The sequence below is a fragment of the Haliotis rufescens genome, unplaced genomic scaffold (assembly GCF_023055435.1).
Source record: "Haliotis rufescens isolate VD_foot unplaced genomic scaffold, xgHalRufe1.0.p SCAF_115, whole genome shotgun sequence".
In the NCBI taxonomy this organism is placed as follows: Eukaryota; Metazoa; Mollusca; class Gastropoda; order Lepetellida; family Haliotidae; genus Haliotis; species Haliotis rufescens.
Genome location: NW_025963797.1, coordinates 215,004 through 347,925, shown reverse-complemented (window position 1 = coordinate 347,925; position 132,922 = coordinate 215,004). Strand labels below are relative to the sequence as shown.

The following is a 132,922-nucleotide window of genomic DNA, read 5'->3' as shown; positions in this document are numbered from 1 at the left end:
CAACTTTCTAACCATCTAACTAACCATCTAATTAACGAATTCTGACCAAGTAACTAACTGATGCGCGCTACCGCCTTATATTTGCTCACAACCCACACATTTCACGTGCAGTCACAGCCATACGTTTGTGCGTTCAGGCGATGCGATCGTTATGCATCGGGTGGTTTTGGAGAACAGATTCTGTATTTAACACTAACACGAGTGCACGAGAAGTGCGATCTATAGGCTCCGGGTGCGTTTTGGAGCACATTTTAATGAACAGACATGTCTTCAGAACAACACACATGCACTTATCCACACCACACACGCTGGAGCACGCGCGCACACACACAGTCACCTCAACATATACGTACGTCGGTTCCCCGAGAATTACCGAGTGGGCAGCCCCATCAGTTGTTGAAGCTCTTTGTATTTGCATTTTCACAGAATGAAATAGGACCCGGAAGCAAATTAAATAGTTTGTATGTGTTACGTTGTGTGTAAGACACCGCATCATAATTGGGCTCTACATGTTTCTGTTGTAGATATCACTTCTCCACTAATCTACCTTTATGAAAGCAGTCGTAGATTAAGGCTGATTATATCCTGAGTGGGTGAAGTCAAGTTAATATAATGTCAGTTGTCATGAATTGTATTTGATGAATAACAGAGATTTTTCATATGCGGCTGAACATTTTGTCAATGAATAGTTTGTAAACAATGAATGTAAGGTAACACAAACATGACAAATATTTCCTTGTTCAGCCTATGTTGTGTGTTGGTGACTTCGTGCATGCCGTCTACCCACAGTCAGTCACTGGCAACACACGGCGTGTACACAAGGAGGTCAAACAAACAGGTCGTCTACCCGCAGTCAGTCACTGGCAACACACGGCGTGTACACAAGGAGATCAAACAGACAGGTCGTCTACGTGCAGTCAGTCACTGGCAACACACGGCGTGTACATAAGCAGGTCAAACAAACAGATCGTCTACCCGCAGTCAGTCACTGGCAACACACGGCGTGTACATAAGGAGGTCAAACAAACAGGTCGTCTACCCGCAGTCAGTCACTGGCAACACACGGCGTGTACACAAGGAGGTCAAACAAACAGGTCGTCTACCCGCAGTCAGTCACTGGCAACACACCGCTTGTACATAAGGAGGTCAAACAGACAGGTCGTCTACCCGCAGTCAGTCACTGGCAACACACGGCGTGTACACAAGGAGGTCTAACAGACAGGTTGTCTACCCACAGTCAGTGACTGGCAACACACGGCGTGTACACAAGGAGGTCAAACAAACAGGTCGTCTACCCGCAGTCAGTCACTGGCAACACACGGCGTGTACACAAGGAGGTCAAACAAACAGGCCATCTACCCGCAGTCAGTCACTGGCAACACACGGCTTGTACACAAGGAGATCAAACAAACAGGTCGTCTACCCACAGTCAGTCACTGGCAACACACGGCGTGTACACAAGGATGTCAAACAAACAGGTCGTCTACCCGCAGTCAGTCTCTGGCAACACACAGCGTTTACACAAGGAGGTCAAACAAACAGGCCGTCTACCCGCAGTCAGTCACTGGCAACACACGGCTTGTACACAAGGAGGTCAAACAAACAGGTCGTCTACCCGCAGTCAGTCACTGGCAACACACGGCGTGTACACAAGGAGATCAAACAGACAGGTCGTCTACGTGCAGTCAGTCACTGGCAACACACGGCGTGTACATAAGCAGGTCAAACAAACAGATCGTCTACCCGCAGTCAGTCACTGGCAACACACGGCGTGTACATAAGGAGGTCAAACAAACAGGTCGTCTACCCGCAGTCAGTCACTGGCAACACACGGCGTGTACACAAGGAGGTCAAACAAACAGGTCGTCTACCCGCAGTCAGTCACTGGCAACACACGCCGTGTACATAAGGAGGTCAAACAGACAGGTCGTCTACCCGCAGTCAGTCACTGGCAACACACGGCGTGTACACAAGGAGGTCTAACAGACAGGTCGTCTACCCGCAGTCAGTCACTGGCAACACACGGCGTGTACACAAGGAGGTCAAACAAACAGGCCGTCTACCCGCAGTCAGTCACTGGCAACACACGGCTTGTACACAAGGAGGTCAAACAAACAGGTCGTCTACCCACAGTCAGTCACTCGCAACACACGGCGTGTACATAAGGAGGTCAAACAAACAGGTCGTCTACCCACAGTCAGTCACTGGCAACACACGTCGTGTACACAAGGAGGTCAAACAAACAGGCCGTCTACCCGCAGTCAGTCACTGGCAACACACGGCGTGTACACAAGGAGGTCAAACAAACAGGCCGTCTACCCGCAGTCAGTCTCTGGCAACACACGGCGTGTACACAAGGAGGTCTAACAGACAGGTCGTCTACCCGCAGTCAGTCACTGGCAACACACGGCGTGTACACAAGGAGGTCAAACAAACAGGTCGTCTACCCGCAGTCAGTCACTGGCAACACACGGCGTGTACACAAGGAGGTCAAACAAACAGGCCGTCTACCCGCAGTCAGTCACTGGCAACACACGGCTTGTACACAAGGAGATCAAACAAACAGGTCGTCTACCCACAGTCAGTCACTGGCAACACACGGCGTGTACACAAGGAGGTCAAACAAACAGGTCGTCTACCCGCAGTCAGTCTCTGGCAACACACGGCGTGTACACAAGGAGGTCAAACAAACAGGTCGTCTACCCGCAGTCAGTCACTGGCAACACACGGCTTGTACACAAGGAGGTCAAACAAACAGGTCGTCTACCCGCAGTCAGTCACTGGCAACACACCGCTTGTACATAAGGAGGTCAAACAAACAGGTCGTCTACCCGCAGTCAGTCACTGGCAACACACGGCGTGTACACAAGGAGGTCTAACAGACAGGTTGTCTACCCGCAGTCAGTGACTGGCAACACACGGCGTGTACACAAGGAGGTCAAACAAACAGGTCGTCTACCCGCAGTCAGTCACTGGCAACACACGGCTTGTACACAAGGAGGTCAAACAAACAGGCCATCTACCCGCAGTCAGTCACTGGCAACACACGGCTTGTACACAAGGAGATCAAACAAACAGGTCGTCTACCCACAGTCAGTCACTGGCAACACACGGCGTGTACACAAGGATGTCAAACAAACAGGTCGTCTACCCGCAGTCAGTCTCTGGCAACACACAGCGTGTACACAAGGGGGTCAAACAAACAGGCCGTCTACCCGCAGTCAGTCACTGGCAACACACGGCTTGTACACAAGGAGGTCAAACAAACAGGTCGTCTACCCGCAGTCAGTCACTGGCAACACACGGCGTGTACACAAGGAGGTCAAACAAACAGGTCGTCTACCCGCAGTCAGTCTCTGGCAACACACGGCGTGTACACAAGGAGGTCAAACAAACAGGCCGTCTACCCGCAGTCAGTCACTGGCAACACACGGCTTGTACACAAGGAGGTCAAACAAACAGGTCGTCTACCCGCAGTCAGTCACTGGCAACACACGGCGTGTACATAAGGAGGTCAAACAGACAGGTCATCTACCCGCAGTCAGTCACTGGCAACACACGGCGTGTACACAAGGAAGTCAAACAAACAGGTTGTCTACCCGCAGTCAGTCACTGGCAACACACGCCTTGTACACAAGGAGATCAAACAAACAGGTCGCCTACCCACAGTCAGTCACTGGCAACACACGGCGTGTACACAAGGAGGTCAAACAAACAGGTTGTCTACCCGCAGTCAGTCTCTGGCAACACACGGCGTGTACACAAGGAGGTCAAACAAACAGGCCGTCTACCCGCAGTCAGTCACTGGCAACACACGGCTTGTACACAAGGAGGTCAAACAAACAGGCCGTCTACCCGCAGTCAGTCACTGGCAACACACCGCGTGTACATAAGGAGGTCAAATAGACAGGTCGTCTACCCGCAGTCAGTCACTGGCAACACACGGCGTGTACACAAGGAGATCAAACAAACAGGTCGTCTACCCACAGTCAGTCACTGGCAACACACGGCGTGTACACAAGGAAGTCAAACAAACAGGTTGTCTACCCGCAGTCAGTCACTGGCAACACACGCCTTGTACACAAGGAGATCAAACAAACAGGTCGCCTACCCACAGTCAGTCACTGGCAACACACGGCGTGTACACAAGGAGGTCAAACAAACAGGTTGTCTACCCGCAGTCAGTCTCTGGCAACACACGGCGTGTACACAAGGAGGTCAAACAAACAGGCCGTCTACCCGCAGTCAGTCACTGGCAACACACGGCTTGTACACAAGGAGGTCAAACAAACAGGCCGTCTACCCGCAGTCAGTCACTGGCAACACACCGCGTGTACATAAGGAGGTCAAATAGACAGGTCGTCTACCCGCAGTCAGTCACTGGCAACACACGGCGTGTACACAAGGAGATCAAACAAACAGGTCGTCTACCCACAGTCAGTCACTGGCAACACACGGCGTGTACACAAGGAGGTCAAACAAACAGGTCGTCTACCCGCAGTCAGTCTCTGGCAACACACGGCGTGTACACAAGGAGGTCAAACAAACAGGCCGTCTACCCGCAGTCAGTCACTGGCAACACACGGCTTGTACACAAGGAGGTCAAACAAACAGGCCGTCTACCCGCAGTCAGTCACTGGCAACACACGGCTTGTACACAAGGAGGTCAAACAAACAGGTCGTCTACCCGCAGTCAGTCACTGGCAACACACGGCGTGTACACAAGGAGGTCAAACAAACAGGTCGTCTACCCGCAGTCAGTCTCTGGCAACACACGGCGTGTACACAAGGAGGTCAAACAAACAGGCCGTCTACCCGCAGTCAGTCACTGGCAACACACGGCTTGTACACAAGGAGGTCAAACAAACAGGTCGTCTACCCGCAGTCAGTCACTGGCAACACACGGCGTGTACATAAGGAGGCCAAACAGACAGGTCATCTACCCGCAGTCAGTCACTGGCAACACACGGCGTGTACACAAGGAAGTCAAACAAACAGGTTGTCTACCCGCAGTCAGTCACTGGCAACACACGCCTTGTACACAAGGAGATCAAACAAACAGGTCGCCTACCCACAGTCAGTCACTGGCAACACACGGCGTGTACACAAGGAGGTCAAACAAACAGGTTGTCTACCCGCAGTCAGTCTCTGGCAACACACGGCGTGTACACAAGGAGGTCAAACAAACAGGCCGTCTACCCGCAGTCAGTCACTGGCAACACACGGCTTGTACACAAGGAGGTCAAACAAACAGGCCGTCTACCCGCAGTCAGTCACTGGCAACACACCGCGTGTACATAAGGAGGTCAAATAGACAGGTCGTCTACCCGCAGTCAGTCACTGGCAACACACGGCGTGTACACAAGGAGATCAAACAAACAGGTCGTCTACCCACAGTCAGTCACTGGCAACACACGGCGTGTACACAAGGAGGTCAAACAAACAGGTCGTCTACCCGCAGTCAGTCTCTGGCAACACACGGCGTGTACACAAGGAGGTCAAACAAACAGGCCGTCTACCCGCAGTCAGTCACTGGCAACACACGGCTTGTACACAAGGAGGTCAAACAAACAGGTCGTCTACCCGCAGTCAGTCACTGGCAACACACGGCGTGTACACAAGGAGGTCAAACAGACAGGTCGTCTACCCGCAGTCAGTCACTGGCCACATACGGCGTGTACACAAGGAGGTCAAACAAACAGGCCGTTTACCCGCAGTCAGTCTCTGGGAACACACGGCGTGTACACAAGGAGATCAAACAAACAGGCCGTCTACCCGCAGTCAGTCACTGGCAACACACGGCTTGTACACAAGGAGGTCAAACAATCAGGTCGTCTACCCGCAGTCAGTCTCTGGCAACACACGGCGTGTACACAAGGAGGTCAAACAAACAGGCCGTCTTCCCGCAGTCAGTCACTGGCAACACACGGCTTGTACACAAGGAGGTCAAACAAACAGGTCGTCTACCCGCAGTCAGTCACTGGCAACACACGGCATGTACATAAGGAGGTCAAACAGACAGGTCGTCTACCCGCGGTCAGTCACTGGCAACACACGGCGTGTACACAAGGAGGTCAAACAAACAGGCCGTCTACCCGCAGTCAGTCACTGGCAACACACGGCTTGTACACAAGGAGATCAAACAAACAGGTCGTCTACCCACAGTCAGTCACTGGCAACACACAGCGTGTACACAAGGAGGTCAAACAAACAGGCCGTCTACCCGCAGTCAGTGACTGGCAACACACGGCTTGTACACAAGGAGATCAAACAAACAGGTCGTCTACCCACAGTCAGTCACTGGCAACACACGGCGTGTACACAAGGAGGTCAAACAAACAGGCCGTCTACCCGCAGTCAGTCACTGGCAACACACAGCGTGTACACAAGGAGGTCAAACAAACAGGTCGTTTTAGCACAGCTGGGCCGTGAATATGACTATGTGTGTAATAACAATGACACAGTATACATATATAGTTGTTTTATTAAACGTGTGTAATGTAACATAAAAATGCATTCAATGATTAAAATGTACCTGTTGTGTATGTAAAAAAAAAAGTATTTTTTTGGATGTCATGTTTTTCACAATGCACGTGTTCTTCATACCTTACAGAAACGATAAATATTGACTCAAATGTTGATGGTTATACCGTGTGAATGTTTAGCTGAGTGAGTAACTTTGGTTTAACAGTGCATTATTTCAGTCACAACACGTGAGGAAAGCTCAGTGATCATTTTGTAGGAAGTTATTTTCAATGTGAAATGCAAACGTTAACACAGAAATCTTTACATAACTGTCGCATAAATAGTCATGCGTATTACAGCAGGAAAATAATAGGGAAACAGTACATGATATTCATCAAGGGGAATGAATATAACTTTTTTTCAAGTGACTTGTCACAATACTTACGAAACAGATAATATGCGTGTTCCTACCATGTGAATCATTACACATGAAACGCATTGACAATTCTTTAATTACTTCATGTTTTGTGCATATATATTTTAATTCATATAGTAATATGCTTTACTAGGTGAATCACATGTTCGTGTTACCGTAACAGTCCTAAGTAAGTTCTGTTGAAAGTGATGTCTAAAATTATTCAGCTGCGTTGGGTCATGGCATTTCACACACACATTACAAACAACTTCATCCAATGTCCCTGTAACACAGTTCGGGCAGAGATACAAATAAGGCCTGGTGAAGACGAAATATTGCAACCAATTTCCGTTTCCTCGTGACCCTCACGTGACATGTTATAGACGCCAAATGTTGATAGATATTCTCCATTTATGTATGAACCCATGTCAATGTCATTGAACTCACTACATGTGTCATTCGTGTCAAAAAATGAATCAGATATATCCAACTTTTTTCCTATCCCCTTCACTTCCTCATAAATATATCCGCACAGACCTACCTCCATACCGCACACTCCATTTTGCCCACCTGCACACTCATGTATGAACACCCACAAATCCAAATAACAAACTCTCACCTCTCCATCTGCGTACGCACTCACACACACACATTCTCCACATCGCCATTCCCCCTCCTAACCTCCACACACATACTATCTGCTTCGTGCAGGAGTGAAATTATAGTATATGGTGAACAATAGCGACAAGTCACCTCAACGTGTGCTGATCTTATTTCCCGGAGAATACAGAGTGGGCGTTCAAGTGAGACGCTTGATTTAGGACCAACTGTAGTTTCCATTTGCAATGTTGTGTGTGAGACGCCTCAGCACAGCTGACCTGTACATGTTTCGGTTGTGTTACAAGTACTACAGCTTTACCTATATCAGAGCAGTTGTCGATTTGAACCTTGACCTCAGCGCATTATTTAAGTCGAAGAGATAAAATCAGATGTTATCAGACTACAATACAACGGAAGATAATTTCCATGGCTAAGATAGAATCACAGTTAACAGAGACCTCGAACAGTGTCAACACAAGAGCAGAATTCCCTTGTGGAACTTGATGTCAATCGCGTTGAGGCTGCCTAAACAAACTAACTGTTTCTTAGGGCACATTTTTTATCACAAAATTGAGGATGTCGACAGGGCTTTATTTCGTGTGTGTGTTCAAAACAAACATCTCTTTTGTTGGATTTCATGCAAAAGCTACATCATATAATAAATAGTCATGGTAATGAGAAAAATATATAACTTTACTCTTCCATCTGTCAGAATATGTTGTGGTGCCTGCATCAAAAATGTTCAATCAGGCAATTACTAATATTCAGCATAATAAAGTCATTTCTCAGATGTTGATAATTGGTATCACAACTGCACACATCGTGCATTATACAGCAGGAAAGGGGAAGGGAAATACCATATGATATGTATCAACATATATGAATAACACTAGTTTCAAACTGACTCGCCACTCGTGGCTCACAATTTCCCCCAAAATATATTGTGCGCATTCGTACAATGCTATTGAAATTAGATGTAATGCAGTGAGTAATACTCTCGGTATGGCAGGTAGTTTAGTACAGTTGAAGGGGAAGTATCGTTCAACTATTAAATGTTGCATCAAGTTAACTGCAGAGTTAGAATCATCATTTGTAGTGTAATATATATGATGATGTTAGTCTTTTTTTTATATTTCTCTCTATCTCTCTCTCTCTCTCTCTCTCTCTCTCTCTCTCTATTTCTCTCTCTCCCTCTCTCTCTCTCTCTCTCTCTCTCTCTCTCTCTCTCTCTCTCTCTCTCTCTCTCTCTCTCTCTCTCTCTCTCCCCCTTTCTCTATATAATATAAAGTAAACTACGGTAATAACAAACTCAAACGGACCACTCATTTTAGTTCGTTATAACCAAAGTTCGTTATGATCTTACATACAGCATATTTACAGCATATGGCCGGGACTAAAAATAAAGTTCGTTATATCCATCAGTTCGTTAAAAGCGTGTTATTTTCAAACGTAGTCTACTGCATACTGAACAGCAAAAGAAACGCAAGTGTAGGTTATGGTAGATAAGACATTGCAATGTGAACATATTGCAGAAATGCAGCAGTGTCATCTCCTTTTGCACGTGTAAAGTTACACAAATGTAAATCACGTCTAATTGTTGTGCGTTACGGAAAACTGCCACTGTCCAAGGTTAAGGATCATCCGACACAATTCGTTTGAATGCAGCGGGAGTCCAGTTTCGGTGCGCTTATGTTGGTCCATACATAATATTTAGCACCGCCAGCAACGTCTTGAGTCGTACTTACAACATTAACGTTGGCGACATACCTAGTGACGTCAAATCGTCTCAGATGAATCGAGATTCTACCTGTCAAACGTAGGTTGAAGCATGCGTGTATGGAAACGTCGAAACTAGCGTTATGCTGACTGGTGTGTTCTGCAAGACAATTTAGGAGGAGGAACAGGGAGTGTCATGGAGTGGGTGGATTTAGTTTTCATCACACAGCCTAGGCTACACGTCATCCATCAACATATGACTGCAATGTTCTGCAAGGATAACGCCTGTCCCCGCACAGCTAGGGTTGCATGGAATCTCTGAGACAGAACACCATCATTGTCAACCGATATGACACCATTAAAACATGCCTAGGATGACTTTGGACATCATCTCGAAGCTGCTCGATGTACACTAGTGGCACCAGGCTCCTCGGGCTTTCTACTACACACTCATGAACTAAATTACTCTTTGAACACTTTTTCTCTCTCTCTCACACATACACACACCCTCACACACATACACACTCTCTCTCTCACACACACACAGACACACATACACACACGCACACGCACGCACGCACACACACACGACACACCTATACACACACGCGCGCGCACGCACACACATACACACACGCACGCACACACACACTCACACACATACACACTCTCTCTTACACACGCACACGCACACACATAGCGCACGCACACACACACGACACATATATATACACACACACGTACGCACACATACAGACACGCACACATGCACACACATACGACACACATATATACACACACACGCATACACACACATACACACAGACACATACACACATACATACACACACATACACACAGACACACCACCCATATGCCCTCCCACACACCTACACCCTACCACGTCCTCATCACCCTACTGTGACGTCTGCACACACTCCCTTCCCTACCTCGACACCTGCATTGCTCAAGTTTTTAAATGTGTCTTACAATTACGACAAATTTCTGAGCCACATCAAAATAGGCTAATCTCTCCTTCCCGATAATACAGTATGAGCGACCCAGTTAGTTGTGGGAGCACTCTCTATTGAAACTATATTTATACTTTCATAATGTAAAATGAATTTCCTTGATCCAAGTCATGTACTTGAAGTAAGGCAAACTTCACTAAATGTGTTGTGTGTATGCCGTCATTTCGTTTTAGTGATGTGATTTGTTCTTCTGTAAAGCCATTGTAGGCCAAGTGATAAACGTTATTTCTCATCAGTCCATCGTAAAAGGACGACAGATAGACTGAGATAAAATCGTCTTTAACGATGAAACCTTGAACAGTGTTAACATAAGCGCAATGTTCCTTATTGTTATGTGGTATTTATAAGGATACTTTGACCATGTGGGGCTCCCAAAACAAATAAGGTGAGGTGAAACGGGGTTTAACGTCGCGTCCAAGATTATTGCACTTATATAGCGACGAGCATGTACGTGTGTGTGTGGCTGCTTGTACTAGTCCGGACTGGTGCCGAATAATAGTGCTAGCTTACTGAGATACCATGCCGCAGTTCAACATGAATACCCCACTCAGACACAATATACTGACTCCGAGCTGACCAGTCCTTGTTAAGCCCCTTAAGGTCGAGCGCAAGGCAGGGTAACAACAGGTACCATATTTTAACGTCTTTTGGTATGACGTGCCATGGGATTGAACCCCGGACCTTCCGCTCTCCAGGCGGACGCTCTACTATTAGACCACGGAGGCGGTCCCGCAAAACAAATACAATCTTTCTGGGGTACATATTGTCTCAAAAGTCATGGGGGCGATAGGGCAGACTTGTATCATGTTTTCATGGTTGTTTTATACCAGATATACCGATACAAGCGACACATCATGTCAATGTCCATTAGAAATCCCTGCCGAAAGCAGAGTCGTTTGTACGATTCCAACTACTAGTACATCTGCATATGATGAGCAAGTGTCACAGATCATTATCAAAGGGTGACGATGCCAGGTATTTGCTACAAGGTCAGCGTATCCTGCCCTGCAGCTGGCATTAGTCGCACACACATCCAAAATAAAGCTCAACAACATGATAAGCAGAATAATTGACAAAAATAATGGTCAACATATATTAATCGACATTCCTTGAATGTGTAAAAATCATGAAATGCCACCATACTCACGTGTGTGGCGCTATTGTGTAAGGAACTTGCGAACTGTGGGATGTCTTTTGGTGTTATGTTTTACGGACATAAATGTTCTTGTCAAGATGTCGTCGACAATAGTTAGCTATATTCTAATACTTGATATTAACAGTTGACGATCCCCTACCTTTTTATAGTATATGATATACTATAGTTATTTATCAAACGTGTATTTCTCAGTACATGCACACTATCATGACAGTGTATCTTGTCATATCAAGCCCCGACCTGCCTTCCACCCTTCTCTCACGAGTTATCAAGGTCGCTGTACGTACTTCACTGAAATATCAAGAAGTTGACCTTGCGTGTTGTGTCGATTTCAGGCCTTGTGTCATAGCATGTATGCATTACGCGTCGTCAGTGAGATAGGTTATTGCAAGTCACTTTCTTGATGTATTCACCAATCAAATTGAACCTGTCGTGTTGTATGTATAGGATGCATGTATTCCATGTCATGTGTTTCTCAATGCATGTGTACATTAATACTCAAGAAAACAATGACTGCTTTCAAAAGACAGCAGATGTCGAATTGTGGCGTCGGATTATTTTGCAAGCGGTTTTTGGAACAGGCGGCGGTATTTCAGTTATATCACGCGAGGAAGGCGGCTTGCTCCTGTGACACAAGTATTCCGGGTTATTGTCAGACAAATGCAGTTGTTTCATTTGCTGTGCGTATGCATGTTGGTACATGGTTGTACCGATAGGAGAATCGAGGGATACCGTGACAAACAGAAAAGGAATAAGAACATAATTTTATTTCTATATCTAAATACAAAAATATAAAGCTCACTTCTGCCGCAAATTGAAACAATGGCATTGTGCAAATATATACAAACAATGTGTAAACCACTGCACAGAAGGAAGCAACTGGTCATGTGTCATTTTTCAACCGTAAGCATGCTGTTCATAGTGAGTTCTCTTCTATACTATATAATATGCAAACATGCACATACGATAAACCATTGATCTAGTGAGTCACCTCCACTATGTGCACAATGAGAGGCGGATTTGTTGCCTGTATCATGCAGGCTCAATTATGAAGATAGTATTATTATTCAAAATAAAATCATTTCCCAATTGTTGATTAACTGACATGGCCTTATCACAACAAACACACACCACGTATTATACAGCACAAACATGACAGGCGAACATCGTATAATATACATCAACAGGAAGGAATGAGACAGGTTTCAAACTGACTTGTAAGTCGGAATTCAGGATTTATGTCACAAACAACAGTATGCGAATTCATACCATGTCACTCATATCAGATAACATACTTTAAGTTATACTTTGGATCTACCAGGTGGTTTTGCACATTTGAAGGAAGGTTTATCGTTAAACCAACATATGCATAATGTTGCTGACAACACCACGTTGTCACAATCTAATTTCAAATGTAGAACAAGTACATAAAGGACTGTAAATTTAGAACCAATACGTAAAGGAGTGTAAATATACTTGACTATAACGTGCACGCTTTTGAAACGCTAACATCCCCAATTAAAGTGTATTGATATGAACTTTTCGAAAAAAAATTCCATTTCTGTAACTTCAGCTACAATTTAGCAAATTTTAATGATCAGCCATGCGACTAAGGGTTAACACTGTAATATTTCAGCGATGAAGGCCCAATACCAGTGTGTGTTACGAGGTGATTTGCAAATTGAAGCACAAAGGTTCAGCCATACATCTGTATGTTCTGAACTAAATCGTAAAATTATATATCAATGCATTATATTCAAATACACCCTTTAGGTTTATGATCACAAGCCAATACAATTGATTCAATTAAGTGGCAGCAGCAATAAGCATGGGCATTAGAATGTTCATACTTGTGTTACTGTTGTCAGCCTCAAAACATGCCATGTCTCCGTTATTACACCCTGAAGAGTGTTGGACGGTGGCAGTAAGTCAGTCTTCCCTAAAAGTATCCACCCCTTGAGTAGGTCAGTCTTCCCTAAAGGTACCCACCCCTTGAGTAGGTCAGTCTTTATGAGAGGTATCCACCCCTTGAGTAGGTCAGTCTTCCCTAAAGGTACCCACCCCTTGAGTAGGTCAGGATTTCCTAGAGGTATCCACCCCTTGAGTAAGTCAGTCTTCCCTAAAGGTATCCACCCCTTGGGTAGGTCAGTCTTCCCTAAAGGTATCCACCCTGTGAGTAGGTCAGTCTTCCTTAAAGGTATCCACCATTCGAGTAGTTCAGTCGTCCCTAAAGGTATCCACCTCTTGAGTAGGCCAGTTTTCCCTAAAGGTATCCACCCTTTGTGTAGGTCAGTCTTCCCTTAAGGCATCCACCCTTTGAACAGGTCAGTCTTCCCTAAAGGTATCCACCATTAGAGTAGGTTAGTCTTCCCTAAAGGTATCCACCATTTGAGTAGGTAAGTCTTCCTTAAAGGTATCCACCCCTTGAGTACGTTAGTCTTCCCTTAAGGCATCCACCCTTTGAGCAGGTAAGTCTTCCCTCAAGGTATAAACCATTCGAGTAGGTCAGTTTTCCCTTAAGGTATGCACCCCTTGAGGAGATCAGTCTTACCTAAAGGTATCCACCCTTTGAGGAGGTCAGTCTTCCCTACAGGTATCCACCCGTTGAGCAGGTCAGTCTTTCCTAAATGTATCCACCCCTTAAGCAGGTCAATCTTCTCTAAAGGTATCCACCCCTTGGGTAGGTCAGTCAGCCTAGGAGGAAAGCCCGAAGTTATGCAGGTCAAAAGACGTTTACCACTTCGGTGAAACCCACGAGCACGGGTATGGTGCTGACAAACCTAGAAACATAATCGGGGCGAACCGGGATTCGAACCCATAATCATTGGTTTCTGGCGTGCCCAAGGGACGCAACTCTGCACAGAGAATCGCGGCGCCTTAGACGACTTGGCCACCCGTGCCCCCGTATCCACCCTTTGAGTAGGTCAGACTTCCCCAAATGTATCCACCCTTTCAACAGGTCAGTCTTCCCTAAAGGTATCAACACCTTGAGTAGGCCAGTCTTCCCTAAATGTATGCACCCCTTGAGCAGGTCAGTCTTCCCTAAAGGTATCAACACCTTGAGTAGGTCAGTCTTCCCTACAGGTATCCACCCCTTGAGCAGGTCAGTCTTCCCTAAATGTATCCACCCCTTGAGCAGGTCAGTCTTCCCTAAATGTATCCACCCTTTGAGCAGGTCAGTCTTCCCTAAATGTATCCACACTTTGAGCAGGTCAGTCTTCCCTAAATGTATCAACACCTTGAATAGATCAGTCTTCCCTAAATGTTTGAGTAGGTTAGTCTTCCTTAAAGGTATCCACCCCTTGAGTACGTTAGTCTTTCCTAAATATATCCATCCTTGAGTAGGCCAGTCTTCCCTAAAGGTATCCACCCTTTGTGTAGGTCAGTCTTCCCTTAAGGCATCCACCCTTTGAACAGGTCAGTCTTCCCTCAAGGTATCCACCCTTGGAGCAGGTCAGTCTTCCCTTAAGGCATCCACCCTTTGAGCAGGTAAGTCTTCCCTCAAGGTATAAACCATTCGAGTAGGTCAGTTTTCCCTTAAGGTATGCACCCCTTGAGGAGATCAGTCTTACCTAAAGGTATCCACCCTTTGAGGAGGTCAGTCTTCCCTACAGGTATCCACCCGTTGAGCAGGTCAGTCTTTCCTAAATGTATCCACCCCTTAAGCAGGTCAATCTTCTCTAAAGGTATCCACCCCTTGGGTAGGTCAGTCAGCCTAGGAGGAAAGCCCGAAGTTATGCAGGTCAAAAGACGTTTACCACTTCGGTGAAACCCACGAGCACGGGTATGGTGCTGACAAACCTAGAAACATAATCGGGGCGAACCGGGATTCGAACCCATAATCATTGGTTTCTGGCGTGCCCAAGGGACGCAACTTTGCACAGCGAATCGCGGCGCCTTAGACGACTTGGCCACCCGTGCCCCCGTATCCACCCTTTGAGTAGGTCAGACTTCCCCAAATGTATCCACCCTTTCAACAGGTCAGTCTTCCCTAAAGGTATCAACACCTTGAGTAGGCCAGTCTTCCCTAAATGTATGCACCCCTTGAGCAGGTCAGTCTTCCCTAAAGGTATCCACCCCTTGAGTAGGTCAGTCTTCCCTAAATGTATCCACCCCTTGAGCAGGTCAGTCTTCCCTAAATGTATCCACCCTTTGAGCAAGTCAGTCTTCCCTAAATGTATCCACCCTTTGAGCAGGTCAGTCTTCCCTAAATGTATCAACACCTTGAATAGGTCAGTCTTCCCTAAATGTATCCACCCTTTGAGCAGGTCAAACTTCCCTAAAGGTATCAACACCTTGAGGAGGTCAGTCTTCCCTAAATGTATCCACCCTTTGAGCAGGTCAGTCTTCTCTAAATGTATCCACCATTTGAGTAGTCAGTCTTCCCTACAGGTATCCACCCCTTGAGCAGGTCAGTCTTCCCTAAATGTATCCACCCCTTGAGCAGGTCAGTCTACCCCAAAGGTATCCACCCCTTGAGCAGGTCAGTCTTCTTTAAAGGTATCCACCATTTGACTAGTCAGTCTTCCCTACAGGTATCCACACCTTGAGCAGGTCAGTCTTCCCTAAGGGTATCCACCCCTTGAGGAGGTCAGTCTTCCCTAAATGTATCCACCCTTTGAGCAGGTCAGTCTTCCCTAAAGGTATCAACACCTTGAGCAGGTCAGTCTTCCCCAAATGTATCCACCGTTTTAGCAGTTCAGTCTTCCCTAAATCTATCCACCCTTTGAGAAGGTCAGTCTTCCCTAAAGGTATCAACACCTTGAGTAGGTCAGTCTTCCCTAAATGTATCCACCATTTGAGCTGGTCAGTCTTACCTAAAGGTATCCACCCTTGAGGAGGTCAGTCTTTCTTAAATGTATCCACCCCTTCAGCAGGTCAGTCTTCCCTAAATGTATCCAACCCTTAAGCAGGTCAATCTTCCCTAAAGGTATCCACCCCTTGAGTAGGTCAGTCAGCTTAATGTGGAAGGAAAGCCCGAAGTTATGCAGATCAAAAGACGTTTACCACTTCGGTGAAACCCACGAGCACGGGTATGGTGCTGACAAACCTAGAAACATAATCGGGGCGAACCGGGATTCAAACCCACAATCATTGGTTTCTGGCGTACCCAAGGGACGCAACTCTGCACAGCGAAACGGTGCGCCATAGACGACTTGGCCACCCGTGCCCAGTATCCACACTTTGAGCAGGTCAGTCTTCCCTACAGGTATCCAACCTTGAGCAGGTCAGTCTTCCCTAAAGGTATCCACCCCTTGAGTAGGTCAGTCTTCCCTAAAGGTATCCACCATTTGAGCAGTTCAGTCTTCCCTAAAGGCATCAACACCTTGAGCAAGTCAGTCTTCCCTAAATGTATCCACCCTTTGAGCAAGTCAGTCTTCCCTAAAGGTATCCACCATTTGAGCAGGTCAGTCTTCCCTAAAGGTATCCACCATTTGAGCAGTTCAGTCTTCCCTAAAGGTATCAACACCTTGAGCAGGTCAGTCTTCCCTAAATGTATCCACCCTTTGAGCAGGTCAGTCTTCCCAAAATGTATCCACCATTTGAGCAGGTCAGTCTTCCCTACAGGTTTCCACCCCTTCAGCAGGTCAGTCTTCCCTAAATGTATCCACCCTTTGAGCAGGTCAGTCTTCCCTACAGGTATCCACCCCTTGAGCAGGTCAGTCTTCCCTAAATGTATCCACCCTTTGAGCAGGTCAGTCTTCCCTAAATGTATCCACCATTTGAGTAGTCAGTCTACCATACAGGTATCCACCCCTTGAGCAGGTCAGTCTTTCCTAAATGTATCCACCCCTTGAGCAGGTCAGTCTTCTCTAAATGGTATCCACCCCTTGAGTAGGTCAGTCTTCCCTAAAGGTATCCACCATGTGAGTAGTCAGTCTTCCCTAAAGGTATCCACCCCATGAGCAGGTCAGTCTTCCCTAAAGGTATCAACACCTTGAGCAGGTCAGTCTTCCCTAAATGTATCCACCCTTTGAGCAGGTCAGTCTTCCCTAAATGTATCCACCATTTGAGCAGGTCAGTCTTCCCTACAGGTATCCACCCCTTGAGCAGGTCAGTCTTCCCTAAATGTATCCACCCTTTGAGCAGGTCAGTCTTCCCAACAGGTATCCACCCCTTGAGCAGGTCAGTCTTCCCTAAATGTATCCACCCTTTGAGCAGGTCAGTCTTCCCTAAATGTATCCACCATTTGAGTAGTCAGTCTACCCTACAGGTATCCACCCTATGAGCAGGTCAGTCTTCCCTAAAGGTATCCACCCCTTGAGCAGGTCAGTCTTCCCTAAAGGTATCCACCCCTTGAGTAGGTCAGTCTTTCTTAAATGTATCCACCATTTGACTAGTCAGTCTTCCCTAAAGGTATCCACCCCTTGAGGAGGTCAGACTTCCCTAAATGTATCCACCCTTTGAGCAGGTCAGTCTTCCCTAAAGGTATCAACACCTTGAGCAGGTCAGTCTTCCATAAATGTATCCAACCCTTAAGCAGGTCAATCTTCCCTAAAGGTATCCATCATGTGAGTAGTCAGTCTTCCCTAAAGGTATCCACCCCTTGAGCAGGTCAGTCTTCCCTACAGGTATCCACCCCTTGAGCAGGTCAGTCTTCCCTAAATGTATCCACCCTTTGAGCAGGTCAGTCTTCCCTAAATGTATCCACCATTTGAGTAGTCAGTCTACCCTACAGGTATCCACCCTTTGAGCAGGTCAGTCTTTCCTAAATGTATCCACCCCTTGAGCAGGTCAGTCTTCTCTAAATGTATCCACCCCTTGAGTAGGTCAGTCTTCCCTAAAGGTATCCACCATGTGAGTAGTCAGTCTTCCCTAAAGGTATCCACCCCATGAGCAGGTCAGTCTTCCCTAAAGGTATCAACACCTTGAGCAGGTCAGTCTTCCCTAAATGTATCCACCCTTTGAGCAGGTCAGTCTTCCCTAAATGTATCCACCATTTGAGCAGGTCAGTCTTCCCTACAGGTATCCACCCCTTGAGCAGGTCAGTCTTCCCTAAATGTATCCACCCTTTGAGCAGGTCAGTCTTCCCAACAGGTATCCACCCCTTGAGCAGGTCAGTCTTCCCTAAATGTATCCACCCTTTGAGCAGGTCAGTCTTCCCTAAATGTATCCACCATTTGAGTAGTCAGTCTACCCTACAGGTATCCACCCCATGAGCAGGTCAGTCTTCCCTAAAGGTATCCACCCCTTGAGCAGGTCAGTCTTCCCTAAAGGTATCCACCCCTTGAGTAGGTCAGTCTTCCTTAAATGTATCCACCATTTGACTAGTCAGTCTTCCCTAAAGGTATCCACCCCTTGAGGAGGTCAGACTTCCCTAAATGTATCCACCCTTTGAGCAGGTCAGTCTTCCCTAAAGGTATCAACACCTTGAGCAGGTCAGTCTTCCATAAATGTATCCACCCTTTGAGCAGGTCAGTCTTCCCTAAAGGTATCCATCATGTGAGTAGTCAGTCTTCCCTAAAGGTATCCACCCCTTGAGCAGGTCAGTCTTCCCTAAAGGTATCCACCCCTTGAGCAGGTCAGTCTTCACTAAATGCCCAATGCTTCTGTAAAACGTGTTTTGCTTATATTCATACCCCCCCCCCCCCCCCCCCCAACAATTTTTTCAGATGTTCATAAACTGATATGAACTTTTTACAAGAAACACACGTCATGTAGTATAGAGGAAGAAAGAAAATAGGAAACATATGATATAGAAAAAAGGGAAGGTATGAAACTGGTTTCACACTGACTCAAACTCATAGCTCATAATTATTTCTGATGATAGTATGCATTTAATCCATATCAGATGAAACTCAATGAGTAATACTTTTGATCTGACAGATACATTTGACGGAAACATTATCTATAAACGACTTATCATATGCTTATATGCTAATAACGATCTAAAAAATTAGTTTTATCGAAACTGAACAAGTCGAATTTATTTTCATTTCTCAAGGTTCAGGTACTTTAATACGTGTGAGGCAAACACATACAATAATGACTCATATTACAAAGAAAACTAACACAGTCCGAGCTGAGAGGCGTATAAGGCCTGGCGAAGACGAAATGACACCGTCAATTTCAGTTACTGTACCGCTCCTCCAGGAACACCACAACTGTCCCCGTTTCCCTTTCATTGACTTCACTGTACATTGCATTCGAGTGTCGAAATGCATCAGGTGCACCTCTCTCCTCCGCCGGTGCATTTGGCAGATAGATATCTTCATCTTCCTGATGTGTTTCCTCTCTGCAACAGAAACATTTAAAACATGTTGACACTTGTGGCCAATACCAATGTATCTGTCACATTTTTTAGGATGCTTTCCCTTAGTATGTGCATGTATGCTTTCATGAAACACTACATGTATTCTGAAAAACTTAAATCGATATCTCACTCCAGTGAATGAACACTTTCAGCCCATTTCAATGATAATTAATGCATATAACGTTAAGAATATATATAATGTGTCTTTTAAATAACATTATTATTTCATCTCATGACAACTCCTAAACATATCACCTTTATCTGGTTAGTTGATGAGAAGTGAACATACCATTTGACAATGGGATTCAAACATCCTGTTGGGGCACGGGTGGCCCAGTCGTCTAAGGCGCTGCGATTCGCTGTGCAGAGTTGCCTCCCTTTGGCACGCCAGAAACATATGAGTTTGGGTTCGAGTCCCGGTTCACCCTGATTATGTTTCTAGGATTGTCAGCACCATGCCCGTGCTCGTGGGTTTCACCGAAGTGGTAAACGTCTGAGGCCTGCATCAACTCGGGCTTTCCTCCCAAATTGAACTGACACGCCGTGATATAACTGCAATAATGTTAAAAGCGGCGTTAAACCAAACTCACTCACTCACTCAAATATCCTCTGTCAACACATTATGTCGCAGAAAAAGCTGTGATAGTATTGTATCAATTAACATATAGACTAGAATACATAATCTGTTTTTCGGAAAAAAGTAGGTCCAATTCGTGCTTACCCAAACCACATTCATGACATGACGGAGAAAGTATAATGTTTTCCTGGTCAATTATTGTTTTAAAAACCAGGACTACGTAAACACGCTGCAATCGTTTTAAATGGTGTTTACAAAAAACAGGACTATGTGAGTGCCAACGTTTACAAGCAACATCACATATTACATACTCACCGATTTCTATTCAAATACTTGGTAAAAAATGCAACAATTGCCACAAGGACGCAAAATACTAAGAACAGCGATGGTGCCAGTACTCCAATGTGGACATACTCATCTGTAAACAACAAGAATGTTTTTTTTCTCCATGCATGTGTCATGATATTACTTGCAACTGTTGAACATTTTTAAGGGAAAAATCAAGGACCCACGAAGTTGTTCTTAAGAACATTTGAGAAGGATGAGCATCTGAAATAATCTTAAAAACATAAATCTACTGATGGGCCATTTCACACCGTTCCATACTGTATTTTCCATGGCGAGGTCGGCTATTATACGTCCTCGGTCACATCATTCCCCGCTGACGACACATAATCATAGTGTCTGTCCGAATTTTAGATAATTCACTTAAATCCACTTATGCACTAATTGAAATGTGGAGTCATTATTGTGTAGACATGAATACTTGTTCTTGCTTACTGTTCGTTCCGGGGGCACGGGTGGCCCAGTCGTCTGAGGCGCCGCGATTCGCTGTGCATAGTTGCGTCTCTTGAGCACGCCAGAAACCTATGATTTTTGGTTCGAATCGCGGTTAGCTCCGATTATGTTTCTAGGTTTGTAAGCACCATACTCGTGCTGGTGGGTTTCGACTTCGGACTTTCCTCCTACATTAAGCTGACACGCCATGATACAACTGGAAAACTGTTTAACACGGCGTTAAACCAAACTCACTCACTCACTGCTGTTCGTTCCTGACAAATAATCTCTCGTCTTAACAATAGAGTGAAAGTCACATATGTGTTATACGTGGCCATCATCAAATGATATCGCTTCAGACATTATGGCGTCACATCTGTCGTGTTTGGAAATGCATACAGATTGATAACATTGTTTTATAATTCGAGCATATTATGCATTGAAAAGCATCTCAAGTACCCTAATGTATGTACCTGCACCTACAGTATTACTAAGGGGGCTGTAGGTCAAAGAGATGGAGGAGCTGTAGGTGCAAAATAGGGGACATTGTTGGTCTTAGTGATAGTGAGAATAGTTGGTTTAAGGGAGAGGGTTAGTGCTCAAAGAGTCATGTGGAGTAATGGTGGTCTACGACATACTGGTGCAGATATGGGGGAGTCTATTTGATAGGAGCAGTAGTTGGTTTTACTGATATGGGTAGTGGTAGTCTAAGAACTACGGAGCATGGTAGATCAAAGATATATTTGGAATTGTGGGTTTAAGAGATAAGAGTTGTATGTCTAACACAAGGAAGGAATGATAGCTCTAATATATAGGGGGAACGGTAGGTAAAAGGGATGATGGAGTGGTTGGTCTGAGAAATGGGATAGTGTTGAGTTTATTTAGTTAAAATATATATGATATGGAGTAGTGATTCTAAGAAATAGGCTGGTTTGATTTAGTGATAGAGGGAGTTGTAGGACTAATACTAGGATATAAGGAAGGACTAGAAAACAGTGGGAGCTGTATGTCCAAAAATCGAGTCTGGACCAGACAATCCAGTGGTTGATCCAGTGGAAATCTAGCACATTGGGTCGTGGGAGATCTTATACAGATACAGAGTGGTCAAAGTATAAGATAGATGTGGTTACATACAGAAACATTTTGAAGGAGTAGGGATTGGTAGGAGTTGTGTTACTGGTGGTCGTAGTTGGTGAAAAATGAACATATTTAAGGAGGGGTTAGCAGATTAATTTCTTTATGATTATGGACGTAATTTCTGTCACTTTAACTTCTAAAGTAAAGTCCTATGAACATACTTCCTTTGTGAGACACCTTCTCACATAACGTGTAAAGCATACCATCATATAAAGCTATATTGTTGAGCGCATAATCTGACTGACACGTTCACACCTTATTACAACCAGGCATAAGATCGTACCTACCCGGTTTTTTATCACATGTTCCTGTCGTCCTGTTGCACGGCGTACACCCACTTGAACAGTTCTTACATGCAGTCTCACGCAATTCAAAGAACCCTTGTGGAGAATATACAATATAGACTTGGGGATAGTATTAGTATTGACCTTGTTATATGTCAGCCACCTACCAGATTCACAGCCGGTCCCGTAGTAGGAGTCTACACATCCAGACACACAGGAGGAGCCCAGCTGACAATATCCTCCATCACACCCACCTGGACATGGTGTACAGTTACCTCCTGGACTGTCACATGGTATGTTGCAGTTGATGCCTTGATATCCTGGGATACATCCCTCAGTGCAATTGCCACTGCCAATCTTGGAACTTATACACTTGTTATTTCTGCAGTTATCGCTGCACACAGACATGCATTTCTTATCGTAGTATCCAGGCTCACAATCAGTGATGCAGTGTCCTGTTGTGCTGTCACAGTCTGAACAGTGTTGGTTGTCATGGCATTGGGTTGCTGAAATATTGAAAAAAATATTATTACTTGGAACATATGCAAGTTACAAAAGTTATATTGCAGTAAGTATTTCACATGTAAAGGGAACATGTATTTGAAAGAGGTTACCCTGAGATTACACTGAATCCAAGGACAAGTCACGTTTAGAATGTTCTCCATAATAAGCACCTGCTGTAGAGTTACAATGATGTTGATGAGCGAATGATCACTATCGGAACAAAGGATCACCAATCATTTCAATCATCGATTAGCAGTTCGAGCGGAAATGAGGAATGCAATTCTAGGAGGTAAACACCTTTGAAAAACTTGACAGCACGGGTCCATCCCACATTATGCAACATGGGGGTGGTTCTAAGAAATAGGGGAATGGTTGCTTTTAGTGATATGTAGAGCTGTAGGTTTAGGATATATGCAGGAGTGTAGGTTTAAGAGATATGGCAAGAGGTAGGTTAAGAAAACTGGGGGATTAGATATTGGGGGAGCAATAGATCTGAGATATAGTATAATTCCAGGTTTGTGAAATAGATGAGTTGCAGATCTAAGTAATTGGGAAGTTGTATGTCTATGACATAGCGGTAGAGGTGGAAGGGTGTCGGGTAGGGTTGTGGTGGTGTTAGATGAACATATTGAAGAACGGTTAGCAGATTATGGACGTAATTTCTGTCACTCGTATTTCTAAGTTAAGAACTATGACAATACTTCCTTTGTGAGGCATCGTTTCACATAATCTTTTAAGGCCCACCACCATATAAAGCTATCTTATTGCAACCAGGCATAAGTTCATACCTACCCGGTTTGTCATCACATGTTCCTGTCTTCCTGTTGCAAGTCGTACATCCACTTGAACACTTCTTACAATCAGACCCGTAGAAGGAGTCTACACATCCAGAATAGCAGGCTGAGGCCATCTGACAATATCCTGCATCACACCCACCTGGACATGCAGTACAGTTACCTCCTGGACTGTAACATGGTTTGCCACACCCCGGACCTTGATACCCTGGGACACATCCCTCAGTGCAATAATGATTGCCAGTTTTGGAACTTGTACACTTGTTATTTCTGCAGTTATCGCTGCACACAGACATGCATTTCATATCGTAGTATCCAACTTCACAGCCTGTGATGCAGTGTTCTGTTATGTTGTCACACTCTGAACAGTGTTGGTTGCCCTGGCACTGGGCTGCTGAAATATAGACACTATGTACTAATACTTTGGACACATGTCACATGCAAAAGTAAAAGCAGTAAGCATTTCACACGTGAACCAAACCTACAAGTCACATTTACAATGTCCTCCATAGCAAGCACCTGTTGTAGTGCTACATCCAGCAATGGTCTGATGTTGATGAGCCAAGGATCACTATCGGAGCGGACCAATCATTTAAATCATGGAATCGCAGTTCTGGCGCAAAGGAGGAATGCAATTCTACGAAATTAAAACCTTTGAAAACCTGACAGCACAGGCCCACCCCACTCGTATCCCTATGTAACCTGGAATTAACATTCTAAGCAGCAAATAATGTAACATGACTCGAAATTGAAAGTCCATTTGACAGCATAATACATACCTTTAACAACATTACCAGCAGAATAAATGGTCAAGCAGCCAACGCAGAGCATCGTCAACAAGCCCATAGTGTTCTGAATAATAGAATAAACAACAGTTTCATGGTACATATACACTTTATGCAAATGAAAAGGGGTCAGTCGCCTGAAACAATATATTAAAACAAACAAGCCCTTCTCCAAAATTATGATTTTGACTGATGTGATACCTCCATGAATGCTGATGGGATCTTAGGATTTGCATGGCTACGATTGATGGATTGATTCTTTAAGAGAGCTATCAGACAAGACACATGAATAACGAGTGTACATGATTTCTATTATATATTTCTTTCCCTTCATATGATCTATTTAAACCGAAAGCGCAGGTAACCCAAATCACCGCTAACAATATACAGAGCAATGTGTATACTTACTGTTGTTAGGATGATGGCCATCTTGTAAAATCCGATTAGATAAATGTACACACTCATAACCAGTCTGAAACTAAAACCTAAACATGTTGATGACTAACATAGCTGCATTATAATATAGGGAAGATGATATTGGATCAATATGATTTTGCTACAGAAGGAAATGTTTTCTTGGGGCAAAAATATTTCAGTAGCGTATTCAGGGTTCAAACATAGCAAACATATTTTTGTAAATACAACCAATGTTCATAGGAGATAATTAATATAGCAACCTAGTTGGCCTTGTATACACCATGTCCATAGCCATGTACGTTGTAGCCTGCAACCTCGGGGTATCGCAGTACTTGTTATGTACGCTAAACGGAACCAAATTTTCCCAACAACATTTATAATTATTCATGTTCTCTATATCAGATGTCATTTATTTTATCTAACAATGCATATCTTACAGATAAACGTTCATTTATTTAAGTACCACCGAGTAAAGGCCGGGCCTAGCACTCAGTTTGATATGGGAGAAGTATACCATCGTATCACGGTACAGGGTAAAGTTGTGTATGGAGGTCCCAAGTGATCAGCTTTCATGTTCCTGTAGTACATTACCACAGGGAGACATTGATATTAATTAAATAGTTTCACTTCTTTTGTCCTCCCAAAACTTTCACAGTAACATATACAAACATAGAGTCTCAACACCCGTGTCATGTCGGAGTAATATACAATAACACTACACCAATACTTAAACTGGAGGGAAACAGCACTAAAAATTACACAAAAAAGTAAAATGTGTTAAAAGGACGTGTATCGTGATTAAAAGAAAACAATTATTGAACTTCATGACTTGCTCAAATATCTTTGACACGTTCACTTGGCGATTTCAAAATGTGATGTTGGAAATCTGAAAATAAGACATTCACTTCCTTATGCGTTTGTTTCTTAGTAATTTCCTGACCTAAGTGAATGGCATTTGTTTTGTGACGAGTGAGTGTTTGAGTATGGTGCTACGCCGCTTTAAGCGATATTCCAGCAATATCAAGGTGGGCGACATCAGAAATGGGCTTCACACATTGTACCCATGTCGATACTCGAACCCGGACCTTTGGCGTGACGAGCGAATGCTTTAACCACTAGGCTACCCGACCACCTCGTTTTGTGGAGAGATAGCAATAATGCTGTTTGAATTGGTTAAGTATTACCAGCCATTGATGTCATATGTTGAAATACTGTCATACTGGTTGTGTCATTTTTGTCTTAATCTTTGTTCCTTCAAAATATACCACACTTGCCTTTTGACTATATTTGAACCACAACGAATGATTTCGTTTGAGAGAGTGGAGATTTCAAAAGAAAAAGAAAACGTGTGCTTGAAATCGTCATATTCAACACATCTAGTCGCAATTTCCTGATTCATCTTAAAGTAAGAACAATCACTCCTCATTTACGCAAGGTAGTTGGGGATAATTTAACACCATTAGTTTCGTTCTATCTTTCTTCATCCTTGATAGTAAAGCTAATCTTAAGGAAAATGCAAGCCTCTAAATATGATATTTTAACAAATTCATAAGCCATGCCTTATGATACTCATTAATATGATGGTGCGTGTCATATTTAATGTAAACAAGCCTAAAAAGTATATGAAATACATCCTCGAACAGATAACACGCATTGTGATATTAAACACATTGCAATAAAACGAAAATGATAAGTGGATTTTTAAAGTAAACTGCCCACAGTATATACTGTTACTGCAGGGGCGGTCGGGTAGTCTAGTGGTTTAGGCGTTCGCTCGTCACTCTGAAGACCCGGGTTCGAATCCAGACATTGGTACAATGTGTGAAAGCCATTTCTGGTATCCCCTGCAGCTATAATTGCTGAAAAGCGGCGTAAAACCATACTCACTCACTCACTCGATGCTGGGGATTGCTCAAAGCAGAGAAACTTGGCTTAGGTGAAGATGGGTGATGTTTTAAACCTGCGTTTTTAGTGCTAAGTGTTGAAGAAATCCTCCCTGACTTGATCAAACAATCACCCACTCTCCAAAGTTGCGTAACTGCAAAAATGTCAATGGAAATGTCAGCAAAAATTAAACTTCAACTAATCCTTGATTACAAACCTAATGTTTCAACCGAGTAACTGAAAAGTATATTAAGATAATGTAGTTAGTCTGCACTACATACGCTGACTTATATTGTTGTCTCCTATAGAAATATTATGATCGCAATCACAATATGTGTGCTCACTTGACATTGTTTCAATTTGATAGTAATTTACGGTCATGTTTTGTTGTGAAATGCATTTCACCTTCCTTCTCACGGGGAAGTCTGCCTCAGCGCTCAGATCCAGCTATCTCTCTTGTACCTGCCTCATGTGTAAAACATCTCGAAACAAGCTGTTTTGAATACATGAATTTTATTGCCAAAGGCACAAATAATATATTACAATGGTTTTGATCAGGCTACACGTTGTTTACATGTTATACATAACTTCACATATGTTAGCATGATGGCACCTGTCTGGTTACAGTACGTATAGTGAATAGTTAATCAAGCGATGGCTTATATTACATATATTACAGCATACACATTACAATGTAACATTACACGTTTATATATTGTAATCATATAAACAGAAATATAATATATACACTATAATAATATCATACAATAAAGCTCATCAAACATTATTATGCAATCAAAACTATCTCTGGGTGATAGATGAAACATGGATTGTTCAGAAGTTTCAGTACATAAATTAAAAGAAGCTAATGTTTTTGTGATATATATTGGGTGTGGCAAAGGTATATACTTTCTTACCCACCAGTTGACAGGAGTGATGATTGTTGACTATATCTAATTGTTTGTTTACTGATTGATACCTCAAAGGAAGCCACACATACATCACATATTGAGCGATGATAAATGTACTTACAAATTGAAATGTTGAGAGCACAAAACTGAATTCAAGAGCACGTGTTACAGTACATTCCAGCACTACTGACTTAAGCCACCTCATGTATTAGCATATCATTAAACTTCAGCAGAGGCACCTTTGCACAATGGCTTGCAATGGTACACAGCACTACCCCTATCTCTGCCACTGAGTATTAGGTATATCTAATATAAGTCTCTCATTGTACACTTCCACGACTGTTGGTATCACCCCATCACAGACACGTGTTAGTTGTCTTTCTTTCGTTCTTTCGTGACTCGCTTGTAGGTGCACAAACCTGTTGGGACAAGGATATAACATATAACTACTTTCAAATTAATAGTTACTTTTAGAAATACTAAATGTACAGTTTCCTGAGAACTCACTTCATATGCCAGTAGTCTGAAACGTTAAACAATATAAATTTGAGACGGTTTATTCAACTGGTAAATGTCATATCTGCTAGTCGTTTGGCATCTTATAAATTATTTTTTATGATACATGTGAAGGTAGGAACAGGAAGACTGTTGAATGCTACTTCTAAGATGCTTTGCTTAAGGGTCGAAGGCGCCGACGGTTCTTCATCCTGTACACTTATTTGAGTTACATCATAATTGAATGACGTCATGTCGCTGTTCAAATTACCTCCCTAGTGAGCTATCGTATCCTTGGTAGCTTCGTTCTTCCATTACCGCCAAGCATGATGGCGCATCCACATCATTTTTTGGTTAAATAGTTTCTTCTAACTTGTCTAACATGTCAATATTATAACGTTGGCAGAAATACGGCAAGATAATGTGTCCGTACAACATCAGTCACACACTTGTCTGAGGCGGACACTGTTGCCTCCCAGTAATGTCTGTCTCTGGACGAAGGAATGGGTCAACTGCAGTCCACCCCAAAGAAATGAGTAATCCTTGAAAGGCTTCATAACCACATGTGTAACGCAATAATGCCATATACCTCACTGTCGCGGTTGCAGTTACATGAATATATTTATTATGGGAACAAATATGTAAAGAACACCGGAAGGCTTTATGCTTTAGTTCAGATACAGGAGCATTTGTTTGCAAACGAGATAAAAGTCCGGTCATGTGACAAGCATACACCAACGGTGTGCTCACCGGGGCAGAAATAACATAACGCGAACAGAGCCGTGAAAGCTTGAGCGGTTATCAGCAGTTGTTTACAAACATAACTTCAGAACAGCCGGAATATTTTGTGTGTGTGTGCATTCTGTGCTATGTAGATGGGTAATACCTAATATGCGGTGAGCATCATGTGTGTGTTTTACCTTCCTTCTGACAAGGAAGCCGGATGCCTCAACACTCTCACCTCGGTATCTCTCTTGTCCCTGTCACATTTGTAAAAAGCATTACGAAACAAACAGTTTTCCTGTGAATGAATTTTTTTGCCAAAGATAAAAGGGTTTAATACAAGGGTATTTCACTTGGATTACATTTTATATATCCACCTGCCTGGTTACATAATGTGCAGTGAATCTCCAATCATATATACGTACAAATTACGATTCAACATTACATATTTGGATATTGTAACTATGTAATAACTAAAAAAAATTATAAAGTATAATATAATATATCATACAAGGAAGCCAGTCAAATATTGTCTTATTTAGATAGTGTGCATGGTCAGGGTATGCATATTGTTAATCGCCATATGACAGGAGTGATAAGGTGGGTTAATGGATTCACGCCTGTGAACTGACCGATGCTTAAGGCGGACATGCATACATAAATTGTATAATTTACGGTAATAAATGCAAATACATAGTTAAATATGCATCTGCATTCGTTGTGATCACGGCGACAATGAGGACAGCAACACGAACCTCAGTACATCCCAGCTCTGTTGACTTAAGTCATGCATTAGTATATGATGAAGTTTATTCAGCAGATGTACCTTTGCAAAACTGTTCATTTTGACTCACAATGGTATAGAATTCCACCCCCATCAGTGTCATGTGAATGTTGTCACACTCTGGAATCTCTAATGTCTTCGTAGCCTTGACCATCACTATTCTCCAGTGTCACATGTGTACTGTGTGTAGGTGTAATGTAGGGCTGAACACACCTGTGGGGACAAGGACATAACATGAGTCATATACTTATAGACGTGGAGGTTATTGCACATGTGTACTATGTGTAGGTGTGATGTAGGGCTGAACACACCTGTTGGGACAAGGACATAACATTAGTCATATACTTATAGTCATATACTTATAGACGTGGAGGTTATTGCACACGTGTACTATGTGTAGGTGTGATGTAGGGCTGAACACACCTGTTGGGACAAGGACATAACATGAGTCATATACTTATAGTCATATACTTATAGACGTGAAGGTTATTGCACATGTGTACCATGTGTAGGTGTGATGTAGGGCTGAACACACCTGTGGGGACAAGGACATAACATGAGTCATATACTTATAGACGTGGAGGTTATTGCACACGTGTACTATGTGTAGGTGTGATGTAGGGCTGAACACACCTGTTGGGACAAGGACATAACATGAGTCATATACTTATAGTCATATACTTATAGACGTGAAGGTTATTGCACATGTGTACCATGTGTAGGTGTGATGTAGGGCTGAACACACCTGTGGGGACAAGGACATAACATGAGTCATATACTTATAGTCATATACTTATAGACGTGAAGGTTATTGCACATGTGTACCATGTGTAGGTGTGATGTAGGGCTGAACACACCTGTGGGGACAAGGACATAACATGAGTCATATACTTATAGACGTGGAGGTTATTGCACACGTGTACTATGTGTAGGTGTGATGTAGGGCTGAACACACCTGTTGGGACAAGGACATAACATGAGTCATATACTTATAGTCATATACTTATAGACGTGAAGGTTATTGCACATGTGTACCATGTGTAGGTGTGATGTAGGGCTGAACACACCTGTGGGGACAAGGACATAACATGAGTCATATACTTATAGACATATACTTATAGACGTGGAGGTTATTGCACATGTGTACCATGTGTAGGTGTGATGTAGGGCTGAACACACCTGTGGGGACAAGGACATAACATGAGTCATATACTTATAGACGTGGAGGTTATTGCACATGTGTACTATGTGTAGGTGTGATGTAGGGCTGAACACACCTGTTGGGACAAGGACATAACATGAGTCATATACTTATAGACATATACTTATAGACGTGGAGGTTATTGCACATGTGTACCATGTGTAGGTGTGATGTAGGGCTGAACACACCTGTGGGGACAAGGACATAACATGAGTCATATACTTATAGACGTGGAGGTTATTGCACATGTGTACTTTGTGTAGGTGTGATGTAGGGCTGAACAAACCTGTGGGGACAAGGACATAACATTAGTCATATACTTATAGACGTGGAGGTTATTGCACATGTGTACTTTGTGTAGGTGTGATGTAGGGCTGAACAAACCTGTGGGGACAAGGACATAACATTAGTCATATACTTATAGACGTGGAGGTTATTGCACATGTGTACTATGTGTAGGTGTGATGTAGGGCTGAACACACCTGTGGGGACAAGGACATAACATTAGTCATATACTTATAGACGTGGAGGTTATTGCACATGTGTACTATGTGTAGGTGTGATGTAGGGCTGAACACACCTGTGGGGACAAGGACATAACATTAGTCATATACTTATAGACGTGAAGGTTATTGCACATCCCTATATATAGCTTGTATCACAAGCCTTACAATTTGTATTTGCTGAATACATCATGCCATCTGTGACTGTGTGTGTATAGGGTTTTAATGTTTCCTAGAGACGCTATCTCGGGCAGTCAGATTTGTCGATTGATTGTATTGTTTCATTTCACTTTTTGTTTATTCCAATCTGATACTAGTTTTCAAAATATATTTAATGTAACTTTAAAAAAAAAGTCTGCAACTTTTTTCCTATTGATTATTATTTTGTTTAAATACTTCAGGGATTAAGTATAAGTATTTTAAAAAATGTGGAAGAATAGTTTTTCCAGAACTCACCTGGCATTCCAGTAGTCTGCAAAAATAAACAATAGTCATTAAACAATCTAGTCAACTGTTAATTACATATGTCGCTTGTAGTTTTGGAAAATGTGATGTATGATATAAGATGATGATGGTGATAGTACTTGTTAGACTGTGGATTGCTACATAATCACTATTGGCTGCTAAGGAGTTTCAGTGACCTTGTTTAGCTGAACATTTCCAGTAAATCACTTTCAGTTGCTTAGAGGGAAATATTAACGTAAAATATGAAGTACATTATTTTGACAAATTTTTATAATGTATTATCACAAACATGCGGAAGTGATCTGACATACGTTACGAGTTCAGTTTCTTCAAGGAAATAGTGCTACGATCGCTTTGTGAAAACAGCCCATAGTCTCGTTTGTCAGATGGTTATTAACGTCGTTGTGAATGAAAGCAAATAAGTTTAATAAGCCTAGGAATGACGACGACTCACAGTAATATATATATAACATCTACTGACACGTCATGATACACACAGTTAACACGACATAGAGCAATATAAATATTACACATAGTATATAACTCATCCTTACCTTTGTCATTCTTCCAACGTAAGAGGCAGGCCACAGCAATGAAGACTAGCAGGATGCACACTACAGAGGTCCCGATAATAATGGCAATAGAACAAAAGGCGAGATCCGTACTTTCTGAAAAAAGAGTGTTGTATCAAATAGAAACCATCCTAAACGTAACACTGGCTATATTGTTTCCATTAGTAATGTACTCTGGTCGTTTAGCATTTGCTATAAGAATAACGATACATTATTATTTTAATACATTACAAATCATTGATCTATACTTCAGTTTGTACCTTTCGGCTGGGAAGCAATGATGAGTATATCAATTTCTCGTTCGTCGTAAGCAAAGCTGAAAGTATATGCCCCGAAGTCCTCCTCAGCAATGTTGGATATGGTGAGTGTATACTCGTAGATGTTTGACATTAACATCTTCATAGCGTAATTGTACTTATTAATGTGTGTGATGTCTTTTGGAGGCTTATGCCTTTCAAAATGCAATTTAATTAATACAGGGTCTGGGTAGGCACACAGAGTGAATGTTATTCTCCCAGAAGGCGCTTTTCCGTTTTGAGGAGCTTCAGTTTCACAGTCATTTACAACGTGTTTCCTTGGACTTGCTGGAAAAATAGAAATGAAATGTGAATCCCCTGAATTGAATTAAGTACTAAGGTAGTTGTTGCTTGACTCAAATTGTTAACAGCCGAACGTTTACAATTTCCACGAGGTGATAATTTTTTGCCATGTTATTATTAAATGGTAAGTTCATAACCTGATGATTTAACGCCCTAACTGAAAAAAACGAAAGATGCACATTGTGTTGTAGTTTCATTGAACTATAGACACAACTAGAAAACCAAATTAGTCACATAAAATAATGAAGGTTATAATTACCCTGCAACTCTACAGCCAGTAAATGGTTTTCAAATATGCCAGAAGAGCTGGTCACTCTGCAGTAATACCTCCCAAGTTGGGAACAGCTGCTGATACGTACAGCACGTTCATGTACAGTGTTATTCTTTCTAACCATGTCCATGGCAGGTATGTGGTTTCCTGCATGGACAATAGACACCACGTCTGGTGGCGGATATCCCTGAACCACACACCGGAAGGTGACAGTTTCGTTGTCAATAACCGTTATGTTTCTCATCCCTTTTAAGTTCATATCAATTACTTTGACAGCTGAAACACAAAGAAAAGGGATGTATACATGCATCTGATAATGCACCAAACACCAAACTAAATCTATTTGTATTGCTTCAGCCACCACTGAAACAAAGGGAAAGGACCATATTTATGCAACTGATTAAAATATATATCAAAACTTTTTTTTTTATACAATTAGTTTACAGTGTGATGTTCTCTTTCGAGTCGATGACTTTAGATGGTCATTAACAAGATTTAACCTACCACGTACATCCAAAATATGTTAGAAATATTGTATATGCTTTTTGCCGTCATATGGTGCAAGACAGTAGCAACATGTCCCTGTCAGCCAGTGACAGGATTTACATGAACGTGAACAAGTCTTACCGCAAGTTCCGTAGTAGGAGTCTACACATCCAGACACACAGGAGGAGCCCAGCTGACAATATCCTCCATCACACCCACCTGGACATGCAGTACAGGTACCTCCTGGGTTGTAACACGGTTTGCCACACCCCGGACCTTGATACCCTAGGACACATCCCTCAGTGCAATAATCATTGCCAGTGTTGGACATTATACACTTCTTATTTCTGCAGTTATTGCCGCACACAGACATGCATTTCTTATCGTAGTATCCAGACTCGCAGCCTGTGATGCAGTGTCCCGTTGTACTGTTACAGTCTGAACAGTGTTGGTTGTCGTTGCATTTGGTTGCTGAAATATTGACACATGCTAATGATATAGACGGAAACGTACAGCTTTTGGGAAGAAGCTTATTTATAATTATGGACATAGTTTTGTCACTTCTATTTCAAAGTTTCTTACAGCCAGCCCAATGGTAGGAGACTGCACATCCAGACACACACGACATTATTCTAATTGACTTTCTCATGGCCTTGATATTACAGCAAAATAACAAAACATCTTTAGCAGAAACTGTTAAATATATTTACCGAATATCGACATAGCCAGGTAGATGCTGCAGAGGTTGGTCAGCACAGTCATGTTTGTTTTCTGAAACACATGAACATATTATCTGATGAACACACGTGCAGTACGTTGAGCACATGGTGTAGCTGGTTGAAGGTGTGGCAACATGCAAGAAAACACGTTCTTGTGTTATTACATCATGTGCTACAACCAGACATGAGTACATTATAAGGCGAGTTTTCTTACTGATTATTTCAGAAAAGGTTTACGCAAATGTTGGTTGGGTATTTTGTTCTCTTAGGGCAACGATATGGCTTTGACATACGGTGTCCGCATAGCTTATACACTGTCAACACGTCGTCTTATGAGTGTTTAAAACTATATTATTGAAGAAAGAAGTAGTATAATATACTTGCTATTGCTGAAAAACGACGGCCTCCTGTATCCTTCTGTCTCACTATAATCATCTACTTTACATTTCAATTAATGACACACTACTACTTTCATCTTCCATCAAACGAGGAAAATGAGAAATATCACGGAAGAAAATACTATCAAATACATTGATATATGCAAATACTGAAACACGAGGAAGAAAGGTGATTTCGCAACCAAAACTTGATCTTAGCTTTATATACTCACCGCAATAAGAAACGCGAATATCGTGTATGATGGTTAATATATGAAGATATGAAGACATGCTCATATTCAAGAGACAGAAGATAGTAGTTTTGTCCTATGCGCAAACGAACATACGGGTATGTTGTGTCAACTGACGCTCATGAATGCATCACATGTGACGTGATAGATCCATGACCAGATTTGTCTCGTGCAGGATTAACGTGTTAAGTTTGGAAATCTCGTGTCGCATATCGTAATAAGAAAGTCACTCCATGGTAACACTTGACTGCTTTGGAAACATATGCATAGCGTAGTTATCTCTCTATATGTTTCTATCGTTCGCGTTTCTTTTTGGCGGCGAGTATATATTGATACGTTATAGTCACATTGCAGACATAAGTCAAATGTTAAAAAGCAGGATACAAAATCAAATTCAGAACTCTTGTCTACTGAAACACAATGACAATAACATTCTCATGTGAAACAAAGCGAGGGCCACATAACATGACAAGGACATTTAGCAGTTTTTATTGAGCCATTGATATGCTTAGGACCAGTCACTACCTATGTTTAATCGAGTCTTGGGGCACGGGTGGCCCAGTCGTCTCAGGCATCGCTGTGCAGAGTTGCATTCCCTGGGCACGCAAAAAAACTATGATTGTTGGTTCGAATCCCGGTTTGCCCCGATAATGTTTCTAGGTTTGTCAGCATCATACCCGTGCTCGTGGGTTTCACCGAAGTGGTAAACGTCTGAGAGCTGCATCACTTCGGGCTTTCCTCCAACATTAAGCTGACACGCCGTGATATAAATGGAATACTGTTAAAAGAGGCGTTAAACCCAACTCACACACTCACTCACTCACTAGTCGAGTCCCTCGCCGCTGACCTTTATACCTTAGCCGTGATGCTGAAATCAAGCATTACATCATTAACCTGATTAATTAAGCTACGGCGAAGGGATTATTATGTTACGTCCAAACTGGGTTCGGATTATTGATTGATGCTGTTGTCTCCCTTGTTCCCGACCCGTCCATCCAGTGTCCAGGCATAAGTTGGGCAGAGGCTTTCGTCCAGCTTCCTTTTCAGCTGGCACCATATGGAAGTCGGAAGTAACCTGTGTGTGTCTTCCTCTCTTCGCTGGTTTGTCTATAACACTCCTGTTATACCCTATACATATCGTTACCAATTTCATAGGTACCAGCCCTATCATTATGACATGGTCCCCATGAGGCGTGGCACCTTTCTCCCAGTACCTTAGCCTGTTGACCTGCGTGCCTGTGTTGGTCCGGTTAACACATTTATAACAATGAGCATAGCATGTTGACCTTCGTGCCTGTGTTGGTCCTGTTGACACATTTATACCAACGATCATAGCATGTTTACTTTCGTTCATTTGTTGGTCCTGTTGCCACATATATACCAACTAGCATAGCATGTTGACCTTCGTGCATGTACTGGTCCTGTTGACACGTTTATACCAATGAGCATAGCATGTTGACCTTTGTGCCTGTGTTGGTCCTGCTGACACATTTATAACAATGAGCATAGCATGTTGACCTTTGTTCCTGTGTTGGTCCTGTTGACACATTTATAACAATGAGCACAGCATGTTGACATTTGTTCCTGTGTTGGTCCTGTTGACACATTTATAACAATGAGCATAGCATGTTGACCTTTGTTCCTGTGTTGGTCCTGTTGACACATTTATAACAATGAGATGGCATGTTGACCTTTGTGCCTATGTTGGTCCTGTTAACACATTTATAACAATGAGCATAGCATGTTGACATTTGTGCCTATGCTGGTCCTGCTGACACATTTATAAAAATGAGGATAGCATGTTGACCTGCGTGCCTGTGTTGGTCCTTTGACACATTTATACCAACGAGCATAGCATGTTGACATTTGTGCCTATGTTGGTCCTCCTGACACATTGATAACAATGAGGATAGCATGTTGACCTTTGTGCCTATGTTGGTCCTGTTGACACATTTATACCAATGAGCATAGCATGTTGACATTTGTGCCTATGCTGGTCCTGCTGACACATTTATAAAAATGAGGATAGCATGTTGACCTTCGTGCCTGTGTTGGTCCTTTGACACATTTATACTAACGAGCATAGCATGTTGACCTTTGTGCCTATGTTGGTCCTGTTGACACATTTATAACAATGAGCATAGCATGTTGACATTTGTGCCTGTGTTGGTCCTGTTGACACATTTATACCAATGAGCATAGCATGTTGACTGTGTTGCCTGTGTTGGAGTTCGCTCGTTAATACTAATAATTGATGCATGTAGACCATTTAGTCCAGTTGACACATGAATACCAATAAGTTTAGTGAGTTGACCTTCGTTCCTGTGTTGCTCGAGTTGGTACATTAATACCAATACTTATAAACAGTGAGTGAGTCAGTCAGCGACTTGGAATTAACGCCGCTTTAATAGTATTACAGCTATATCGCGGTATGTATAGTCAGTTGACGTACGTTAATGTGTTGGTTGAGTTGACACAATTACGAATCAGTAGAGTAAGCTGACCTGATTTAATGTGTTGGTAGAGTTGACACAACTACCAATCAGAAGAGTAAGCTGACCTGAGTTCACGTGTTGGTAGAGTTGACACAATTACCAATCAGAAGAGAAAGCTGACCTGAGTTCACGTGTTGGTAGAGTTGACACAATTACCAATCAGTAGAGTCAGCTGACCTGAGTTCACGTGTTGGTTGAGTTGACACAATTACCAATCAGTAGAGTAAGCTGACCTGATTTAATGTGTTGGTTGAGTTGACACAATTACCAATCAGTAGAGTAAGTTGAACTTTGTTCTTGTATTGGTCGGGTTGGCACAATACATACGTGTAGCCTGTTGACGTTCGTACATATGTTGGTCGAGTTGGCACATCAACACCACTGAAGCATTGGGTCGTTACGCCAAATATCTAGGGTCTATTCCCCACATGGGTACAATGAGTTAAGCCAATTTTTCTGGGTCGTCTGCCATTGTACTGCTGGAATATTGCCAAAAGTGGGGTACAACCATATTCACTCTCTCATTCGTCATTTAACTTGAATCATTACAATGCAATTGAATGGCGAATGAACAATTATTTCGTCATTCAAATATCAACTTTAAAAAACATTAACAAAAACAAAAGACGAACATATTTGGTAAATGGTCATTTGAATGACGAATCCGATTGTCTTTCCGTCATTCCTTTATCATCATTTTGTCAGATATCATTCAACTTGAAGACAAAATACAACTGATCTTTAAAGACAAATATTCCATTGTGAGTTAGCGATCGTGCCTATATGCCTATATGAATATCTTAAAGATAGTATATCTATTGAATTAGGTGTTATGAGCATTAGTTTTGTTTAGAAACTGAATATGGATTAAAGCACTTCACTTTGAAGCATATGTGCCACGCTGCTCTCTTGTGAAATGAGAGTCACGGGTGGCCTAGTCGTCTAAGGCGCGTGATTCGCTGTGCTGAGTTGCGTCCATTTGGCACGCCAGAAACCTATGATTGTGGGTTCGAATCCCGGTTCGCCCAGATTATGTTTCTAGGTTTGTTAGCACCATACCCGTGCTCGTGGGTATCACCGAAGTTGTAAACGTCTGAGACCTGCATCACTTCGGGCTTTCCTCCCACATTAAGCTGACACGCAGTAATATAACTGGAATACTGTTAAAAGCGGCGTTAAACCTACCTCACTCACACACTCTTGTCAAATGTACGACCCTGATAAACGACACAATACATCTACGAATTAAGCAGTATTATAATCTTCAAAAGCATTGCAAGCTCATTCGTAGGTAAGTAATAAAGAAATAGATAATCTTAAACAAGTAAAAAGTTGAAATATATAGCATAAACAAAATATATGTACATGTATCTGATCCTATTTCCTGATACGTCATTTTATATATCAGTAACTGTGAGCAAGAAAAACGCTTTTTTAAAAGACTATGGCAAAATTGTATAAAGGATTATGCTCACGAGTCCCTTGTGGAACAGAATATCATCATGAAAGTGTGAGTGAGTAAGTTAATACTTAACGTCACAACGGCAACATTTCAGCAATAACGTGACGAGAAGTAATACATTTAATAACACATGTATAATTTATTAAAAAAAACTTGTCATAGAACGACAGTACAATAACTAGAATATTACGGAGTCTTTTTTAAACTAGTTGAGGAACTTTTAAAAGCAGAAAGAATTAACTACACAATATAGAAATGGGCTGGTGATCACCATACTAGGGACCATGGGGACTTACAGTGCCTAGCTTCCTGCATGGACCCCGGCAGGATTTATATCATCATCATGAAAAAGTACTGAACATCAACAAGAGAGCAACACTAAAAGTCTTGGAACAGGATACACATTGCTGTTCAATATCGCAATATGAATCCACTATGACAGATTGGATTGAACGTACATGTATTTCTCTCATTTCACAGAAAACACTTTTTGTGTCTCACAGTGTGTGATAATGTTTTTGCTGTTGCCCCGCAGAGCTAGAGTAAGGATATCTTCTCCTGTATCTGCGACCAGTGAGAGATCTGCCTTGCGAGCCACCAGCAACTTGAAGACATCCTCATGTCCACACAGAGCCGCCATCATCACCGGTGTCATGCCATACCGACCTCGGACATTGATGTCATAGGATGGGAGCAGAAACTCCACACACTGTCTGTTTCCTCCACGACAGGCCAGATGGAGCAATGTGTCATTGAAGTGGTCACGCCGCCTCAGTTCAGGATCCCCGCAGTCGTATGTTTCCAGTAGATACATTTGTGCTCTCACCAGTGACTTCATAAGCATATTCCATGGTGTGACTGTGACACTCTCAGAGAAAACCTGTGATATTTTTATTTGAGTTAATGGCTGTCTGCCTTGATCTGACTCTCCTCCTAGTGTTAGTTGCTCTATGAGTTGTCTGCTTCCTACTTTGAGGGCAAGGGTATATGCATCATCACCAGTGTTGTCAGTCAGTGACATGTCTGCACCTTCACGTTTCAGATATTTCACCACAGCAGCTTGATCATATAAGATTGACGTCATAACAGGTGTCAAACCAACCTTGTCTTGAGTGTTGATGTCAAACTCATCAACAGAGCTTCTGATGTATTTCACTATATGGAGGTGACCATGCTTACTAGCAAGATGTAGAAGAGTGTGTCCACCATTGTCCACCTGAGTTTGGTCAGCATTATGAGACACCAAGAATTTGTACACAGCAATGTGGCCCCCACAAACTGCCCTCATCAGAGGAGTGTAACGATTCCGTCCCCTTGAGTTGACACCAAAGCTGTCAATGACCTTCTTGACAATGGCTGTGTTACCACCATGGCAGGCTGCATGATGAACATTATCCTTCTCAGAAGTTGTCAATGATTGATCACCTCCCTTTGTTGCAATAAGATCAAAAACATCCTTCTTTCCACTGAGTGCTGCCATCATTATTGGTGTCCATCCATTTTCCCCATGACTGTTAATGTCATATCTAGTCAGGAGATACTTTATGATGCACTGGTTTCCAGCCTGACATGCAAGGTGCAGTAAATTGTTCCCAGAGTCATCAAGCCGTTTCAAGTCAGCTCTTTCTGACACAAGCATGTTGAATACGTTCTTCTGTCCTGCCACAACTGCATGCATCACCGGTGTGCGACCATTTTTTCCTTTAACATTAACGTCAAACATACTCAACAGCTTTTCCACAATAGCTGTGCTCCCTCCCTGACATGCAGCGTGCAGAACATTATCTTTGTAGTCATCAGTTAATTTCAGATCAGCTTCGTGTGACACAAGCAGGTCGAACACATTCTTCTGTCCTGCCCTCGCCGCATGCATAACTGGTGTCCAGCCATTATGTCCCTGAATGTTGGCGTCAAATACCGTTAAAAGATGTTCAACAATAGCTGTGTTCCCTCCCTGACAGGCCAAATGTAGAACACTGTCTTTGTCGTCGTCAATCAATCTGATATCAACCTTCTGACTCACCAGCAAATCGAACACATCTTTCCTTCCCGTCCATGCTGCGATCATGATTGGTGTCCACCCATGTCTTCCAGAGGCATCCATGGCAAACTTTGGCATCAGATACCGCCAAATGGATCGGTTCCCACCCTGGCAGGCTAGATGCACGACAGTGTCATCATAATCATCAGTCAGTGTGGTATCAGCCTTCTTTGACAACAGTAGTTTAAACAGAGTTGGTTTTGCAAGCAGGGCTGCAATCATTATAGCTGTTCTCCCGTGGTTTCCCTGACAATTGATATCAGTTCTTGAGAGGAGATCATTCACAATGGAAATATTTCCACCTATACATGCTAAATGGAATACGTGATTGTTGTTGTCATCCCTCAATGTGAGATCAGTCCCTTGTGACACAAGCAGATGGAACACACCCTCTACTCCACTGGCAGCTGCACACATCACTGGCGTCCATCCGTTGTTTCCCCGACTGTTGATGTCAAACTTTGGCAGTAACAGTTGCACAGTGGAGACATTTCCGCAATGACTTGCAAGATGAAGGAGATTGTTGTCGTTGTCATCAGTTTGTGTAAGGTCTGCCTTCAGTGTATTCAGGATATTGAATGCATCTATCTTTCCATTTACAGCTGCCTTCATCACTGGTGTCCAGCCGTGCTTTCCCCGATTGTTGATTTCAAACTTTGGCACTATTTCCACTAAAAGAGAAACATCATCAAAGTGGCAAGCCACATGAAGGAGGCTGTTGTTGTCATCATCGGCCAGTGTGATGTCAGCATTGTGTGAAACAAGAAGGTCGAACGTTTCCTTCTTCCCAGACATTATTGCACACATAACTGGTGTTTGCCCATTGTTGCCTTGAGTATTGATGTCTGTGTGGGGGAGCAGACATTCTACAATGGACTGATGTCCATACTGACACGCAAGGTGAAACACAGTGTTGTTGTTGCTATCTCTTAATGTTAAATCTACTTCCTTTTTTATAAGATAGTCTACAACATCCTTCTTTCCAGAAAGTGCTGTACACATGACTGATGTCCAATCACCTATTCCTCGTCCGTTGAGATACAAAGCAGGATGACGTTTCTTGAGCACTTTTCTTACATGTTTTACAGTGGACACATCTCCATGCTGACAGGCCAAATGCAGTAAATTGTTCTTGTTGCTATCACATAAAGTGATGTCAGCTTGGTGTTTCACAAGGATGTCAAAACACTCCATCTGTCCGGAGACAACTGCATACATCACTGGCGTCCAGCAATTCAGCCCACGCCTATCGATGTCACAGTGAGGAAGAAGTCGCTCCAGGATATTCTTGTTCCCAGTGAAACAAGCATAAAGGAGAATGTTGTGCTTGGTATCAAAAGACAGGGCAGTCTTTGATCACGAGAGATACTTTGACAGCTATTTCTTTCCTCTCCCAAATGGTATGCATGATGTTTTCACTTAGAGCATCACTGGCAAGAGAATCAGCCATTTTGTTAACAAGTATCCCATTATGAGCTCCTGAGAAAGAAACGATGAGTTTTTGTTCAACATTAGGGATTATTTGCTGATCCTGTACATGCTCAAACAGGAACTTAATGCTGCAATGTTTAAGAGTAAACTCTGGTTGAGTATTGAATAAAGCAGAAGCACAGACATCATAAATCACAGAATGCGAAAATGTTGTTGGGTTTCCTTCTGTCAACAATGTAACACAGAAGCTCTAGGTCTGGGCTGGCACCTTCACTCTCCAGTTGACTGATGTTAAGCTGCCTATCACACAGTAAGATCAGGATGAGGGCAGCTGACTTGTCATCTAATGAGGTAACAATTGTTCTAAAATGATTTTGTATGTAAAATAAAGGTTTCTCGAAAAAACTTTCATCATGTATTTGAAAGCCAACATACCTTGAGAAAAGTCTGCATACCAGAGGAAAACCCACATTGATTTAGACGTTTGTGACGTAGCCACAATGCTTTCTTCTCCTTGCCTATAAAACCTAGTTTGACAACTGATGAGCTGTGGAAAATACTCTGGCCTCCTAGCTTTGACATTGCTCGCTCAAGATCGTTGGTGTCTGCAGTGAATATAACACATATGTTTGGATGACTGAACATAATTTGTTCATCTCTTGGTTCTTGCTGCAGACGCTGGTATCTTCTTTCTGATCTGGACTCGCACTGTTCCAGGTGCACGTGGAGGTCGTACAAAAAGTGCTCAAGACCGGTCAGATCCATATATGATCTGACTGTCTTAAATATGTCATCAAATATGACACACACGTCTTTGCCTTTTTCCAGATAATCAGACAGCTGTACTTTATAAGCATCTTCAGCCAGTACCAGCTCATACCCCTGCTTCCTGTATTCAGCTCCCATCATCAGGGCCATGGATGTTTTACCGTCTCCTCGAGCGCCGCTGATTGTCACATGGCCAACAGTCTCCAACTTTTCTTTCACCTTCCTAAAGCTCTCAGTTTCAACAAACACCCTTCGGACATCTTTTATCTTCTGTTCTAGTGTACCTGTAACATTCATAAGCATGTTTAGACAATTGAAGCAAAATGTGTAAAATTCACCATCCCAGTTCAGATTCTACTATCCGAGTTTGATATACACTTCTTGTACAGTTATATTTTAGGAGGACCATATCTGCATCAATAGATACTTTCATTTTAATATTTTTTCAACTATATATATTATATACATAATAAACACTCACCCATATAAAACACTTATATGTGATCAACATCATTGATTCACCTTACGATTCAGGTTACCATATGCATGCACAGGACGTACCTGAACAATACTCCTCGTGTAATTACTGATGCTGATGAACGTGTTCTGTTCTTACCTGATGGGAAGTCTTCATCTTCCAAGAGATCAAAACTGCAGGTGGAATCAGCATATCCTTTTGATGATGATCAGAAAAGAAAAGTAAATAATTAACATGAATATGTTTGCACAATTGAAATCGAGTGTTTTATGTTTGCAAATTACCAACTCAAAATTCACTGCACTTTGAAATGGTGTAGGCTGATTTAGAAAAGATGTACATGCCGGAAAACGTTTTGTTTTCCCTATTATCACTACACAATGCAATAACTTACATGCAAACATAGCTTTAATGTGTGTAGGGTACTAACTATTGTTCTTCAATATATTCGGCTAACAGTCAGATGTCATGAAACATATGCTCTGCACATATTCCACTGAAACGGTAATGTAATTGCATTACCAGTGAACATGTTAATTATCAATACACTTGGCCAACATTATACAATCCCATATTCGTCATGATACAATGACAAGTTTATACGGCATACGGACACATTAAAACAATTGACATCCACTTCGTATTTATTCCTGTGACAACATTCATTCATCAACCCATACACCATTATATGTATCCCATACTTACTGGCGCCACCTTCCTCTGCCATGAAAGGTTCTGAAACATAACAAATGTGATGGTTAGATGAAGCATGTTCAACCCCACTGCATTTTCTAATCTGTATTTCGATGTTCAACCCACACTGCATTTTCTAATCTGTATTTCGATGTCCAAAGTACGACCTGAGTGAGTGAGTGAGTTTGATTTTACGCCGTTTGAATGCCCCACTCAGACAGTATACTGACTCCGAGCCGACCAGTCCTTGTTTTAGTCCACTGAGTTACCATGCCGTAGTTTATCATGGATACCCCACTTGTTTTAGCCCCCTAATGCCGAGCGCCTGAGATGAAGATTAATCAATCTAACAAACATAATTATGTTTCAGTTTCCCGAATCACAATAAGTTTTAATTATTGTCACATAAAAAGGCGTTTATACAAACCCATACATACACTGTCACTTTTAGTAGAATTGAAGGTGTATAGTCACCATCTTCACCTGCTCTGTACCTGAAATAAACAAAATCGAGACCATGACAAATGTATGAATCACTATGTCCGAAATGCTATTTTCAGAAATCAGGGAATTGCCATTTCATATAAAAAGACGTTCTTCCTCAGGTTATATGTCTGTATTACCTGGCAGTTGCTCTCAAGCATGGAAGAATCCCTGTCACTGCATCGATAATTCATATGCTTTCTCCCCTTTTCCGCTTTCGTTTGTAAAAAAATCTGAAAATATGCATACAACCATGGCTTTTAACTGAGAAGTATATAAACTGTAAAATAGAAACTATGTCACGTTACAGCCCAAAACATCAGTCCACTTCGCATCTTTAAAACTAACTTGATAATGTAAACGTAAGGCTGTAATATTTTTATTGAGCGGGGTCAGGTAAATTGGGTGCAAGCTTATTGCACTTATATAGCAAAGTGTGTATGTGTACTTTTCTTCTTGTGCTATTACGGACGAATGACGATGATATAATTTTCGCCCACTGAGACACCATGCCGCAGTTTAACATGACCACCCAAATACTGACTCCGCGCCGACCAGTCCTTATTTCAGCCCTTAATGACGAGTGCCGGGCAGATTAATAATAAGTTCCATATTTTAACGTATTATTGAACTTCTTCCGCTTTCCGTGGGGACACTCTACCACGATACTACGGAGGCGGAGGCAGTGTTATATTGAGTGCGAACCGTCGACACAAATGCATAGATTCAGACATTACCAGTCAGTTCACAACATGTGTTAATACATACATACAGCAATAATCTTAAACTCAAACTGCTGGAGTCAGGTTTGCACTTACATTAGGAACACCACCACAGCGAGGACAACAACCAGGACGAGGAACACAGGGACAAGTATCGCAGCCAGGTCCGGTGTTGTCTCTGTGTTGGATTCACGTGGTGCTGTCGACAAAATACACAGTACAGGTATTCAGTAAAACAATCATATCATATTACCAACGCTATAGGAATACATATCTCAATTTGTGTTGTGTACCCACCTGTACTGTGTTACCTGGGAAGAGGTGTCACCGACGTACCTGTGCAGACACAGATCAATTCAGCGTTACTCGAATTCATACACGTAAATGTTTCACAGGCTAGTATGGGAAACAGGATTATCCTGCATTTTTTTTACTGCCCAATTGGCTTCAAGATCAATGTATACGAAATTAAAGGGCTATGAAACATAACTATTATTGTATTGAACAATAGATAGAAATAATGCATAAATTTAATGAAACATCGCATAACTGTGCTTATGAATCCTACATCATGTAAGTTTCAGTAAATTTCCCTTGGCTATTAAAGTATCATCCTGTATCTGATATTGATAACATAAGAATGGTAAGTAAAGTAAGGAATGGTAAAACATTGTTTGGAACCCAAAGTTTACATTCGTGAGATAAATATATAACAAATTAGTAAGAACGAATGTTTATAAATGATACTAATTACCAGGTTTTGCAATAAAAATCATCAAATACACATAATGCCAAGTTGAAGGTCATCTGTTATATTTGTTCAGAGAGCCACCCTAATAAATAGTATGGTGGGCAAGCTTCGTTATATGCCTTGTAGTAATGAATGCAATTACTCAAGATAATTCTCTTGCCTTGACGTTTAATATTAAAAAAATTAAAATGCCTATGACCTGGCCAACATTACCTTATGGGTTTTGTGCCTACATGTGGCAACTATATCCCAGGTACAGCAGAGGACAAATAAACGTCTTTCCAAACCTGCAGTAATGTTGCAGAAGTCGCCTGTATAGTCTCCATCACAGCCAAATGTGCAGAAACCATTTTGGCGATTGTAGGTGTTTCTCAAGCAGTTCCTGCTACAAACGTGATCACAGAGATACAGTTGGAAGGGCAGTCTTTGCTGCACGTTTCTCCATACTTTCCCCATTCACAGTTGTTTTGTCCGTGTGCTTCAAATACTGAAACATTGAAATGGAAGCAAACAGTAAAATTAGTTTATGAATAGAATCAAACCGCATCGAATGATGACATAATGCAATATTTACTTAGCTTCATTCTAAGATCCTCAATATGATGGAACAGAGAAGTGCAAACCAAACCTAGAATATCTAGCACCATTTGTGAAACTCTCATAGAACTGCAGCAGATGATGGTATATTAAATATAGTTTAGTTTGTATTGTCTGCATATCAAATATATACATTTGCTCTAAATTAAGGCGAGGAAATCAATTAATCAATTACATCTGTAAAGTCACGATTACCTCTGACTCTAATGGTGTTTTTGGTTTGTCAAAGACATTAACAACTAAATATATCAGAGAGATAGCTTCCTGAATTATGTAGCAGATGAAACCATTAATGTTTCAGTAGAGAGATATGTTCTATTCTGTACCTTTCGAAAAATACCTGGTTCGTTCAATACTCACGGACTATGAAGCAGAAGGAGGAAGATCATCTGCATGACTGGTGGAGTCGGTGCTGCAGCGCCTGCACAGGAACATAAACTGTTAGTATGTTTAGATTGTGTCATAAAAACGTAGACACATTTAATTATATAGAGTATTTTCAGCAACAAACATCCCCACTACCCAGACTTCCTCTGCCCTCCCCGCCCTCACCATCTCTCCCCTACTCTAGCCAACCTTCCCCTACTTAACCTCACCTTTCCCTACTCTACAACGCCTTCCCCTACTCAAACCATCCTTCCCCTACTCTACCCCACCTTCCCCTACTCTACCCCACCTTCCCCTAGTCTAACCATCCTTCCCCTTCTCTAACCATCCTTCCCCTACTCTAACCAACCTTCCCCTACTCTAACCAACCTTTCCCTACTCTACCCCAACTTCCCCTGCACAAATCCACCTTCCCCTACTCTACCCCACCTTCCCCTACTCTACCCCACCTTCCCCTAGTCGAACCATCCTTCCCCTACTCTACCCCATCTTCCCCTGCACGAATCCACCTTCCCCTACTCTACCCCACCTTCCCCTAGTCTAATCATCCTTCATCTACACTACCCCACCTTCTCCTACACTAATCCACCTTCCACTACTCTACCCAACCTTCCACTACTCTACCCAACCTTCCACTACTCTACCACACCTTCCCCTACACTACCCCACCTTCCCCTACTCTATCCCACCTTCCCCTAGTCTAACCATTCTTCCCCTACTCTAACCAACCTTCCCCTGCACTAATCCACTTTCCCCTACTCTACCCCACCTTCTACTACTCTACCTACTCTAATCTTCAGGTAATTCAGGAAGAAAGTTATTTTCGTGTAACAGTCTTTGTGTAACATTGTGAACAAAAGTAGCATTATATTTCACAACTCTCTTTGCTAATTAAGCATCGTTAGTCAGCATTATTCATTGTAATTTCCATGTACATTTAGTGTGTAATGTTTATATGCATATATACTCATTTTAGAGTTTGGCATAAAAATAACATATTGTACCTTTATATTACGGTAAAAACGGTAATACACCGACAGTGTTACCGTATTGTATATATAGTAAGGTCCACATTATGGTGACATATACAATTCAGCTGACAGAGTTTAAATTGAATATAATGACGCTGTACTGTACCGTGTAAGCTGGTGAGTCCTGTATGAAATAAATTCTGGTATGGTTTTAAATATTAAGTACATGTTTTGACACCTATCGTCTTGGTATTAAATGTTTACACTTATCTAAGCTGTAAGTATTATGTTAAAATAATGTGATATTGATAAGAAATTATTGTGATGCTGTTTATGATGTGAATTGTTGTTTGGCACATTGTATCTGGAATAAAGCTCGGAACTACAGCTATCTCTGATGTCATCTTTCATTAGGAATTTCCATATTCTATCTTAAGGTATTTTAGTCACGTGAACAGCACTTGTTCAATGTCAAGAACAACTGAAGTTTATTGTGGCTTTCGGTATTCCTGACTTCATGTTTAAATGATGAATGCATTGATGCATGGAACATATCATTGGATACACATCATCATGAGGGGCACTGTGCAAGTCCATTGGGAATATTCACACATGACACGTTGCAGCGTCTCAAGGCATTTGACAACTTTACTCCATCCCTCCACTGCTCCCGTCCGTCTTCTCAGAGATCAGAAACCCTACCATATGTTCGGTACTTAGCGGATAACACCAGGACTTGTCGGGTTTGAGTGGGGTATTCATGTCCACACACACACGCACGCACGCACGCATGAACGTATTCATACACACGCATAAACAACGCTATAAAAAAATGATTTAATCTTCAACTGGTAACACAGCTCAAATCCACCTCGACTCCAACCCACCCCCGCCTTACCCTCACATCTTTACCTCCCGTCCCGCCTTTCAATGTCACTTACACAGACCAGCCGTGTACAGGACCACGTGCCACCCTGCTGACATATTGTCATCACCAATATCCTCAAATCCAGCTGACATAGGTAATTTAGAGTTATGCATGTGCGCATAATACAGGCACAGTCACAAACAGCCTTGAAATACTGACCGTGCGTCACTCCTATACTTCAGCAGTGCAGATGACAACACCTCCTGGCAGAGACGAGACTCGGTCTTTTGATAACATGTATAATACAGCGTGAGCACACCTGGACGTCTCTTGTATGCATGCAAATGATTTGGATTAGAGAGTACGATGTTAGCGAGATTTATGGGCCTTTATCAATGCCTAAACTGAAAGTCACCAATACAACACAAAGAAGTGAATATTGAGTTGGCAATTGCTGAAGATTAACATTCTACTAGCTTTGGTTATTTGGAGTGGTGTGATCTTATAATTCTATTCATCGGAATTGCTGACTTGAATTCTTCTCTCCAAGTGACTTAATTCTGTTTCTTTTCAGAGCAGATACCTGGTGACAACTGTGTGGGTGTGAAACTGCTGCTTTGCATTCAGTGTGGGTTTGAAGCTCACCACGATTGCTGTGGCTTATAACATATTGGTCGGGAAGTTGAGTGGTTAACACATAACACATAGTTGTGGAAGCCATTCTTACTGGTGTTGCTTGAACATTGAACGTGTGTTGGCTCAAAGGAAAGAAGCAAATGTAGTAACTTAGATCCATTTAACCATCATGTCATCAATACTTACATATTGAATTGGTAAGACATATTGTACACTTTAGACCAAGGCATGTTGGTATTGGTGGCTATGTGCTCTTTGGTTATAGTCGTGGTTGACTCCAGAACTCCATATAAATCCCTAATACTAACACACAGGCACACACAGGCACATGCATACACTCACACACACATGCACACACGCACATGCATACACACTCACACACACATGCACACATGCACACTCAGACACATGCAGACACACTCACACACACACACACAGGCACACTCAGACACATGCATACACACTCACACACTCGCACGCACATGCACGCAAACTCACACACATGCACGCACACTCACACGCACGCATACTCATTCACACACTCGCACGCACACTCACACACATGCACACACACAGACGCACACACACAGGCACACCCAGACACATGCATACCCACTCACAGTCACTCACACACAGGCACACTCACACACATGCATACACTCTCACACACACGTACGCACACGCACACACATGCATACACACACACACACACACACATGCACATGCACACGCACACACATGCATACACACTCACTCACACACAGGCACACTCACACACATGCATATACTCTCACACACACGCACGCACACGCACACACACTCACACACATGCATACACACTCACACACACATGCACAACCAAACACATGCATACACAAACACACAGATACACACACATACATTAATATTTGCAGTATTTCAGGGGCATGCTCTTTCTGAAAGGATTTGAAAGAGCAACACACTTCTCCCGCTCCACAGTTGTGTGCTAGAATATGCTAGCGAGGTGTTACGTACGCTTTCAAAAGGTTTTATGGTCGACATGTTGACCATATGTTCCCGCCTTTCTTGGGGGAGGGTATCAGGCAGAAAATGATTTCCCTTTAAATGCTTATGTGACGGGTGCCCCCGCCGGGCCGGACGCGGTCAGCCGTATGACGGCTGCCCCCGCCGGCCGGATACGCTCACTTGTATGACGGCTGCCCCCGCCGGCCGGATACGCTCACTTGTATGACGGCTGCCCCCGTCGGCCGGATACGCTCACTTGTATGACGGCTGCCCCCGCCGGCCGGATACGCTCACTTGTATGACGGCTGCCCCCGTCGGCCGGATACGCTCACTTGTATGACGGCTGCCCCCGTTGGCCGGACACGCTCACCTGTATGACGGGTGCCCCCGCCGGCCGGACACGCTCACCTGTATGACGGGTGCCCCCGCCGTGCCGGACACACTCACCTGTATGACGGCTGCCCCCGTTGGCCGGACACGCTCACCTGTATGACGGGTGCCCCCGCCGGCCGGACACGCTGACATGTATGACGGGTGCCCCCGCAGTGCCGGACACACTCACCTGTATGACGGGTGCCCCCGCCGTGCTGGACACACTCACCTGTATGACGGGTGCCCCCGCCGGGCCGGACACGCTCACCTGTATGACGGATGCCCCCGCCGGCCGGACACACTCACCTGTATGACGGGTGCCCCCGCCGGGCCGGACACGCCCACCTGTATGACGGGTGCCCCCGCCGGGCCGGACACGGTCACCTGTATAACGGGTGCCCCCGCCGGGCCTGACACGCTCACCTGTATGACGGATGCCCCCGCCGGCCGGACACACTCACCTGTATGACGGGTGCCCCCGCCGGGCCGGACACGCTCACCTGTATGACGGATGCCCCCGCCGGCCGGATACGCTCACCTGTATGACGGGTTCCCCCGCCGGCCGGACACGCTCACCTGTATGACGGGTGCCCCCGCCGGCCGGATACGCTCACCTGTATGACGGGTGCCCCCGCCGGGCCGGACACAGTCACCTGTATGACGGGTGCCTCCGCCGGGCCGGACACACTCACCTGTATGACGGGTGCCCCTGCCGGCCGGATACGCTCACCTGTATGACGGGTGCCCCCGCCGGGCCGGACACGCTCACCTGTATGACGGGTGCCCCCGCCGGCCGGATACGCTCACCTGTATGACGGGTGCCCCCGCCGGCCGGATACGCTCAGCTGTATGACGGATGCCCCCGCCGGGCCGGACACGCTCACCTGTATGACGGGTGCCCCCGCCGGCCGGATACGCTCAGCTCTATGACGGGTGCTCCCCCCGGGCCGGACACGCTCAGCCGTATGACGGGTGCCCCCGACGGCCGGATACGCTCACCTGTATGACGGGTGCCCCCGCCGGCCGGATACGCTCAGCTGTATGACGGGTGCCCCCGCCGGCCGGACACGCTCACCTGTATGACGGGTGCCCCCGCCGGCCGGATACGCTCACCTGTATGACGTCGTTTTTTCCGTGAACAGAAAACTAAACTGCAAGATTGGTACTAATAATTGAATATTGTTCACTCAAGTAGCAAGCATGTTTTTAATGACCTTCATGCAGCTGTATCCAAGCCGTAGTAAGGCGGTCTGTTTCAGCTGATTAAAGGTACTTATTTATTTATATTTTTTTATTTATTTTTTAAATTGGGGGGGGGGGGGGGGGGGGATGTTGCCGTGAATGTCGTAGACTATCGGTCCACAAGTAGCACTGTGCCCATGTGTAGACGTGCTTTACATTTGACATTGTGTCACACTTACATGCATGCTGGTTGTGCAGATTGTTTTTCAAAGGTTTACACGTCACATCAAATACTATTCGCAACATTTGAATGTGTTAAGCCCCCCATGTTTGTTCTAAATAGTGCTCGAAGCATCGGAGTTACTCCTCACTCGCTGGGTCAATTCAATTCTACTGGCTCTGTCGTCTTCATAACTGTACTGCTCTACACGCCGTCCAATGTCACCATGACTTGTCTTAGCGGCCTGCCATTCATTATTTTTGGGGAGGGTGTGGGTGGAGTATGTGGTGTGTATGTGTTATATTGTTAGATATAAAATAAATTGCCAACTTGTTGTAAGGCATATTTCAGAAAAAAAATGTGCCTAATAGTTTTAAAAAGAATTATGAGCTGTGAGTGTAAGGCGGCATATTGAGCTGTTTCCTTTTAAACATATCTCGCAGTGCTACCAACTATGGGTGCATGGGTCAGCTGACAGTAGTTTGTTATCACAGCGATAAGAAAGCTGTCGTTATGAGCTCATATATTTCTTCGACACGCCTGAATCATCTCTACGAAGGTGGCTTTCGATCTACGATTAGGCATTGCAGTGCTCAAGACACACGATGAACAGTTGTCAAGATTTATTTGTAAGAAAGCAACAGTGCTTCATATAAAGTTCAATAAAACTAACATATTTATTCTGAAATGCAAATAATGCACCTTTCAAGACATATTCATGGTCGTGATAGACAATTTGCATGCGCATGCTCAGCCACTTTATATAATTTGTTTGTTTGGAGCATTATACTCGCATACGTGTTATTTAGTGTGAACATCACAGAATGATGTCTAACTATCAGGTGCTCATAAGGTGCTCTTCTTTAACCGTACACAATATTTACACAATGCCACCGCTGGCTGAAAATCGCCGTCTACATTATCAACGCGCATCACTTTGGAGACGTTATCTACAGCAGGGCAACAGTCAGGCTGGTCGTCCACATGTGACATCTCGTCAAACAAGACAGCCATATTAATATATAACCTTATCTTACCCGATATATATCTCACATTTGGACAATACTAGTTTTCTCCTTAGTCCCTTATCCCACAACTACAGGGATATCGCCTTATCTTACCCGACATATATCTCACATCAAGACAATACTAGCTTTCTCCTTAGTCCCTTATCCCACAACTACAGGGATATAGCCTTCTCTTGCCCGACATATATCTCAAATCTAGACAGCACTAAATCTCTCCTTTGTCCCTTATCCCACAACTACACGGATATAGCCTTATCTTGCCTGATATATATCTCATACATACACAACACTAGCTTTCTCCTTAGTCCCTTATCCCACATAAACCCAGCTTTAGCTTTCTCTTTCCAAATGTCTTTCTTACCAACAAGATATAGCGCTGTATATGCTTTAAGCAATTTATTTACACCGTAATACGACATTCGCACATATGACACGCACAGAAATCATATAGGCAGAGTAACTGTGAAAGCTAACATGAAGTGGGTAACATAAAGTGAACTGAGCAAGTTTTGTGCAAAGCTGGCATTCCAAGCCGCACGTCACCATTATGACGTCATGTCGCTCGTTATGACACAACAGGTAAGACGTCACAGACGTTTACGCTAAAGCACCCAAATTCAAGTTATCTGTCGTCCTCAGAGCTTAAATACATTATCTTTGGAGAATGCTGCAGTGTTTTCTGCACGAAATGTGTTGCCACACATTTTCTTAAAAATTGTTGTAACGGCAATTTAGCATATTGTTGAACGTGAAGATCTAAATAATTACATATGCCTACCGACAATGACTGAAAAAAGAGTTACTTTTGAATATTACAAGCTTCCACGGTTATGCGGCCCTCAAACCCGCAATTCAATCAGAGGTTTTATTGTGATTTGACATCCAAAATAGAATAATTCCCAAATTCATGGACGAATTAATATTAATATTCCTTTCTTCATTAATCTTTATGTTTAAATAAACATAATGTCATGTACGAGTCCAATGTTTCCGTCACATACCTGAGATAACTCTCGTCTGATGATCGCGGATAATGAGGTCCAGTGTTCTTTTTGTCATTACTCACTACACACGCACTTGTTGATTGGGTGAGTGAGTATGGTTTTAGGCCGCTTTTAGCAATATTCCAGCAATATCACGGCGGGGGACACCAGAAATGGGCTTCACACATTGTACCCATGTCGGGAATCGAACCCGGATCCTCGGCGTGACGAGCGAACGCTTTAACCACTAGGCTACCCGCCCGCCCACACTTGTTGAGGGACTGGAAAAGTTGACACTGTTTCTGATAGAGAACGAAGGCTAAATTGCCCATGCACCCGTTTGGGACGTTCCTACCTGTCTTCCCTTCCCATAATACACCAATGAAAACGGCCTATATAGGATCAATACCCCATCAGTACATGTTACTCACACCCAACCTGTGCAGATATACATACTGATATGTGTATATACGTGCAAGTTTAATTTGATGGAGTTGTGTAGGGAGATGGTGTGCTTCACTGTCACTGAACAAACACTGATTGCCTGAGATTGTTTTCTCAAATCATTCGCGTTCAAGATAGTACATTTGCACCACAAATGACGGAAATAGTTAAGGATTATTTGTAACATGGACACAATGGATACGATGTTCAATGTCTCAGCACCATGTGACTGGGGTATCGCTACAAGCGGAAGCGGCAGTAGTTCCTTCAGCTTGACTTACATTTGCCTGTCAGGTTTCCAGGTGTCACGAGGATGATGTTCACTTTGCAAAACATGCTACATAATACGGACATATTTCATGAATAACCATGAATAAGTTTCACAGCGTTTGGGCAAGACGACCTGGTTGTGGTGATTATCCCGTGAGACATTACTGCAGGCTAGGCAACGAATATATATTTCATTTTGAATTGCATTGTCCCTCAGACGTAACAGAAACCTGCGACAGTGGGTCCGAATCCATGATTTGTCCAGGTTTTGTCTTCAGGTTTGTCAGAACCATACCCGTGCTAAACATCTGTCACTGAAGAAGTATTGTCCAATGCAGCGCTAAAACAAACACACTTACTCGTAAATGGGGGACAAAAGCACGTGTGAAAACAAGATTGAATGTTATTAGAGTCGAGCCACACACATGGAACAGAATATTTATCGTGAAATCTTCAAACATATGTCATTTTTATTTGCATGTTCCAGGTCACGAGATAATTATGTTCTGACCTCATTGCCAACTAGCACAGTTTGGTTATCCGTCATCCGTGAGTGCATCGCACATCCCTTGCTTCATCAATAAACTCACCATCATCCAGGAACAATGCACCCCTTGTATTTTCATCAATTGCGTGTGAAACGTATTTACATTGCAACAGATGCATCTACTTATGTCATGAACTTAAACACTTGATGTGCCACTTTCACGCTCAATGGTCACTGAGGTGGTTCCTGGTTCATCTTGGCCTGCGTGTTCCAGGTCACGTGATATGATAGAATGATGTACTGACCTCATCCCTGCATAGCCAGAACGACTTGCACAGGCTGGTTGTTCTCCACCAGTCCGCACATCATACATCTTTGCTTCATCAACGACATCATATTGCGGGACATCAATGGCCTCTGGTGACACATGCATGTCCTGGGTGGGAGTGACATACAGTTGAAACCTGCAAGTTGATTAATTGGTAAGAAGAAGTCGATGTGTATGTGTGTATGAGGTTATATGTGTTGGCGTGTGTGTGTGTGCATTTGTTAGTGTGTGTGTTCCGAACAGTTATCATCACTGTCCTGGCTGCAAGTAAGAGTCTTAGAATGATTTATTTGTTATCTTTAAAACTATATAGTATGAGTTTCAATATAGGCTTTACATTGACTTTCATGAGAGGCTGCAAAGCAAAGTATTTCAGTTCAAAGCATCATGTCACTTTAATTACAGGGAAGGATGCAGACAAATAAATATAAGTCCGTGCATTAATTCACGTGTGTTTATCTAAAAGCACGTACTGGTTGAGGCAACTGGAATATTGCTGACTGTGGATCACTCACTCACCTGTCATTTCTTAAGGCTTGGCAACACCAGCACACAGCCAGGGTGATCGTTACAATGATAAGGACAGTTGCTGCAGCTAGTCCCACAAGCAGTCCAACAATTTCTCCTGACAAACAACAAGGTTGATTTATACATATAGTTTAAGGATGGGTTTGCAAAACATGTGACACAACACGATTGATGTCACTCCATTGCATAACCCAACACAGGCTAGCCGAATGTATATACGTAAGTGTGTGACTAGTATATGAATAGTTTCCATATGCAAACGGGGTAGAAATAAAGGTCTTGGCCAGGTGTGTTTTTTGCCAGAGGTGGGGCCAGGGGTGGGGCTCAGTGGAAGGTGTATGAGAGACAAGGTCTAGCTGGAAGTAGTGGTAAGTGCTGAGGGGTAGGTGCAGGTGTGAACGATATGGGTCGATGTGCGTAGAAAGGTGAGGGCGGTAGGTGTAGTAGATGGTGTGTGTTGGTTTTAAGACCTGGGGTAGTGATCTGTTTATGACATATGGTAGTGATCTGTCTATGACACAGGGAACACGAGATGTAAAGGACAGCAGGAGGTGTAAGAGATAAGGAGAGGAAGACAGGTAGTGGAAGACATGGATGTAGTCATGTGTTTAAGACATGGGGTAGTGATCTGTCTATGACATTGGGAGCAGAAGATGTAAAGGACAGCAGGAGGTGTAAGAGATAAGGAGAGGAAGACAGGTAGTGGAAGACATGGATGTAGTCATGTGTTTAAGACATGGGGTAGTGATCTGTCTATGACACGGGGTAGTGATCCGTCTATGACACGGGGAGCAGGAGATGTAAAGGACAGTAGGAGGTGTAAGAGATAAGGGGAGGAAGACAGGTAGTGGAAGACATGGGGTAGTGATCTGTCTATGACACAGGGTAGTGATCTATCTATGACACAGGGAAGTGATCTGTCTATGACACAGGGAAGTGATCTGTCTATGACACAGGGAGCAGGAGATGTAAAGGACAGTAGGAGGTGCAAGAGATAAGGAGAGGAAGACAGGTAGTGGAAGGCAGTAGTGTAGGTAGTGGTACATATAAACGATAGAGGTTGTGGTAGGTGAACGTATGAGTGGATGAATGAGCTAAAAGTAAAATCAATCGGGAGTTGTTCACCCATATTGTAATGTCTGATATAATATGATATGTTGTCAACAAATGACACATGCATAACCAGTAATCAACGACGTATCCATAAAAAAATAGTTTTTTCAAGGCAATAACCCCATTCGTGTTATCATTTACCAAAGTTATGAAGCTTGACTATTTACAGTGCCCCAGTGTGTCCACTCTGTTACTTAGCCAGCAGTCTACCAATATATTTAACCACAATGTTATCCGTAGTAGTAAAATGCTGCAGGCAAGAACGACTTCGACACAGGTGGACTTACAGGGCAGGGACAAAAAAGGACATGGGTCAGTGATGTACTGTTAGTTGTAGTGGCTGTGGTCGGTCCAACAAAATGAACCAATGGAGGGGTCGGATCAGGACACGCTCACCATTGAGCGAACACCTCATGTCATAATTATTTGATACTTCGTCATAAATACATGCTTATGATATAATCGGAATCGAGTATAATCCAATACACATCGATACACACACTACAGCAAAGTTTTGATATCACAACCAGACAGATCATGCTTACCTGACTTCTCATTACAGCCAGTCCCGTAGTGGGAGTCTACACATCCAGACACACAGAAGGAGCCCAGCTGACAATATCCTCCATCACACCCACCTGGACATGCTGTACAGTTACCCCCTGGACTGTCACATGGTATGTTGCAGCCGATGCCTTGGTATCCTTGGACACACCCGTCATTGCAGTTATCACTACCATAGCTTGAGATCACACATTTGTTATTCCTACAGTTCTTGCTGCAGGTAGAGTTGCATTTTCGTCCGTAATACCCCGTGTCACACTCAGAGAAGCAATCCCCAGACACTCCGTCGCAGTCTGAGCAGTGATAGGTGTCATTGCATGGAATGGCTGCAAGTTATAGTACAGGTATTATTTAATTTTGTTGAGAATAGAAAAAAGTGTGTTATTTAACAAGAATAGAACATGCACAACTGTGGTAAAAGTGTTCAGAACTGTTTATCTATGACCACCTACATGTACATGCTGACGGCACTTCCCATGAAGATGAACATGACTGAAAATGTGTGAAGAAAGTTTGTAAAAGATAAGCAAAAGTGATTATAACTAAACAGCTATGTAGTGATGTGTATCACGTTGACATAAAATAAAGCCTTCTTCTACTTATGACATGTTGTGCTAATTGCCCTATTTTCACTTTGAGAGCAGAGATTTGTAGAGCAGGTAGCATTACACTTCCCCAGCTAGAGATGCATCGCACTGACATAATGAGGAAGTAGAAACCTGTCTCCACTGATACTAGGGTGTAAAAATGCCACGATGTAAATACTAATCATTTAACCATCTGTAAACTCTAGATCAGAAATTATAACATCACATCGCTTTACCTTCAGTAGCAATTACCAAGAATGTCACCCATATCATCACAGAGGTGGCCATACCGTTTACTGAAACTGATAAGAAAGTTACAAATAGCATACCATACACAAGAAAACAACAATTGTTGGATGCAAAGACGACTCAGAACATGAATGTGCAACATATATGAAGAATACAAAGTGTTACACGGATCAGGAGTGGCAGGAAGTTGAAAGTACCAAAAAAAAAAGATGGAGATTGAAAATGTCACATTGTATTGAATCTTGCACGGTATTAATACTCTTATATAAAGGTTATCACGCGAGTGTGTTTGGGGATGGTAAATATCCTGCATTAGGAATAAACGTTGTATTTAGCGAGCCTTGACGAGCTAAATACATAGTGTTTATTCCTAATACAGGATATTTACCATCCCCAAACACACAAGCGTGATAACCTCTTTATCATATAATGTCATTCTTTAATTCTGCGCTTCAAAATCGCTTTCCCTCTCACAAACATTACCGAAACATTGCGAGTTTCCCTGGAATGCGCGCATTATTATTTATTACGTCACAGGGTAAGTGATGTGTCAGTCGGACAGTGACAGTAGCCAATATAGTTCCAACTGAAATCTGTTTCTTATACAGTGGCGAAGCAACATATACGCAAAACAACAATTGTTTTTAATTGCCTTTCGCGGCAATCCATCGGTCTGTCCGCTAGAGTAATTGCCCTTTGTCAAAGGGAAGCTACTCTAACCCTAGTCTATGAGACGTCACGGCCATGGTCAGACGTTGTTGACAGTCGGTCTGTCCTGTCATAACGTTTAGAAGTGTAGTCAGATGTACACAGACCGACAAAACGAAACAAGGTAACAATTCAAACATATTTCGGCCAAATCCAACCATTTCAATTTGTGGAGAAGGTTTCAAGCCGCAGAGGTCTACCAGTCATGGCTACTGATCCCGCTTGGCTAGGCCTCGTGCCCTCGCAAAATTGTTTCGAAATTTATATCTCTGAAGTTGCCAAAACTTATAAAGTGCCTTAGCTACGTCACAGTAAGACACTGATTTTCAGTATATTAGACTGTTCTTTTGATAATGAAAGCAATTATCTCTGTAGTTTATCCAGATTCACGATGGTTAAATCTGACTCGATCGCCGAATGACGAGGGCGACGCCATGTTTGTTTATAAACAGGGAAAGAAGTCCCTTCTTGACCTTTGATATTTGCATCTCTATCCGCATATGACCCCAACGGATATCGTTTTTATCCGTTGGCTTTATCCTGCCGAGAAACCTACCCATTATATGATAAATCATTTTATCAACAGTTTGTACTTTAAAATGCAAACTTTACATAATACACATAATATACAGCCTTACCGTTTGTAGCAAGTGTCAACGTCCATACAGTTTAGCCCTCAATCTATGAAGGCTCAATCTATTGAAAAAAAAACCACACAAAGTACACTATCATCAACATGTTCAATTCCAGCAAATACTTACAGAAGGTCGGGCTCCTACATGGAAGTTTCCTGATGACTGGTGGGGCAGGTGGGACGAGCCAGGATCACCATAGTGATCCGGTCTGATACTTTTCATGCAATCTTGCATTTTAACCTCGATAGAATATGTTTCGTTGATAAATTGAGACTAGTTATTCTCTGGCGTTAAAGTTTTATGGTCATAATCACGTCTGGCTTCCTGTTGATTGTCTCACTTTCTGCCTCATCAGGAAGATGAAAATCAACAGTGTTACATGAGTAGAAGGAAATATTACCAACCAACGACGTAATAATTATTAGGTTGAACATTATGTCAGTCAATTGTTTTTTACACTCATCGTTTCAGTATTCTATGTTCATTTTTTTAAGTGAAATTTTAATGAAAATACTTATGTGAATTAAGAAAATTCCTTTGAAATGAACTATATATATTCTGAATTTGCTTATGTTCATATTGTTTTAACTTTCGTTTGGATTATGTTTAAAGTTCAACAACTCTCTGACATTTCTAAATGGGTGTCAAAAGGTGTCGGTATGCATGTTACACAATGGAAGTCTAAACAAATCAACAACAAAAAATCATGCCAGTTTATTAATTAAATTAAAATTTACACCATATTTATATTTAGCCACGAATTGTGGATCAATGACTGTCAGCACAATGCCAGTCCTAGTTGAAAACCCATCAGGACCTGCATTAATTAAGCTCAGCACACCTGCCAGGGACACAATCCAGGTTTTGACTGAAATATTGTTTATTCCGACATTGGGCCATAACGCCACTCACTGGCGTACATGACTTTGGCGTTGCAGTGTCGGTCTGTAAACATGTGGGGTGAGGTGAGGTGAAATTCCAAGATTATTGCACTTATATAGCGACGTGCATGTACGCGTATTTGTGTGTGTGGCTGCTTGTACTAGTCCGGACTGATGCCGATTTATAGTGCTAGCTCACTGAGATACCATGCCGCAGTTTAACATGAATACCCCACTCAGACACAGTATACTGACTCCGAGCCGACCAGTCCTTGTTTAAGCCCCTTAATGCCGAGCGCCAGACAGGGTAACAACAAGTACAATCTTTTAACGTCTTTTTGTATGACGCGGCCCGGGATCGAACCCTGGACCTTCCGCTCTCCGGGCGGACGCTCTACCACAAGACCACGGAGGCGGTAATGGGGGAGGAAAACCCATGGTGATGCCGGTCTTAGATGTTAATAAAGGAACTAATGCGGGAGGAAAGCCCATGGTGATGGTGATGCCTGTCTTAGATGTTAACAGGGCTCTAATGTGGGAGGAAAGCCCATGGTGATGCTGGTCTTAGATGTTAACAGGGAACTAATGAGGGAGGAAAACCCACGGTGATGGTGATGCCGGTCTTAGATGTTAACAGGGAACTAATTGGGGAGGAAAGCCCATGATGATGGTGATGCCTGTCTTAGATGGTAACAAGGAACTAATGGGGGAGGAAAGCCCATGGTGATGCTGGTCTTAGATGTTTACAGGGAACTAATGGGGGAGGAAAACCCACGGTGATGGTGATGCCGGTCTTAGATGTTAACAGGGAACTAATGGGGGAGGAAAGCCCATGATGATGGTGATGCCTGTCTTAGATGTTAACAAGGAACTAATGGGGGAGGAAAGCCCATGGTGATGCCTGTCTTAGATGTTAACAAGGAACTAATGGGGGAGGAAAGCCCATGGTGATGCTGGTCTTAGATGTTAACAAGGAACTAATGGGGGAGGAAAGCCCATGGTAATGGTGATGCCGGTCTTAGAGGTTAACAGGGAACTAAGGGGGGAGGAAAGCCCATGATGGTGATGTCGGCCTTTGACGTTAACAAGGAACTAATAAGGGACAAACGTGGGAGGTGATGTCGGTCCTAGATGTTAAAAAGGAACCCATATTAGACAAAGGTGATTTCCGTCTTTGACATTACCAACGAACTAAGACGGGAGACAAGGATCAAATGAGGGACGTTAAGAAGGAACAAATGCGGGACGACCGTGGAAGGTGATGTTGGTGTCAGATGTAAATAAGGAACTAATGTGGACGAACTTGGAAGGTGATGCTGGTGTTAGATGTAAATAAGGAACTAATGTAGGACGAACGTGAAAGTTTATGCTGGTCTTAGAAGTTAACAAGTACCTAATGGGGTAGAAACTTTCGAGGAGTAGTCGGTTTACAGGGACCTAATGTGTGTTTGATTGTCTGTTGTTTAACACCTAACTCAGCAATATTCCAGCCATATGACCAGACAATCCAGTGGTTGGCAGCATGAACATCGATCCGCGCAATGACATGCATCAACCAAATAGGCGAGTCTGACCACCCGATCCCGAAAGACCTAATGAAACGTACAAGGTGATGTCGGGTTTAGATGTTTACAAGGACCGAATGAGGTAGAAACGTACAAGGTGATGTCGGTTTAGTTGTTTACAAGGACCGAATGAGGTAGAAACATGCACGGTGATGTCCGGTTTATATGTTTACAAGGACCGAATGAGGTAGAAACGTACAAGGTGATGTCGGGTTTAGATGTTTACAAGGACCGAATGAGGTAGAAACGTACAAGGTGATGTCAGGTTTAGATGTTTACAAGGACCGAATGAGGTAGAAACGTACAAGGTGATGTCGGGTTTAGATGTTTACAAGGACTGAATGAGGTAGAAACGTACACGTTGATATGCGGGGAGTGATCATGTGATACCAACTACCATAGCTACTCTTAGGGCTGTGATCACCTACACGAGAAGAATTACGTCTCCAACATTGTTCCAAGGACTGTTTTGCAAGGTTTATTTATTAATAGTAAACAAGCAACAGTTATTAATAATGTATAAGCAAATAGTAACATATTAACTGTTGTATAGTTATCTCTTTAGTTTGATTACTGCAGCCCATGCATTTAGTTAAACCTTGAGTATTTTATTGGCAGCAAATAACTGAAGTTTAAGTAAAACGTCGAGTGCTGTCGGCGGCAGAGAGCGTTTAGATTTATGCACCACTACCTGTTGTCTGCAAACATCACAGACTTGATCATTCGAGATGTTTGGGGATGGATCAGTTTGTAGAAGACTGAAGACTCCAATGGTATATTATACTAACTTGAGTGACTGTTTAACGTTGCAGTTAGCGCTATTCCAGCTTCTCTGGTACTGAACCGTCACACCGTTTATTGAAATCACGAGCAACGGCCATGGCCATTAAAAATAACAATCAATAATTAATCACAGAGCGTGAACATCTAATCTTCATCTTGTTCGCATGCAAGGCATCATTGTGACCAATTCTGAATACAGAATGGCATAGTGAAAGGTAACTATGTTGAACACAACTTCATTGTACAAGTAAATAACAACATTCCATATATAAACAAACGGACAGGCAAAAGGTTGGATATGGTTCCATTTATATAGTTTTGTGAATACTAATTACACACATCATACTATATTCTACAATATGAAATATCTGTTCAAACTAAGCTGAGGTAAAAAATGGTTTAACTTTCAAGATAGTTGCACTTACAAAGCGATGTGCATGCATGTGTCCCGAGCTATTCCAGTTTTATAGCGGGAACTCATTAAGATGCCATGGCACAGTTTAGCATGGAAATTGCAGCCTCAGAGACAATATACTGAATCCCAGCCCTTTTCCTCGTAATGCTGAATGCTTGTATCGAACCACCAACATTCCACAATCTGGGCAGATCCTCTGTCCACTTTATCTCGGAGGGGAAAGTCCTTTTGAAGAATTGCATACTGGATAGACAGCGTCATTAGTTAACGAAAGACCTTTGCAAAACAAAATATTTACTAAGCATGTGACAATTTTGAGTAAATATTGCCAAAATCACCAGCAAATTTCCGTTTGTCTACATCTGCAACGTCATAAACATCATCCGCTCCACCACCAGCTGCACTTCCTCTTCCATTAGATGACCCACATTGCATGGCCATGTCTTTCAGTGGTATCTCAGAATACCATTCCAGCTCCACAACAGGGGCATCGCCCTTCTCGACAACAGAGTCGCACACAACATCCTTTGTCTTGGTAACACTGTAAAAGTAAAAACAATGTATGTTGATGACATTAACAGTAGGCCCACATTTACACCTATCAGCCATGCGTCCATATTGCAAAGTTATACATGTTTACATAATAATCATGGTCAAATATATCTGATACATGACTGATTTGATTGTAGGGGTTATTAGCTGTAAAACGACTTGATTTTTTTCGGGAAATGTCTGCCACAAAACATACATTGTTGCTGGGTTTTTGTTGTTGTAATATTTAGGCTCGTATTTTTAATAAGGAAAATACAGCCAAGAACTTTTTAGCATTCATCAAACATGCGTGTCAGGCAGTGACACGCAAATACTCGAATTTTGGACTGGTAAACAAGTGGCTGTTGCAAGATGAGACACAGCACCCCATGTCACGGTAACCATGGTGATTCCATGTCAGTTAATACGACGAGTATCGCACATGGTCCAACTGTGACTCTGAATGTCGGAACATTGCTGACTGTGCTCAGCTCGTCTTTGAAAGCCATTTAGAAGTTGGAAGGCTAAGTAAAGATAAAATATATGGATGAACAACTTCTGTATTACAATTAGGAGCGGCGTTTCGGTGTAGGTTCAACTACAGAGTACAGATGACAAGTATATGTTTATATATATATATATATATATATATATATATATATATATATATATATATATACAGATAGGAGGCAGTGTTCATACTGTAGAGCAGACATCAGATGTAGTTACAATGAAGTATAAAAGCAGGTTATGTACACTGAAGGGTAGAACACATATTGACCGTCCGGTCACGCAAGGACGCACGCACCCACCCACCTACTCACTCACTCACACATACATGCACTCCTTCACTCACCTGTCCCTTCTCAAGCGGTGACGGTACTTGCAGCACACAACCAGAGAGATGACAGTCATGATACCGAAAGCTGCTGTGGCAAGCCCTACATGCAGTCCCACTTTACCACCTGACAAAGAACAATGTTGATGTGAAAGTTTGATTCATTTCCTTACAACAAGTGCGTGAAGAAGAGCCAACCACGGATCACTGATCATGTGATATTCTGAACTTGTATATTATTACTTTTACTGCAGGGAGAAAGCGCATGTGCTAAACATGTCAATATAATTAAACTATGTATGAGGTATAAAGTAATATGAATACCGGTTCGTGACTGATGACATTGACCATTGTTGTGAATATGTTCTTCACTGGTGATGTCCTGTGAATAGGTTTCTTTAAAGGGCCACCTTCTCTCATGATGTTAAATACATATCATCGCGTCAAGCTATGTTAATGTTAACAAAATGGCCATGTTTGGATATATACCTAAACGCCTACAGCATCCCTTAGGAAAGTCATGATATTACAGCCAGACGTACGAAAATATCCGATTTCTCACCACAGTCAGACCCGTAGTAGGAGTCTACACATCCAGACACACAGGAGGAGTTCAACTGACAATATCCTCCATCACAACCACCTGGACATACTGTACAGTTACCTCCTGGACTGTCACATAGTATGTTGCAGCCAATGCCTTGGTATCCTGGCACACACCCGTCAGTGCAGTTATCACTACCATAGCTCGAGGTCACACATTTGTTATTTCTACAGTTCTTGCTGCAGGTAGAACTGCATTGTCGATCGTAATACCCCGTGTCACACTCAGTGAGGCAATCCCCGGACTCTCTGTCACAGTCTGAACAGTGATAGGTTTCCTTGCATGGAGTGGCTGAAAGTCATATCACAGTCATTATTTGATGGTTTCGCGAATTGGAAATTAAGTTTCCTCTTTAGCATACTAGGAGATACCTAAGTATGTAAAACAAGTGACATGATTATGTATTCCTATGCACTTAAATGTATATTCTTGGGGTCCTTCCAAAGAAACGTTAAGCACCTACATGTATATGGAATAAAACTGATTATACCTGAACAGCTAAATACAAAAGGATGGGATGCTGAAAAATAGCGAACACTTATACTACCTAAACAACGTTGTACTGACTGATTTGTCGTTGAGACACAAGGCAGTTGATTTGGCTGTATATAGGATTAACATGAGACATTGATGCAGATGGGATAAAGTATAATATTACACATGCAATATCTATTAATCATACGTGCAGTATACCCACTAGATCAGCAATATTTACAATACAATGACAACCCCATCTTCATCTCACAATACCATCTTCAACAATATAATATCTAATGGTATCCTAGCAACATTTTACAGCACAGCACAATTTTGACGTAGCACTCATAGACTAAAGAATGAAGTAGGAAGACATATAAATATAGCTAGACAATTGATAATATGAGAGCAATATAATTCAAATGTGAGAGGAGATGAGTTTCATTGTCTGTTAGTTTGACATAACTGCGAATATGAACTAAATGTATAGAACTGCCTTTTATGTACATCCCACTCAATATAAACCATAAACCATGTCAAACACTGATAATTGTACTCTTACAAGAAACACTGTCAATATGTATTTGTCATGCAGTGACATTAGAATATAAACTGTTTGACATATTTGCATTACTCCCGAAAAGCATGTTTTATGAGCCAGTGTGGAATAAAACCTATCCTCATCCAGGGCTCTTTGATTTACCTCTAGTAGCAACTACCAAACATGCTATCCATATCATCGCCAAGGAAACCATTGTGCTGACTGAAACAGATATGAAAGTGAAACAATATTGAGTGATAATGTGAGGCAGTATTTCAGCCATATCGTAACTATCAATGTTATAAATAACAAATGCATTTAAACTATAAAAAGCCTATCAACATGGGACAGTTAATTAACAAAAATATCACTAATTGTTATTTAAAACTAGCATATACAAATGTGTCACTATATTTCACAATAGATGATAAGAAAAGGCTGCAGATCGCCAGCAACTGAAGGTACATCACCATCCTAAAACCACGGGGACTTGCAGTATTTTTGCTTCCTCTATGGACTTAAGTGACAAACAGTACTCATTACTATACACAATGAAACATCAATTGTCTAATGCAACGACTGGAGGGATCCAATAGGAATTCAGAAATCAAAGAGTTGTGGACTTTGGCCGTCAGGAAGGCGTGCATGCTATACTCCCCACAATGTTGATAATGCTAAAAAGAGGGATTGCACACAGTTCATTATGGAATCCAGTACATTCTAAAACAAAAATAACTTCAACATATTTATATGATCAATATTAACATCAGCAGCAGATACTTACGCTATGTTAGGACTTGATGTTTTCCGATGATTTGCAGACAAGCTGTGTGTAAACCGTGAACCATCTGTATGATACATGTGTCAGAGGGGGCTGTGATCCATGCGTTGTCACACGACCAGCAGTCTTCTTTCGTAATCACATTCCGCTTCCTGTTGATAGTATTGCCTTCCCGCTGCCCCCACACACACCCTCCCCCTAAAACCCACCCCCCTAGACCCACCCCCTGTCATCCCCTTTTGTTACACGGAAGACGAAAATGAATACTGACACTATTATATTGACATGCATTGGTGATTCACATTATAATTAAATAATGACGGTGTCCAGTCTCAAGTTAATGAGCTGCTTTGAAATAACTTTGCACAAAACAGTTATTTCAGAAGTGTGTTTGCTATATTTTAATGCAAATGTTTCTGTGAAAATATCGAGGACGTTAAGACAACACCAGTTATGATTATAACGGTTTGTTTGTTTAACGCCGCACTCAGCAATGGTCCAGCTATATGACGGTGGTCTGTAAATAATCGATTCTGGGCAGGACCATCCAGTGATTCACATCATGTGCATCGATCCACGGAATTGGGACTGATGACATGCTTCAACCAAGTCAGCGAGCCTGACCACCTGATCATGTTAGTCACCTCTTACGGCAAGCATAGTTGTCTTTTATGGCATGGCATGGGTTGCTGAAGACCTATTCTACCCCAGATCTTCACGGGTATGAACATAAAGGAGAAACAGTCATATTTGCAAAATGAGCAAAGTAAAGATATATTCGGAATGTGCAGGTGACGTTTTTTAGCTAATACTTAGATATGTTTGGCAAATTGAAAAATAAAACAAATATTTGACTTCTAAAAATATGCAAACATATCAGAGGATATTAATATACATTTACATTTGACAGTTTTTCTGTGCTCAGGGTCACAAGAAGGGTCACGGGTTATCAAGGCGTCTAAAGCAGAGTTGTGTGCCTGAGGTATGCGAGAAACCTGTAATCTTAGGTTTGAACAGCAGATTCCCCCGGATGATGTGCTTAGGTTTGTTAGCACCATGCCCGTGCTCGTGGTAATCGTGTAAGACCTGCGTCACTTCAGGCGTTCACATCTGTCGAGTCAGAAAATTCTGTTTGATCCCGTTTCGGGGATTGTAATGTCGGCCTGTAAACGTATGGACCTCTCACGACAGCAGGTCGATGCAGTTATAAGTTGGTGGAATCTGCTTCAATATTTACTTTTGAAACAGAGGGTGACCATACTCAGGATGTTGAGGACCTCGGCACTGTACCGGAATGCGCTGACGTTATGTCACACAACACTTGTTCGTTGCTGCTACAAGGAAGATTTTTGCGAAAAGGTTTTTTCGTGTTAGGATAACTGGCGGAAAAAAATGCCTATAACTGGCTTCATGCCTCTGTCAAAATGTCAATCTTTCTTCAAAAACCTCCATTTTACTCTTGATATTTATGTTGTACCTAGTTATACATTGCTGCAATTGCATGTGGATCCATAAGGTCCTTGTACACATGACTGCTGTGTCCAGGCTCATAGGGAAGTTGTAGAAAGGTACATCGGGATGTTGTATCTAGGTACACATGAATGTTGGTGTATCTAGGTATGCATGAATGTTGTTGTATCTAGTTACACATGAATGTTGTCGTATCTAGGTACACATGAATGATGTTGTACCGAGGTACACATGCATGTTGTTGTATCTAGGTACACATGAATGTTGGTGTATCTAGGTACACATAAAAGTTGTTTTATCTAGGTACGAATGAATGTTGTCGTATCTAGGTACACATGAATGTTGTTGTATCTAGGTACACATGAATGTTGTTGTATCTAGGTACACATAAATGTTGTTGTATCTAGGTACACATGAATTTTGTTGTATCTAGGTACACATGAACGTTGTTGTACATTGTATCTAGGTACATATGTATATCGCTGGGCACAGACTCATATTAATGTTGTTGTATCTAGGTACACGTGGATGTTGTTGTATTTAGGTACAAATTAATATTGCTGGCCCTTTTTTTATGAAACTCGTGAAATGTCCATAACTTGCACTGATGCTTTAAATCAATGTTGTATCTAGGTACATATGAATATTGCTGCGCACAGACTCATATCAATGCTGTTGTACCGAGGTGCGCATGCATGTTGTATCTAGATTCATATGGATGTATTGTATATCGGGATGTCTCATCTAGGTACACATGAATGTCGTTGAATCTTGGTATACATGGATGTCGTTGTGTCTATATGCACATACATGTTCTCTTATCTAGATGAATATGGAAGTTATGGTATAAAGGTACATTGAGATGTCATATCTAGGTACACACGAATGTGATACAATTCATAGTACAATATTAATGCTGTTGTACCGAGGTACACATGCTTGTTGTTGTCTGTAGATTCATAATACGGTTTCTTGTGCACATGAAAGCTGCATCTAGATTCATTTCCTTTGGGATGTCGTATCCAGGTAAACATGGATGGTGTTTCCTCCAGACACAAGTAGGTTTTGTTACACATATAGGAACATAGCGTCGGTGTATGTTCATACTGTGACGCTCTTTGTGTCGAGCGTCGGCGCGGGGTATTGCACACGTGGAAATAAACATGCCTCAACCTAAACTGTGTGATCGTTAGTTTTTTTCTCGGAGCACATATTCCGTATGACATAAAACAAACTGGAGTTATCTCCCTTGCCTGACAAACATTAAACAATCCGGAAGTACTACTCCTGACAGGTGCACACACTCTTTACATTTAAGGTTATTGGACGGATGGGTACACCAGTAACAATACATGTCGATGTCATTGTATAAAGTCACATGTGAATGGCGTATCTAGGAACACTAGGTTGTCAGATTGCCTTCGGCCATTAGCGTACGGCAGAACTGTTGCTTTGAAATGGTACACGGACATAGGCTCATTATAATTAAGTTTAGTCAACCAACCAGTTACCTTACGCAAGTTAACTACAATAACATAGTATTACATAAAGCACGTGTGTTCAGTAAGGGGAGTAGGAACACATCAGATTCCCGTTGGCATCAGAGATGCATGGAGATACAATGGTTAAAAAAACGTGGACACTTAATTAGTTATTTTTACATATCAGATGTGTTGTTTTGGTCAGAGGAAAGTTGGGTGTAACGAGATTTACCTTAACTTACATCAAAATACTAGCTTCTGATTTATTTCATTGAAGCCCCCTCACTGTCTCCTTCAATTGACTTAGATACGACTGAGTATCATGTTTTACAGATGTAATCATCTATTTCGCGGGACGGAAACCAACGAGTCGAGGCATGCTCGTTTTCCTTCATCAGGTGAAAGAAGGAATATCACCAAACTACTTGAAATGCGTGAGTGGCTACGCTGTTGATATGGATAATATTTCTAGATCTGGCATAGAGGTCGTTTTGAGATGATAGGGTAACTTAAACATGAAATCGTTGGTTCGTTTTTCAGAATGTCCAGGTTTGATTACTCATCGTTCATTACTAATCCTTCACCACATTTCATAGTAGGTTGGCCAAACTTGATACGATGTTGTTTAAACTATTCCAGACGTCGTTTGAGCGAGATGATAATTTGTTAAAATGAAACTATTAGTCGTTCAAACGGGTGGCGGGAAGTTAACCGAGACATACAGAATACTAAACGACCTTCCATATTATACCAAGTTTATAGAACAAAACATATTGAATACTTCTGATGTCTGACGAAGGAGAGCGAGTCTGTCACTAGATCTATTCAAGAGTTTTTGCAAATCAATATTACATGAGGTAAGTTCAGCGTTTTATTTATTATTTGCCATTAAAGACTTGTTTTTAAAATGTTTTCACTGTCGCGATCTTATAACAAAATGTTAAACAGAATAATATTTCAAATACAGTAAGAGTTGATTCGTATTAACCGCATACACAGGCTTACGACTGTCGTTGCGATACGATTGTTTTTTTGGAACGGGGCCCTGTACCACAAAGTTTACATTCACCCGACGATGTATGGAATTTTTTTCGAAGATACACCCGGAAAACAATGCCATATGACGTCATCATATCAACAGGGGTGCTAGAGTCATCGAGTGTGCATAATCTCCCATCAGTGAACTGTCATCTCCACACGCAATACCATTGAATAAACCCAGGGTTTTGGGGAGTTTTACATATTTTATTTGTGAAACTATATATACCAAGGCCCTGTTGGACACAACCACGCGCTTTGGTATTTTCCACAGCGTAATACCTGCTTATTAATGTTAAACAGGGGCATCATATTCATTATTTGCTGTCCCTATTCGGAGTGTGTAGTACTGCATACTTCATGGAGCTTCTGTGCGATAAGAAATTGCTAAATCGTGTCCTTTGGGAGTGATAGATTAGAAACACATGTGTCACAATGTCCTTGAAAACTATGTCAATTGTATCATATTATCTTTGAACTCATCTAAAACAAATACAACATATGTTCAACAGATTCAGTGTTATGTGCAAGTAACAGTGACAGTAGTAATGCTATACAAGTGAAACATTGAAACATATCTGAAAAATTCTGATTCATATACACAAGAAAAATGGATGTCTTGTATTTCCTCAAAGTCATAAAGAGTACAATGTATACAATGGTATGACAACATGCACAGGATAAACAGACACTCGCACACACACACACACACACACGGACACACAAACACATATATATATATATATATATATATATATATATACACACACACATCCATCCATCCATCCATCCATCCATCCAACCACACACACACACACACACACACACAAACACACACACACACACACACACACACACACACACACACATACATACATACACATATTTTTCAATATATTCACGAGAGGATGCGAATTAGGATAAATTGCATACGTCTTTACAAAAGTAGTTTTCAGTTTCATAGCGATACATCATAAGATCAGTAACACACGGTTTCTTCCAATTGAGCTTATGTACACAATAGCAATTTTGGGCCAATCATTTGTTATACATAGAAGGATAAGCAGATGGTCTGAGGGAGTATATGGTATATCAGTACCGATGGTATAAAAACAATAAAACTATTCTAAACGCAACATCATTCACCGGCATCTGATCTCGGCCATCGATGGGAGCAGACAATGTATACAGTATGAGCCAAATGTAATGCTGTGTATCCAGACTCATCTCTGGGGTACAAGTCAGGACGACATATGTTGTATGTTTTCAGATTGCACAGGTTCTTTCAACAGTGACGCTTGAGCTCATTCTGTTGTGCGATTCTTCTTGGATTTAAAAATACCCGAAAGCCTCGGTCTAGATAATCGTTTCATAGGTTTGGATGGTGGTAATTGCTCTATGATTTTGCTGCATCCTATTTTATGCGCAAGAGTCGCCACATCATCCCCTGCATTGTTCGCTGCTGTCAGGTCTGCACCTTGTTTTCTGAGATATTCAAATACATCAACTCTCTCCTGTAACACTGATGTCATGACAGGCGTCAGACCAATATTGTCTTTTGCGTTGATATCAAACGAGTCTATGATGTATTTCACCATTTGAAGCTGACCATGCTGAGTAGCAAGATGTAGAAGAGTGTGTCCATCCTTGTCCAGCAGAGTGTGGTCGGCACCATGGGACACCAAGAAAATATACACGTCCATATGGCCTCCACAAACTGCCCTCATTAGTGGAGTCTGATCATCCCTGCCTCTGACGTTAATGTCAAAGTAGCCACTCACTTGTATCACGGTGGCTTCCTTTCCACTTTGACCAACAACACAGATAGCATTATCATTCTCAGGGGAAGTGGATGATTGTATATCTTCCGTCGGTGCATTACTATGACAAGGATCTTTATTTCCACTGGACACTGATCTCTCTTCATGCAGTACTAGTGGCGAGTTTTTCTTTCCCCGGCGATTGACGTCACAGAGTTTCACAAGCCATTCGACAATAGCTGTGCTCCCACCCTGACATGCTAAATGTAGAACATTGTCATTGTAGTCATCAGTCAAAGTGAGGTCAGCATTCTTCTTTACAAGCAAATCGAACGCGACCTTCCTTCCCGCCCATGCTGCAACCATGACTGGTGTCCAGCCGTGTTTTCCAGAAGCGTCGATGTTGAACTTTGGTATCAGATAGTTCACAATGGAAGGTTCCCCACCGTGACAGGCATGGTGTAATACAGTATTATCATCATCATCAGTCAGTGTGATATTGGCCTTCTTTGACAAAAGTAGTTTGAACAGGGCTGGTTCTGCAACAAAAGCTGTGATCATTATTGCTGTTCTCCCGTGGCTTCCCAGACAGTTGATATCAGTGCCTGGGCGTGCCAGCAAATCTTTCACAATGACAATATTTCCACCAAAACATGCTAAATGTAATACAGAATTATTGTTGTCATCCCTCAACCTCAAATCAGCCCCCTGTGACACAAGCAACTTGAAGACACGTTCTCCTCCATTGTCAGCGGCAAACATCACTGCCGTCCACCCGTGGTTTCCCCGAATATTGATGTCAAACTTTGGCAGAAATAGTTTCACAATGGAGACATTTCCTCCATAACATGCAAGATGGAGGAGATTGTTGCTGTTGCCATCTTTCAGCTTGAGGTCAGCCTTCAGTGTATTCAGCTCGAGCGCCACATCTATATTTCCATGTACAGCTGCCCTCATCAGCGGTGTCCATCCGTGTTTTCCCCGACTATTGATGTCAAGCTTTGGCACTATTGACGGTAACAGAGATATATCATCAATGCGAGAAGCAACATGAAGAAGACTGTTGTTGTCATTATCGGTCAATGTGAGGTTAGCCTTTTTTGAAACGAGAAGGTCGAAAATATCCTTCCTCCCAGACAATAGTGCACACATAACCGGTGTCTGTCCATTGTTGCCACGTGCATTGATATCTGTGTGGGGGAGCAGACTGTCTACCATGGACTTGTTTCCAAACCAACATGCAAGATGAAGCACATCATTTTTGTGGATATCTGATAATTTGTTTTCAACTCTGTTTTGTGGTTTCCTTTCAAATATCTCCCCTTTTTGGGTAAGATAATCTAAGATATCCTCCTTCCCAAATGCCACTGAACACATGACGGGTGTCCAGCCATTTACTCCTCGTTCATTCATATATTTACTGAGATACAAATCAGGAGAAAGATGTTTCTCGAGCACTTTTTCTACATGCTTTACGGTGGACTTATGTCCATGTTGACAGGCCAAATGCAGCAAGTTATAGTTCTTAGTGTCACATAAAGTGATGTCAGCTTTTTTTTCCACAAGGATGTCAAAACATTCCATCTGTCCAGAGACAACTGCATACATCATTGGTGTCCAGCCGTTAAACCCAGGTCTATTGATGTCACAGTGAGGAACAAGTCGCTCCAGGATATTCTTGTTCCCAGTGAAACAGGCATACTTGAGAATGTTATGCTTCACATCATCAGACAAGGAAGTTGGATCTGTGAACATATGATTTAACTTGTCAAATATTTCTCTTCGTTTCCATATGGGATGCCATGTGTTCATACTGAAAGCACCACCGACAATAGCATCTGCCATTCTGTTAGCAATTATTCCACTGAAGGCCTCTGAGAAGGGAATGCTGAGCTGGTGTTCATTGACATAAATACCGTCGTCTCCCTGATCCTGTACGTGCTCGAGGAGGAACTTTATACTGCAATGTTTAAGAATAAAGTGTGGTTCAATATTAAATAAGACCAACGCACAGACATCATAAATGATCGAATGGGAAAATGCTGTTATGTTTCCTTCTGTCAACAATGTACCACATAAGCTCCGGACAGCCTTAGCTACACCCTGTCTGGTTGATGTCTTCACAAGAGTTGCAACTGCCTGGAGGTGGGCCTCTAGGTCCTGGCGGGCACCTTCAGATTCAAGTTGACTGTCTGGACTGCCACCTTTACTCTCCAGTTCACTGTCTGGGCTGGCACCTTTAGATGCAAGGTGACTGTCAGGACTGACACCTATTGTCTTTAGTTGACTGATTGGGCGGGCACCTTCCCTATCCAGTTGACTCCCTGGGCGGGTATCTTCAGTCTTCAGTTGACTGTCTGGGATGGAACATTCAGTCTCCAGTTGACTGATGATTATCTTTCCTTCACACAGTACGATCAGGATGAGGGCAGCTGACTTGTCATCCAATGAGCTAATAATCGTACGAAGGTGATTTTTGATGTAAAATATAGGTTTCTTGAAAAAACTGTCATGGTGCATTTGAAAGCCAAAACAACTGGAGAAAAGTTTGCATTCTAGAGGAAAACCGACAGTCGTTTTCGTAGAAGCAAAAACATTGTTCAGATTAACTTTACACCCATAGTGATGTTTGTACTTCTGCCACAATGCTTTCTTCTCCTCCTGTGAACAAGTCAGTTTGACATCTGATGAACTTTTGAAAATACGTTGACCTCCTAGCTTCGCTATTGCACGCTCAAGAGTGTTTGTTTCTGCAGTGAATATAACACAGATGTTTGGTTGATTCAGCTTTCCCTGTTCCTCTCTTGTTTCTTGCTGCAGACGCTGGTATCTTCTTTCTGATCTGAACTCGCACTGTTCAAGATGCAAACGGAGGTCGTACAAAAAGTGCTTAAGACCAGACAGATCCACATATGATCTGACTGTCTTAAAGACGTCATCAAATATGACACACACGTGTTTGCCTTTATCCAGGTAATCAGACAACTGTACTTTATAAGCATCTTCAACCAGTACCAGCTTATACCCCTGCCTCCTACATTCAGCTCCAAGCATCAGAGCCATGGATGTTTTACCAGATCCTGGGGCACCACTTATTGTCACATGGCCATAGATCTCCAACTTTACTCCCGCCTCCTTAAAGCTCTCAGTTTTAACAAACACCCTTTGGACATCCTTTATCTTCTGTTCTAGTGAACCTGTAAAAGTTCATAAACATGTTTAAACAAGTGAAAACAAAGAAATTCAGCATCGCCAATTCAACGTGTTAGGTTCTAATATCTGAATTTGATGAACATATATTGTACAGTCATAGTTTAAGAGGTCCATTTGTGCACCAGTTAGTATTATATACACTATGCAGAGACAATTCATGGATTGACATCATGAACATTGATCTAAACATTTGCTACAAAATGTAAGTCGACATGCATAGTCACCTTTTAGGGCAAGCATGGGTTGCTGAAGACACAATACCTGGTACGCGACGCTTATATATGTCACCACACACCCATATATAGACAATGTTTATATCAACAACATCACTGATTTACCGGACGACTCACTTGTACGTACACATGCATATGCATGCCATAAAGAACGCACCCGAACAATACTTCTAATGATAAGTATTGAGGTTAGTTAGTTCTTACCAGGCGAAAAGTCTGTATCTTCCAAGAATACAAAATTGCAGGTGGAATCAGTATGTTTCTTCGATGCTGGTTAGAAACGAAAAGAAAAGAAATTACATGAATGTGTTTCTACACCTGAAATGCAATGTAGTACTTATGCAGATTACCAGTTCAAACTTCACTGAACGATGATATGGTGAAGGCTAATTTGTAAAAAAGATGTACATTGAGACAATAATGTTTTATATGCCTATTACCACATCGCTTAAGGCAATGTGAACTTATAAACGAATATAATATTAACTGATCAACATATCGTAAGGTACCAATTAGAGTTCAGTGTATTTGACTGACAGTCACATATTACAAAACATATGCTCTGCACATATCCCCCTCAAAGGTTAATGTGATTGCATCACCAGTGAACATATTAAATATTGATTAAGAAGACACTTGGCTAACATTATAAAATCACCATATCCACCATGATATAAGGTGCAGATTACACGTTATACGGATAAATTAAAACATTCACTTCTATCAATTCCTGTGACAACATTCATTCATCAACACATAGACAATTATATGTAACCTATACTCACTGGCGTCTCCTTCCTCTGCCATGAGAAGTTCTAAAAAATCAGACATCGTCTTTAGATGAAGTATATTTAACCCACACTGGATTTTCTAATCTGCATTTCAATATCCATGTAACAACGATAGCATGTTATGTCTCTAGTATTCAAAGAACAAACGGAAAAACAGCAATAAAACCAATGTAAACATGCTTAACACTTTTTTAACCTTGTTCAAGGGAAACATATACCAAGTGTTGCAATGATAATGTTTATTGTATAACGTAGCTGCATATGTCAGTATATAATACCAAGAACAGTGTTTTTTTTCCAAATGAGAAAAAAGACGTCACATGCAACACTAAAAAATGCATAACAACCCATAACCCATTACTATGAAACAGTTTCAGCTACTGAAGATGTGCTGTTCTGGCGCGCTGTTTCTGACAAATGCTGCTTAAGGTAGCAAAATTACGCAATTGATGGGGAATGCTTAATATTCATAACCCCTGTCTAAGATAACAAATAATCAATCCTACAATCATAATTTTTTTTTTTATAAGATTATTGTATCACAATTACTTTTGAATGTTTTCAAACAAAATCGCGTTGATACAAACTCAATAATAATACACTGACAATTGTAGTGGAATGAAGTAGTAACGAGGTGTATGCTACATATTTATATTCCCTTACTGGGATGAAATTAATCAATCCAACAAACATAATTATGTTTTAGTTTCTTCTATCACAGTTACTTTTAATGTTTGTCCAAAGATTAACGCGGTTATACGAACCAAATAAAAATATACTGTCACCTTTAGTAGAATTAATAAGTAAAATGAAGTGTATACTCACTATCTTCTCCAGCACTGTACATGAAATAAACAAAATCGAGATCATGACAAATGTATGAATCACCATGTCCGAATTAGTTTTAGTTAGTTTTAGAAATCAGGGGATTGCCATTTCATATGTGAACTTCTTTGTGTCTTGATGTATCATATTCTGTACATAGATGTGAGTGATGGTGATGATGAAGACGTTCTGCTTCAGATTATATGTCTGTATTACCTTGCAGTTGTTCTCCAGCATGGAAGTATCCCTGTCACTGCATCAATAATCCCTATGGTTTCTCTCCTGTTCCGTTTTCGTTTGTAAATAACTCTGAAAATACGCACACAACAATGGTTGGTTATTGAGGAAATTGTAAACTGTAAAATGTAAACGTTGTCATTTTGCGGCCAAATAAATCAGCTCATTTCACCTCCTTAAAATGAACCAAAGATTGTACAACTCTTAAAGCAACCAACATGGTGTAAACCGTGTATTAAGTGAGGTGATGTGAAGTCGCGTTCAAGATTATTGCACTTATACAGCGACAGTGCAAGCCAACTTAAGTATCAAAATCAGACACAGTAAACTGACTCCGAGCCGGACAGTCCTTAATTTCGCCCCTTAATGTCAAGCGCCAAGCAGGGTAACACCAATACCATCGTTTAACGCATTTGGTATGACGTGACAGGGAATGGAACCCGGGACCTTCCGCTCTCCTGGCGGGCGTTCTACCGCGAGACTATGAGACGGTGATATATTGAGTGCAAACTGTTGATACAAATAGATTCAGACATCACCAGTCAGTTCACAACAATGATTTTGTTAATAACATGCTTAATACATACATATGGTAATAATCTTAAACTCAAACTGCTGGAGTCAGGTACACACTTACAGTAGAAACACCACCACAGCGAGGACAACAACCAGGATGAGGAACACAGGGACAAGTATCGCAGCCAGGTCCGGTGTTGTCTCTGTGTTGGATTCACTCGGTGCTGCCGACGATGTGTCTGTGACAAAAAAACAGTCACTCATATCAGATGCACAAAATCAGCAATAACAAGCACATATGATTCTTAACATTATTTTAACCCATATGAGTCTTAGTTTATATAGTGTACTCACATGTGCTGTATTCCCTGGGTGGTGTCGCCGACGTGCCTGTCAGACACAGATGTATTCAGCGTTATAAGTATGCACTTATATTAAAAACACTACGCTACAATGATACATGACAGCTCTTCAGTGTAACACTGAGTTACACAGAAGATCTGGCATGAGACAGCAAAAGTACTATGTTTGAAACTGATATAAAGAAGATGATTGACTAACGTGGACTTTATCATTTTATTATATATTATATGTACACCGAGTGAACATTTACCTCATATATATATATATATATATATATATATATATATATATATGAAATAATAGCACATGGGCATGGTGATACAGGCAAATTTTATGAAGCGTTATATTTGGTGTTTGTGAGGGCATTGCCCTCTTATATTTGGTTGATAAAAGTCAAACATTATCTGATCAGTTTCCTTTCCGATAATAACATGTGAAATGTAATATAAATAAACAATGGTAATAAATTCGAGTAATAATATAGACAAAACTTCATTTGTTCATATCACATTCCTAAGATAACATCTGATATTTGTTTGTTTGTTCTCAATGCCGCAATGAGCAATTTTCAAGCTATATGACGATGGTCTGTACAGAATCGTGAACCAGGCAAAAACAAAATGAATATTGATCTATCCTATAACGGAGAATGTCATTCATTGAGTGAGTGAGTGAGTATGGTTTTATGCCGCTTTTAGCAATATTCCAGCAATATCACGGCGGGGGACACAAGTAATGGGATTAACACATTGTACCCATGCAGGGAATCGAACTCTGGTATTCGAACGCTTTAACCACGAGGCTATCCCAACGCCCAATTCATCAACGAAGTCATCGACCATGATCATCTGATACGTTTGTCGGCTCTTCAGACAGGCATGGGTTGCTGAAGACTAATTCTAATACAAATCTTCTTGGATTGAAGATCTAACAAATCAGTAACGTTGTGTGTATGTTTGTTGGTATTAATTGCCTGATTTAGTAGCATTCATATATCCCTTTATTCAAAGTTCAATGGGTTATATGTCTTCAGATAGAGCAGTTATGAATAGTATGCCTGTCGATTTTGTTTTTGTATAAAATTAATGAGAATTTCTTCTGCTAAGATGTTTTATGTTTTCAGCCCAAATAGGGAACCTTGTGATGGACAGCTGCCTTAACTATTTCAGATAGGAATCAGCTTGTTTTCAAACCTTGAGCAACGTTGCAAAACTGCCCTTTGTAATCTCCACTACAACCGTTCGTGCAGATGCCATTTTGGTAATTACAGGCGCCCCCCTTACAGTTCTTGCTGCAAGCTTTATCACAAAGGTCATCGAACCACCCCGGCACACACCCCTCAGAACATCTCCCTGTCTCCTTGTGGCAGTGTTTGAGGTTTCTGTCTGGGTTGGTGAAACAGTTCAGAGAGCAATCATTCTTGCAGTTTTCACCATACTTCCCCCATTCACAACTTTCCTGGCCGTGTGATTCGAATACTGAAAGGTTAAAATAAAAGCAAAACTTATAACTTTGTTTCTTGATATTTTAAAATGGTAACCGTATACATAGTTGCATCTCTATCATCACAGCTTGAGAAAAAACAACTGCTATCTGAACATGCAGGTATATTGATAATCGGATATAATTCAATAATCGTCATATAACCAATTACCTACTTTAAATAGTACCGTGAGTTTATTTTTTTGGTAAATAATTGATATGATTTTGGATTTGTTTCATCCTTTCGCGTACATCCAAAATTATCGCAATTGTGCTTTAGAACATATTCTTATCTTTTGATGGGCACTTACTGAAATGGTGTTGTTGCTTTTATTGAATTGCATCAATCTGTATCGCTTGGTAATTTAGGTTTATGTCATCAATGTTTACATTTTCCATGAAAATATTGTTTATATTATTAGTTGAGAAGGGGGATATGTTGAAATCTGTTATGTCCAAGGGAGTGAGTGCTTTTAATGCTCACCGACTATCATCAGAAAAGGTAGGATTATCGGCATGACTCTGGTACATTCGGTGCTGCAGTGCCTGAAAAGGGCAATAAAAACAATGCTCAGATGTACAAGACACTTTGTGCTATGTTTAATTATGAACAGTGTGCTGTTTCATACAGGATGTTTTCAAATATTTTGTTTTATATTTTTGCCCACAACGGTTCACATTGACATTCACAAAACTATGGTTTGATATGTCGATCTGCATAGATAATTAACACTTATAAAATGTAATTTGAACATAATTTGCTCCCTGTGGCCCTCTCCATCTCAAATCTCAATATATGGCTTCTACTACGTCAGCTCTTGAAATCCATATTTCAAAGCTCAAGACCAACATCTCTTTATTGTAGTGCTCCTGTGTAAGTAGTCAATTGTACTAATATAACAAAATCTTCTAACAACTGCAATAGTACATTTACTAAGTTTCAAGTAATTATGTGCTACCTATTGTCAAGTATCAAATGAGACAAACAATACAGGTGAAAGATAACATATAATTAATTTCAGTGGCATTTCCAATTTATTTACAAAATAATGAATTGTTTGAAATTAATGTTTTATTACATTACTAAAGAGCTCGAGAAGAAAAAAAGAAGATATTTCCGTACAGTCATCAAACGTGACGAGTTCTTCGGAAGTAGGTTCACATCAAACGTCTTTCTTAATGACGTCACAGCGCGAGTGTTTCCTTGCACCCGCCAGGTGCCGTTTCTCCTGCTCGCATATACATATTAACAGTGGCCTTTTAAATATAGAGTGAGAACACTCGGTTTCGATGTTGAAACGTTGAAATGGTAAGTTAAAACCGGACGACCTGCAGCTCCCGAACACATGCATCAGTTCAACCATGCACACCTCAACTCCACCAAATTACTCCCAACCACAAGCCCCGTCAACTTCACCCAAGTCCCTACATCACATACTCAACCCAGGACTCAGACTTACAGACTTTCTCCTCAGAACCCAAAACTCTTAAACACAACCTAGCATCAACACCTCAACCTCACGCTGTTTAACTCAACACCACATCTCCACACCTCAATTCTACACCTCCCACCACAATCCAGCACCTTCCGAGCACAGACCTGTACCTTCCCACCACAATATTTACCTACCCACCACATCCTTGCATCTCACCACCACAACCCTTCAACTCCCCCTCACAACCCTTCACCTTCCCCACACAACCCTTCAACTCCCAACCACAATCGAGCACCTACTTTTGCAAACCTTGCATCTCAGTCTCAAACGTGTACCTCCATGCAACAACTCCTTACCTTTTCCCTTCAACCTCCTCACCTTAACCACACACATCCCTACCTCATACCAGCAGCTCCCAATATCAACCTCTGTGCCTCCAACCAATCACCTCCTCACATCAACGAACATCTCTAACCCTGCAACTCAATCCTTCAAGGCCAAACCATCTCACTTTTACCCATTACCTCCTAACATCTAACCCAAATCTTCCCGCCCGAACTTCCCAATCAGCACCACACATCCTCGCCTTTTTTAATTACGCGCCGACGCAGGAGTAGTGCCTCACTCACAGAAGATCCGACTATTAATTCTCAGAAAAGGGGCTTGGTAGCATACGCCTTCGTCATGTTGGAAGAAACACATAAATTGACATATCGATTGCATTTAGGCACATTGACAATCATTATTCCATTAGGTTTAGATATTTATTTACACAAAACAAAAAACAGAGCTAGAGAATGAGGTTGAACTCACATGGAGTGAGTGCACCTGTTATGTAATAAGGTTCTTACTCTGGTCTTTAAATCTGGTGTCAGGGACACCGACCGTCGTACGAACACACGTCAGGATTCTCTCCCAGTGTACATATAGCATAAGCCATATCTTAGTATAGCGCGGTCGTCAGAGTGAGCGATTTTCGATTTTTTTAAAACCCAAGCGATTTTCCTAAGCAATGTTACGGATTTGCGTTTAAACAATAATAACACCCAAACAAATTGGGTGCAGTGCCTGAATTTTAAGAATACTTATAAAATGCAATAAAGGACAAGTAGCAATTTAATTTCCACCCAAAAGGCATCGAATAAATCCAGGAACTTTGGCATACATGTGTCATGAAAATACAAGGGTGCGGTCCCTCAATCCAGATCAAAACTCCCCACACTTATCACATCAATCCCCGAGCTTAACCCCGACCATCCTACTTTTACCCACACCACTCCGTCTCAAGGCCTGGCGTTTCGACTTTCACCGTCACCTCTGCACCTTAAACTCTGATATCCCTAATTTAAGCAGTCCCTTCATACCTCAACCCCGATATCTAGTTTAATCCGTGACCTGACTACTTTTAATCACACCTTTCCTGCAGAACGCAGTACCCCCAGATCTACTCCCCACTCAACAACACGCCAGTAAAACTTAATTTCTACATCCCCGCGCCTGCGTGACCCAAGTATGATTAATCTCACTTCTACCCTGCACCTATGACCCGGTGAGTACCTCTCTACATCTAGCTCAACCATTGTCACATCCCCGCACCTCACCATCTCAACTCTGGAATCTAAACCTTAACACCATGCCAAATCACAATCCCAATCCCTCAAATATCTAAACATCTAGATTCTAACACTGTTATTAAACAAACGCTGCTCCTAATTGTAATAAAGAAGTGTCCATTCATATCAGTATTTAATGAACGCCACGTCACTCCAAAAGTGTACTATTTTTCGCTTTAAATCATCCACCTCACCTACACCTCGCCCACACCCTCCACTACACTACACACTTCACCTGCTGTGCCAGCCACGCACTAGTCATACCCTTCACTCCTCACTTCTCACTTCTACCCCGTCCAGACCCTTTTACTGACATTTACTGCCTGTTGTACAGGCCAGCTAATCCAGCTTGTGCACACAACCGGGTCACTAGGATTTGTCAAGCCCCTTTCCCTGGGAGTACAGTAGTGACGTGCCTACTATGTGTTAGGGAAGCAGGAAGTATAAGCCAGGGAATGTCTAGTTATCAGATGGCTTGCAAAATTGCCTCATCTAACTTAATAACTATAAATATAACACTACAGAAAGCGTGTATGAGTTGGCATAATTTATATCAGGTTATATTCGAATTCGTCGTCTACCCTTTTCGGCAATTCTACCTATTTCTGAAAACTGGCATATGCGCCATGGCCCAGTCACTCAGTAAGATTGCAATTGGGCGCCGGCTATAAACCTGCCAGATATGCACAATCAGGCAGCTTGCGGAGGCGTTAATATACAGTTACACATGACACATACATTATGATAATTCAGTAGTAGTCATGTACAGCCTCCCAGCATGTTTATTGATAGCTCAAATGTGTGAATCGGTGGCTTAGAATGCATTTCAAAGTAAGTCCCAAACATCTCGAAGACGATAATTCAGTGCACGGTTGACACACAATCATTACCCTGTGTGTATTCCTTTGCTCGTAACATTTGCAAACAGCATTGGACACATACAGAATCAGTTCGTAAACACTATCCACTTATCACTGTATTCTATAAACAATACCAACTCTATCCTGTACCTATGCTTCCAACTCCGATTTAGTACTTTTTTAAAACCAACATACTTCAAGACAAACGGGGGTTCCGAACCCTTTATAATATGGCGATAGAATAAATTATCTTAACATATCCTTTCAATGTAAATATGAACAAATGTTGCTAATCATGAACAACAAATGTCACTACCCAGTATTAGAACAGGGATGCAAGTTGATGGCAGACATCCCATGCATGGACGTTTATTTATCTGAAACGTAAAACCAAACACCATAACTGCTGCCAATCTCGGACATTGACATAAGGGGAAAGCTCAATCATCCGTCAATCATAAAATAGTACACCATTGAAGTTGGTCGTTCTGAACAAGGAAACACTCGTGTTTCTGCTGTGTTTCCTTTTTCAATTAGGCGATGGTAAGAAACGGGACACCCAAACCAAATTTATATGCTCTGATAGTAAAGATGACTGTTTCTCACTGACAGCCAAAAATAGATGTTGACAACATTCACCTCCTATATTTATAATATTAGGGGCACGCCCTATAATTTACACGTGCTGAACGAAGTAGCGCCACACACACGTTATACCGAATGGGAAAAAGGTATCAGTACATGGTGCCAACTGTGTATCTAATAAACATTAGTTAAGCTTGTAATATTAAATAATAAATTGAGCCTAATGAGCAACATGTTTTACAAGGGTACAATAGATTATTTATAAGAAACATTCTGGTGCCAATCTCGGACATAGACATAAAGGGTAAGCTCAATGATTGGTAAATCATAAAATATTATTTCATGCTGAGCAAGGATATTTGTGTTGTGCTTCCTCTTCCCTGACCTACATTAGACGCAAACACCCTGTACATATATAGCCTCTGATAATACAGGTGACTGTTCCTCACGAATAGCTAAAAGTAGATTCGGACGATAATCGCCTGACATACTCAAGATATGAGTGTTGCTGTTATATACATTATGTTCAGGAATCGATGCCAGAGACACACAGAGGGTGTTGAATACACTGAGTCTAGGAATTGATGCCAGAGACACACAGAGGGTGTTGAATACACTGAGTCTAGGAATCGATGCCAGAGACACACAGAGGGTGTTGAATACACTGAGTCTAGGAATTGATGCCAGAGACACACAGAGGGTGTTGAATACACTGAGTCTAGGAATCGATGCCAGAGACACACAGAGGGTGTTGAATACACTGAGTCTAGGAATCGATGCCAGAGACACACAGAGGGTGTTGAATACACTGAGTCTAGGAATCGATGCCAGAGACACACAGAGGGTGTTGAATACACTGAGTCTAGGAATCGATGCCAGAGACACACAGAGGGTGTTGAATACACTGAGTCTAGGAATTGATGCCAGAGACACACAGAGGGTGTTGAATACACTGAGTCTAGGAATCGATGCCAGAGACACACAGAGGGTGTTGAATACACTGAGTCTAGGAATCGCTGCCAGAGACACACAGAGGGTGTTGAATACACTGAGTCTAGGAATCGCTGCCAGAGACACACAGAGGGTGTTGAATACACTGAGTCTAGGAATCGATGCCAGAGACACACAGAGGGTGTTGAATACACTGAGTCTAGGAATCGATGCAAGAGACACACAGAGGGTGTTGAATACACTGAGTCTAGGAATTGATGCCAGAGACACACAGAGGGTGTTGAATACACTGAGTCTAGGAATCGATGCCAGAGACACACAGAGGGTGTTGAATACACTGAGTCTAGGAATCGATGCCAGAGACACACAGAGGGTGTTGAATACACTGAGTCTAGGAATTGATGCCAGAGACACACAGAGGGTGTTGAATACACTGAGTCTAGGAATCGATGCCAGAGACACACGGAGGGTGTTGAATACACTGAGTTTAGGAATTGACGCTAGCAACATGCATTAAATTTAAATAATACTTGTACATATTTCATGATAAATGTATTCGTTTCATGTCGCTATATAAGTGGGAGATGTGTAATGTATTCATAAAACAGTCTTCGGGAAATATCATATTAACTTCCTAAAGTAAAAATGACCCCATTTGTTCATTATTCATTTTAATAACAGGCCTTATTTTATGATGCATTGGTTTCATTATGAATCATAGTCTGTAGTTTTCTAGTGGTACATATGTCATTTTCCTCTTCATAAAACATCATGTACATACAGGTGTTTGTATTGTATCACTCTGCGTAACACAATCATCAACAGATTAATTTGAAAGGAAAGCAAGTGAATTTACGTAACAAAATGCTCTAAACAACCTACATATGGATGAGTTAAGCATTGACTACAAACATTTAATACAAGGCTGTGTGAATACCTGCTCTGAGATGATGCTTCTGTAAATATAGCTCTGTACTTCATAACATGTCCCCCAACCATGTCCCCTAACAGTTGCTGATACACAGGTGACAATGATTGGAACAGAAAACCGTCACTGGATGAATTTCGTCTAATTATGTACATGCTGGTTAAAATAATGTACATCTCTTGTAACTGTACACGGACTAGCGTATCATGCTATTCTTACTTCACTGAGGCAACTGCACAGACAATGATTGGCGTTACAATATGGATGGACAATACGATGGCAGGTTGAATATGGGTTTTGTAAAATGATGCACTTTGAGTTATCAGCTGCCAACAAGGAACAATACAGATGAAGGGGATCCTAAAACTGTTAATTTCTCTGAAGCAGAGGAGACCATGATCCGAACTATACTCCGACAGCAATGGGATGTCATAGATGATCAAGAAAGGATGTCCATTATATGTCCAAATCCCATATCTAGTGTACTGTTTCTCATGTGTGTTTGCATGAACACTCACTGTGCTTGTTGCAGACACCAAACTGACATGGAGAAAACTCCACACAGGTCACCTTGACATCAGTCACCGATCGCAAGGTAACTTCTAGGTACGTCCCTCTCTTTCAACATGACGACATAAGCTAGTTCCCTCACCTCTACTCATATACCGCCCTCATGTCATGCATATACCGCCCTCTTCGCACTTTCAACCATTACAATTCATCATGTTTCTGAGATAGTTGCCCTGTGTGGCATCAACTCACATAATTCTGCATGTATAGCCTTGTCAGGTCATACTGACTGCTTGTCATTATGTTCACTACCGCCTCATACCCATGCATCAGTTGAATTGATTTTTGTGAACAAATGAATTAGCGCAACAATATTTTATATTGTACAATGACACTGAAGAATGCTTGATTATATCGATTTATAACAAAAATGGCTGCCGATTGATCACCCATAGGAACTGCTGTAAAATATTTCCTCTATCACTCGCCGGGTCTGTAATACAAGCCAGGTTTCAAATACATGCCACACTCCAGCGAAATTAATAGACTACTGTGTCTAATAGAGTAAATATGGTAGTTTGATATCGAATGTTTTGGGCGACGATATGATCTTATAGGCCGTAAACATGACTGCTTCGATGATGAGATTACAAGATTGTATGAAGGCATAACTACAAATGAAATGTTTACGAACCTGTTAGGGGCAAATCGATGACGAACAGACGCAGAACAGTTACATTATCTAAATGTGCTTTGAGAAACTTAATTTATGAAAACATGTTGTTTACAAAACTTTTTGCGATCGATAGTCTCCGTCAACAACCACCATAAAGATTTGGCAGGAGGGGATTTGAAAGTCCATCAGAAAACACTCGTCACTTCGAAAGGCCACACACAAAAAAAACACTTTACAAACATCACCAAAGTCACAGTTTCTCAAACTTGATGAAATTAATTTCAGGACACTCACAATTAAGAAAATCATACACGAAAAAACTATTTCTGAGTCACAAATGTCTCATTGCTTTCACACACAGGCTTTGAATCTGTGAAATCTTGAAATTGATAGGTCAAATCATGCAGATTCCTCGTGTCAATATAGCTGGCTCGTCTGCAGCCTGAAAGGCGGCTTCAACAGTAATACTCAGTTCCATGGGCAATCACATTGTACCAGCATACTCATTCCCAGTAAATCTACTAGTTAATGTTGAACCACATCATAGATCGGGGTTGTCATCTTGCTCGTGTAACTTGTCTGAGGCACAAGATGTAAACACAACACTGTCAGCCATTGACGGCTGTAAGGGGTGAGTAACCATGATGCAGGTCAAGTTCTCCCACATTCAAGTTCGGAATGGAGAGGCATTTATTTTGATTTTTTAAAAGTAATTGCTAACTACCTTATATGGAAATGGCATACTCGACACCCCTACCTCAGCCCCACACCCCTCTACCTCCACCAACAGATCGACCCCGTGACTCCCCCAGTCAACGCCACACCTCTCTACCTCAACTAACATATCGACCCCATGACTCCCCCAGTCAACGCTACACCTCTCTACCTCAACTAACATATCGACCCCGTGACTCCCTCAGTCAACCTCACCACCTCACCCCTGGACTCAACTTCAGCCAGCATACTCATTCCCAGTAAATCAACTAGTTAATGTTGAACCACATCATAGATCGGGGTTGTCATCTTGCTCGTGTAACTTGTCTGAGGCACAAGATGTAAACACAACACTGTCAGCCATTGACGGCTGTGAGGGGTGAGTAACGTTGATGCAGGTCAAGTTCTCCCACATTCAAGTTCGGAATGGAGAGGCATTTATTTTGATTTTTTAAAAGTAATTGCTAACTACCTTATATGGAAATGGCATACTCGACCCCCCTACCTCAGCCCCACACCCCTCTACCTCCACCAACAGATCGACCCCGTGACTCCCCCAGTCAACGCCACACCTCTCTACCTCAACTAACATATCGACCCAGTGACTCCCCCAGTCAACGCCACACCTCTCTACCCCAACTAACATATCGACCCCGTGACTCCCTCAGTCAACGCCACACCCCTCTACCTCCACCAACATATCGACCCCATCACTCACTCAGTCAACCCCACAGCCCTCTACCTCCACCAACAGATCGACCCCGTGACTCCCCCAGTCAATGCCACACCTCTCTACCTCAACTAACATATCGACCCCGTGACTCCCTCAGTCAACGCCACACCCCTCTACCTCAACTAACATATCGACCCCGTGACCCCCCCTGTCAACGCCACACCTCTCTACCTCAACTAACATATCGACCCCGTGACTCCCTCAGTCAACGCCATACCCCTCTACCTCCACCAACATATCGACCCCATCACTCCCTCAGTCAACCCCACAGCCCTCTACCTCCACTAACAGATCGACCCCGTGACTCCCCCAGTCAACGCCACTCCCCTCTACCTCAACTAACATATCGACCCTGTGACCCCCCCTGTCAACGCCACACCTCTCTACCTCAACTAACATATCGACCCCGTGACTCCCTCAGTCAACGCCACACCCCTCTACCTCAACGAACATATCAACCCCATGACTCCCCCAGTCAACCTCACCACCTCACCCCTGGACTCAACTTCAGCCCCTATGTCATACCACCCCAATACTGCGACGTGTGATCTGAACTTCTTATTCTGCGCCTCAATACTTTGCCTAACATCTACAAACCAACTCCCTTTCGCAACTCCACAGCCTTTCACTCCAAACATGCATTCCCCCAACCCGCATATGTCCCATTCAATGATTTGCCCTCGCACAGTATTCGTGTATCAATGCAACCAGTTTGCCGAGAAGATAGTGAGGGCGTGTGTGTAAGGGAATCAGCTAGCTGCAGTTAGGGTAAAACATATTGCTTACTATCAGGCATGTATCTATGAAATTGCTAGCCAATATTGATATAACTATTATTTCATGATTTAGAATTGTTCCTTTGCTTTATTTCATTCGTCAGTTGCGACAAACCTTCCACCCCTCTCGGTTTTCCTACTCAGTCCTGAGGAATGATTTAGCCGGACGACATTACATGTAAGAGGCCTCTTCATATTTCACGTGCAGTAAAGGCTGCCAAATCAGGTGATATGATACTATACAAATAATGGATTGAGGCCTTTGAAACCACTCGGTCAGATAACGGTGACTGAAACCAGAGTCGCAAACATCTGTACACGAATCGACGTGCGCTAAATATTAACTATGGTGACTGATTTTCAAGTGTATAGTTGAAACTAAAGCACTTGGTTTAAAATTAAAATAAAGAGGTATCTACTCTACAGTGGGACTACATCAAATTTCAAAACACAGTAGGTTTATCTCCTAATTCATATATCTGCTTATGTCCTTGCAGGTTTCCAAACAAGGGGCATTAAGACAACTGTAATTAATGTCGTTTACCAACAACAGGTAATTCAGTGGCTGATTACATGAACAATCACTGTTTGACAGCTTGAACAACTCCAGGGAACATCAGTGGTTGATAACATGAATCACTCTAGGCACATCAGTTGTTGATAGCATGAACGACTCCAGGTAGTTCAGTAGTTGAAAGCATGAACGACTCCAGGTAAATCCATGCAAGGCAACATGAACGACTCCAGGTAAATCCGTGCAAGGTAATATGAACGACTCCAGGTAAATCCGTGCAAGGTAACATGAACGACTCCAGGTAAATCCGTGAAAGGTTACATGAACGACTCCAGGTAAATCCGTGAAAGGTTACATGAACGACTCCAGGTAAATCCGTGCAAGGTTACATGAACGACTCCAGGTAAATCCGTGCAAGGTAGCATGAACGACTCCAGGTAAATCCGTGCAAGGTAACATGAACGACTCCAGGTAGATCAGTAGTTGATAGCATGAACGATTACAGGTAAATCCGTGCAAGGTACCATGGACGACTCCAGGTAAATCCATGCAAGGCAATATGAACGACTCCAGGTAAATCCGTGCAAGGTAATATGAACGACTCCAGGTAAATCCGTGCAAGGTAACATGAACGACTCCAGGTAAATCCGTGAAAGGTTACATGAACGACTCCAGGTAAATCCGTGCAAGGTTACATGAACGACTCCAGGTAAATCCGTGCAAGGTTACATGAACGACTCCAGGTAAATCCGTGCAAGGTAGCATGAACGACTCCAGGTAAATCCGTGCAAGGTAACATGAACGACTCCAGGTAGATCAGTAGTTGATAGCATGAACGATTACAGGTAAATCCGTGCAAGGTACCATGGACGACTCCAGGTAAATCCGTACAAGGTAACATGAACGACTCCAGGTAAGTCCGTGCAAGGTAAAATGAACGACACCAGGTAGTTCAGTAGTTGATAATATGAACAATTCCAGGCAAATCCGTGATTGATAAAATGAACAACCACAGGTAAATCAGTTGTTGATGGCGTGAACATCTCCAGGTCAATCAGTGGTTGATTGTTTGAGCTACCCCAAGTAAATCATTGGGTGATGATGTAAACAACTTCACCCTCCTTGGCATCTAAGACAACCATGAATACTGTTGACGCATTCTTATTAAATGTAGCTCCATGAATTTAGATACTCATGGGTCAGATTGTATGGTATATATTGTATTTGTCAGGTCGTTAATGCTATTTCTTCAGTACTGACAACATCATGACAACTTAATAACATGCACCAAATGACTAAAGGGAGGTTAGATATGTTTGCCAGTGTAAAACAATATTTTCTCATTTTATTTAACTGTCAATTGCATGTCGTAGTATTGTCAAAATAAACTTCAAATGTCACTGCAAGTCATAACAAATCAGCTTCCGCCTGTATTGCTTATGTCCTTTTCCTATTGAATTGTTGTGTTCAGCAGAGGTCAAGAGGGAGAGCAGAAGGAGCAATACATGAACATCCATTGAATTGCAGAAACATGGATAAAACATTTACAAACTGATCAATATGTTTGTTTTCTAATCTACAATATTCAACCTCATAATTTGCAATCTGATTAGCAGAGACTATTTACATGTTAGTGTTGGAGTGGACAGAGAAATTCACTGACCATGTTAGTTAGTGTTATTATCGTATCTTATACTAATAAGAACAAACACAGCATGGATGTTTCCGTCTACAGTTGATCGGTTGGCTATCCCCATGACGGACATCAACATGTGTTTATTGTGATCGCTATTATTGTTAAATACTATATGTCGTTAATTCAAGGTATATAATCGTCAACAACTAATGTGCGCCAACCCGAATGTGCAATACACACCTAGGGTTGACACTCAAGGACAACTACCAATCGATAATGGAGGGCGAGGCGACATTGAAGTCGACTATGACGAAAACAGTTCATTACGATTACGAATAGTAACGTTGAGTCCAGTGTGTCTGTCTGTACTCAACATCATAAGTTCTGAATCACTGAAGTAACATGTTGTGTGGTAGAGAGAACTAATCACAAACTGAACTCACCACAACATTGCTGATAACAACGGCTATGCTGCCACCATGTCCGATCTCTTCCCTCTGTTATGAGACCAGGCCTTTAAATAGCGTCATGCTTCGGGTAATGCGGGCTCTTAACCGGGGTACACCTCGGGCGCAGATTACCTCAAGCGTTTATAACGTATGCTCATGGTTCGTATTAATATTTTGTCAAATGTGCTGTACGTATAAAGGATAAAATGATATTGAGACGCAACTGTATGTCAACAGTAGCGTATTGTAGAGAAGGTATGCATGTGTATTTAATACGGCACGTGGTGTTCGATTCCAGACGTGGGTACAATGGAAACAATGTGTAATTAATTATGACATTTCGTGTATTTTCAGTGCAGTGTTGTGCAGAGACGTGCGACATGTGGAGACGGCAATTTGCTTCATTTAACAATCCCATGACTTGACAATACTATGATAGAGTCCTATGTAAATGACCACTTAGTGTAATTTGATCTGTTGATTGAATCCCATGTGTTATATGCCTAGCAGGAGTGAACGAATGTCTATGTACGTGTGCATGTTTTTTGTGTGTGTGGGTGTGTGGGGGGAGGTGACCAACGTCGGGCATGCATGTTAGCATTATAAAACATGCATTATATCACGTCCTCGGTCGGGTCTATTTTTACAGTTTCTGTCAGGTCGTTGGACAGAACTGGTTTGTGCTTTGAAGCATGTTTTGAGGTATGTTGATCGCTCGAGCATGTACGGTACACTATCCTTTCTTTGAGTAAGAATGTGGATGATCAAGACAGGTTGGTATGTCATGTAAAGGCTATGTTATGTTACATGGCTGTAACTCAAAATCTTCTTCTAAAGCATTCGGCTGAAAAGGACACCACTAAAGCTACAGAGGCAGGATGGCTCAAAACCACCATTTCAGACAGCTATCATCAGGTACAACTCTCAACACGAACCTAGGGAAGCACATACAATATGCGATTGAGCATTTATTCCAGCTGCAGTAAATTCTCCATCGAACATTGATGTCAAGTTGCCAATGAAATCCCAAAATACGATTTCAAAACTGACAAGATAAGTTGTCAGTGAGGAGGACGTATGTTGATAACCTTAACTATGTAATTGTGTGATGAAAGCCAAATCAGGATATCATGGATATGATGTAAAAGGTGTACACATATTATTTATATCATTATACACACTGGTAACTATTGTATGAATTAAAGTTTGCATCTTTACAATGTCGCCATTCATAATGTTCATGAACTGAACATTTTTTTTAAGGGCCCGATGGTCTGGAACCATTTTTGTTCAACCTATTGGTTCATTTTCATAATCATTTAGTTTGCCTATAATGAAGTTTTGTTTCCTCGTTCATCTCAAGAGGCTACGAGTGGACGCCTACACCGTGTGGAGTACACTGCATTAGGTAGAATTGATGCAGGTCACATAAACCGACGAGCGCAGACTAATAATAATAACGGACACAGTCTGTGTTTGAGCCTCGTTATCTTTATTTACACGAGCGGTGTCAGTTTTCGAGCATTGTAATTGTTTTGCCTCACCCGTTTCCTTCTCTCTTTTTTTATTCTTGACATTTGTGAGGATTGTATGGTTTTTTTTGTGATTTAGTCTAAGAGTCATATTTTGAAGATAAATGACTTCATAACAGACCGCCATGTTGGACACATCAGACTAAAACTGATACATATAGAAAGCGATGATAACGAAATGCCAGTTCTTTATCATTCATCCAGCATTGATCCCAACCTAGCCAAAGCTGATGAAACGTGTAACCTTTTAAGAGGCCATAAGCAAATTACAGTCACACTTTTAATTACAATGAGCTGGAGACGAATTTCATATGCAAACTTAAAAAAAGCGTATGTATCAGAATAATATTTGATCGTAAAGTAACAAGGCAAGTTTATGTGTGATTTAGTTCAGACGTAACTGTGATAAATATATCTTAATAATCGGAGATAAATATACAATCATTAAAATGTATATAAAAACAATATGATTGGTTAGCTACCACAACACGTCCCTGTATTCTTTAGTTAATAACATAGATACATATTGTCAGATGAATACAATCAAAACGAACATATGTTGTCAGATGAATGTGAATAATGCACGAATATGCTGTCAGATTAATATGAGCAAGACAATATTGTACATGCAATATCTGCCGCAGGTGGATTAATATAGGTTGGACATGATTGCTACATAATAAGAGTGAGTGAGTGAGTTGGGTTTAACGCCGCTTTTAACAGTTTTCCAGTTATATCGCGGCGTGTCAGCTTAATGTGGGAGGAAAGCCCGAAGTGATGCAGGTGCCAGACCTTTACCACTGCGGTGAAACCCAGGAGCACGGGTAGCTACATAATATGACTATATGACAGTTACATCTATGTTAATCATCAGCTGGTGATAAGTAGCAGACCACTACTCCTAAAGGAACACAGGCATTTGGCCCTGGACAAGGATTTACATTTGCGACTTCACCTTCAGCAGGAACACAATCTGCTAAAGCAGGCATGATTTGATTGTTTTCCTCTCCTTGGTTCATTATCGGCTGTTGACAACGAACGGCGATGTCTTCCTCTCGTATTTCACAATACCCATCGTCAGTCCTGTACTCCACAGTATTGTTCTGGTGACGAGCAGTGGCATAGTTGGTACTGTAAAATTAGAAGAAAAGATACATTTAAAGATCACAGGCAATTTTGAATATATATATATTAAAGGTTAGTACTTCAGATAGAGGTACTGTGGTATGGTTAAATTAGTATATTAAGGCTCGGGGTTGTTATTAGATATAGTCAGGTAATACCGTATGTGATTAAGGAGAGACATGTGCATGAGATGGAGAGTGGAATATTTATGAGATGAGGGGGCGAGAAGTCTAACAGATGAGGAAACGTGAAGTCTACGATTGGGATAGGAGTTCAGATGTGTAGGGCAGCGGCAGATAGACAGAGGCAGATGTGTGTGTGTGTGTGTAGGTGAAAGAGGAAAAAACAGATTCATGTTTCTCAAACATATTTATTCCTTCAGCAATGTACACAACAATAACCAGTAATAACATATACTCTTAAAAAAAAACATGCAAGGCCGGATTTGTGTGAGGCAGGGAAATACATTTATACAGACCGCACAAGGCATTGAGTCAAAATGTGGAGAGGACACTTGGCGATTGTAGTCATCTCAGTTACCGGTACATAGGAAAAGTCAAAGGTGAAGTTCAGCTACCATCAATAACGCATATGTCCCCCTTTGGATTCGATAACGGCCTGACATCTGCCCATAGAAGAGACAAGTATGTGAACCATATCCTGGGGAATGGTAGCCCTCTCGGCCTGCAACAATAAAGCCAACTGCTGCAACGTCTGGGGTTGTGGCTGACATCTATCAAATTCATACCGCAGGTGCTCTATCAGATTCAAATCCGGGGATCTGGAGGGCCATTGAAAGCATGAGCGGTGTTGTTGTGTAGACAGGCTCTTGTGCTCCGTGTTGTGTGGCCGAGCGTGGTCCTGCTGGAATACACTGTTGTCGTTGACTGCAGTTGGGAGGACGTGTGGTAGGAGAATTTCGTTGAACCGTAAGATTGCAATAGGTATGGACTAAACCTGCCACGATGAGAGATATCCGACCACATCATAGCGCTATCCCCGCCAAACCTGACTACTTCCTGTACGCAATTGACCGCGTAACATTCTCCCCGACGTCTGTGGACCCGTGCCCTTCCACCCCCTCGATGGAGGAGAAATATTGACTCATCGCTGAACCAGATTTCTCTTAATCACAGTTCAGTCCATACCCTGTGCTGACGACACTGATGCAGTCGTTGTTGACGATGTTGTCGTCACAATATATATGACGTGCCAAACAGGACGTCTTGCTCGTAGACCTGCTGCTCATAAACGGTTTAATGCATTCTGGTCGAAGATCCTTCGCAGCTCGGTATTTGGAATGTGGTTTAGGTGGCTGTGATCGTCCTTTCACGTAGGTGGCGTAGTCGGATGTAGCGATCTTGGGAGGGGGTGGTTATTCTTGGTCGTTCATACCTTGGCCGATCACTTGTTGACTGAAGCTGTTGAAAACGACCCCATAACCTTGTGGTTTGTGCAGGGTGCTACATTAAAAACTCTAGGTACTGCTGATCGGGATTTTCCTGCTATGACGTTGTTTCTTTGCACTTTTATTATTCTTGGCATGTTGTTGAACTGTCACTGTTCGATGGACGAAGATGTAAGGCAATCAACTTTAATATCGTCCATAGTGCTGCTGCACGTGCAGTACATGCAGCTCCATAGTCCGTTTGTTAATGCACACTAATGGTTTGCATTTGGTGTAATCATATTGAACACAATAACACATTAAACCTCTTCATTTTGCACCTGTCGTTCCGCTAATTTTGCCAAGTTGTTCATCTGATCTCTGAACGTCACATTTTCGAGTTTGTGTCATCAAACTCCAGGTTTGATCCTCCCTGAGAGCGTCAAGTCGCTGGTTTAAGTCAGACGCAATTTTGGTGTTCGTACTGATCACACTGATCACTTGTACTGACAACAGTCAAAACGCTTTTACTTACCCATAGTATTGAAAGCAGATGGTTGCATTTTAAGTAGACACATTTAATGGCCAATAGCACATGGTTGATGTTAAGCTTTGCTGGGTGTTTTTTCTGTATGTTTGTATAAGGTATTAAGAGCTACAGCACACTGCAGTTATGGGTATAGTCTGTCTTATTAATAGGGGCGCATCTAGATACACTTTTCTTAGAATGTACATTTCTTTGGTAGTGTCTGATCATATAGTTGCCCCGATAGATCAACACTCTAATGACAATCGTTACTTACTCCTTGCAAAATGACAAATGCTTAGTTTGCAATATTTATTTGAATACACACTCTTTTATCCTACATTTAATACCCTTTACACAATGTTCATTAACGTCCGACGAGGTGGGATACCGAGACTGCACACTTCACTGGAGTCTTGAGGTTGGCCAGGAGGTCGTCTTTGTGAAGCTTGGGGCAGTATTTTCGTTGTCGATATTTCCTCCTTCCTTGTTTTGGAAGATGGCTATGTGCATGGGTCTGGGCTATCGTCGGAAGTGTTAGCTGGACATGTAGCAATAAAGCATTTCCATAGTTTGGTGGAACCTCGTGTTTTACTAATACTAACCTCGTGTTAAGGCTGTGGCCACCACGACTGGTAGGGGTAAACTCGATATATATTCTCAAGTGCACTTGCCATTTTGCAATGAAGCTACTTGGTGTGCTCAGTATTTAGATGCAATATCTTTGATCACTTGTCAACTTTCCCAAACAACCGTCTTAATTACTGCAATGTTCAAATTGAGTTAACTGAGGTATCGGTATGGTGAACATCGTTCATCCAGAGTTTAGTTCACTCACTTAAAATGCTGCCCCCAGTGCTTGTAATAACACAGTAATTGTAAATTCGATTACTAGTCCAAATTAGATTTTCATTGAATTAAAAACAATTGAAACATTGTATAAAATGAAATCGTATATTTAATGTGTATATGTATATAAGTTTAAAACATTATATAAAAACAAATGTTATGTACACTTCATATATGAAATATATGAGTAACAGATTAGCTATTGTTAATCTACCCATTGTCTCCGCATTTACTATGGCTGACTGCACTTATAACCAGAACAATAGGCGGTGGCAACACGGGAAGGCCCCAATTAAAGTGACATTTCAATGTTGTAAATATAAAAAGTGAATTACTTCAAAAATATGGCTGGTGCTCATTAGCTTTGCTCTTTGCTATGGTGGATAATTAAAGTGATGTTTCCATATAAGTAGCTGTTAAGAACGAAGTACATGAACTATATGTCAAATATATACAAAATATAAACATATGAATTAATGTTAATAATGTGAAGTATCTAATTATAAATTGTGAACTTTTGCAACTGGAACAGTGGAAAACTGAGTTGCCAGACATTTTAACTTTCATCGAAACATGAGACGTTACCAACAGGATGGCAACACTCATTCCTTGCAATGAGGCGATGCTCCAATGCGATGTCACGTCAACAAGACCTCAATATTCGTTTTGTGCATCTACAGGATCGACAACAAACTGTCACATTAACAGCTCGAAAACTTCCTGTGTTGGGATCAATTCGTTGCAGAACAATAGAAAACTGGTTGAGGGAGCACAACGTCCTGCTCTGATTTCACCCTCTTTGCTTCCTAGACACGCCTTGCTTGGTGCAGACAGTACTGGGACTGTGTACTGGGATGAGGCAATTCTTCATATGGACAACTCTGAAGGTCGTGCAATGGTCTGCAGGCGTCCATGAGAACAAAATAGAGGCGCTTGCGTAAATCAACTTTGTCAGTGTGGGTTCAGAAGTGAAATGGATATTGTGTGGCTCATTGGTGTTACTTGAAGGTCGTAAGCTACAGGGACGACATTGTTTCGATACCATCTTAGACCCTTTGTGTAAATGCAACGTTGTAACGTCAATTTGTAGCAGGATTATGCCCGGGCACGGATTGGACATGTTGTAACATACGTTTTGAGATAGCACTGACAAGGCGGTCTGTTTCTCCAAATATTTCACCAATAGCATATGTCGGGGATGTGATGAAACAGCTGATATTGATATTGATGGGTTAGATGTTACTCCATCCTCCTTTAGTGTGTAGCGCTTTGGTTACCAGGTATGGGTTTGTCAACGAAATTCGTATTTAAGTAAGGAAGATCAAATCCAAATATTAGATTATATTGAAACCTTCATTTGGTATTGTAAAATCATATCATCGAATATCAACGTTCCCCAGTAACAATGTGTTGAATTGGTATCAACCTTGTGTGAAACATATACATTTACAACATATGTACCTGTATCCTTTACTTGTATATTGTTGTGGATATCACGTGTCACTGACGTGGTTTCTGCTACAGCTGTGTTTCAATTTATGTGATATATATATTTACATTAATCTATATATCGTCATGAACCTAAACACTCTGAGCCCACAATTCATTGATGTCGTTTATGGTTCTGCTGTCTCTGCCTGTGATATATTCATATAACGTCATTAACCTAAACACTTGACGTAGCACGTTCTTGCTCGCGCGTCATTGATGTCGTTTCTGGTTCTGCTGTGTCTGCATGTTCCAGGTCACGTGACATGTTTGCATGCTGTGCCGACCTCAGTTGGTCATAGCCAGAACAACTGGCACGTGCTGGCTGCCTCTCACCAGTGAGCGGATCATACATCTTTGCTTCATCGACGACAGCATATTCTCGAGCATCAATGGCCTCTGGTGACACATGCGTGCACTGAACAGGAGTGACGTACTGCTGAAACCTGCAAGTTGATTACTTTTTGAGAATAATCTTCTCGAATTGACAACACTGTATGTGTAGGTGTGTGAGTGCGTGTCGGTACCTAACAATTGTAATTATGGTCTGCTCTATTTTGGAGCAATTATTTCTATACCCAATTTCTCACTGAAAAGAAACTACTTGAGCCTTAACAATAAATGTATAAATGCATGAGTCCAAAAATATGTGAATTATGTTTTACAAACATGGAAACTGAGAATATTAGGATTGTTATTTTCGATACGTTTCACTATTGAAATTCACTGTAATTGTCATTGGTTTCATAAAGACTTGCATGCAAGACTAACAATATTAACAAATATCATCTTCAGGATGACATAGTTAGCACTGAAGTGCCCTGCACTGCCCAATCATAATATGGTGCACAAGCAAGGTCATTATTTCCTTGACTTATGGATAGGTGTCTCTGTGATGAACTTATAAATGGAGAGTTATGCTGCAAGCTGTGATCCAAACCAAATGATGGTGAGTGTAGGTTTGACACCAAATAAGTTATTCAATATTTAGATGACACTTATTAGCATTTCATATTTAGATCTATGCATGCAGATTCTGAGAGACATACACATCACTACGCTTTATGACAAGAAGGATGACTTCAACTTCCTATCAGTCAACTGTCAATTTATGCAGAGCAATATTCCTGCAGCTCCAACCTTTGGTGTCTATATGTTAAGCTTGTGAGTCACAATCGGGCATGATCTTGATTTTCAAAGATCGTCATAAAACCTTTGCTCACAAGCTGTTTGATCAAGTTTCCAATATTCAAAGCATCAGTAAAACTTTCAAGTCGGTTCGTGCAAAGCATGTGAAGGACATTTCCATATTTGATTAAACGATTATGTCCGATGCAACTACATACGTATTTTCCCGTGTTTTATTTTAGGTGAACAATTGCCTTGCTCGTGCATGTACTTATAACAAGGGACACCGAGAGGACAGGATTCCCGAACACCCTGTATCAGCACAATTTGATAGGGATATATAAACCCATGGTGATAAAATAGTTCGAATCTTTCAATCGACTCTCTGTTTAGAAGACATTTTATTTTATTGGTATGTCAATGCTTTTGTCACTTTTATTACATATATATAACTGATGGCGGATAACACAATACTTTATCAATGCTTAAGTTGTCAAGCTGTTTCGTCCATCAATCAGCATTAGTCAAGCTATATTATGGCGGCCTGTCAATAATTGAATCTAGGCCAGGTAAACCAGTTGATGATGTCATGATCAACATTCAATGTCATCAAGTTAGAATGAGACACAGTCATCAACACCACAGTGGCTCACCACCCTATTGGTCCCAAATTTAGAAGTCTGCACTTACGACAAGCGTGGCACGGGGACTAAAGGACTCGTGGAAAAAAAAACAAAAAAAACTGTTTTGCTGGATTTAATAATCGACACAAAGCATTACGTAGATGTAAATACGATATAGCAAAACAACTGGAAAAGTACTAGTCTCGATTTGCTAGTTTTATATCAGTGCTCAATACAAAATGTACTTTACAGGAGGTAATTTGTAGTCACTTTCAACATTCAAAAATAAAACTAAGTCCAAATTAACATGGCAGTAACAGGCTATAGGCACTGTGCAAATTAGCCTGGAAAGAGTAATCAAAACAACAATAAAGATAACAGCTATGGTTATGTACATAATAATAATGACATGTAAGTTGTTGTTTAAGAAGGGAATATGTTACTTTTACGTTCTGATATTTTGACGATGAGTCACTATCCGACAATGCCACTCACAAATCACTAACCACTGACAAATCACATGCACGTGGCTTTCAGGCACCTGTTTTCAACTGTTGTCAAGGTATCATAGGTCATGGACATTCACCTTGATCTACTAACACCTGGTTATGCTTAGTTTCACAATAGTCTGTTTATTCATATTTGTACATTTTTAAGTGTAAAAAACACACATAAAAACCTTTGATACGCTGTATTTTGTGCCAAGGCCCAATTAGTACTAGTTGAGTTGTTTGAATATTTATATATTTTGTATATTAACTGCATTTATTTAAAATCTGAGATCGAAAAAACATGTTTTTTTTTCATTTCCATGAGTACTTTAATTGTGAAATTGAACATGGGCATACTGCAGACGGTGGCTTGCTCACATACTCCATCACTAACCTGTTTCTCCTCGAGCGTTGACAATATCGGCAGTACACAACCAGGGAGATCGTAAAGATGAACAGGAAAGATGATGTAGCTAGTCCTATAGCTAGTCCAGTAAACAGTCCCCCGTTATCACCTGAGGACGAACAAGGTTCATTTGCAAATACTGTCTGGGTAGAATACCGGTGTTTGCAGGGTTAGGTTTCAGTTAGAGGTAGGTTGAGTGGAAGGAGTTGGGGTACTGTAAAGGTGCGGTTGGGAGAGGTTCGAGGTTCTGGAGGGATCGGTCCAGGTATTAAACATATGGGTAGGGGTGGGTAGATGTGAGAAAAGAGTGGTGTGTGGAAGAATCAGGGAAAGTGGTATTTTCATGATACGTCGAGCAGTAAGTGTGCAATACAGGATGTATAGTAGATCTAAGACATGAGGTAGTGAGAAGGGGATTGGTAGGGTTACGAAATGGGGGAGCAGGAGGTCTGAGGGATAGGGGTGTAGGCAGTCTATGTGATAATAGAGTGGGAGGTTCATGAGATTGCAGAATTGGAGGTCTGAGGGAAAAGGGAGAGGGTGGTTTAAGATATACGGGACGGGGACTCAACCCCAAAACATTTCGAGAATCTCAACTCAGAAAGTTTAATCTCAAATATAACATTTGTTATATTCGACCACTTTCTAAATGGCATTGTGTGTTCAAAGAAAGTATATGACTTTTAAAATTAAAACGAAAACGCATACAATAGTTTGAATGTGCTGCACGCAACAGTGTCACACATGTGTGTAGGTAGTGCTTCATGATTCAAAGAAGGTCAAATAATCTCTGTTGACCATTATTTCTCACAATTTATTCTGCAACAGTTTGCATGATGGAAACTGGCAGTGATCAATACGATCAATGTTTCACAGTCTGAGATTAGAAGACAATGGATCTAGTACCAAGAAACCCACAAATGTTTTCAATCGACCCCGTTCAGGGCGTCCCATTTCAACGACTAGAGAACTTCCTGGATTGTTCTGATAACAGGCTCTACACAATCTGGCAACTTGAGTTCCAGTTATGGGTCAGGAAATAAGAAATCGTCCACAAACAGGTCAGCTCCATTCTCGATGGCCACGTGTTGTGTCGACCCTTACACATCGTCATCCTGACAACATACGTCAATGGTGTACACAACATCTAAACTGGAGTAATCATCGCTCGTCACGTCATGTTTGGAGATGACTACTGATTCACTTGCACTGCCTAGCTAGGCGTGTTCGTGTCACCATTATGACTTAGCGAACCCCATTCCATGTTGTGCAAGGAAGGGTCAGGACACCGTTAATTGGACAACATACTGACACATGTGGGTCGACGTTTTGCCTTTTGTCATACTTTCAATGCACGAATCGTCAATGCTCAGGTCGAGCAGTACAACATATATAGAATGCCATGACCAGGAATGATCCTAGACCTTGCCCCAAATGAACGCGTCATGGACAGGACAGAGGAGCGTATGCGTCAACATTATAGGCCACAGTCCACGTTGGCTTAACTTGGCCAGGCGCTGCAAGAGGAATTAGATAGACTCACTTAAATCGCCACTGGGGGACTGATACACAGTATACCTCGTCGAGTGCATTGATGTTTGACATTGATGTTTGACAAATCACCGAAGAAACGTCAACTTTTAAATTTCCCATCGTCCTTCAAGAAAGTTGGTGGTCATAGCATCCACTGGCATTCCTCACTACCGGTTGTAAAGTGTTCTAATGTTCGACCATGGTTATCATACAACTATTACTAGAAACTAATGTTAGATATTTGCGAGTGTCGCCTACTTTTTGTAAGAGAATGAGAGACAGATTGGTGTACCGGAAACATACTGAAGCAGTAGTAATGGTCAAGCACAAGGATGGTGTCCAAGGAGGCTATGTTTATAGGTGTCCCTGGTATCATTACTCATTCAGACTGATTCATAAAAAAATATCATATCTGAGATATAGACATACATATTAATTGACTAAGGTCATAGCAGAGATTTATTATTGAATGAATGGTGTCTTCAGTGAGACACCTACTATCAAGCTGTCTGTGCATCATCATTCAAAGCTGTGCTACTTAGAGCATCATGAGCAAGTTCTGTGCAGGCGTTAATAATAGTCACTATATCAAAACATAAGATAATACCTACGAGGTTTCTCATGACAACCAGTCCCGTAGTAGGAGTCGACACATCCAGACACACAGGATGAGCCCAGCTGACAATATCCTTCATCACAACCACCTGGACATGTTGTGCATCCATCCCCTGGATTGTCACATGGTATGTTGCAATCCAAGCCTTGATATCCTGGCACACAGCCGTCAGTGCAGTTACCAGTGTCAGTATTGGTATTTAAAAGAGTGCACTTCTTATTCTTACAGTTATAACTGCAATTTGAGCTGCATTTCTGATCAAAATACCCAGTGTCACACTCAGTGAGGCAATGTCCCGTTGTGTTGTCACAGTCTGAACAGTGATGGTTATCCATACATGGGTCAACTGAAAGTAGAAATGCAGATATGTATTAATATGTGTGTGCATAAGGTCCAATGTATCCTGAATACGATGTTTTATACAAATTGAAGGTGTATAATTGTGGACCTGAACAGCTGTAAGAGTTTTCGAATCTTCTCTTGCGTAAAGTACTTAGTAGTTTGATGAACTCTCTGTGTGGCCATGCTAACAAATGTATCCCGCCACAATGTTATCATTTACAACATTTTGAAAACAATTAAAATCCAGACGCTTTATTTCTTTGTGTTGCGTATTTATAGTTCGGTTGTGTGCATCACGCACACCTAAAGGTAATGTTACTAAACATTACCTGACACACTTTCGCTGTAAAGGACCCTATTGTAAATGTAGGCGATATGCAATATACATAGATCATAAAGCAAGCATTGCGCGTCATACAAAACTCGTTTTTTTGACTGAATGACATTGTTGTTTAGGGACAGGATCCTTATGGTATAGACGTAATCGTCCAGTGGTGTCTGCTACAGGAACATATTTCTTATGGTTATGGAAACAATTTCGTTTATCCTGCAAAAGTACTACCTTAGTGGGACACCTCTCGTTAGGTTTAACGTGTACCAGCATATTAAGCTACTTTACTGTGATTATTAACTGCAAGATCTGATTGACTCATGCATCTCATGTTGCAGCCTATATGATATTGCAACCAGTCATAAGACAATGCCTACCATGTGTCTCGACACAGTCAGTCCCGTACGAGGAGTCTACACATCCAGACACACAGGAGGAGCCCAGCTGACAATATCCTTCATCACAACCACCTGGACATGCTGTACAGTTACCTCCTGGACTGTCGCATGGTATGGTGCAACCCAAGCCTTGATATCCTGGCACACAGCCCTCAGTGCAGTTATAAAAGCCGTTGCTGACAAGTACGCATTTGTGATTCATACAGTTATCACTGCACTCTGACCTGCATTTCTGATCATAATACCCAGTGTCACACTCAGTGAGGCAATATCCCGTCGTGTTGTGACAGTCTGAACAGTGATGGGTTTCCTTGCATGGGCCAGCTGAAAGTTAAGATGCAGGTATATATCAATAGTTGTTTTGTGAATAAGGCTGAAGAGTGTTGATTATGGTGATAAGTACGAATTGAATTGAAAAATGCGTCACAAACGACACCTGACCAGCCATTATACGTTTAACGTTATGTTTGGTGTACTCTTTTTAACCGACTACCCTGACAACGAAAATTATTTGCTGTCATGTTTTATCATTTACCGCATTTTGAAAATAAACGTTTATTCACACTACTAACTTAGCTCCAGACAACTACTTATTTTCGGGTGGGCTCTGTGCATCCCGTACATCTAAATTCATTTACTATACTTCATGCACTACGTAATATGCTTTGTGTAGTGATCTAGAGTTGCAGTAATTACAAAGATCGGTAATGTGCCTTCTACCATGATGGCGATGCTTATTGTTTCCATTTATGCACTGGCACTGATATAGCGGGATATACGGACATTTATCAAAACATAATTGACTAATAATACGAATGTATTTTATAATGTAAATAATGATATGTATGGCGTTGAACGATAAACAATACTTGTAAAACTTTATACTAATTGATATTACTTTACAGATACAAATGACTCATAGTACATACCTATTCATTATATATGATTATGAATATTGGTACAAATAAGATTGAGTTCAGACAATCTCCATCACGATCTTATCAAATATAACTTATTCTATTTCCCTCAAACACGCACGCACGCGCCGTACGCATGGATCGCACGTACGCACCGTACGCATCCACGCACGCACGCACGAACCGCACCGCACCGCACCGCACCGCACCGCACCGCACCGCACCGCACCGCACCGCACCGCACCGCACCGCACCGCACCGCACCGCACCGCGGTTGGCACGCACTAACTACCATATGAAGACACTACAAAGACAATCTCAAGAATATATTATTTTACCTTTAATAGCAAACATTAAGTACGCTATCCATATCATCAGCGCGGCGGCCATTCTTTTGCCTGAAACTGACGTGAAAGAAGAAACATTTGATAAAACACCAATCACCCATTACAACACAAAGTAAGAGAACACTAAACAAAGTAAAAACGTTCTGAAAACAAGGTGCTGCAGATGCAGAGGACATGTTGACATTTACCTCCTCTCTGAAACTGAGAATGCAAAAGACAAATCAAATCTCAGCATGAGTATTTTGTGGTGTCCAGAACATCATAAATGCTCTTTTATTATAATCGACATGTACTTCCATTATGTCGTATTTATACACTGAAGCTTCCCGTTTATACCTTATGCTGAAGAACTGTATGTGGACCAAATGAAGGAGTTTACAATAGACGTCACATCGGTAACATTTCAGCCACATCGTGACGAGTACTTTATGTGGACCAAGAATGGCCTTTATCATACATGTGTCAGAGGGAGCTGGTTATTTAATATTTTAATGGATTCTTTTATGTAAAGATCTTATCAGTGAAATTTAGACAATGCCACATAAGAAGGCACTTTTAAGAAAAACACACTAGTTCTATACATCGAGGGAACTAAGTTATATATACAAGTAGGTGGTCTTAGATGTTTACAAGGAACCCGTGTTGGAGAAACCCCAAAGATGATGATGGTTTTAGATGCTTACAAGGAACCCGTGTTGGAGAAACCCCAAAGATGATGATGGTTTTAGATGCTTACAAGGAACCCGTGTTGGAGAAACCCCAAAGATGATGATGGTTTTAGATGTTTACAAGGAACCCGTGTTGGAGAAACCCCAAAGATGATGATGGTTTTAGATGCTTACAAGGAACCCGTGTTGGAGAAAAACCCAAAGATGGTGGTGGTCTTAGATGTTTAGAAGAAACTACTGTGGGAGAAAAACCCAAAGATGGCGGTGGTCTTAGATACTTAGAAGAAACTACTGTGGGAGAAAAACCCAAAGATGGTGGTGGTCTTAGATGTTTACAAGGAACCCGTGTTGGAGAAACCCCAAAGATGATGATGGTTTTAGATGTTTACAAGGAACCCGTGTTGGAGAAACCCCAAAGATGATGATGGTTTTAGATGTTTACAAGGAACCCGTGTTGGAGAAATCCCAAAGATGATGATGGTTTTAGATGCTTACAAGGAACCCGTGTTGGAGAAAAACCCAAAGATGGTGGTGGTCTTAGATGTTTAGAAGAAACTACTGTGGGAGAAAAACCCAAAGATGGCGGTGGTCTTAGATACTTAGAAGAAACTACTGTGGGAGGAGAGCCCAAAGATCGTGGTGTTCTTAGATGTTTAGAAGAAACTACTGTGGGAGGAAAGCCGAGGCAAGGCAACATGCATTCGGTGGTGAGGAAGAAGGAATTACTCTAACCTTGGTCAAAAGTCATACACACGTTTACAGCTAACTATGATGTCTCAGATGATTGAGCCAACCGTGACTCGTAAATTATCGTATCTACTTAACTGTAGATGTACAACTTCAACAACAGAAGGATAATAATCCAGGATCTGAACTTGGATCTGAAATATGAAATATGAAATTAATAGACGGCCAAGCGTCCAATAGAGGAATTACGGTAGTTTGATATCGGATGTGTTTGGCGTTCCCTGTCGCAAACCCTGAGTGCTTCGATGCTGACATTATAAGATTTATTGAAGGCATATATGTTGCATACAAATGAAATGTTTATGAAACTGTTAGGGCCTTGTTCCTTGGCGACCAGAAACATGATAGTTTCCTCATTGAAACAACCGATAATGTGATGGATATTCATTGTCATCTCCATCACCCACCACCATGAGGAATTGGCAGGAGAGGATTTGAAAGCCCATGAGAAAACACTCCTTCCTTCGAAAGGCGAAAACAATGTCACGACATGACATAAGTCACAGCACATTTGATCATAGCAAATTATCAAACGTAATGAGATTCATTCCAGAACATGCACAATGAAGAATATCATGAACCACTGTTTCTGGACCACCACTAAGAAATTCATTTTCTTTCACATGCTGGCTTTTAAACCGTGAAATCGGGAAATTGAAAGGTCAAATCAGACCCCTAGTGTCTAAAACAGCCGTCTCGTTTGCAGCCTAAAACGTGTCTGTTCAATCATTCTTCAGTTCCATTGGTAATCATATCGTACCAGCAGTCTCATTCCCAGTTAATATACAGGTTAATGATGAACCACGTCATAGATCTGGTTTGTCATCTTGCTAATTTACTTTGTCAAGGAAAATGCAAACATTAGCAGCCATACTGACAGTCGTGAAGTGATAGTATCCGTGATGTAGGTCGAGTTCTGCCAAATTCAAGTTCTTGGAGGAGAGGCGTTTTTTTAGTCGGGGTAATTGCAAACTTAAAAGACTTACACATGTACAATAAATATTAGAATATTAATTTATAAGGTTTGTTGTTAAAATATATCCGTTTAGCATTTGGAAACAAATCTCACTTATCTGTCAAAACATATTCCATAAGGCACAAAAGGCAAAATAGTTATGAACTTGATATGTGTGGATCACTGAAAAAAATGCAATAGATCACTTACAATATTATTTTGTAAAACACAACTAAATAGATCAGTTGTTTATCATAAAGGTAATACGACATCATGCTTGATGTGATTTATGTTATTCAATGGAGGATCACGAGCATGAGCACGATTATCCGGAGCTCGACAGTCTACGTGGAAGTAATAAAAAGTAGAGGGGTTTAACCATTTGTCAAACTACAATTTGTTCGTTTACAGAAATATGTCTGATATACACTAATACCACTGTATTCAAACATACATGAATGCCATAGACACACATCAATGCCACTCGTAGACATATGGATATTATATTTATGTTTGGTCGGACACACACAGTAATTGTATGGAAAGTAGTCACCCCTGTACATTGTTATAACCAGAACAGTCTAATACAACTGATACTCATCCTGCGCAAACCCATCATGGCACACATCATACTAATTTGTTACGTGGGATATCAGTTAATCTCTAAGTTTCAATACACAGCTGAAGGGAAAGTGCCGCTCGAAATGTATTGACCGTCAAACAGCTCTTCACCAAACAACGTCTTGAATAATACGATAAAGATTTACTACCCTTTTCAAAAAGGTTGTGCCAATTCCGTTTATGGAAACATTTATGGGGAGACATTATTCCTTACAAAAATAATCGTAGATGACCTATTCACTGATATTTGCAAATAGAAACAAGCTCACTAAAAATTTACATTTTGAGACTCAATTAATATGATCATGACTTTCTTCAATTGAGGAAGTTACAAATACTGATACCTTTCCCCCGATAATTAACCGTTAATACTGACCTTTTGCCCCCAAGATATAAAATCAGATGTTATGTACAACCACGTGTAATTTTGATAGATTGAGTGAAACAGGTTGCATGCATGTGTTGTTACCATGCCAATCTGCATCATCTCAATAATGTGCAACATGTTCTCTGGATGCATATAGCACCGAACATTACACTCTGTGCACGGAGCCTCCTTTCCAAATAAAATTGACAAAACCCTGTTCTTAATTATAACAATGATCAGCTGAAACAGTGAGTCTATTGAACGTTTCTTTAAAAAACAACAGCCTTGAAAAAAAACAATGTTGACCAATGTTAATATATGATGAGCATCGCCCCTATACCAAGCCGCCATGCATAGAAACTCAACAACACAAGTTACCGTGACACCACTATTTTAGTATATTTTTCAAACAAGTAAAGTTTGGTTTTCAATATTGTAGTACATGTATGGAATCAAGTCACAAACACGCAACTGCTACAAAAAAGCATGCATTCTATGCAAAAGCTGACTTTTATGCAAGCCCCATGCATTTCACTACCTAAGAATGGGTATTAAAACATGTGCCTTAACGGGATACCATATGCATTGTTTGGCATCGTGCTGACACCAATCACTCAGAAAAACAAGAACACTACACAGTTATTCAGCATAACGAAATTCCACGCATGTCCGAAAATGAGCGTCTGCGAGCAATCGGTATGCTTGAAGCAGTATCGAGTCAACGTGATGTTGCAAGACAATTTAACGTCCACCGAAACACCATTTGGTGTTGATGGCAACATTGGCAACAGACGAATGCAGTCAGAGACCATCCTGGGAGTGACAGGCCATGCGTAACCAATAATCGACAACTGGATTCGAACAGTACACCTACGAAATCGATTCCAGCCAGCAACAGAGACTGCAAGAAGCATCCCTGGCCTTCTACGAACATCTTCTCCATCCGTATGTCGTTGCCTCAGATGTGCGGGGATTGATTTTGACAGGAAACCACCGCCAAGCACGTCTACAGTGGTGCAGACAGCGTCTACGCTGGACGGCCATGCAGTGGGGACAAGTTCTATTCACTGACGAGCCTCGTTTTCACCTCAGCCACAGCGATGGACGGATTCGAGTGCACCGAAGTCGAGGTGAACGTTACGTCAATCATTGTGTCATGGAAGAAGATCAGTTCGGGGGCGGCAGCGTTTTGGTATAGGGTGGGATTACAGCAAGACAGAGGACCCGTTTGATAGTGGTAATCTCAATGAACAGCGCTACCGCGACGAGATCATCGGCCCTGTTGTACTACCGTTTTTGCGTCGTCATGGCCCAGGCATTACCTTTCAACATGACAACTGCTCGACTTGTTCAGGATTCTCTCCAACAAAACAACGTGAATGTCATCCCCTGGCTGGCTCGCTCCCCTGATCTCTCACCAATCGAGCACATGTGAGATGAGATGGATCGGGGCCTTCGACGTCAACCACGTGTTCCACAGACACTCCACAAAACTTCGAAACATGCTCCAGCAGATATGGACAGATATCCCATAGGACTTTGTGCGACGCTTGGTTCATTCCATGAGACGAAGATGCGTTGCTTGCATCGCAACCAGAGGTGGACACACACGCTATTGATTTGTAAATTGACATTTTGGCACGTTCACGTATTTTCTGAAGTCAGTATGGCAAATTAAACCATTTAAACACTTACAGGAGTCTTTTATCTGTTGCATTAAATCTTATTCAATGCCACAGGAACTTTTCTTGTTCAGTATATGTATTACCAACACACATTTTGATAGAATGAAGATTTCCGGTTTATGAAACAGTCACTACTTTCAACTTCCTATGCATTTTCATTGACAGAGGACCGCCCGCATCGTTTAATGGATGGAGTTGACGGGAAGAAGGAACTGGGTGATTCAAACGGAGTAAAGGTCATGCTGTTGTCCTACATATGACAGGGCACTATTACATGTCATGCAAAGAAATAATGCCAACAATCACATTTTGGATGAAATAAGTCACCGGAACCGAAGGAACTGGGTGGCAGGGATTTGGGGTTAACTAAATGCGAGTAAATATGTATCATCCAATGAAGGTCACACTAGACTGCAGAACCTCACCCTCAGGTACACACGTCTCATCATGTGCTACAACGGTTTCACCCACTAGTACAAACGTCTCATCCCACAGTACAGCTATGCCAATCTATGGTGCCAACTCTCTTCCTTGAGCAAATACGCTTCTTCCTGGTGAACATGCGTCTGATCCTATGGTCAATCTTCCCATGGCATGTAACACACGACTCATCCTATCTCAACATATAGTTCAAATATATCGAATCATAAAATATACGTCCTTGGAAAGGAACCCTAATCAACCCTTAGTTCAGTCGGTACACCCCATACTACATATATAATTTTATAAAACAACCATATTATTATATTTGAAAAAAAATACATGTCATCAAAAATGTATTATGTTAAATGCCAGCATATATTACAAACGTCATACCGTACGCCTAATGGGTAAACCGTTCGACCCCGGTTCGATTCCCGACATGGGTACAATGTGTAAAGCCTTTGTCTGGTGCATCTGAGCGGTGCAAAACAGCGTATAGAAACATCTATTTAATAATTATCGTATTAAACATTTTAGGTGAAACATGCAGCACCAGTACATATTTCACCTAGTCTCTTAACAAACTGCCATTCATTCGCAAGCTACTGAACGCATAATACTCAACACATGCTTATATACGAATGAATGTAACATTACAAACATATCTCAACAATTGCACGCACGGTTTCGTTTATAATAAGGAAATATTTCATTTGACTTGAACAAGTGACGTGCTAGGCCGATGTTGATACACTGCCACATCGCACAACAACAACGGATGAAGGATTCTGTTCCCCAAATACACATATCACTAATGAAACATACTTCCGGTATTGTACAAGCTAAACAAACAGTGAGGATACAGGGAAATTAAAATTGCTGTGTTCAATGTAGTTTCTGTTGAATTTAAAGATAACAAACACACTGAGTTTGAGCTGACCACACAGATGGTGCGAACATAAAAAAATGATGTGATGCGTGATGTAATCAAATGTATATTCGGTTCCTTTCGAATAAACGTTCTACATTTCTACAAGACACGTGTAGACGCGTTACAGTAATGCTGCACCGATGTAATGAATATGAGGAAATGCTTCCTCCTGACACAATAAAGATTTCATCCATCTCGCTTTTGTGTAGCTTTGAGACTAGTGGCAGATTAGTGTCGGGTGAAACTGGAAACAGTCAACGTGGGGAATTGCATTGGAAATCATTTCACGCTCACACAAGTGCCAGCACACATATATCTTCATATTTTAATGTCTGATCAGTTGAATGATATGTTATTACAGGGCCTGTTGGCTGGCTGTTATTTGTCAATTCCAGTCCTTACATTTCCACGAGGTTCAGCGTTTTCACAATACATGCAAACAGTGAATGGTAAATATCAAACGTGAACACAGTGAAACTGAATAGCTGGTTTTCGCCATTGAAATTAAATGAATGTTGTTGCCATTTCTCAAAGCATATTCTGCTGGTGTGTTATCCCGAGGCTTTAGAACCCGCTTCACGATTTAAAACAGCTATCAGCTCACAATACCTTCTGCTTTTCAATAGGTAGCAGTTTAACTTTTTTAAGTAGGGCTTATGGCTTTGCTTTCAATTACACTTGAAATGCTTGTGCTGCCTGGATGACTCCACATTTGTTTTATGTACCTGTTTACCAGTATGACACAAATAACTAATGCACCTGCAAATTGCTATAAGCGTAATTGAAAAGAAATGACAGTCAGCCATAAGCCGAACTTAAAAAAGGCATTTTGTTTCCTGTGTGTATAACCTGTTCACAACCTTATGCAAGGCGCAATATAGACAATAGGGTGACGCCGTTTAGTCAATGCAACCATTACTCTGTGCATGTAATATAAGGAACGCTTGAAACAGGAAATATGTCATCGTTATGCATGAACTTTATGTCGAGTGTTGACTATATTTTGAAAGTGTTACCTAAATGTGCTTTTAATGCTCTTTTTGCATTTATGAAACTTTAAATAATTACTTATTGATTAGTGGAGTGTCAAATGGTTCAATGGATAACCTCAGTTAACGATTCTGGGGTCGTATAGGTGTTCAGTACTTCATGAGAAGTGTTTTCATTGAAAGGGTTGCCTGAATCAGCCATATTTGATCATTTTGAACGGACAACCCTTGTAACAACCGACGTGGTGTTAAACCTCTGTGACGGATTGCATGGCTCGTTACTCAGGGTTTTATTCACTGGGTACCTCATCTAGATTCAAATATATTAAGGCTGTCGTGATGCATTTGGGGCACTGCTGACAATGTTATCATTCTCCCCGGGAAAAGCTACTTCATTTGAATACTCTGAGTGACACAAATCTTTCAGCTTGACCCACTCCATTAAAGCCCCCACAGACTACTGTGGCGTGCAAAGACTCACTGAGTGGGTTTACATTCAAGACTTGACTATGCTCCTTTGTCATGTCATAGTTTCACAAACATTTCCTCCTACATTGATTTGACTTGTGGTAACAAAAGGAAATAGTTGCATGAACCGCGTTAAAGTCATAAAGTTCTGAAATTAGATCGTTTTTATATCGTAATTATATCGTTTTCGTTTGTTACAGTTTTTGTATATGATTGTTTCAACCATCGTATGTATCTTTCCAAAATGGATTGTTGATACTGAAATGTTAGGGTCCCAAAGGAAAATACATTTGAAGGGAAGACCTGAAAGATGATGATATTTTGATTGAGAAATATACACGATGACTGAAGTGAGTGAATATAGTTTGTGAGGTCACCAACTTTATACTTTTTTGAGTAGGCTTACTATTTTTTTAAGTATGTGCTTCTTTCCATTCCCTATAACTTTGAAATGTTGTATAATGATTTTATGAAATCGTTTGGGGGATTTGGTAAAGCATTTGAAGTGCACTTATTGTCTCTATTGATGTCAGAGTATGACCCGACATTATTCTTGTTTGATTTTCAAGTAAATCGACAAAAGTGAGATGTCAGTCCAATGTTAGATCAGAACATAATGTGAGTGAACTACCTGCCACTGACCCCAGCCATAAGGCTTTAGTTTTGTCAATATTAATGTTTAAGCCAGACATCCTATAAAACTTACTTTAGATATGATGCACATTGGCCTAAGACGTGCTCAATTCCCCCGATAACGATACATTTTAAATTTAATTGTATCTCAAATGGAACGACTAAACAACACTGGGATTATAACTAAGTAACATTATTGAGTTGCGTCCCCTACTTCTGATTCTGTTTCTCTGTTTTGTCTGCACAGTGCCTCTGCTTGTGGGTTCCTCTAAGGTTGTAAACTTCTAAGTCCCACACCACTTCCTGCATTCCTCCTTTCCGAGGTTGACATGCAATGCTATAACTGAAATAGTGTTCACAATACTTGATGCTGTTGAACAATATTGATTATTAAGGGATCAAGAGAGTAGATCTTACAATAAATACATGAGAAGGCATTAATCTGTTTCAGCTTCTAATGTCCGGTTTATAAACCTCAGCCGTGAGTAGGTTGAATTGATCATTACCTTCTTACTTGCCTGTTTAAGATAATGAGATAAAACTGTCCTTTTGATTTATGGTAACTGAACATTCTCACATGGTGTAAAAGGTAGTTGAAATTATGACAAATAGTTAATGTCATAAGTTCTGAAAGTCCTCGGGGGGTAAAGACATCTCTGATCACATATGGCCTTCCTCACACACAATGTAGTCCGAAAAGTAAAGTAAATTAAGCATATGCTGTGTTCAGGAAATGCGTTCTCAGATAAATCCAGCATTGATCAGAGTGAGTGAGTGAGTATGGTTTTACGCCGCTGTTAGCAATATTCCAGCAATATCACGGCAGGGGACACCAGAAATGGGCTTCACACATTGTACCCATGTCGGGAATCGAACCCGGGTCTTCGGCGTGACGAGCGAACGCTTTAACCACTAGGCTACCCGACCGCCCCAGTATTGTTCAGAGAAAAGCACACCTTTCCATTAGCGTAAGAAATAACTGATAAAGTCAAGTGAACGATACCGACTCTTTCACAAGCATGTTCTTATGGATTGCTACGAATAAGTGATGATTCAAGGTGTTTGCAAAACGATGAGCGTATCTGGCCCACAAGTGGCACACATGCGTCAAACAATGTTAATGTACATGCACAATGTACGTTATCAGTATTATTTTATGTATATAAAATGGAACATGTCAACATGGGGGTATTCCGTACATAACGTTGGGCACAGCTGCGTCAAATCATGTCTACCATAAAACGTTTAAGGCATTGAAAGCCACTGCTTAAACATTTTGAGGGCGAGAGCTGCACAACACTATTTGAAATCTTTGTCGACAGAGCATGCTTGATTGCACCTCAAAGGTTGTGACACTGAAGGCTAGAACTGTTGGAATATTGCTCGACATAAGGGGAACGTTGACTATCGTAAAGTTGGTGCAGTTCCTGCTTTACCTGTGTCCTGGTCACATGATAACCCCATAAGTTCATTAATCATGTGCGTATGTAAGTTACATGAATGCTATTTTATATTTCTAACAACACATCTGTATCTACTTGTGAACACGAACAGATGACATTCTACACACAAACTGAAACCTGTGAGAAACAATGACATGGTGCAAACATTTACAAATAATGTATAAATCACTGCCCAGAAGACATGCATCATACATCAGTCATTTGATCAGTCATCAAAATAACACACTCGTCATCATATAGTTTACACGCCTCCCCCTACAGCGACACTCTTTTATTCGCATGACGCCCCCTCATCCTATAGTAGACACGTCTCATCTCATAACGACCGTCTCAATGTAGAGTAGACACGTCTCATCTTTTAATATATACGTCTCTTCCTTTAGTACACAGGTCTTGTCCTCCAGTACACACTTCTAATCTCACGCCTCACCCTTCAGGAACAGCATATAGAGCACACCCCTCACCCCATCTAATCCTATAGTAGACACATAAAAATGCATTGGAAAAATCTCAACATATTGTACAGTCGACTTATTATGTAGTGCTTACCTTTCACACTTTTGAACATACGTTTAAGCCCACAGTCCAGTCGGCCCATCCTTTAGTCGACACGCATTATCATATAACATCCCACACTCACCCTATTGAAACAACTGTCTCATCCTATAGTACTGACATGTCTTCCTGTACACATCCTCAGATCCACGTATACAAACCCTCATTCCTATAATACAAACGTCTCATCCTATAGTATAAACGTCTCATGTTATGTTACACACGTCTCAACCTATTATATACACGTCAAATCCTATAGTACATACGTCTCATCCTGTAGTACACACGTCTCATCCTGTAGTACATACGTCTCATCCTATAGTAAACACGTCTTATCATATAGTTCACAAGCCTCATCCTACAGTTCACACGTATCATCCTACTGTACACACGTCTCATCCTGTAGTACATACATCTCATCCTGTAGTACACACGTCTCATCATGTAGTACACACGTCTCATCCTATAGTACACACGTCTCATCCCGTAGTTCACATGTCTCATCTTGTAGTACACACGTCTCATCCTGTAGTTCACACGTCTCATCCTATAGTACACACGTCTCATCCCGTAGTTCACATGTCTCATCTTGTAGTACACACGTCTCATCCTATAGTACACACGTCTCATCCTGTAGTACACACGTCTCATCCTTTAGTACATACGTCTCATCCTATGGTAAACACGTCTTATCATATAGTTCACAAGCCTCATCCTACAGTTCACACGTATCATCCTACTGTACACACGTCTCATCCTGTAGTACATACATATCATCCTGTAGTACACACGTCTCATCATGTAGTACACACGTCTCATCATATAGTACACACGTCTCATCCTGTAGTTCACACGTCTCATCTTCTAGTACACACGTCTCATTCTTTAGTTCAACCGTCTCATCTTGTAGTACGCACGTCTCATCCTGTAGTTCACACGTTTAATCGTGTAGTACACATGTCTCATCTTGTAGTACACACGTCTCATCCTATAGTACACACGTCTCATCCTGTTGTACACACGTCTCATCCTGTAGTTCACACGTCTCATCCTGTAGTTCACACGTCTCATCTTCTAGTACACACGTCTCATTCTTTAGTTCAACCGTCTCATCTTGTAGTACGCACGTCTCATCCTGTAGTTCACACGTTTAATCGTGTAGTACACATGTCTCATCCTGTAGTACACACGTCTCATCCTGTAGTTCACACGTCTCATCCAATAGTACACACGTCTAATCCTGTAGTTCACACGTCTCATCTTGTAGTACACACGTCTCATCCTATAGTACACACATCTCCTCCTATAGTACACACGTTTCATCCTGTAGTACACACGTCTCATCCTATAGTACACACGTCTCATCCTTTAATATGCAGGTCTCTTCCTATAATATACACGTTTCATCCATTAGTACACACGTATTATTCTGTAATAGACACGTCTGATCCTATGGTACACACGTCTCACCCTATGTTTCACATGTATCGTCCTATGGTACACACGTCTCACCCTAAAATACACATGTGTCTTCCTGCAGCTGACACAAAGTACCAAAGTCAATTCCTAAAAAAGGCACCTGTCATCATATAGTACACGTGTTTCACAGAATACTACACACGTCTCATCCTATAGTACTCACGTCCCATCCAATAATACAAACGCCGCATCCTATAATAGACATGTTTCATCTTATAATAAACAAGTTTAATCCTTTAGTACACATTCGTCCTATAATAGACACGTCTCATCCTACGATAATCCAGGGATCGATATCTTCTGCAAGCAAGCCAGCGTACCTGTCCACCTGATTTATTTGGTAGCCGCCTTCGACCAGCAGAGTTTGTTGGGGACATGTTCTAACACAGTATCCTCCTGGATTCGCCTTTACAACTTACGGCAGTAATTCAGTTCATAAAGATTGTATTTTCTATAAAGCCTACATCGACAGATAAATAAATAGTAAATAAATAATAAATGTCAAGGAGAAAATAGTTTACCTCATGGACTCCACCTCGGGCTTGGTAAGTGTCAGAGGCTGACCAACGTGGCCTTCACCATCAACACATGGGCTGCACATGTCATGATTATCCCATTCAAAAAGGTTTATGTTTCCTCCTTAATAGGAAGCAGGACATACATAGCTTCATTTTACTGTATAACGACTGAGAGGTAATACATTCACTTAAATTGGAATTTAACTGTAACTTTTATGGATATTCTCGTTTGAAAGGCGAAATAGTCAAGGAAAATACATTGCCTCGATTCAGTTTCACATTAAATGCGTTTGAAGCTAGCTGGACTCTTGGTAGATTGGTAATCTTCAGATGGATAAACGTGTGTCTCTAAGATTAGAGTACATGTGTGTACAACTGCCTATGCAGCTGGTTATATGTAGTTTCCACATATCGTGGTCATAACGCTCAAATAGCCCTCATCGGCGATATGAGGGCACGGGTGCCCCAGTCGTCTAAGGCGCCCCGACTCGCTGTGCAAAGTTGCGTCCCTTGGGCCCGCCAGAAACCTATGATTGTGGATTCGAATCCCGTTTCGCCCCGATTATGTTTCTAGGTCTGATAGCACCATGCTCGTGCTCGTGGGTTTCACCGAAGTGGTAAACGTCTGAGACCTGCATCACTTCGGGCTTTCCTCCCACATCACACCTCGATAACACTGGAGTACTGTTAAAAGCGGCGTTAAACCGCTCACTCACTCATCGGCGATATATATGTGGCCCATCACATAGTCAATGCCCAGCTTACCTAAGATGGGTAAAGCTAAGTTGTGTACGTAGTTTACATCTACATTTACATCCTACCAACAGCTAGGTAACAATGTTTGGTATCTACATAAAGATACCAACTCTACCTCTAGCCCCAGGTGTACGTAATGCGTTCATGTACGTAGTTTACACACATTCACCTTATACCTGGGTTTTAACATGTTTACCATTCTTTAGCCATTTTAGTGAACCTATTCAAATGATTGTTTTCACTTTTTGCCTTTTATGCTTTAAGGAATCTGTTTCGGTATATTTCAAGACTGATTATTCTCTGGCGTTAACGCTTTGAATTAACATGACTAACAATATACGTGAGACTATTTTTAATGGAGACATTTTTTGTCATAGTTTTTCGTTTCTGCTTTTGTGGTGACAACAATTAAAGTATCGTTCATTACATTTATTTACTTGAATTATTCTCAAACATGACGTGGAAAACTGCAAATTTATGTTTACATCAGCAACAATTACTCTCATGATAACTGCTGTAAAACATGTAATACGTTTTAACCACAATATGTTTTAAATTGATACAGAGGGTAAAGATCAGGTAACAGGTGTTATCATAAATGTCTATTGCCATGAGCACGAAGATGATAATATTCGTAGTTTACTTGCATTTCTAGCAGCAAAATCATGAATCCTCGTGGAAAGAACAATTCTAGTCGTAAACTGCTGACGCAAATGGTGTTTGACATGTCTCATTGAAAAAAAGGCAATATATATCAACATCTAATGTAAAATTACAAGTGACACTTTGCATCTGAAATCTGAAAAAAAACAACTGAAAATGATACCCTGATAGTTATATAATACGTTATCAAGATCATTTGATGATCAGATGATTCTTAGTTTATCATTTGCATACTCGAATTGTTGAAAGGACTTTGCTAAAATCCTTTTTACGCGCATTTGTCAAGTATTCTCTTTCACACATATTTACCTAGCATTTGTATAGCAATAAATATGCCATATGTCGTTTAACTATCGTGATGTATTCATGGATTTATGGATGTTTTGGCTAGCGTTTGCCCAAGGTAATAATGCGAATGACAGTGATGCCTCAGTTGAAGGATCAGTGCTTGAAGTTACTATACCAGTGTAAAATACACTCAATATTGTTCCAATATGTTATGTAAATATTAGCGTTTTCTGATATAGTTATTAGCTAAATATAAATGGAATTAAAATATTCATAAAGGTTTCATTACCTACAACATATCAACAAGCAATTAAATCTTGTAGACGTTCACGTGTCACACTGAACACTGACAGCTACATAGCAGGCTACAGTGATGTAAGATGGACGTATCCATCAAACCCATCGCGCTCAGTGAATTCTATTGTCCAGAGGCCTTAGTCACGCCGGCGTAGAAGTTAATATTATGTAATAATACAGCATCACTACCTCGTGACGTATCGTCGGCCAAGAATTAGATGAAGACAATGCACAATTCATTGACTAGGGAATCACTCAAAGTCAAAATATACGAGGCGATTACTATAAAAGTCAAGCATCTCCACTGGTCAGTACACAACACCACTGACAGTAAACTGCTTGACTGTAATCGTTCCTCTTCTTCTTATTAAGGTAAGACACCTTTTATTATTTGATACATTTGGTCCTATATTATATATATGTGTGTGATATATTCTAGATGGTCTGTGTTTCTATAGATGGTTAACTCTAACAAGCTAATGTAAGATTGTGGAGACATATTTGAACTGTGCATGTGCACGGGTCCCTTGTATGTTAAAATAATGAAGCGTTCATTATTACCTATGTACGTATGAAAGATCATACACAATAACGTGTGTGTTTTAGATATTTGTTTACCAGAACTTGTATGTATTATGAATAGATGTTTACTATACTTTGTATGCTTTATGAAATGTGTTTAGCACCACATGTGTCCGTTAATGAGCAGTAATTACCTATTAATTGAATATGATTTTCCATTATCAATATCCGAATATACACGGTATCAGAATACAATATGTATCAAATAAGTGTCATGAAAGTAACGTTAATCGGGCGGTATGTTGAACGATAAAGACACAGACAGTTAGTCTGTATATCTAATGTTCGGCCGTTACAAAAACTGTTACTCTATCATATTTTGATACACACGATGACAAAGCATTGATGAACTTAGAAATCAAATCTAACATCGTGATAAGTCAACTCCATGCAAATGAAACTACTCTGATTATCAATATCGTTCATATCCTACATCTACATGTTTTATTATACTTGGTTTGAGGTTATTGTTATTATCGTTTATCGCGTATATGTCTATCTACATTAAGTAAATAGCACGTCTCACTTCAGACGTAATAAGCCAAGCGTATTTATAGTGACGTTACTTACAAATGCAGTCACAGGTCATAATGTTGGTGTCATGATGTAATGCTCTCTCTAGACATGAAAGTGTCCTTAGCTCTACCTATAGCTATATCCCCTACCTTTCCAGCTTTCCCCCTCAAGTATTATAACCGTTGCTTATTCGATCGTTCTATTATTATTCTATATGTTTCATGTATTCATACCATTATCATTCTATGTACCATGTATTGCTATTATGTCTCTTGTATTCTGTATTATAAAACAGAACACCACTGACAGTAAACTGCTTGACTGTAATCGTTCCTCTTCTTCTTATTATGGTATAATCAAGTTCCCAAACCCGGGACAAAATCTTGATTATAGTACTTACAAGTATTTATATAATGTATTTGATTACACTTTAGTCTGTAAATCATCAGTTTCGCACCCGTTTTTCACAAATAATTTCCACCCAAGCGGGTTTTGAGATATATCATTCCATCTTTTGTTATTGATTTAAATACTACAATGACACAGGCAGCTTGTGACAAGCATGGGTGACACTTTAGGCCATTGCCTGATGTATTAAACCCCCACTTCTTACCCCTACTACAGAATCGTGTCAGTAGTAACAAAATCAACTGAACACACTGGAGAAATAATTTTATTCGAACATGCATCATTATAAAAAAAACGTTTTTAGTTAGGGAACTGGATATTATCCGATTGCTTGTAATGAAAAATAATTGTTAAAAACCAGGTGTCAATATGATTGTTGGCGGGATACAGTCCAGAACATATTTTATCTGACGCACAGTTGAAAATGATATACTCAGTTTATGTTCCGACTGTTACTATTTACATTCGGACCATGTAAACTGAAGCTAATGTCATTTTCCCCCTATTTCAAACGTTATTTCTCACGGGTACAAATTGTACAAAATTAGTTATAACCATCACTACACGAGCTATCATGTGATCTTTTTTTATAGTTTCCTTTAAGGTGATTTTTTATGCACCTTTATGATGCCTGTGCGATCATTTGTTTCCTGAAAGGGAAGCATCACCAAGTCACAGTCAATAACCAGCAAATGGTAGAGAAAGAGCATGCACAACTAAAGTGTTCCAATTGACAGCCCTGATAGCATCTCCAATGGTCACATTGTTTTGGTGTCTCTATGCACCCGTTATATAAAGAGAGAAATGAATACAGAACAAGTGACAGTTAATGAGTGGTAATCTACAGCTCCCATACTCTCTCCTGTCAAAATGAGGGCAGGTTGAAAGCGTGTAAACTTTAAATGAATACAAATGGATTTGCAAAATGTTCCCATAAATGTTGCCTTATGTTCTGCCTATTTTCTTTAACAAGTCCATAAGAAGTGTCTGGTAAAATGAAAACATATGTCACACTTGACAGTAAATAGTTAAACCATGGGATCAGTTCGCGCTCACACAAGCGACAGCACGTACACATGCAGCCACACATACAGACTTGTGAAATAATATTACCATTTTTTTTCTTTTGTTTTACTATTCACAAAACTTACTTCCAAAATTGATCTGACGTGTGGTAACACGACTAAAGTAGGTTGTGAGCCTGCTGCCATCACGGGAATGTTAATGGTCATCACTTGATAACATATATGTAGGTATTACACAGGATATTGCAACATCTTCTCTCGGGGAGAATGTGACATTCACATGACCTCAGTGATTTGACTCAATACAAATTACCACGGGACTCATGCCGTTGTTTTGGAGATATATTGCCACTGCCCAGAACGATAGGCATCCGAGAACTGAGGGGTTGTGTTGGGTGAGTGGACAGCTCAGATATACTATTATAATTTGAAGTTTACACGATACAGCTTTTCCATAGGAAGAGAGGCCGGAAACTGACTGTCAATAGTGTATGAGCGACTCAAATTGACGTTCATACGTTTTTGCACGAGACAGTATTCTTGAAATGACGTAAACACTGACGGACTACTTCCACATTCATAGGGAAATCCCTGTGATTCCCTTGCACGAATACATACAAAAGCTTTTATTTCGGATCATTTAGACCTATTTATCTTGAACTCAGCCTTTTAGCATACATTGAGAAACGTCGGAACGTTTCCGTCATTTACGACTATTCTAGCTTCGGCTCATCCGTAGTAACAACATGTATTAATGCACCTCAACCAGGCTATTGTAGTATCGATTCGATCCGTGTCTAGATTGTTATTTACAGTATACATCCACAGGTTCATTGACAACTTCGAAAATCTCTCGTGCAATTTTTAGGTATTGTACTTGATGTAAATGTAAGACGCGCTGTTATTGTGACTTTCCCACTGATGTAGTTCTTAACATACATTTCTCACCTAATGATGATATTTTTTGAATACATTCCTTTCAAACCAACTACAACCGATTCTCCTTCAGAGCAAGTTGAGCATACATGCGTTCATGAATTAAATTTCTCTTTGTGTGTTAATCTGAGAATTAACCTTCATAGAGTGAGGGCCAAACTGTATGAACATCAGAGCTTGTAATTATCAAATACTCATCACCCGCGAGGCTGCTTCGTGTGGTGACCAGGCCCAGCTTGTACTCGTGTAAGATACACCACAACATTCTTCCCGAGCTTTCCCTCAAAGGGACAGTTGGTCTGATGTTCCTGGGTCAATAGTTACGATTACTTTACCCCCAAACCCTCCTTCGTCAATCCGTGACATGGAGCAGGATCCTGTTTTTGTCTGACCAACTGACTTTCTGCACGGTTCTCAGATCACGTGTTTGTCGTGCCAAAATTCCATGTAATACGAAACCTGTGAAGGCTATCCTTCGCAGCTTTTGTTCCGGCCATGGTTTCTCCCTATTCGGTTGACTACTGTGTAATGGTTGCCAAATCGATGCCTGATAGCTTGTTGTGCTTCTGATTTCCTCTTCCAACCGTGTTCAAAGGGAATGATTAAAACAGTGCAAAGCAACGATCTTGAATACCTAATTTCTATGCCTGGGCCTACATTTTCGAAACAATCTTAGCCCTAAAATTATGGTTTAGTTATCGCTAGGAAAGCGTAGACTGTCGTGGCCGATTTTCGAAAGGTTTAACGCTAGGTATATGTGAATGATATAGACATAATCACACAAGCTCCGAGACACTGATCCTAAAGCACTGCTATACCACTCCAGCGCACAAGACGACACTCCCAGTCAGGGACGAGATTCGATCTTTTGATAATGTCGATAATACAGTGTCTTCTTTTGTACATATGTAAATTAATGAGATTGTTAAGCATGAGTTAGCAAGTTTTATTCACATATTGCTTATGAAAGGTTAGCGTCACTAATAAAACAACAAATAAATAGATAGTGAGTTGCCAAATGCCAAAGAGTACTTTGCTACAAGCTATGACTATCAATAGATCTGTGATCGTACATATCTATTCATCTGTATTACTGACATGAGTTCTCCTCTGCAAGTGACTGTATGGTGTCCCTTTTCAAATCAAGACATGTTGGCGACAGCGGAGGGTGTGTGGACCTTATTCTGTGCATAACAAGTGTATTTATTTCTGTAAGTGTGTATTTATAGCTTACCACGAGTGGTTAATGTGTTGCTGTATGACGCTGAAGTTTGGAGCCCATTCTTATCATTGAGGCTTGAACACTGACAAACGCTAATGTACGTTTTCTATTTCCACTTGCACCCTATGTTGTTGGGTCAACTGATACCCAGTTGCAAATGTAGTTACTTAGATCTATTTTACCAACCAAATCGTGCCATCAATAAACACTTACGAGTATAACTGTGTGGTCATATTGTTCGTTTTAGTCCAAGGCATATATAGGTATGTAGCTATGCGCTCCTCAGTGACGTGTATATGTACTGGATTCCAAGCTCCATTAAACACATAACACACTGAGATACCATGCCGCAGTTTTACACAAATACCCAACTCAGATGCCATTACTGTTCCACATCAACAAACAAGACCGTAGCAAACCGTTCTTGAAACATTGAGTACAACAATTATAGTAACTGTATGACATTGCTCCTCTTGAGATTCGGTAGGAGTCCATTACATTGTATTTTGTCAGTGATTAGTTGTCAGGAATGTAGTGTTATTTTATGGAATCAGTGGCGAGGATGTTACTAAATTTAATTCCTAGTATGATGTGTTAATTTCGGGTACTCTGTTGACAGTTCTGAAAGGTGTTGGGCTTTAGTGGAGGAAGAAGGCGTGGGCAAATCATCTCTCACACATTTCGTCATACATTTTTGTTTTATCTAAGAATACATCAAGACCAGCTTTCGTGTGAAGATCACTCTGGATTCCTGGCCTAGTTCTTCCTCTGAAGCTTGACCGCTGTCCCTGCTGGGTGAATACGTTATTATCACTGACTTTTGCTATCACCACTGTTTTCATATTTCATTCTGAGCACTGCAATCATATTATTTATTGCTAAAACAAGGACTGGTCGCTCAGAGTCAGTATACTGTATCCCCGTGGGGTATTTATGTTAAGCTGATCAGGCAATGTAATATATGTATATAGTCATACAAAACTTAACATTTGAATGTTTTACTGACCAATCATGTTTTCCTTTTTGTCATAAAAAACTGGTAGTATTTAATATTTTGTCATTCAGGATATATACATGATAAAGGATTGGCAGATTGATTTTCAGAGGATTAAGCATCACAACAAATACTATTCCCAACATTTGAATGTCTTAAACCAACTTTATTTGACTCACATAGTGTCAAAAGCAGCGTAGATACTCCTCACTCGCACCAGTTTGGATCATATATGGACAGTATAGTTATCACATGACATATCTAAACATGATGTGTAACAACTACATCATTCTAGCTGTTGACATGAGGATTCAGACAAATATTACCGTGCAATTCTGCTGGTTCTGTAATATTCATGACCTTATTTTCCTTCCGTATACGTCGTCCTCTGTATCACTTCCTGCCTGATACAATTATACAGTCTTTATCTTCCTTAAACACATTTCTTTGTTTCTTTTCTGTAACACTGAGAATATTTTTTAGCATATCCAATATCAATACGTTGATGTCATTCTCAGAAAATGAGATATAAAAAGTTTTATCACTATTATTTTGTGAGTTATGTTGTTATTTATTACTGTTAAAATTACTCAGGCGTATTTTGCACATGTACCTGTATAATTGTTGGCTTTCTCTGTCTCTAAATACAAATACACCCCCGCAGAGGTTATAACATCTGCAAGGAAATATATGTGTTGATGTTTCAGGTTATTTGTTAACTCTCAACATTCAATTGTTTTGTCGCGATGAAAGCGACTATCTCGTCTGAAAACAAATTATTCCACCATAGATTGCCCCGTTGAGTCAAACCCATTAACATATATATTTGTCCCTAATGCACACATGAATAACACCAGCACTGATGTTTATCGCAAATGTGTACAAAATGTTTTGATTATGTCAAGGTGATTAAAAATATGCCATCCAGCAGCGTTTGAAGAATGAGTCAGATATCCCTATTTTGATAGAATGTTCCGATTCAGTAGACAACACTCGTATTCTTGTTTTTGTAGTTGACCAATCTCTTGACGAAAAATAATCGTGAGCATTTCCTGATTGTGACCTGTGATCTGAGTGAAGGGGTAATGACATAAGGAGTTGTTTCCCCTTCAACTTCTCTTCTGTGTCAGCAGTTTATACTCCTTTTTCAACTGTAGTTATGTTATATCACAGCTTTATGAAACCTGTCGTTTTGAGCACAAATATTTGCCGACAAACCATCGGATTCTGGTTTTCGATGTACTATTAACCGGTGAATAGTTAAAAACAAATTATTTTACAATTAATATGCATTAAGTTATTAAAATTTGTTTTAATTTATATGCAGAAAAGGTCAAAAAGTCCAAAAAGAATTAGTCCAGAAAAAATTAGACCTGCACATGCAGGTCGTGAACGATCTTTTCCAAAGACAGTCCCAGCCCTGAGGTTGACATGCACGGTTTAACTGACCTAAGGTAAATGCTTCAAGTAAAACAGCAAACAAACTTTCCCTGGCTGTGACTTGACAGATAAATGTGTAAACAAACATATTAAGGGCTAAGGAGATATAAATGACAGTCATGAGATGACCAAGCAGACATAGTTATAAAATATATGGCTGTCAAATTGAGGCGAAACATTAAATTTACATATCATGTATGTCACGAGACAGTTCCTTGACGATGATTGACTGATAACGAGGTCAGTCTTGCTTTCAAAACGCACTATTTATTTCATTCATACGTATTTACTACGACCATTCAGATTTTACTCTGAACAACTGAGCTATCATAGAAACGAGATTTCGTAATCGGATTATCAAAGTCCATATTTTAGTCAACATGCTTGAAATAGTTGCATTCCTCTATTATTCAAATACTGATACAATGAAATAATATACACAACCAAACAAATGTTGTTTTTTTGTGTGTAAAAGTAAATGTTTCTTTATTTACACCGTTTGCAGACGACAAATCAACACATATGGCTGTCCGGCCGCAGTTACGATGCCCATCAAAGTTAATGAACTGATCAAGATTGATAGTGGGTCAGTCGGAGTGAAAAATGCCCTCCAACCTCTCGGATCATTCAATGTTTATAACTGTAAAACATAAAATGAGGGTGTGAAAAAGGTTCAGAGACATCGTCACCAAGTTCACCCACAGAGAGTCACACGCTATCCCTTGAAAATATATATACCTCAATATGTCGTTGACAATATATAAGAAGAGGACTTTTCTGAGGATTCTGAAATGGCAAATAAAACAAAACCTCTAAAATGTGTTTATGTTCAAGATAACGCCATTGGTGGCTTTTTATCTGATCAGGAAAATACTGATCAAAAGTCGAGGTATGATTAGTAAAGTAAGAATAAGTATACTGAACAACAAAAGTTCCTGTGACATTGAATAAGATTTAATCCAAACTTAAGTTTATTACCAAATCGGAAACAATTTCGGTTTGCAACAGATAAAAGACTCCTGTAAGTGTTCAAATGGTTTATTTGGCATACTGACTTCAGAAAATGCGTGATTTCATAAAAAAAAACATGAACAGGCCACAATGTCAATTTACAAATCAATAGCGTGTGTGTCCACCTCAGTTTGCAATGCAAACAACACATCTTCGTTTCATGGAATGTACCCGGCGTCGCACAAAGTCCTGTGGGATATCTGTCCATATTTGCTGGGGCATGTTTCGAAGTTCCTGGAGTGTCTGTGGAACACGTGTTTGATGTCGAAGGCGCCGATCCATCTCATCCCACATGTGCTCGATTGGTGAGAGATCAGCGGAGCGAGCCGGCCAGGGGATGACACTCACGTTGTTTTGTTGAACAGAATCCTGAACAAGACCAGCAATATGAGGCCGGGCGTTGTCATGTTGAAAGGTAATGCCTGGGCCATGATGACGCAAAAAAGGTAGCACAACAGGGCCGATGATCTCGTCGCGGTAGCGCTGTCCATTGAGATTTCCTCAACCACTATCAAACGGGTCCTCTGTCTTGCTGTAATCCAACCCCATACCATAACGCTGCCGCCCCTGAACCGATCTTCTTCCATGGCACAATGATTGACGTACCGATCACCTCGACGTCGGTACACTCGAATCCGTCCATCAATGTGGCTGAGGTGAAAACGAGACTCGTCAGTGAATATAACTTGTCACCACTGCATTGCCGTCCAGCGTAGACGCTGTCTGCACCACTGTAGACGTCGGTTTGTGAAGATATTCATCGAAGGCCAGGGATGCTTCTTGCAGTCACTGTTGCTAGCTGGAATCGATTTCGTAGGTGTGTTGTTCGAATCCAGTTGTCTTGTCGAGTATTGGTTACTCGTAGCCTGCCACTCCGAAAATGGTCTCTGACTGCATTCGTCTGTTGTCAACGTTGCCATAAATACCAAATGGTGTTTCTGTGGACGTTAAATTGTCTTGCAACATCACGTTGACTCGATCCTGCTTCAAGCATACGCAGACGCTCATTTTCGGACAGGCGGGGCATTTCGGAATGTTGAATAATTGCGTAATTTTGTTGTTTTTCTGATTGGTTGTTGTCAGGACGATGCTAAACAATGCATATGGAATCCCGTTAACGCATGGTTTTATACCCATTCTTGGGTAGGGAAATGCATGGGGCTTTCATTAAAGTCGACTTTTGCATGGAATGCATGCTTTTCTGTAGCAGTTGCGTGTTTGTGACTTGATTCCATACATGTACTATAATAATAAAAACCAAACTTTACTTGTTTGAAAAATACACTAAGATATTAGTGTCACAGAAACTTTTTTTGTTGAGTATATATGGATGAAAAACGTCTTTATTACATTTAGGAGCGACATTTCGGTTTAGGATTTAACACCAGCATCATGCAAGTGAGGTTTTATATTGGAATTTTCCACACTTACATGTCTCACTACTTGGGGGTAACTCCGATTGAGGGTTTTCATTAGTGTATAAGTCAGTTCAGAGGAACATTTTTGATTTTTGACAGGCATTTGGAAATCAGTAACTTAGCTTCGTTGTGTACATTCTCCTAATAATAACATACTATGTTGTAAGAAGTGTGATAGAATTAATTAAAAAAATCGCTTTCACGGTAACAGGTGACATGTGAGATGAGATGAAATAGGGTTTAACGTCTCGTCCAATATTATAGCACTTTTATGTCAACATGCATGTAACTGTACTTATTTTACTCCCTCAATGCCGAACAAGTATCATCTTATAGTTTCTTTAGGTATGACGCGGCCGGGGATCAAGCCCGGACCTTCCGCTCACTCGACAGACGCTCTACCGCTAGACCACGGAGACGATAGTAGCCAGTGTATCACGCTTTAAAGAGTAAAGGTCTAAAAACTCAATTAAAATGTCAATATTGGGTTTGACCAACATTTGCAATGGTACAGATGAGGAAGCCCTGTCGCTCTGAAGACTACAGGTGATTGAAAACAGCCCTGGGGATGTTGTTCCAAATGTCAGCAAAATATTGGCTCAAATCAGCCAGCATTACCATAATCCTGATGTAGCCGGCGTTCCATGTCCTCCAAGATAAGTTCTATTGGGGAAGAGACCTTAAGAAACTGCGGATCATGGGCGTACATCAAGGTTATGCTGCTTCAAAAGGTCTGTTGCAACAGATGAAAGGTGCTTGTATTATTCTGCTGCATCGTGACGTTATATCCATGCATATACACAAGGGGCAGAACATGTGCTCAAACGAACTGAGCTGAAATTGGGTTTACAGCGACGTGTGCTCCAACGAGGTCGTCCCGGTTACGAGTTGTGTCCTGGCATTAACGAAGTTAAGTAACATTAATGTTGAAGTGGCAGCAAATCAGGGCTTATCACAGGATGTTGGATTGATGACTCTCA

The 132,922-nt window shown here is 41.3% G+C and overlaps 7 protein-coding genes and 1 long non-coding RNA gene across 10 annotated transcripts; all 8 read right to left on the bottom strand.

Annotated features, from left to right (window-relative positions):
- Nucleotides 1-18,651: 18,651 nt before the first annotated feature.
- LOC125378182 (scavenger receptor class F member 1-like) lies at nt 18,652-24,077 on the bottom strand. Its single transcript, XM_048393152.1, has 4 exons — nt 23,709-24,077; nt 22,525-22,918; nt 19,462-19,619; nt 18,652-18,809 (listed from the first exon to the last, which is right to left on the bottom strand). Exons 1-4 carry the CDS (start codon nt 24,013-24,015, stop codon nt 18,652-18,654), a joined length of 1,017 nt encoding a protein of 338 aa, XP_048249109.1. The 5' UTR covers nt 24,016-24,077.
- A 5,454-nt stretch (nt 24,078-29,531) lies between these two features.
- LOC124128875 lies at nt 29,532-35,755 on the bottom strand. Its single transcript, XM_048393126.1, has 7 exons — nt 34,517-35,755; nt 33,948-34,277; nt 33,309-33,596; nt 32,711-33,034; nt 32,433-32,546; nt 31,870-31,885; nt 29,532-29,922 (listed from the first exon to the last, which is right to left on the bottom strand). The coding sequence occupies exons 1-7, from the start codon at nt 34,566-34,568 to the stop codon at nt 29,823-29,825; spliced, it is 1,224 nt and encodes a 407-aa protein (XP_048249083.1). The 5' UTR covers nt 34,569-35,755; the 3' UTR covers nt 29,532-29,822.
- A 3,824-nt stretch (nt 35,756-39,579) lies between these two features.
- On the bottom strand, nt 39,580-44,232 carry LOC124128874 (serine/threonine-protein phosphatase 6 regulatory ankyrin repeat subunit B-like). The gene is made up of 3 exons (XM_048393151.1): nt 44,223-44,232; nt 43,018-43,634; nt 39,580-42,039 (listed from the first exon to the last, which is right to left on the bottom strand). The coding sequence occupies exons 1-3, from the start codon at nt 44,230-44,232 to the stop codon at nt 39,580-39,582; spliced, it is 3,087 nt and encodes a 1,028-aa protein (XP_048249108.1).
- A 32-nt stretch (nt 44,233-44,264) lies between these two features.
- Nucleotides 44,265-46,111, bottom strand: LOC124126616. Of its 2 annotated transcripts, XR_007220050.1 has the most exons (5): nt 46,024-46,111; nt 45,823-45,925; nt 45,145-45,237; nt 44,996-45,015; nt 44,265-44,563 (listed from the first exon to the last, which is right to left on the bottom strand). It is a non-coding gene; the product is annotated as an uncharacterized LOC124126616 (long non-coding RNA). The 2 variants fall into 2 exon arrangements; XR_007220051.1 differs by lacking the exon at nt 46,024-46,111 and having other exon boundaries at nt 45,823-46,016.
- Nucleotides 46,112-55,015: 8,904 nt separating this feature from the next.
- LOC124125855 (lectin-like) lies at nt 55,016-59,671 on the bottom strand. Its single transcript, XM_048393133.1, has 4 exons — nt 59,284-59,671; nt 58,442-58,786; nt 56,775-56,880; nt 55,016-56,391 (listed from the first exon to the last, which is right to left on the bottom strand). The coding sequence occupies exons 1-4, from the start codon at nt 59,372-59,374 to the stop codon at nt 56,124-56,126; spliced, it is 810 nt and encodes a 269-aa protein (XP_048249090.1). The 5' UTR covers nt 59,375-59,671; the 3' UTR covers nt 55,016-56,123.
- Nucleotides 59,672-64,155: 4,484 nt separating this feature from the next.
- Nucleotides 64,156-68,228, bottom strand: LOC124125854 (multiple epidermal growth factor-like domains protein 6). 2 transcript variants are annotated; one of them, XM_048393135.1, is made up of 5 exons: nt 68,059-68,228; nt 67,437-67,496; nt 66,215-66,547; nt 65,671-65,779; nt 64,156-64,824 (listed from the first exon to the last, which is right to left on the bottom strand). In XM_048393135.1, exons 2-5 carry the CDS (start codon nt 67,486-67,488, stop codon nt 64,581-64,583), a joined length of 738 nt encoding a protein of 245 aa, XP_048249092.1. In that variant the 5' UTR covers nt 67,489-67,496; nt 68,059-68,228; the 3' UTR covers nt 64,156-64,580. The 2 variants fall into 2 exon arrangements, with proteins under 2 accessions (XP_048249092.1, XP_048249093.1); XM_048393136.1 differs by having other exon boundaries at nt 66,317-66,547.
- An 11,508-nt stretch (nt 68,229-79,736) lies between these two features.
- On the bottom strand, nt 79,737-82,001 carry LOC124118700 (multiple epidermal growth factor-like domains protein 10). The gene is made up of 4 exons (XM_048393150.1): nt 81,949-82,001; nt 81,176-81,460; nt 79,974-80,009; nt 79,737-79,858 (listed from the first exon to the last, which is right to left on the bottom strand). The coding sequence occupies exons 1-4, from the start codon at nt 81,980-81,982 to the stop codon at nt 79,737-79,739; spliced, it is 477 nt and encodes a 158-aa protein (XP_048249107.1). The 5' UTR covers nt 81,983-82,001.
- A 17,860-nt stretch (nt 82,002-99,861) lies between these two features.
- LOC125378173 (multiple epidermal growth factor-like domains protein 10) lies at nt 99,862-107,937 on the bottom strand. The gene is made up of 5 exons (XM_048393127.1): nt 107,876-107,937; nt 106,600-106,944; nt 105,545-105,895; nt 103,389-103,509; nt 99,862-101,198 (listed from the first exon to the last, which is right to left on the bottom strand). Exons 1-5 carry the CDS (start codon nt 107,925-107,927, stop codon nt 100,931-100,933), a joined length of 1,137 nt encoding a protein of 378 aa, XP_048249084.1. The 5' UTR covers nt 107,928-107,937; the 3' UTR covers nt 99,862-100,930.
- Between the last annotated feature and the right edge of the window lie 24,985 nt (nt 107,938-132,922).

Excerpts from the sequence above, each read along its gene's own strand:
- LOC124125855 (XM_048393133.1), bottom strand. The coding sequence starts at position 59,374 with ATGCTATTTGTAACTTTCTTATCAGTTTCAGTAAACGGTATGGCCACC. Across the intron at positions 58,787-59,283 it reads CTTGGTAATTGCTACTGAAG|CCATTCCATGCAATGACACC; the intron begins GTAAAGCGATGT and ends TATAACTTGCAG. Across the intron at positions 56,392-56,774 it reads CAAGCCTTAAGAAATGACAG|GTTTCAACTGTATGTCACTC; the intron begins GTGAGTGAGTGA and ends ATCAACTTGCAG.
- LOC124128875 (XM_048393126.1), bottom strand. The coding sequence starts at position 34,568 with ATGACTGTGCTGACCAACCTCTGCAGCATCTACCTGGCTATGTCGATA. Across the intron at positions 34,278-34,516 it reads CCTGGCTATGTCGATATTCG|CAACCAAATGCAACGACAAC; the intron begins GTAAATATATTT and ends TCAATATTTCAG. Across the intron at positions 33,597-33,947 it reads CTCCTACTACGGAACTTGCG|CTGTCAAAGTAATTGATATG; the intron begins GTAAGACTTGTT and ends TTTGTGTTTCAG.
- LOC125378182 (XM_048393152.1), bottom strand. The coding sequence starts at position 24,015 with ATGAAATGCATGTCTGTGTGCAGCGATAACTGCAGAAATAACAAGTGT. Across the intron at positions 19,620-22,524 it reads ACTATCCCCAAGTCTATATT|AGAGGAAACACATCAGGAAG; the intron begins GTATATTCTCCA and ends TTTCTGTTGCAG. Across the intron at positions 18,810-19,461 it reads GTTCCTGGAGGAGCGGTACA|GGAAGACTGACCTGCTCAAA; the intron begins GTAACTGAAATT and ends GGATACCTTTAG.
- LOC124118700 (XM_048393150.1), bottom strand. The coding sequence starts at position 81,982 with ATGCCGATAATCCTACCTTTTCTGATGATAGTCG. Across the intron at positions 80,010-81,175 it reads GTTTTGCAACGTTGCTCAAG|GCACGTCGGCGACACCACCC; the intron begins GTTTGAAAACAA and ends TGTGTCTGACAG. Across the intron at positions 79,859-79,973 it reads ACCCAGGGAATACAGCACAT|ACACATCGTCGGCAGCACCG; the intron begins GTGAGTACACTA and ends TTTTTGTCACAG.
- LOC124125854 (XM_048393135.1), bottom strand. The coding sequence starts at position 67,488 with ATGGTTTCCTTGGCGATGATATGGATAGCATGTTTGGTAGTTGCTACT. Across the intron at positions 65,780-66,214 it reads CTACTACGGGTCTGACTGTG|GTGGTAAAGTGGGACTGCAT; the intron begins GTGAGAAATCGG and ends GTTCTTTGTCAG. Across the intron at positions 64,825-65,670 it reads CACCGCTTGAGAAGGGACAG|TGTTACCAAGACAAAGGATG; the intron begins GTGAGTGAAGGA and ends TTACTTTTACAG.
- LOC124128874 (XM_048393151.1), bottom strand. Across the intron at positions 42,040-43,017 it reads GTATGCAGACTTTTCTCAAG|TATGGACATCAGTCCATTGT; the intron begins GTATGTTGGCTT and ends CTTGCGTGTCAG.
- LOC125378173 (XM_048393127.1), bottom strand. The coding sequence starts at position 107,927 with ATGGCCGCCGCGCTGATGATATGGATAGCGTACTTAATGTTTGCTATT. Across the intron at positions 105,896-106,599 it reads TGACTGTGTCGAGACACATG|TTGACCCATGTATGGATAAC; the intron begins GTAGGCATTGTC and ends TTCTACTTTCAG. Across the intron at positions 101,199-103,388 it reads CAACGCTCGAGGAGAAACAG|GTTTCAGCAGTACGTCACTC; the intron begins GTTAGTGATGGA and ends ATCAACTTGCAG.